At 42.3% G+C, this 144179-nt stretch overlaps 2 protein-coding genes and 1 long non-coding RNA gene across 16 annotated transcripts in view; 2 read left to right on the top strand and 1 right to left on the bottom strand.

Moving 5' to 3' along the window:
* The window catches only part of POLA1 (DNA polymerase alpha 1, catalytic subunit), a 307953-nt gene extending 304125 nt beyond the window's left edge, over nt 1-3828 (bottom strand). For all 6 annotated transcript variants that reach the window (XR_012430381.1, XR_012430382.1, XM_005593197.4 and 3 more), the window contains exon 1: nt 3742-3828. Coding sequence is in view for 4 of the 6 variants with exons in the window: in XM_005593197.4 (XP_005593254.1) it covers nt 3742-3784 (43 nt within the window). In the remaining 2 variants the exon portion in view is untranslated. The remainder of the gene's footprint in view (nt 1-3741) is intronic.
* A 21652-nt stretch (nt 3829-25480) lies between these two features.
* On the top strand, nt 25481-140425 carry PCYT1B (phosphate cytidylyltransferase 1B, choline). 9 transcript variants are annotated; one of them, XM_074030241.1, is made up of 9 exons: nt 25481-25794; nt 79646-79745; nt 91024-91140; nt 108148-108299; nt 111049-111127; nt 118852-118994; nt 123031-123219; nt 136070-136132; nt 136458-140425. In XM_074030241.1, exons 1-9 carry the CDS (start codon nt 25732-25734, stop codon nt 136512-136514), a joined length of 963 nt encoding a protein of 320 aa, XP_073886342.1. In that variant the 5' UTR covers nt 25481-25731; the 3' UTR covers nt 136515-140425. The 9 variants fall into 9 exon arrangements, with proteins under 9 accessions (XP_073886342.1, XP_073886344.1, XP_005593251.1 ...); XM_074030243.1 differs by adding an exon at nt 42746-42867 and having other exon boundaries at nt 136070-140425; XM_065538652.1 differs by lacking the exon at nt 25481-25794 and adding an exon at nt 51525-51886.
* On the top strand, nt 32536-40040 carry LOC135969284 (uncharacterized). Its single transcript, XR_010584452.2, has 2 exons — nt 32536-32680; nt 39089-40040. It is a non-coding gene; the product is annotated as an uncharacterized lncRNA (long non-coding RNA).
* Nucleotides 140426-144179: the final 3754 nt, after the last annotated feature.

Raw genomic sequence — 144179 nt, 5'->3', positions numbered from 1 at the left:
TTCATAACAACATTAAGCTGCTTGACTAAATGTTTGACTGAAATGGAAGATACAATTTAAAGAACATGCACCAAATGCTGGCAATAAACTGCTGGAGACTATAGCTTAAAGGTGAAGCATAATTAGAGATCTTATTTTTTCTAGCTTTCTAGAAATGGAATCTCTCTTTATAACATCTCACTCTATTGTGTGACTTCCACATTTGACTTTTAAATCCATTTTCAGAAAGACATTAAGTAAAAATTAAGGAATAAAGGTACTTAATGATGACAGTCACAAAAACTTGGATGTCACTCAAATGATTTCAAAAATCATGAACAGGCCTATATGAAAAGGCTTCGAAGATTACTGAACATGACCCCTGAAAGTGAAAAGCTGGCCTCAGTGTATTCAAGACTCCCTTGAGGCCTGACATCTGTAGGTCTTCAAATGCACTTACTCCACAGGCAACAATGTTCCACTACACAAGCAACAATGTTCCACTACACAGGCAACGCCCCACTACTACACAAGCAACAATGTTCCACTACACCGGGTTTAGGGTACAATTACAAATAACACAGAGCTGCCTGTCCAAAAGAGGCCCGCAGTCAAGTAAAGCAAAGTACCTGAAATTACCATCACAATATAAACATGGTGCCATAGAAAAGGTAAGAACTCAGTGCTGAGGAAATATACAAAGGAGAGCTGTTAATTTTGCCTGAGAAATCAAGGAAGGTTTCACAGGAGAGGTTTCCAATACAGGCCTAGAAAAAGGAGTCGAATTTCACAATCAGAAAACAAGGTAAAAAGTGGCACAAGCAAAAGAAGAGGCATGAGCCAAATCACAAAGGGATGAAAACGTACAGTGTATTCAGAAACTGAGAGAAGTCAGTGTGCAAGGTAAATTCGACAAGAGAGTGTAGAGTGAGTAGGAGAACCAGATTGGGGAGAAGCAGCACATTCCAGCTCTGCCATTTGCTGGGTGACATGAGAACACGGGTTAACCAGTTAAGCAGCAGACAGGTGTCTTGTTGTTTTAAGCTGCCTAGCATCTGAAACTGTGAAATCCGGCCCCCATCCCTTATAAGTCTTGGTGAGACAACAGAGCCTATGTCCCATTACAGAAGCTGAAAAGGTTGATGCTCTTTTCCAGGCACCCTTGCAGCCTAGGGCATGGGCATATAAAATAGGTTCTATTAGGAACACCTGCTCAGACATTCAATCAGACGCTAGTGTCACAAGGAAAGGGGCATGGGTTTTAAAAGATTCTACAAGTAGCAACAGCTGCAGGAGGATTACAAAACTGACAATAATGTCAGCAATGTCCTAAGGTATGAGCTATAGCATCAAGTACTTGGTCGTGGTTGGCAATGACCTCCTCATTAGCCCATTTTTGAGGCACAATTTCACTCACTGTTCCTGTCTAAATAGCTCCCAGACTGGCTTCTTAGTCCTCCTGGAGTTTCTGTGAACACGATATTCTTCTAACAAATTCTAACCAATCTGCTAGAGTTGGTTCCTGCAGCTTACAAATAAGGGCTCCGACTGATGTAGAGCCTCAGGGTTCACATATGTGAAATGGGGATAATCATGTCTGCTTCAAAAGCTGTTAAGGATTACATGAGGATGCCTATCTTACTTTGCACTTAGCAATATAGGAGCGGCTCATGTAATGTTTCTGTGTGAAGTCAAACACACATCCACATACCCCACACACACCACACCTAAGAGTACCAAGGTCTAGCTTCAGAAGGCAAAAATAAAGCAAAGCCGTTTTCTGCATATGTTTACCATCTGTACTTCATGAAGACAAACCATGTCCAGCCTACCTATCATCATAATGCCAGAGCCTGGCAGAAGGCTTATACCTAGTAGGTATGTAATAAATATTTGCTGAATGAACCAACGAATGAACCACTGTGCCTGCTTTTTTGATCATTAAACTTTCCCTGGCCAGACGCAGTGGCTCACGCCTGTAATCCCAGCACTTTGGGAGGCCAAGGTGGGTGAATCACCTGAGGTCAGGAGTTCGAGACCAGCCTGGCCAACATGGTGAAACCCTGTTTCTACTAAAAATACAAAAAAATTAGCCAGTGTGGTGGCCGGCACCTGTAATCCCAGCTACTCGGGAGGCTGAGGCAGGAGAATTGCTTGAACCCGGGAGGCAGAGGTTGCAGCTAGCTGAGATCGCATCACTGCACTCCAGCCTGGGCAACAAGAGGGAAACTTCGTCTCAAAAAAAAAAAAAAAAAAATTTTCCCTGATTTTTTTTCACATATAGTAACAGCCAGTTATATACCCTTCAACTTTTCACTGCCATTAACAAGGTGCCCTGCCTTCTAACACTGAAGAAAAAAAACAAAGCCTACATTTTCTCTTTTGGAGTGTGTCTCCAATGCTTCACGTAGGTAAGTTAGCAAAAAAAGAATAAGCATGAAAAAATCCAGTTACAAAGGTTTAAATATTTGTTTCAAAATTACCATCTGGAGTACCTCTATCCTCCCCAAAAGCAGACAGACACTAGCTTACAGCAGTCTTTCAGGTAACAGTCTTTCAGTCTGCTCTAAAGGAAAAATTCCAGTCACAAGTCCCCAGCAACTACTTAATCAACACCATGAGTTAAGAGGAGTCTCAAATTGCACAGTATCCACCAAAGTGATTTCCCGATGTTCATAGATGACGTAGTTTTTAGGGTGAAGAAAGGGCTGAGTGGCAAATCACTGATACAGGGCTGCAAAGACTGTTCACATACTCACACCCTACATCCCATCTGTAATCCAGGCAGGTCGACTCTCCAAAAGTCTTAAAAAACGAACGGCTAGAACAAATTGAAATCTGTGACTCACAACTAGGTGAATGCAAAGGAAGCTGATTAGGAAGCGAGTTCTCATTAATGGTGATGTATCTGAATGACAGGAGAGGTGAAGGTTGAGCTAACAGTGAAGCATCTGATTTTAAGTTAGAAGTTTACTGAAGTCACGCTTTAGTTGAACACCGCTCAAAAATCAGACAAATCTATTTGCATTTTTGTCTTCTATTTTTGGAAATAAAAGATACCCCTGACAAACGGAGTGAAATACAGGGGATTTGAAATGCCCTGAACAGATGCCATTTTTTTTTGAAACTTCACCAGGAATGACTAGATTGTGAACACGATTTCTACGCAGCACTTGAAGAACTTTCCAAAGAATCTGAAAGAAAAATTGTTAATGCATAAAGTAGAAACCCATTACCTAAAAATACAAAACGCTTTATTCCCAGATGACAGCACTTAGAGCTTTCTTCCCGCTTAGTTACAATGTATAAAATTTTCCTGGAAGTTCCTACAAAAAGGGGCACAGATCTGTTCTGTTCAAGCCCTCAAGTGGATACTTAGGGTGATCCGAGTGAAATACTTTCGGCCAAGACAGTGCCCCACGGGGCCAGTCTCAACAAAGTTATACCCAGCACGTGGGTGCAACTCACCAAAAGAAACAGAAACGCAATCGACTGTGGAGACTCTCAGTGGCAGAGGTGAGACAGCCTCCCAAACAAAAATTCCTCCAGGCTCGGGTCTGCCAAGAGCAAACCGCGCCTAAAGGAAGCCCGGTCCGACGCCAGAAGGGCCCCCGCCCGGGACGACCAAGGTCTGCGCCCAAACCAACCCGGGTGTGCACCTCCCTTAGAAAAAAATAATGCAGAGACTCCCTCAGAACCCCCACCATCGGCAATAATGCCACGGTCCCAACCCGGAGCCCCTCGCGCGGAGTCGTCCCTCACCACTCGCCCCTATCTCACAGCCGTCGCCGTGCACTGGCGCCATGGTCCCGAATCTCCCGATTCCGCGCCAACCAGCCCAAAACTGGCGCGGGGGCCGAGACAGGCGCCAGTGTGAAAGCCAATCAGCGGCTCGGGAGGCTGCGGACTTCCGCCCGGAAGGCCACTGACGTGCCGTGCCGCGCCGCGCCCCGCCCCCGGCCTTCCCGCGGGCGCGCGTTTGGCGCCCTGTGATGACCCCTTAGGGAAAAGCTGGAGCTGAGGGGGAAGCCGGAGGAGAGCAGGAGAAAGAAGCGGTCGGGCGCTGGAAAGGCGCCGCCTGGAAACTGCGCAAGCGCACGCATGCTGATAGGAAAAGATTTGGGCGCGTGGGAGAAGGGGCGCTCTGGTTCTCAGAGCCGATTCTCCCGGAAAAGAGGCGCGGGCGGGCAGGAGAGTGGGCGTGGTTGGATCGTTTTCCCCAGAGCCTAGGAAAGCGACTGCCTCCTGCTGCGCGCTCTGAGTTTTGCTTGATAGTTTGCTTCTCAACAGTCTGGATAGAGTGGCTGTGTGATTAACAACTTAAAGATATATGCTCGATCTTAAACAAATAACCAAAAGTAGCATTACCAATAAATAGCCATCTGACCTCATATGCCTCCTGATGAAATGCGTATGAAAAAGGAACAACTTCGCCTATATCGTCTTCTTGCAAAAAATGTCTAACCTGAATCTAACCATGAAGAAACAATCAGATGTATTCAAAATGTAGGACAATCTACAAAACACCTGACGTGAACTCCAAAACTTCAATGTTACGAAAAACAAAAAGAGCATTCAATTTTTTTGTATGGTACAATGGCTGTAATATATACATCTCATTTTATCTCTTTCCAAAGAGGTATAACATTTTTATTAAATAATGCCTGCCACAAATTTGTATTTTTTCCTACATTACTGCCCACATGCTTATTGATCCCTTCTTCATGTGACAACAATTTTGTAATATTTTCTCCAAAGAGGATATGAAGATAATTCAGTCTGTCCTCTAGCATGGTTGATCAATACTTGTTTCTTAATTTCTGACTGTTTAGAAAATGTCTTTCAGCTTCATAATCATTTAATATCATGTTATGTGATCCATATGTTGTGATACATCGCATGTAGTAATTTACACTTAGACATAACTTCCTATTTAAAGTACTATGACAGATTTATTTCTACACTTCCCTTTTAAAAACTGATGGAAGTTTTATAGTTTTATTATCAAGTTTTTTCCAACCAGGAGAGAACCATGTTGGCTAGGCATCAATAAGAACCAAATCCTTACCTTAACAATTTTACGGCTGATCCCTTCCCACATGCCCGGTTATAACTCTAGGCATTTCAAACCTCTTTTCTCTTTCACTACCGCTATGGTCCGAATGTTTCTCTCCACATAAAATGTATGCGTTGAAACCTAATCAGCAGTGTGGTGGTGTTAGGAGGTAGGGCCTCTGGGAGGTGATTAGGTCATTAGCAGGAACCCTCATGAATAAGATTAGTGCCATCAGAAAAGAGGCTCCAGAGAGCTGCCTTGCCCCTTCTTCCATGTGAGAATAGAGCAAGAAGGCACCATCTATGGACCGGAAAGTGGGCCTACCTCAAACACTGAATCTGCCGGCACCTTGATCTTAAGAATTCCCAGCCTACAGCACTGTGAAAAATAAATTCCTGTTGTTTATTAGCCACCCAGTTTTATGGTATTTCGTTATAGCAGCCTGAACAGACTGAGACAATGACCCACATACTCTGTGGGGAAAGACCTGTTGGACATTTTCTTTTTTTGAGACAGAGTCTCGCTCTGTCACCCAGGCTGGAGTGCAGTGGCACCATCTCAGCTCACTGCAACCTCCACTTCCCAGGTTCAAGCGACTCTCCTGCCTCAGCCTCCCGTGTAGCTGGGATTACAAGCGCCCGCCACCACGCCTGGCTAATTTTTGTATTTTTGGTGGAGACGGAGTTTCACCATGTTGTCCAGGCTGATCTCAAACTCCTGACCTCAGATGATCCACTTGCCTCAGCCTCCCAAAGTGCTGGGATTACAGGTGTGAGCCACCATGCCAGGCCAGACACTTTCATACCATGATATGACTTCTGGCCCTACACATTCAGTTCAAAACTCCTGGTAAGTCATCACAGTGGGGTAGAAATATTCCTGGAAGCTATTCCTACACCAAGAAGTCTATGAATAACGGCCAGGCGCTGTGGCTCATGCCTGTAATCCCAGCACTTTGGCAGGCCGAAGCGGGCAGATCATGAGGTCAGGAGTTCAAGACCAACCTGACCAATATGAGGAAACGCCGTCTTTACTAAAAATACAAAAATCAGCCAGGCGTGGTGGCACGTGCCTGTAGTCCCAGCTACTCGGGAGGCTGAGGCAGAAGAATTGCTTGAACCCGGGAGGCAGAGGTTGCAGTGAGCCGAGATTGTGCCACTGCACTCCAGCCTGGGTGACAGAGCGAGACTCTGTCTCAAAAAATAAATAAATAAATAAAATTTTTAAAAGTCTGTCAATAACTTAAGTATATATGGCTTAAGTATATATGTGGGTTAAGTGCCTTCGACCCACATAAATAGAAGAAATAAGCCCAAACTAAATGCAACATCAACTCCATTTCCGCATAGTGGAATCCCAAAATGCCTATGCCTATTTCACCGCCACTAGGCAGGAAGGGAAATGTATCAGAGGGACAGTTGAAGGTGCTCAAGAGCTGATTGTTAAATATTCAGGTATTTTGTAATCTGCATGTTAAACTGTTGGTAGCTTGAAATCAGTCATGGTGGGAGTATTTACACTCTGGAAATTGGCAGGTGGTACAAATCAGAGCTTTTTATTTGTTTAAGGTTTACCAGCAAACCACCAAATGGAAAGCAGTCATATCTGATTGCAGCTAAAATGTCTTACTTTGTAGATCTACCATTTGATCCAGCAATCCCACTCCTGGGTATCCACCCAGAGGAAAAGAAGTCATTATACATGATAGATACTTGCATGCGCATGTTTATAGCAGCACAATTCATAATTGCAGATGTATGGAACCGGCCCAAATGCCCATTAATCAACAAGTAGGTTAAAAAATGTGAGATATGTATATGTAGACATATATATATGTGCATATATATATGTATTTACACACACACACACACACACCATGGAATACTACTCAGCCATAAAAAGGAACGAAATAACCACATTTGCAGCAACCTGGATGGAATTGGAGACCATTATTTTAAGTGAAATAACTCAGGAATGGAAAGCCAAACATTGTGTGTTACTCATAAGTGGAAACTAAGCTACAAGTATCCGAAGGCATACGAATGATACAATGGACTCATTGTATCATAAGAATGATACAATGGGGACTCTGGGAAAGGTGAGAAGGAGGTGAGGAATAAAAGACTACACATTGGGTACAGTGTATACTGCTCAGGTGATAGGTGCACCAAAATCTCAGAAATCACCACTAAAGAATGTATTCATGTAAACAATTAATTAAGTAATAATATTAATAAAAAGGATTGGAGTAGATTAGATGGGAATGAGGGAGGGAGCCAGAGTTGTTTTAGAATAAATGGAGCAAATAAATATGACAAATACTATCTTTAAAAAACAAATAAATAAAATATCTTACTTTTGCAAATTTTTACAAAAACATAAAACCATTGCTAGAACATCTCCCAGAGCCTTGGAAGTGGCCAATATGCAAATGAGAGGCCCTGGAGATTAAGTTTCAGCAGCTTTACTGTAAACCTACCTCTGTTATCTAATCATGCAAAAAAATCATAATTTGTCTTAAACTTGCTCTCTCCTGTCCAGGACCAGTTTTGCAAGTTTAAAGTTTTTTTTTTGTTTGTTTGTTTGTTTTTTAACTTATAAACAAAGTAAAGCAAACTGAGACTGAGATACTATGTTTCACCATCTTCCACCTTTTTATCTGTATATCTCTCTATATATAAATATTATCCATTGCTAATAAGCTTGCGGTGTTGAGGCACAACTCATTTATTACAGGTGGCAGTGTAAGTTGGTACAATCTTTTGGAAAATAATATTGCAATATGTGACAAGTATCGTAAACATACTTGTATCTTTCAACCCTTTATTTCCACAGGTAAAAGTTTAATAAGAAATAATAGAAACAAAAAATGCAAAGACGTTAATGGCTGCTGTTTTTCATTAGCAAAAAGTTGGGACCTAAAAGTCCACATCATAGCAAAGGTTTAATGATGTGACATCAAAAAGATAAAATGATTAGAAAAACTCAAAATATAAAAAATGTTTATGATATTTCAGAAAGTGAAAACCGCAGAGGGCAAAGTGATACATACACACACTTAGTTGCAACAATGTATCAAATAGTTATTTACCTGAAAGCAATATGCAAAATGGAGTATATTTTGCCAGGATGATAGAATTCTACACTCTTTTTGCTTATAATTTATCCTCTTTCATATTATAGTGGAAGGATTAAAGACTCAGGTGGAGTCAGACTTAGGATTTGATTCTTTGACTTCTACTTTTATGTGAATCACCACACTCTCTTCCACAATGGTGGAACTAATTTACAGCCATAAAAAAGAGACCAGGTGCAGTGACTCACGCCTGTAATCCGAACACTTTAGGAGGCCAAATGGGCAGATCACCTGAGGTCAGGAGTTCAAGATCAGCCTGGCCAACATGGCGAAACCCCATCTCTACTAAAAATACAAAAATTAGCCGGGCGTGGTGGTGGGCACCTATAATCCTAGCTACTCAGGAGGCTGAACCAGGATAATCACTTCAACCTGGGAGGCAGAGGTTGCAGTGAGCCAAGATCGCACCACTGCACTCCAACCTGGGCTACAGAGCAAGACTCTGTCTCAAAAAAAAAAAGATTGAGATCATGTCCACAGCACGTGGATGGAATTGGAAGCCATTATCCTAAGCAAACTAACACAGAAACAGAAAACCAAATACCACATGTTCTCACTTGTAAGTGGGAGCTAAACACTGAGTACAAATGGACACAAAGAAGGGAACAACAGCCACTGGGACCAACTGAGGGTGGGGTGTAGGTAGAGGGTAAGGATCAAAAAAACTACCTATGAAGTACTATGCTTATTACCTGGATGATGAAATAATCTGTACACCAAACCCCCATGACATGCTACTTACCCACGTAACAAACCTGCACATGTATCTGAACCTACAAGTTAAAAAAAAAAGTATTCTGGTAGATCTGATAGGGGACTCTTCTGCCTTTTCTCTTTCTTCCTGCAACACAGATATGATGATTGAAGCTCCAGCAGCCGTCTTGGATCATGAGATAACTGTGGAAATGAAAGTCCCCACAGTGAGATGGTGGAACAGAGTAAGAGTCCCTAACATCCATTAAGTCACCATACTATCCCTGAGCTATCTACCCCCAGACTTCTACATGAGAGAAAAGTAAACATCTGTCATATTTAAAGCCACTGTTTTTTAGTTTTCTGTTGTATTCAGTAGACCTAATTCTATAAATTATGCTTTATTTATAAAGAAATGGAAACCCAAAAAAGTGAGTAGTAGATGGAGATCAAGCCTCTTATTTGTCTAATTCCAAAGCAGGTACTTTTTTTCAATTGTCTGTCTTTGATGAATGAGTATTGTATCTTTTTTTCAGACAGAGTCTTGCTCTGTTGCCCAGGCTGGAGTGCAGTGCTACGATCTCAGCTCACTGTGACCTCTGTCTCCCAGGTTCAAGCGATTCTCCTGTCTCAGCCTCCCAAGTAGCTGGGATTACAGGTGTGCACCACCATACCTGGCTAATTTTTTTTTAGTAGAGATGGGGTTTCACCATGGTGGCGAAGCTGATCTCGAACTCCTGACCTCAGGTTATCCACTCGCCTTGGCCTCCCAAAGTGCTGGGATCACAGGCGTGAGCCACTGCGCCTGATCTGAATGAGTATCTTCTCTCAATAGCAGTAACAGTTAAGACCACATGAAAACTTTCATGAAATTTATTCATTTAACAAATGTTTATTGAGTGCCTACTATTTTCTGGAACTATTCAAGGCCCTAGGGATAAGATGGTGAGCAAAACAACTTCCCTTGCCATGATTTTCCATGCATCAAGCAACCTTGCTTCTGTAAACTAGATTTTTCTTTCCCCTAAATTGGGGGAAAACCAGCCAACTGGATTATATCCTGGCACACCTGCCAGGTATATTTCCCATGGCAAAGCAGTAAAGTACCACTCTGATTTCAATATCCATGTGCGTTTGTTAGCATGCATCTGGCCTTTGAGCCTGATTGTCTGTGGGTATGAAGATCAGCCTTGTGGCCATCCAAAGATTCTGAGCCCAACGAGGTAGGGGTTGTTTATATGCAGCTGCGGAGAGCTTGTCTGCTAGCTGAAAAGAGGCCAGCAGTGAGGGAGCCTGCATATGCTCTCAGCATCCCACAAAGATTCTGGGTAATAAGAGAAGACACGCAACTCTCCTGAAACTCAAGAGACCACCTCTGGGTGTCCTAAGGAAATCCAGTGAATACTCACAACACTGAAGACAGGACCTTGGACCCTGGGACCGAGGAGGGTAACCCAAAGAAGCTTTCCCTAGAACAAGCCAGCACTTGGCACTCCCAGACCCCAATCTCACAGACATACGTTCCCTACCCAGGGGACCTCCTTATGAGGATTGACTTTCAAAAATACATCTCTGGGCTGTGCGCAGCGGCTCACACCTGTAATCCCTGCACTTTGAGAGGCCAAGGCAGGTGGATCACCTGAGGTCAGTAGTTTGAGACTAGGCTGGCCAACCTGGTGAAACCCTGTCTCTACTAAAAATACAAAAATTAGCTGAGTGTGTTGGCGCACACCTGTAATTCCAGCTACTGGGGAGGCTGAGGCAGGAGAATTGCTTGAACCCAGGAGGTGGAGGTTGCAGTGAGCCGAGATCGCACCACTGAACTCCAGCCTGGGAGACAGAGCAAGACTCCATCTCAAAAATAATAATAATAATAATAATAATAATACAAAAGATTCCCCCCCCCCCCGTCATTAAGCATCTATCATCAATAGAAATCACAGTCTGACAGCATCTCTGTGGTTTAGATTTAGGGAATGAATTTTTGTTGCTGCTTTGGAGGCAGCACTCACTCCATCACCCAGACTGGAGTGCAGTGATGCAATCATAGCACACTGCAGCCTCGACCTCCTGGACTCAAGTGATCCTCCCACCTCAGTGTCCTGATTGACTAGAACCACGGGTGCATGCCACCATGCCTGGCTAATTTTTTTTTTTTTTTTTTTTTTTTTTTTGAGACGGAGTCTCGCTCTGTCGCCCAGGCTGGAGTGCAGTGGCCGGATCTCAGCTCACTGCAAGCTCCGCCTCCCGGGTTCGGGCCATTCTCCTGTCTCAGCCTCCTGAGTAGCTGGGACTACAGGCGCCCGCCACCTCGCCCGGCTAGTTTTTTGTATTTTTTAGTAGAGACGGGGTTTCACCGTGTTAGCCAGGATGGTCTCGATCTCCTGACCTAGTGATCCGCCCGTCTCGGCCTCCCAAAGTGCTGGGATTACAGGCTTGAGCCACCGCGCCCGGCGCCTGGCTAATTTTTAAATTTTTCATAGAGATGGGGGCCTCACTTTTGTTGCCCAGGCTGGTCTCGAACTCCTGGCCTCTGTTAGGATTACAGGCTTGAGCCACTGCACCTGGCCAGAAAGTTATTATAGTTCAAGCAGTCATCAATTGTTGCTTCATTGTATTGCCCTCCTATTCCTTCAATAGTAAAGACAACTTACATTTCATTTCCCTTAGTCCCTAACTACTTATTGAATAATTCCTACCACTAAGACAAACTTGCTCAATTAGTTATTAATAGTTCAAGCACATTGAGAGTTTGTTTTATACTTGTCTGCTTTATTTATGTATTTATGTATTTATTTATTTATTTATTTATTTTTTAAGAGACAGTCTGCCTCTTGGTTACTCCGTTGCCCAAGCTGGAGTGCAGCGATGCAATCATAACTCATTGCAACCTCACACTCCTGGATTCAAACAATTCTTTGACTACAGCCTCCCAAGTGGCTGGGACTACAGGCATGTGCCACTATGCCTGGCTAATTTTTAAACTTTTTATAGAGACGAGGTCTTGCTATGTTGCCCAGGCTGGTCTTGAACTCCTGACCTAAAGTGATCCTCCCACCTCGGCCTCCCAAAAAAAGTGGGATTATAGGCATGAACCACCATCCCTGGCATATGCTTATTGGTCATTTGTAACTGCTTTTGCTTCACTGAGGTTATTCTCTCTCTCTCTCTTTCCTTCCTTCCTTCCTTCTTTCCTTCCTTCCTTCCTTCCTTCCTTCCTTCCTTTCCTTCTTTCCTTCTTTCTTTCTTTCTTTTTTTTCTTTTTTATGGAGTTTCACTCTTGTTGCCCAGGCTGGAGTGCAATGGTACGATCTTGGCTCACTGCCACCTTCGCCTCCTGGTTTCAAGCAATTCCCCTGCCTCAGCCTCCCAAGTAGCTGGGATTACAGTCATGTCACACCATGCCCGGCTAATTTTGTATTTTTAGTAGAGACAGGGTTTCACCATGTTGGTCAGGCTGGTCTCAAACTCCTGACCTCAGGTGATCCACCAGCCTCGGCCTCCCAAAGTGCTGGGATTACAGGCATTAAGCCACCATGCCCCGCCTTGTTCTATTTCTTTTTTCCTCTCTTTTTCCACTTCTCTGGTTTTAATGGAGCAGTTTATATGACTCCATTTTATCTTGTCTCTTGGCATATTATATATGCCTCCTTTTGGTTGCCCTGTGATTTTCAATATACATTTAAAAAATAATCTGAGTCCACTTCTAAATTAGCATCATAGTACAAGTACCTTTTAATTGACTATTCCCAATTCCTCCCTCCCATCCCTTGTGACATTACTGTCATTCATTTCACTTATCCATATGCCATATGCTCTAATCAACTAAAACATTTTTACTATTTTGCTTTAAACTGTTATCTTTTAGGTCAATTAAAAATAAGAAAAATAGAAGATTTTATTTTGCCTTCATTTATTTCTTCTCTGACATGCTCCTTTTCTTTATGTAGATACTAATTTCTGATTTATATCATTTTCCTTCTACCTAAAGAACTTCTTTAAACATTTGTGGAAGACTGCTGGCAATGAATTCTCTCAATTTTTGTTTGCCTCAGAAAAGTCTTTATTCCTCTTTCACTATTTTTTGCGCTTCAGTCGCTTTATTTTTTAAAACCATACATATAATGACAAGTTATTTCAAATCAGCATTTTAAAAGAAAAGAGTGACTGTATTGTAAACAGTATTTCATTTCCTACAGGAGATTAATCAATCAAAAATGATAATTATCTAAAACACTGAAAAATTTAGCAATCTTTAAACATGATTCAGTCTTTTGATATTAAATAGATAGACAGGATCTAAATAGCATTAGAAATAATGAAAAACTTTCATAGCTGGCATAACATTTTTTGTATTGATATTTCAAAATTCCACAAAAGATGACAAAAACCCAAATAACAAATTACACACAATTAAACTTGAAAAACATAAAAAGATGTATTACATATCCACAATAATGGGAATTAAAACAAAGATCAGTCTACATATTTTTCCACCAATATTCTTTGTTCTCTGGGCTTTATACGTCATCAAAATCAGAATAAGTGAGGTCAAAAACACTTCTGATCATTGCCAGGAATTGCTTTCAGATTTTCAATTCTCTTCTTGTTTCTATTTTAAACAATTAAACAAGAATCTGTTATAGTTTCTTAAATTCCACAAATTGCTTTCAAACACATCTTCCTCTTTCTCTTTAGAAGGATAATTTCCCTAGATATGGAATTCTAGGTTGGCAGGTTTTTTTCTTTCAACACTTTACAGATTTCACTCCACTGTCCTCTTGCTTGTCTAGTTTCCAGTGAGAAGTCTACTAGAATTCTTATCCTCATTCTTGTATAAGTAAAGTTTTTCTTCATCCTCCAGCTTCCTTCAAGATTTTCACTTTGTCCTTGATTTTCTGCAGTTGGAATATGATATCCCTGTTTTTTGTTTTGGTTTGGTTTTGGTATATATCCTGCTTGGTGTTCTCTGAGCTTCCTGGATCTGTGGTTTTCTATCATCTTAATGATATATTATTTGGAAAGTTCATGGCCATATCATTACTTCAAATATTTTTTTCTGCCCTATTTTCTCTTTCTTCTACTGGTATTCCAATTGTGCATGTATTACACCTTTTGATAGTATCCTCCTGCTCCTTTCCCTGACTGTAGCACTTCCAATGCATTTTCTCAAGATGTTGTACCCTGTTATCTATGGTTATTTTCATTTTTCCTTAGGTGAGACAGGAAGACTGGAGAGGGCTGAAATTCCCTTCCCTCAAATAGAATAATGTTTCGGTATCTCCTTTTGATGAAGTCTTGCCCTCTGACACTCTGACGGTCTTTCCCCCTGGAGAATAGACTTTTTTTTTTTTTTTTTTTTTTTTTTTTTGAGACAGAGTTTCACCCTTATTGCCCAGGCTGGAGTGCAGTGGTGCAATCTCAGCAACCTCTGTCTCTTGGGTTCAAGCAATTCTCCTGTGTCATTCTCCTGTGTAGCTGAGATTACAGGCACCCGCCACTATGCCTGGCTAATTTTTTGTATTTTTAGTAGAGACGAGGTTTCACCATGTTGGTCAGACTGTTCTCGAACTCCTGACCTCAGGTGATCCACCTGCCTCAGCCTCCCAAAGTGCTGGGATTACAGTTGTGAGCCACCACCACACCTGACTGGAGAGTGGACTTTTGTGATTGAGAAGATTCTGGAAATGCTTCCCAATTGGCTACTCTTCCTCTTTTCATGCCAGGTCCCCCTAGAAGATTGATACCGTTTGACTGTGTCTCCACCCAAATTTCATCTTGAATTATAGCTCCCATCATTCTCACGTGTTGTGAAAGGGACCTGATGGGAGAGAATTGAATCATGGGGGTGGTTTTCCCCCATAGTGTTCTCATGGTAGTGAATAAGTCTCATAAGATCTGATGGTTTTATAAGGGGAAACCCCTTTTGCTTGGTTCTCATTCTCTCTTGCCTGCCACCATGTAAGATGTGACTTTGCTCCTCTGTCACCTCCTGCCATGATTGTGAGGCCTACCCAGCCATGTGAAACTAAGAGTCAACTAAACCTCCTTCTTTTATAAATTACTCTGTCTCAGTTATGTCTTTATTAGCAGCATGAGGACAGACTAATACAAAGATCTTCCTCAGATCCTCACAGTGAGAATCTGGTGGGCTTAAGCCCACCAAAATGTGGTGTTCCTCCCATGATACCAGCCTCTAGGAGTCTCTTACTCTCATGCTAATCCACATTCAGCCTCCAGTTATTAATCAAAGTTACCATCTAAGTGTCCATACCAGTTTATGGCCCCAGCAGCTTCTGCTCCAGGTAGGCAGATCTGGACTGTGATTCTCTGTATATGTCTGTCTCTCTAGATTTGGGGATGGCAGTTTGCCCTGTTATCTCAGTTATCTTATGAGTCTAAGAAAAGTCATTAATTTTCATTCAGTTTGTCCATCTTTTTCTTGATATAAGGATGGTAGTGACAACTTCCAAACTCTTTACATGTATGAGCTGGAACCAGAAATCTCCTGATCATCTCTTGCATATCTTCTTCTTCTTCTTTTATTGGAGGGGAGGGAGCAAATAATTTTTACTATTTTTTGGAAAATAGACTAGAGAGTCATGCAATGCTGCCAGCGCTGTATCTAATCCTGGGGCACAAATCTGCACCCTCCTTCGCAATTGGTCCTGTGATGGTAGACACTGTTATCTTACCTTATTATTTCCTTTAACTTCCACATTATCTTCAAAATAAAGAAGCATTTCATCTTTTCTCTGGTATTAATTTCATTTTCAAATTACCACTGCTAGGCCAGGTGCAGTGACTCATGCCTATAATCCCAGCACTTTGGGAGGGTGAGGTGGGTAGATCACCTGAGGTCTGGAGTTCAAGGCCAGCCTGACCAACATGGTGAAACCCCGTCTCTATTAAAATACAAAAATTAGCTGGGCGTGGTGTCGGGCACCTGTGATCTCAGCTACTCAGGAGCCTGAGGCAGGAGAATTGCTTGAACCCAGGAGGCAGAGGTTGCAAGTGAGTTGAGATCGCGCCATTACACTCCAGCCTGGGCAACAAGAGTGAAACTCTGTCTCAAAAATAACTAACTAACTAACTAAATAAATAAATAAATAAATACCACTGCTGGGTGTACCTTCTTTTTAAGCTGTGGTTTGCCTTTCTTAACTGTAGCCATCACCGCATCACCCACACCAGCAGCAGACAGTCTGTTCAGCCATTCCTTGATTCCCTTCACAGAGATAATACACAGATTTTTCAGCTCCTGTGTGATCAGCATGGTTGATTCCACTCCTGACAGAAGACCCAGGGAAATCCAGAATTTCATAGTAGAAGATCCATCACGTGCTCCCTTCAACATCTTAAAAGCTGGAAAAAGGCAGAAAGCTGTATACCTTTTTTGATGAAGTGTTTGTTCAAATATTTTGCCCCTTTAAAAAACTGAGTAATTTCTGTAATTATTAAGTTGTGAACTTTTATACACCTGAAATAAAAATCCTGTAAAAATAGGTGTTTTGCAAATGTTTTCTCCCAGTCTGTGGCTTAAGCTTTTTATTTTCTTAATTGTGTCTTTGAAGAGTAAAAGTTTTTATTTTTGATGTAATTCAATATATCCATTTTTTGTGGTTCATGTTTTTGCGTCCTATCTAAGAAATTTCTACCTAACCCAAAGATGTTCCCTATGTTTTATTACAGATTTTTTATGGCTTTTACATTGAGGTCTATGATTCATTTCAATTTTTCTATATAAGGTGAGATACAGTTTTTTTTTTTTTTTTTTTGCTTCTAGATATCCAATTGTTCTGGCATCTTTTTTATTTTTCATTTTTTATTGTGGTAAAATACACATAGCATAAACTTTATCATTGTAACCATTTTTAAGTATACAATTAAATTGCATTAAGTACATTCACAGTGTTGTGTGACCAATTTCCAGACCCCTTTTTATCTTATAAAACTCTGTACCCATTAAACAACAGCTCCCCATTACCCACTCTCTCTAGCCCCTGGCAATGATCTCTCTGCTTTCTGTCTCTGTAAATTTTACTACTCCAGGTACTTCATATAAGTGGAGTCAAACAGTGTTTGTATTTTTGTTGTTGGCTTATTTCACTTAGCATAATATTCTCAAGGTTCATCTATGTTGTAGCATGTGTCAGAATTTCTTTTCAAGGCCGAATAATATTCTATCATATGTATATACCACATTTTGTTTGTCTATTCATCCATCAATGGGTACTTGGGTTGTTTCTACTTCTTGGTTTTTATGAATAATGCTGCTATAAATGGCGCACTTTTTTTTTTTTTTTTTTTTTTTTGAGACGGAGTCTCGCTCTGCCGCCCAGGCTGGAGTGCAGTGGCCGGATCTCAGCTCACTGCAAGCTCCGCCTCCCGGGTTCACGCCATTCTCCTGCCTCAGCCTCCCAAGTAGCTGGGACTATAGGCGCCCACCACCTCGCCCGGCTAGTTTTTTGTATTTTTTAGTAGAGACGGGGTTTCACCGGGTTAGCCAGGATGGTCTCGATCTCCTGACCTCGTGATCCGCCCGTCTCTGGAGTCTTGCTCTGTTGCCCAGGCTGGAGTGCAGTGGCACGATCTTGGCTCACTGCAACCTCCGCCTCCCGGGTTCACGCAATTCTCCTGCTTCAGCCTACTTAGTAGCTGGAATTGCAGGCACCTGCCACCATGCCCAGCTAATTTTTGTATTTTTAGTAGAGACGGGGGTTTCACCATGTTGGTCAGGCTGGTCTCGAACCCCTGACCTCATGATCAACCCACCTCAGCCTCCCAAAGTGTTGGGATTACAGGCAAGAGCCACCGCGCCCAGGCTAAATGGCATACTTTTTTAAAAGGCAATTGTTTTTATCATGGAAGTACCTTGGCATTTTATTGCAAATCAATCCACCACACACGTGGATCTATTTTCTGGATTTTCTATTCTGTTCCATTTACCTGTCTATACTCATGGCAATATCACATTGTTTCAACTACTGTAGCCTTATAGAAGTCTTAAAAACAGGGAGTCTGAGTTCTCCAACACTGTTCTTCTTTTCAAAATTATTTTGGACAATCTAAGTCTTTGCGTTTTCATATAATTTTTATGATCAGTTAGTCAATTTCTACCAAAACTCTTGCAGGAATTTTGATTGGGATTACACTGAATCTATAGATGAATTTGAGGGATGTCTCAGTCTGGGCTGCTACAACAAGCTATCTTAGACTGGGTAATTTATAAACAACAGAAATTTATTGCTCACAATTTGGGAGGCCAGGAAGTTCGAGATCAAGATGTTAGCAGATTTAGTGTCTGGTGGGGCCTGTTTCTTATAGATGGCACTGGATGTCTAAGTGTGTTTCTCTTTTAATCATGAATTGATGCAGTTGCATTGTCCACAGTCATGAACATTTGGAGGTAAGGTTCTTAGAAATTCTTTAACTTGTGGCCCCTCCAATACAATAATTTCTTCAGGATTCACATTTGAAGGTAAAGACTCTCTTTTGCCTTGGTAGATGGGGGAATGGAGAAGAGGAAAGGGAAAGGTGGGAAGATACAGTGGGTTAGGCTCTCAGGTCAAGCAGAAAAGTCTTGCATCATGCAAGGGTTGCTGGCAAATGGCAAAAAGTCACGAGAAAGATGTAAAAGCAACTACAAAATATATGATGCTCAGTTTTCTTCTAACTCCGTTTCACACCAAGCAGAAAGTGAGTTTTTCTATTAGTAAGAAAAATGTCTGCAAAGTGCCAGTGATCCATTAAAATAATTGTTGTGAGGTAGGGGAAGGAAAACAATTTCTGAGTCACTTGGCTTATCAATCCAACAGCTTAGAGAAGTTTTGTTAATGGCCTAATGGATCAACAAACTTTAAAGACATTTATTTGCTTGAAGCTGGGTCGTTTCACCAAGTTACTGCAAATAAAACTACTGTGTGTCTAAAAAGAAAACTAATAAATTACAAAGGTTATTGTTCCCTACAATTTTTCAACGCATATATTTTTCTTTGACACTAGTTGTTCTCCAGATCCTAACTCCATCTTCAGCATTATTTGTCTGCCAATAGTTCTTTCAGGAGTATCTCTCATTGTGAAATCAGATTGTTTTTCTTTGCTTTATTCTCCCATCCACTCAAAGCCATGTTGAACAAGAAGAAAATAGTGCAATTTCAATGCCAAAATCATTTGTTCATTCACAAAATGTTTATTGAGCACTTAATATGTGCCAGGCACTGTTCTAGGCACTGGGAATATCAGCAGCGAGGCAAAGTCCCTGCCCTTACATTCTGTTGGGAGAGACAGACAATAAACCAATAAACATAATATATTAATATTCCTTGGTAGTTGGTATTCTAAAACAAAGCAAAGCAGGGTAAGGGGGAATAGAGAGTGATGCTTTGGAGTTGGGGCATAAAATTGATCATTTAAGTCAGGGAGATATTCAATTTAACAGAACTTTATATGGTTTGGCTGTGTTCCCACCCAAATCTCATCCTGAATTTTAGCTCCTATAATTCCCAGGTGTTATGAGAGGGACCTGGTGGGAGGTAATTGAATCATGCGGGCTATTTCCCTCATACTATTCTCATGGTAGTGAATAAGTCTCATGGGATTTGATGGTTTTATAAGGCATTTCCTTTTTAGCTTGGTTCTCACCCTCTCTTGTCTGCTGCCATGTAAGACGTGCCTTTCACCTTCCACCATGATTGTGAGGCCTCCTCAGTCACATGGAACTGTGAGTCCATTAAACCTCTTTTTCTTTATAAATTACCCAGTCTCGGGTGTGTTTTTATCAGCAGTGTGAGAACAGACTAATACAGAACTCGTATACTGATTTATAATTCCATGAAGGCTGATACTGTGGTAATTGTCTTCATTTTTCACCTGGTTTCAGGTTTGAGACACAGTAGATGTTCGATAAATCCAATAGAAACAGTAATATGTAAAAATACCTACATTCTGCTTTGAACTTGTGTATGTCTTGATATCCCGTGGATGGACTATGATTCTAGTCCATACTTTGGAAATACAAAATCCATACTTTGCATTCTTTCTTCAGAACTGTTGATAGTTAATTTTAGGAGATCCGAAGAAGCAAAAAGGTAGGGAGTCATCAGTAGTCACTTTCCTCCAGACCCATGGAGCCTGCCATCTTCTCATCTGTTCCTTTATTTCATCTCAGGGCTAATATCCCCAAAACAGCCTTGGATAACGTCATCAGTCAAAGAGGAGTTTCTGCAGCCCAGTTAATCAGCAAGCACACCACAAATGATGAGAAGCAGTTACAAAATGCTTCCAGGATTCATTTATTCACTTAACAATAATTTCCATTTTTATTTATTTTGTTTTATTTTTTGAGACACAGTCTTGCTCTGTCGCCCAGGCTGGAATACAGTGCCATGATCTCGGCTCACTGTAAACTCCGCCTCCTGGGTTCAAGCGATTCTCCTGCCTCAGCCTCCTGAGTAGCTGAGATTATAGGTGCCTGCCACCACACCTGGCTAATTTTTGTATTTTTAGTAGAGACGGGGTTTCAACATGTAGGCCAGGCTGGTCTCGCCTGAGCTCAGGTGATCTGCCCACCTTGACCTCCCAAAGTGCTGGGATTACAGGTGTGAGCCACCACGCCCGGCCGACAATAATTTTTAAAGCAACTACTCTATACCAAGAAGTATTCTAGGGGTAGAGCAGATTATTTCACCTTAGTCCAGAATCTAGCCCTCAGCTACTTCGATGCAGAAAATCTTATTGTTCATATATTCAGAGATCATCAGATTTTTAATGACAAACTACCTATAATTAACTGTATAATTAAAATCACTGGAAAATGCTAAGTCATTCATTTCCAGAGTGATTTCAAATACCCCTAGCTGGGTTTGCCTCTAAAAGTTGTGGGGTCAGAGCAAGAGTATAAATGGAGGCCCATGTATTATAGGTTTAAATATTTAAAAGTTTGAAATCTTGCTAACAGACTGTACATATATATGTGTGTGTGTGTATATATATATCTATCTATATACATATACACACACACACACACACAAACACATATCCTATCTTCCTAACTTGACAAATATATCTTGTTAATTACCTAGGGGGTCAAGTGGTTTGGAGTTCTTTGCAGGAAAGGTGGTGGTGAGCAGAGCCCCTTCTCTGTTCCCCACCGCAGGGTGGAACCAGCCTAGACATCCAGGTTCTGCTCACATCCTCCTGCTGCAATCCCTTGCTTTACCACCCCTTGTGCCTAGAGATGTGCAACTCTGCAGTGAGGTTACTCCTGAGAAAGTGGTCATGAGGAAGAGGCCAAACAGACCCTGGAAGCAGACTCAGGAATTTGGGCAGAGAACTTGAGTGTTCTAGAAGGAGGATGGGGGTCTCCATACATGCACCCTGTCTCCTTGGCCCATGGACTCCTCAGAGGAGGAGAGCCAAAGCAGGACCCTTAAAATGGGGCCCAAGGCCATGATTCAGGGCACCCCCTACCAACAGGTGAGGTACTAGAAAGGCAAACAAAATGCTGTTGGGGAATTAGTGGAAAAGGAGGACGGTTCACCAGCTCTAGAGCTGAGGCCTAGTTGACCATCCCTCCTGGCATAGAATACCCCCTGGCCAGAGAAGATACTTGTCCCCCAAATTCAGGTGTGTACCTCCTGTGATGGGGCTGACACAGTTTGCTTCCTCAACAACTCCCTTTTCTCTGAGGCTCAGGGGCTGCAAAGGTTCCCTGCAGACTGGGAGATTACACAGGGCTCACCACATAGCTGCTTTAGCTCAGAGCTCAGAGGAGTGCCCCCTTTTTTTTTTTTAATTCACATAAAGTGCTATACAAGGTAGCTGAGACCTGATGCCAACCCATTTCCAACTATATGGACCTGGGCGATTCTCAGAGCTCTGGAGCACCCCTTGTGGTAGGAGAGAGTAAAATACAATTTTTTTTCTTTTTTCCCTTTTAATATTATTATTATTTTTTTATTTGTAGAAATTTATGGGGTACATGTGAAATTTTGTCACATGTGTATAATGCATATTGATCAAGTCAGGGTATTTAGTGTGCCCATCACCTCAGGACAATACACTTTTGTTAACTATAGTCACCCCATTCTGTTATCAAACATTGAATTTACTCCTTCGATCTAACTGTATGTTTGTGCCCTTTAACCTACTTCTCTTCATTCTCCCTCTCCCACCACTCACCCTTTCTAGTCTCTGTTATCTGTCTTTCCACTCTCCACCTCTATGTGATCAAACTTTTTAGCTCCCACATATAAGTGAGAACGTACAACATTTGTCTTTTTTTGCCTGGCTTGTTTCACTTAAGATAATGACCTCCAGTTCCATCCATGTTGCTGTAAATGATATTTTATTATTATTATTTATAGTTGACACATAATAAATGTACGTATTTGTGTGCTACAGTGGGATATTTTATTACGTGTGCCATGTGTTATAATTAAATCAGGGTAATTAGCAAATTCATCACTTAAACATTTATCATTTCTTTGTGTTGGTAACATGCAAAAGTTTTTCTTCTAGCTATTTGTAAAGATTCAGTAAAATTCTCTTAACTGTAGTCACTGTATGGTACTACAGAACTTTCAATATGAATCCCTGATACCATTTTAGTTCATGAGACTCTCAAAAGTAGAGAAGACCCCAGAAAGCCACCAATAAGTGTTTGGATAATAGACACCTCCATAATCCAAGGGTAAATGGCTTAATTTACTGACCCAACTAGGTCTGTGATGAGAATAGAGTATGTAGGGGTATTGGTGACTCTGTCCTCATTATCTTTGTTTTACAGTCATAATTAATCAAAACCTACCCTCTCACCTTTCTTGTGCTCATGACAAAGAATTACCTGCTCTAAGCAGGAATTAACTGAGGGAGTAGATTGGTAGCGATCCTTCTTTGGAATGTGAGACAAGAAGCTTGGAAATATAGTCAAATGCACTGTTATTCTAAGATATGACAGCAAGAAGCAATTTCAAAATATGCCTCTCTTGTAAACCATTGGGCCTTAATGACACAAGAGTAATTTTTCCATTACTGACAAGAGCAAACGAGTGTAAACAGAGGTGGATGATTTTTCCTGACAGCTGAACCAGGCTTCAGTTAGTATCAGGGAAACTTTCTATTTGAGTTGACCTGTCCGTGCTGCATCAAGTTGGGCCATCATTTCAACGGATCCAGTGAATAAATCTGGAGGAAATAATGTGCCCAGGACTTGGGTATGGTTTCGTTTTGTTTCTGTTTTAGTTCACTACCTGGTACTTACCTCTGCAGCGTGGCTTACCTTTGATGGCCAATCCCAGCCTCTTTTGGGGAATCATCTGTGCAAGACAAGAATAAGGATAAGGGCCCAGTGCAGTGGCTCATGCCTGTAATCCCAGCACTTTGGGAGGCTGAGGAGGGTGAATCACCTAAGGTTGGGGGTTTGAGACCATCCTGACCAACATGGTGAAACCCTGTCTCCACTAAAAGTACAAAATTAACCGGGAATGGTGGCGCATGCCTGTAATCCCAGCTACTCAGGAGGCTGAGGCAGGAGAATCGCTTGAACCTGGGAGGTGGAGGTTGTAGTGAGCCGAGATCGCACCATTGCACTCCAGCCTGGGCAACAAGAGTGAAACTCTGTCTCAAACAAACAAACAAAAAAAGAATGAGGATGAGGATGAGGACAGCCAGGCTTGGTGGCTCATGCCTGTAATCCCAGCACTTTGGGAGGCCAAGGCAGGTGGATCACCTGAGGTCAGTAGTTCTAAACCAGCCTGGCCAACATGGTGAAACTCCATCTCTACTAAAAATACAAAAATTAGCTGGGCATGGTGGTGCACGCCTGTAATCCCAGCTACTCGGGAGGCTGAGGCAGGAGAATCACTTGAATTTCGGAGGTGGAGGTTGCAATGAACCAGATCATGACACTGCACTCCAGCCTGGGTGACAGAGTGAAACTCCATCTCCAAACAAACAAACAAACAAACAAATAAACAGAATGAGGATGAGGGGAAGCCACAAGAGGGAAGAAGAGGGAAGAGCTAACTGTTTGGATCTAAAGAGAGGCTTTGCAGGGTGAGGGCTATCAGCAACTGTAGGGAGATATCTGATACAAATATAACGTCTATTTCCTTAGGCTCCCCAGATACTTTTCGACTCAAGTTCCATGCAGTTTTCTCCCTATGGCCCTCTAACCTCTCTCCATGCTGAGGATGCTCTCCTAATGGTACTTGTATTGTTTGGAAAAAATAAGTATTGTTAATCTGAGTTCAGTCAGGGAAGCAAAACCATGATGAGCTGTAGAGGAAGCGATTTATCATAGGAATTAGTCCCGGCCCCATTGTGAGAGGGATGGGTGATTGGAGGTCCAGGAGGAAATTGGAAGATGGGAGGAGCCACCCACCATCAGTCTGAGAAGCCCAGCACATCCAGCTGTGCAAGTGGAAGGGGAAGCCGGTTGGGGAGACCTATGGGAAGCTGTTCCCACCTCTATGGGTCTGCAGCCAAGTGTTTGGTGGTGGCCCTGGGGCTCCTGTTTGTCAACAGGGTCAGCACTCAGAAAAAAAAAATCTGGACACAGAGTGAGGGGGAGTGAGGACAAGCAGGATCCGCTTTCACCTCTACCTCTGTTTGTAACCATGCCTAACCACAACAACCTTTGGAAAGTAATGGCTCCTGCTTCACTCCCACCTCCTACATCTTGTGCAAATTCTTCTTTTGGTCATCTCTAACCCAACGCCTTCAGGGACGGGGATCCTGGGAAATGTGATTCCAGCTTAACAAGTCAGAACACTATGCACTACCACACTAGGAAACACAGTGTGGCCACCGGCAGAGCTCCCCCAGCCACTGGCAGGGTACCCAGATGGAGAAGATATAGGATGAATGAATGGTGGGGAGGGATTGGGGAGTCTGAAAAGCATCCTTCGACCAATCAGAGCACGTTTTACTGTCCTGGAGATTGAAATTGAGGAGAAAGCTACTAAGAGTTTTCCTGCTAGGATGGGACAAAGGATATCTTTACTTGGCAAAGGTGAGTTTAGGTGGAGCAGCTGCCTTCCCTCTGAACTGAGGTAATAGTCTGCAGCCAAAGTTTCCATAGCCCTTTGGTGCAGCTAGATTTAAAAAGAATCTTGTTCTCAGAAAGACTGAAGCACATGCATATTTAAAGAGTTCTTTTAACAGAGTTATCTGAGAGAAAATTACCTTAACACAAATTCCGAAGACTCCACATAGTTAAGATGCACAAATTCATTATCAATGGTGCTGAGAATAGCTCCTTGGAAGGGATAAAATGTTTATTAGAATCAATTAAAGTATGTTTGAGAGATTTATTTTCTCCATCTTTATTCTCCTATTTAAAAAAAGTGCTGAGTTGTATATTAACACTTCAAGGTCTCAGTCACTGTTTGTCTTGAAAAAAAGAGAGAGAAAATGTTTGTCATTCCAGGAGCATAATCAGTTGAGCCAGTGCACAATGACATAGTTAATTCACCAACGGAATTTGTTGCCATAGCTTCAGCGAGGGACGGGGTAGATTAAACAATAGCCTTTTTCACGACTGCAGCTTTCACCACAACCTGCCTGTCCCCACACAACAGGCCATCATAGCACTAGTTCAGAGCACAGCAATTGTCAATGAACAACAGCCCAGAGGGGACAAGAGGAGGCTTGTGGTAAATAAAGCAAGAGTCCCCCGCAACTCAAATCTCTCCTTATTCAATAACTGGGACACTCTGAGCTCCTCCGAGCTTATCTTTGAGCGCTAGGCACAGAGAGCCTGCTTGACCTTTGGTCAAGTAAGCAACAAAAATTTCATCCTGTGACTCAAAAGAACTCCAAAGGGAGGAGGCCTCCACAGAAGATAAAAAGATCAGGAGCAGGCATGGTAGGCCATCAGGAGTGCATCATGGAAGAGGACAATCGCGCTCCGCAATTGTGGCGCAAGGTAATGTGAATACTTTCTTACTGATTTTTGCCTTATTGAATATCAAAGTCAGTTCAAAAAGTAAAGTCCTATGTATCTGCGAGTGTAATGAATCTGTGCTAATTAGTAGTCGCACTAAAAATGGAAATATTATCTTCTCCATCTTAAGGTGATTAAAAAAAAAAAACAAAGAAAAACAAATTGTGACTAATATTTATTTATCCCCTTGCAGAGTATGTCAGCTCCCTGGATAGACTTAGATGACAAGAACAAATTTGCTTACTAAAAAAAAGGTCAGATCAATATGCTATGGGAGCCTGAGGGTATTGCAGAAATGTTTTAACAAAATGTTCTTTATCCTATCAAATGAGAAATTCTTCTAGTAGAAACGTCACAAAATCCTGATTAGAATATCCATTCCTTTTATTCTGAGATGGAGTTACGCTCTTGCTGCCCAGGCTGGAGTGCAATGGTGCGATCTCGGCTCACTCCAACCTCCGCCTCCCGGATTCAAGTGATTCTCCTGCCTCAGCCTCCCAAGTAGCTGGGACTACAGGCATGCACCACCATGCCCAGCTAATTTTTGTACTTTTAGTAGAGACGGGATTTCACCATGTTGGCCAGGCTTGTCTCAAACTCCTGACCTCAAGTGAAGACTATCCATTTCTGAATTCAATGTTATGCAACTGTCATGTAAGTGAGACCTCTTTATATGGTCTTTTCTCTTGGGGAGGGGGTGCCCGGGGAACATGTTTCTAGGGGAGCCTTGTTAAACTGAATGAGTTCTAGATAGAGAAAGTTTAGGCAGTGGGACAAAGTGTTAAGAAGGACCCCAGATGATGTGAAGAAGAGATCGAGGGCCAGAGGCAACTTCCCAACAACGAGGCAGAGGGAATTTCTTTGCTTAACTGTGAAGCTGGTTTCACTCCACTACCCTGAGAATGAACACTGGCCCTGCTCTCTCCTGTCCTGGCATCCCGTCAAAAGCTTCTCATGCCCCTTGGAATGGATATGGGTGGCTGGTTTAAGCACCATATTCCTCAGAAAGTAGTCTAGGTTCATATCCAGCAGACACTTGAGCTACATGACTGATTGATCATTTTGCCCAATTGGTCCCTTCCCCAGTTGCCTCCATGTTATCTTAAATTTGGAGAAATTTGTATTGTATATTGAAGACTCATGAGTTTTACTAGCTGATTGTATTGAGTTAATGGGGGAATCAGGAGGCATTGATTGATTGATTCATTCATTCATTCATTCATTCATGCCTCATTTCAAAATTAGATTTGAAGTGGTGTCAAAACAACTAGAGTCGGGCCGGCCATGGTAGCTGACACCTGTAATCTCAGCACTTTGGGAGGCCGAGGCAGGCGAATCACTTGAGGTAAGGAGTTCGAAACCAGCCTGACCAACATGGTGAAACCCCCTCTCGACTAAAAATACAAAAAACATTAACCAGGCATGGTGGCAGGTGCCTGTAATCCCAGCTACTTGGGAGGCTGAGGCAGGAGAATTGCTTGAACCCAGGAGGTGGAGGTTACAGTGAGCCAAGATCGCGCCACTGTACTCCAGCCTGGGTGACAGAGTGAGACTCTGTTTCAAAAAAAACAACTAGATTCAGTTCTGGACTGGTGCAGATATGGAAAGTTGAGATGATTCTTCTATGTTCCAGTCATGTAAATTAAATCTGTGCAAATATCATTCCGTATTCCAATACCTTTTGCAAATTGAAAATAGACAAAGGCCTCTAATTTCATGGTCTCCCAAATGTATCACTTATCATCATTATAATAGTTGACATTTTAGGGTGACATGCCCTGGACTAAGTACTTTCCATGCCTTATTTTATGTAATTATATTCAACAAAAGGACTCAAGCTCCTGACCACTTGCCTATGCTGCTAATTTATGCCTTGATTTCTCTATTAAATTGAATAGGCTTATTTAACCTCCTTGGGCAATTAAAATGGATTACATTATTAATGGTAACAATAATAAAGAAGTTATTTCATTAACATTTTTCTCATGCTTTTCGGTTCTCAGTGTACTTTTCTCACACAGGCAGGCTCAACTTCTGTAAATTAAACTTTCTGACTACCAGCCCTTTGTGTACTATACATTGATACCCCCAAGCTGTCACACGACCATTTCTGGTTACTGCTGGTGGTGCTACTTAACAGCCAATAGTTATAAGCATTGCTGTTGAATATTGAATCTAAAAGGTGAAAATAATCATGAACTTAATAATCTTTTATAGCTCTCTGGGGATGGAAACTACCTTTAAATAAGAGAGTTGAGTATTTATTTTCCACATATTTAATTTTGGTACTTGGTTGGTACTTATTTGGAAATAAAAGAATGCCCAAACATTACCTCAATTCCTCTTACCCCAAATACTGTGATGTAGATATTATTTATAATCCTCCCCCCTGCTTTTTTTTTTTTTTTTTTTTGAGACAAGGTCTTACTCTGTTGCCCAGGCTGGAGTGCAGTGGTGCAATCATAGCTCACTGTAACTTCAAACTACTGGGCTCAAGTGGTCCTCTTTCCTCAGCCCCCCAAGAAGCTAAGACTGCAGGCATGCACCACCGCACCTGGATGATTTTTAAATATTTTGTAGAGATGGGGGTTTTGCTGTGTTTCTCAGGCTGGTCTTGAACTCTGGCCTCAAGCGATCCTTCCACCTGAACCTCCCAACGCACTGGGATTATAGGTGTGCGCTACTGAGCCCTAGCCTATATTCCCATTTTAAGTGAGAAAATTAAAGCTCACAGAGCTTAATTGTCCAAGATAGCAAGGATAGAGCTGGAATTTGGGTTCCCAGCATCCAATTTCACTTTTTCTTTAAACCTACACTGTTGAATAAGGTAGCCGCTAACCATACACAGCTGTTTAAAATTAATTAATTGGCTGGGTGGGGTGGCTCACGCCTGTAATCCTGGCACTTTGGGAGGTCGAGGCAGATGGATCACAAGATCAGGAGATCGAGACCATCCTGGCTAACACGGTGAAACCCCATCTCTACTAAAAATACAAAAAAATTAGCCAGGCATGGTGGCGGACGCCTGTAGTCCCAGCTACTCGGGAGGCTGAGGCAGGAGAATGGCATGAACCCAGGAGGTGGAGCTTGCAGTGAGCCGAGATTGCACCACTGCACTCCAGACTGGGCAACAGAGCCAGACTCTGTCTCAATTTAAAACAAAAAATTAATTAATTAATTAAAATTTAAAATTCAGTTCCTCAGTCACACTAGCCACTCTTTTTTTTGAGATGGAGTCTCACTGTGTCACCCAGGCTGGAGAGCAATGGCATGATCTCGGCTCCTGGGTTCAAGTGATTCTCCTGCCTCAGCCTCCCGAGTAGCTGGGATTACAGGTACCCACCACCATGTCCAGCTAATTTTTGTAGTTTTAGTAGAGATGGGGTTTCGCCATGTTGGCCAGGCTGGTCTCGAACTCCTGACCTCACGTGATCTGCCCACCTTGGCCTCCCAAAGTGCTGGGATTACAGGCATGAGCCACTGACACCAGCCACATTTTAAGTGCTCAGTAGTTATATGTGGCTCGTGACTATTGTATTTGGACAACGCAGATATGGAAAATTCCATCATTGCAGAAAATTCTATTGAATAACACTGCTTTAAACCATAATGTCTCTTTTAGATATGTTGAGGCATGTCCTCAAAATATATTGCAGTTCTGTTACAAGTAATATGGATTTTAAATTTTACAGTAAAATCTCATTCATTTGAAGTCCCTTCATTTGCATAGCACCAAGTTAACTTTGATCTGCAAATTAATAATATAGATAAGAGTTAAGAAGATGGTTAAATGCACTTCAGAGACCAAAGATTTTTAAGCACCATCAAATAACTCCAGAAGCACTCACTTAGATGCAAGCAATTGATATGATAATTACACATCATTTTTATTTATTCATTAAAACAGGGATCCCCTAAGGTGCCCTTGTAGGAAATAATGTGGTTAGCCTTGTTATTTCTAGCAACCCTTCTGCTGTTTCGAAATTCTATGTGAAATCATTTTATACTACTGGTTTACCTTCCTCCTTGCCTTTGGATCACAAAGTAAAATGGTAGCATAAAACACTTTCACACTGAAATTTTGACTGGTTCAAGATCTAATTCCAAAGCCCTCACTTCTTCCACTATATTACATGATTCCCTGGGAAAGGTACTCCTGTGGGCCCTGCATGGTGCCTGGTATGCATTAAGGGTTCAATAAATAACTGTTGATTGACTGACAGAGACAGTTCTTTCAAGAGACCAGTCATTGAAGTGGACTCCGATTTTCTACAGTGAATACATGTATCAAATGGAAAACTGCCTCCCAGTTTGTTCTTTCCTCTTTACCAGTCTTTGCTGCCAAGACTTCATGGTGACATAAGGGCTTCCTGTCTGTGAGAAAGAGATGATTCCCAGGCATTCAGCTTGGGGGAGGGGGAGTGTGATCTGGCCAGAAGCTTTGGAAATGAAATCTTCCAGCTCCTTCAGAAGTGAGAACAGGGTGGCAAACATGCTGCCTTCCCAGGCACCAGTCATCAGTTAGCTCCATCAGTCTTCAAATATGTGGGGCACATGTTCCAGGTCCCATGCTGGTTCTAGGTAATAAATAGGTGAGAAGAGAGAATGTTGAGTTGTTAGAGGAGAACGGTACTTGCATTTCCATAATATCCTTAGTGGAGGTGGTTTCTTACAGCTTGCTGGGACTGGTCATAGCAAACATTAATGCCATGTCTTTTTAGCAAAAATAAAACCCAATTCCTCAATTTAGCAGTGAGCATCAAAGGATATGGTTTGTCCCTTCCTTGTCTTCTTTAAGGAAAATTTTTAGCCATAGTAAGGAAAGAAAAATTAATAGAAACAATGTAAATGTTCATTAAATATTTAGTCCTTATTTGGAAGGAATTGAACAACTTAAAACTCTCCAAATTTATGAAGCTTAGATATCTGAACATTTTTTAAAAACCACTTAAAGGGAAAGGAGATATTATATTTTTACCTTTTGTTCTTTTGAAATAGAGTCTCACCATGTTGCTCAGGCTGGAGTGCAGTGGTGCGATCTCAGCTCACCGCAACCTCCATCTCCCAGATTCAAGCAATTCGCTGCCTCAGCCTCCTGAGTAGCTGGGATTACAGGCACCCACCACCATGCCTGGCTAATTTTTGTACTTTTAGTAGAGATGGAGTTTTACCATGTTGGCAAGGCTGGTCTTGAACTCCTGACCTCAAGTGATCTGCCCGCCTCGGCCTCCCAAAGTGTTGGGATTACAGGCGTAAGCCACTGCGTCTGGCCTTATTTTTACCTTTTGTTCCAAACATCAGTAGGCCTTCTTTCCTCTTATCTATCTCCCTGTAATTCCTCTACATGAGCCCTAATATTACAGGTATGTATGTGCACAGCCTTCAAGCTAACTCAACGCAGTTTCGTGTCCTTCAGAAACTATGGGGTAGGCTGATTCGAGTCCTCTTAACTCACTTAGTGGATGTATAATCACTGCCATAGGCTGCTCTGCTGACAGTTCTCACTCTGAACATTGACAGGTAGAGCAGAGGCTAATTCTGAATCTGGTTCTCCACTTGATCTTAGCCAAAAGGCTGAGAAGCGACGTGAATCTGGCTCTCTAGAGTGCACTAACCTCTTCCTGGCAGACCCTAGATCCCTACCCAATGTGGTCCTGTAATGCAAGTCTTGGTGACCATGCCTTCCCTAACTCCTCCTTGGCTCCCTGAAACAGCCCAATTACCATGCAAGCAGATGTGGAATGAGAGGCTAGACTTGTGAGTGTCTCTTGTGAAACCTGGGGTTTCCCCAGTCTTCCCAGTGCTGGGAACTATGGGGGAGAAAATAAGTCTCGTTAGTCTCTCTTATTTTTGTCCTTTATTCTCAATGACTTGGAGCCAGCTCTCAAATACTATGGGGTAAAGAAAATGGTGCAATTGGCATAAAATTAATTTTGCCCCATTCTCACAACGAGGCCTCAAAAAGTGAAATATACTTTTTATTTCAGTCCTGCCCCAGGTATTAGAACATTTTAAAGTTTTATTTGTCTTTCCATGAACTACAAATTCTTTCTCTCTCTGTCTCTGTCTCTGTCTCTCTCTCTCTCTCTCTCTCTCTCTCTCTCACACACACACACACACACACACACAGACGTGGAAAGAGAAAAGAAAATTTAAAAATTGGTAAATAAGGCCCAGGAGAAAGAGAAAAATAATACCTGTTTCAAATCTTTTTTCTTAGCTCCATTGATTTAAGTCATAAATAAAAGTACAGAATAACTTAATGATAATTTCTTTTGAAAGACTAACATGATAATTTTTAATAGTACCATTATATTTACCAAAAAATCAATCTTTAAGAGTTTGTCCTATGTATATCTTTACATATATCTTCTTGTTCTATATATCCTTTGAGAGTGGAGATGATCACATTTATCTTGGATGCATGACTTCCAACATGCTTAGTAAATGTTTGTTGAATGAGTGAAAGGAATTTAAATCACTGTTTATTCTGTATCCTCCTTGCCCAGAGGGACTCCTGAGTTTGTCCATTTAAGGTCATCTCTAGGCTGTTCAGGAGAATGAGTGGGTTTCAACCCAGATTTTGAGTGAGACATGGATCAATGTTGGATGGACCAACTCCAACTTGACCCCAGCCTCTAAACTGATCAACATTATCATTAACATCAACAACACAGATGTTGTGATCACTGTTTACAAGGCTCTCCACCTCAACCCTGCCAGACTTCTAGGGTTGTTAGAGGTTTCTGATGTCTGAAGGCCAGGTGAGACCCACCTAGAGATACCACAGATGGCCGACTCAACCTTCTACAACTCCTCAGCTTTCTCAGAGGTGGGCAGGAGCTGGGCCAGCCTCGAAGAGAGATAGGTAAGACTTGTGCACCTACCTGCCTCATAAATTTTCTTCCATGTGGTTATTACATCTTTCTTTAGGGTGGCAAATGAAGGACTTTCTTAAGTCTCACACAAAGAATTCAAGACAAAAAATGGAGAATTAATAAAAAAGCTCTGTAGGGCTTTCTCCATTATACAAGGTAGGAGAGAGTTATAATCACCAGGAAGTACACTAGAAGTTTTCTTACCCTCTACAGTGGGGACCAGTTGGTCAGTTAATTGAAAAATAAAATGGGGCTGGTCGCAGTGACTCACGACTGTAATCCCAGCACTTTGGAAGGCCGAGGCGGGCAGATCACCTACAGTCAGGAGTTCGAGACCAGCCTGGCCAACATGATGAAACCCTGTCTCTACTAAAAATACAAAAATTAGCCGGGCGTGGTGGCCTGCGCCTGTAATCCCAGCTACTCCGGAGGCTGAGGCAAGAGAATCACTTAAACCCAGGAGGTGGAGGTTGCAGTGAGCCGAGATCACGCCACTGCACTCCAGCCTGGGTGACAGAGTAAGACCTGTCTCAAAAAAGAAAAGAAAAGAAAAATAAAATGGGTATAATGGGGACTCACTTAAAAATGATAAATGCATACATCAAACATTTTATTTAAATTTAAAATAAATATATTATTAATTTGCCAAACCTTTGATTGGGCCACTGATTAGAGCTCTGTGTTATATTTTTTCATTAGGCAGACACATATGCACTGCCTATTACTTCCATTTTTAGTTTATTCTAAATTGTGTGAAAACTTAAGATATCTTCAAAACACTTTGAACATGGAATCCTAGGTGTTTTGCAATTTTGTCCCCTAGCTTTTATAGTTGTCTTGCCCTCACCTAATTCAACAGTAATTTTTAATTTTAATTTTTTTTTTTTTTTGGAGACAGAGTCTTGCTCTGTCGCCCAGGCTGGGGTGCAGTGGTGCGATCTCGGCTCTCTGAAACCTCTGCCTCCCAGGTTCAAGCGATTGTCCTGCTTCAGGTTCCCGAGTAGCTGGGACCACAGGCGTGCGCCAGCATGCCCAGGTAATTTTTGTATGTTTAGCGGAGATGGGGTTTCACCATATTGGCCAGGCTGGTCTCAAACTCCTGACCTCAAGTGATCTGTCCGCCTCGACCTCACAACGTGCTGGAATTACAGGCGTGAGCCACTGCACCTGGCCAGAGATGGGCTATTTTAACAAGAGAAATATAATCTGTTTGTGGAGCAGTGTCTGAATCCCCTTCATCTCAATCCTCCCCCATTGGTAATAGTTGGAAACAAAGACTAAAGAGCTGTCAGGAGATGGTACATCCTTTCCACGAGTTAATAAAGTGATGCCCCGCTTTCACAGTCTATTAATTAAGAAGGTAATCAGTGCATGCTTTGAGTTTGGTAAGTGAAACTTGAAGGCAATAAAATCAGAACACTACTTGGATTTTTTTTTCTCATAAAGAAATGAATAACAAATTAGGGCCACAGAGCTAGAGTAATCACATTTTGAATTTCTCCTGAGCATGTCTTTAATAACCTGTGTGTGTTGGGTAAGAAGAACAAAGAAAGGCAAAGTTAATTACCCAGGAAAAGCTTCACCAAGAAATTTTGGTTACATTAGCTCAGGGTTTCTCAACCTTGGTATGACTGATATTTTGGGCTAGATAATTCTTTGTTGTAGGGGCTGTCCTGTGCATAGGACATAGGATGTTTAATAGCATCCCTGGTCTCTAATCACTAGATACCGGTAGTACTCCCCTTCCCCAAGTCATGACAACCAAAAATGTCTCCAGACATTGTTAAATGTCTCCTGTGGGACAAAATCACCCCCATTCAGTAGCTGAGAACTACTGAATTCACCATATACATTCCTTCTCATTCCCCATCCCCTGGAGCCCTCCAGGGTTTGCTGTGTGTGGTTTGTTTGTTTGTTTGTTTGTTTGTTTGAGACAGAATCTTGCTCTGTCACCCAGGCTGGAGTGCAGTGAAGTGATCTTGGCTTAGTACAACCTCCGCCTCCTGGGTTCAAGTGATTCTTCTGTTTCAGCTTCCTGAGTAGCTGGGATCACAAGTGCCCATCACCACGTGGCGGCTAGTTTTTGCATTTTTAGTACAGATGGGGTGTCACCATGTTGGCCAGGCTGGTCTCAAACTCCTGACCTCAAGTCATCCCCCCAAGCCTCGGCCTCCCAAAGTGCTGGGATTACAGGCGTGAGCCACTGTGCCCAGTCAGTTTACTGTTTTAAACACTTAGAATAAAACTTTTCAGATCAAGGCCATCTATCTACATTTTCCAGGGAATTATTTGGAAAGAAATCGACTAGATCAAAATTACTTGTACAGATAACAAGAAGGGCTCTTTGCATTTCTGTATTGAAAAGTAGCAGGCAAAAAAACAAAGGAAGATGGTCTAATAAAGGTATTTATTTAAGGCATTCAGCCAAACACTTGACTTATATTTAATCCCCACAAACCCCCCAGGGGGCATTAATAGCTTTATTTTATTGTGGAAGAAACTGAGGCTTAAAGAGGTCACGTACTCGCTCAAGAACACACAGTTTGTAACTTACTGGTGGAGCTAGAAATCTGACAGCAAAGTTTGTGCATTTGTGCATATTGCCTCAGTGTATGTACTTAGAATGTCATACATCTAAAAAAGCAAGGTGACCAGTTTTTATCCTTCTTAAAATATAATTTTTTATTAGGGAGAGCTTCAAGCATACACAAAATTAGACAAGATATTAACAGTACATTACCATTTGTACTGTTCATGTACTTGCCACCTACTTCAACAGTAATCAACTCATGACCAATCTTGCTTCATTTAGAGCTTCTCAACCTCAGCATAATGACATTTTGGGCTAGAAAATTGTTTGTCACGGATGTCAAGCACACACAAGACAAGGCAAGGTCTGAATGACTTGACTGGTAAAAGTATAATCACTTTAAGATGAAGACAGTTTATTACTTACATAGCAAAGAAAACAGTAGCCAATGGTGCCAGCTTCGTACTGTGCTTATCCCACATACCAAAAAGGACACTACAACAAAAGGGGCCAGATAACCTCGACTCCCATTGCTGAGGAGCCCACTGTAGATTGCAACTGTTTTTCTGTTCTGTAACTTTGTACTAGGAGGGGCAGGGCAGGAAGCCTCATATCCCAACCCAAACAAAGAGACTATTAGAAACTGCTTCATGACAGTTTCTCAGGGGAGATAAGGAGGTGAGTGGCAAATGGCCCTGGAGCAACTCCTCACAGGCCTCTCTGTTCCAGGAGAGCTTGTTCCAGGAGGCTCACAAGGCGTTCTCCAACACTCAGATGAGCTGCACGTCAAGCCTTTGCTTCTATGGACACATTCAAGGTCGTTAGGGTGCCATTATCTTACAGTGGACGATTGTCCTGTGCATTGTAAGATGTTTAGCAACATTTATGGCCTTCACCCACTAGATGTCTAAAGCACCCCAAGCCCCAAGATGTGACAAACAAAACTGTCTCCAGACATTGCTAAATGTACCTTGCGGCAAAATTGTACCCAGTTGAGAACCACTGATCTTGAGCTGTATTCACTCCTCACATCCAAACAACATACTTCATCTGCAAATATTTCAGTATGTATTTCTAAAATAAAGTTTTGAAAACATAAACACAATACCTGGTGGGGGGTTTTGTTTGTTTGTTTTTGTTCTTTTTTGTTTGTTTGTTTGTTTTTGTTCGTTCGTTTTTGAGACAGTCTCACTCTGTTGCCCAGGCTGGGGTGCAGTGGTGCAATCACAGCTTACTGCAGCCTCAACCTCTTGGGCTCAAACAATCCTCCCATTTCAGCCTACCAAGTAGCTGGGACTACAGGTGCATGCCACCACACCCAACTAGTTTTGCTTTTTTATTTTTAGTAGAGATGAAGTCTCACAATTTGCCCAGGCTGTTCTCAAACTCCTGGGCTCAAGAGATTCTCTGGTCCTGCCCTCCTTAAGTGCTAGTATTACAGGTGTGAGCGACCTCAGGCAGCTACAGTATCATTATTATACCTAAATAAATTAACAATAATTCCTTCATAGAATCCAGAAATTGTTGAAATTTCTAATTGTTTTATAAACATTGCCATTTTTACAGTGTTTTGAATTAGGATTCAAATAATACAGTGTACATATTGCAATTGATTGATATGTCTTTCAGATCTCATTTAATCCATAGGCTTCTTGCAATTTTTTGGTTGAAGAAACAAGGTTTGTTCTACAGAGTTTTCCACAATCTAGATTTCGCTGATTGCATCCCTGTGGTGTTAACATACTCCTTTATCCCTTCTGTATTTCCTGTAAATTGGCCTCAGATCAAGAGGTGTGATCAAAGCCAGGTTCTATTTACTTGGCAGACTATTTCATAGGTAGCACATGTACTTCTATCAGGAGTACATAATGTTTGGTATTGCCTGTCTTTCTGTCATGTTAGCAGTAGTTGATGCTGAGTGCCTAAACCCAATCTTTCCTTAGGGGTTATAAAGTGGAGATAATTCATTACCATCTTACCTTCTTCATTACTCATTCTAAGACAAGATACTTCTCTTGTTTGGTGACCTAGAGGGACAGTTTGTATAGGAAAGTTTAAATAAAGGCTTATTTCCCAGTTTTCAAAATGCTTTTCTCTAGCATCTTTCAATGCAGACAAATGAGGCTTGGGGGTTTCTTTCGATAGTATTATGAACTCATGCATTGAAAAACATTAGATAGGTTTCAATCAATTGCAATTCTTATCCTTATTGATACTTAAACTTTTCATCTTTGGCTGTCAGGAGTCTCCTAAGTCCTTTTGACGATTTTTATCTTTTTTAAAAAAGGATAATAGAACTTTTATATTCATATGAGTATTGTTATCTTCACACTTTCAAATGATGACCAAAGACTTATTCCAAAAATGTTTTGAGCAATGGTAATACCATATGTGCTAGAGACTGCCATGGTTCACTGCTAATGGTTTTGTTCCTGTTGAGTTCCTGCAATTGAATGGTGGAGTGAGGTTATCCAGACCATTTTGTAGAAATAAAGGATTATTTTTCTTTGAAGATATGCTTATACCATACTTGCTTACTCAAGAGAATATCTTCTCAAAGCAAGGGTGGACTTCTGTGAAAGACCATTGACCGCATATAGCTACTCTCAGACACCCTTAGTGTCCTTTTTTTTTTTTTTCGAGACGGAGTTTTGCTCCTGTTGACCAGGATGGAGTGCAATGGTGAGATCTCGGCTCACTGAAACCTCAACCTCCTGGGTTCAAGCGATTCTCCTGCCTCAGCCTCCCAAGTAGCTGGAATTACAGGCGCATGCCACCACATCCAGCTAATTTTTGTATTTTTAGTAGAGACAAGGTTTCACCATGTTTGCCAGGCTGGTTTCGAACTCCTGACCTCAGGTGATCTGCCCGCCTCAGTCTCCCAAAGTGCTGGGATTACAGGCCTGAGCCACCACACCTGGCCTCCTTAGTGTCATTTGACATGGCCTCTCATCGGGCATTTTAGTAGATTAGGTGTTTAAAATGATTGCTTTTGGAGATATTGAAAGTTTTTACATAGCCAGCTTCCTGGGACACATACACAAATAGGATTTCTTACTCTTGATGCAAACAAAATAGAGATTCTTTTTTTCTTTTTGAGAGCCAAATAGTTTCTTTTTGAGAGCCAAATCCATGTATGAATAAAGTCTCTCATCATCTCTCCTTCATCACAGTGGTTCTGAACTTTTTTTTGTTCTAAACTTTTAAAAGCCCTGATGCTAAACCCAAGGACAATTAGATCAGTATCTTTAGGGAGCAGGAATCAGCCCTCAGTGTTTTTGAAAGCCCCTAAGGTGATTCTAATGCACAACCAAGGTTGAGAACATTCCAGAGTAGAGCAAAGAGGATAAGAGTCTTTGTTAAGAGATTAACTTAGACTTCCTGCTATGGTTTGAATGTGCCCCCCAAAGTTTATGTGTTAGAAACTTAATCCCCAGTGCAACAGTATCTAATAACAGGTGATTAGGTCATGAGGGCTCTGACCTCATGAGTGGATTAAAGTCATTAACACAAGAGAGGTTTGGTTACCACAAGGGTGGATTTGTTATAAAAGCAAGTTCAATTCCCTCTTGCTTTCTTACTCTTGCCTTCTCTTGCCCTTCTGCTTTCTGCCATGGGATGATGGAACACAAAGGCCCTCACCAGATGCTGGCACCATGCTCTTGGACTTCCCAGCTTCCAGAACTATAAGCCAAATACATTTCTGTTCATTATAAATTACCCACTCTGTGGTAGTCTGTTATAGCAGCATAAAACAGACTAAGACACCCCTAAAGTGTTAGACACTCTTTTGTCAAGAATAGGATATTTGTATACTTGTGGGCTTTTGGAAAGATCATTTCTCACCAGCACCACCTGTTATTCACAGATTTACACATCGCCCACAGAGAAGAAAACCTGGTGAGGCCACTTCTGCTTGTATTGCAGAGGAAGAACCCATCTGATGCCACTTTTAGGAAGATTTATTAGAGGATGTGGAGACATTATCTTCAATGTGTGTTTTGTGATGACATCCTGCACTGGCACTTACTGAATGAGTCAAATATGATATTTATAGGGCCTTAATAAAAGCTTTTATCTAGCTAGGTTGTATTATTAAATGTCAAACGAACTAAATGAAAAGCTTTCAACATGAAGGCATCCAAAGAGAGCAGAATGAGAAAAGCATAAAAAATGTTGAGATACCGAGGCGGCATGCATTGAGTGGGGGCTTTGAGGTCCCACAGTCCTAAATGTGAAACTCAGTTCTGACACTGACCAGCTCTGTGACCTTGGGCAAATTATTTAATGTCTCTACGCCCCAGTTGTTATCTGCAAACTGGACATAATGCCTGTTTCTGATACAGAGAAGGATGTCATAAATTACTAAGTATTAAAATTGCAGACAATGTTAGCAATTTTCTGCAATTGAATGACATTTTGTTAGCCTAATTTCCAGAATATCTGGAGATGAGATACCAGGCCTAGCTCATGCTAAGGAGGATGTGATAGGAAGAATAAGGGCCTCCCAAAGATGTCTACATTATAATTTCCAGAACCTGTGAATATGTTACCTTGTAAGGGAAAAGAGACTTTATAGACGTGATTAAGTTAAGGGTCTTGAGATGGGAGAGATTATCCTGGATTATCCAAAGGAACTCAATGTAATTACAAGAGTCTTTTGAAGTGAAAGAGGAAAGCAGGAGACTCAGAGAATATGTGACCAGTGAAGCAGAGGCTGGAGTGATGCAATTGCTGTCTTTGAAGATAGAAGAAAGCAGGCCAGGAGCCAAGGAATGCATGCAGCTTCTAGAAGCTAAAAAAAAAAAAAAAAAAAGAAAGGCAAAGAAACAATTTCCCCTAGAGCCTCCAGAAGAAATGCAGTCCTGCAGGTATATTGATTTTAGCCCACTGAGACCCATTTCAGACTTCTGACCCTGGTCCAGAACTTTAAGATAATATATTTGTGTTGTTTTAAGCCACCAAATTTCTGGTACATTGTTACAGCAGCCATAGAAAACACACAGAAGCACAGAAGATTAAACTGAATCTCTCTTTGAGCATTCAAAGACTCTGAGTGCAGATTTTGCAAGAATCTGCACTTTGGAGTGCAGGTTCACTTTGGAGACCATGTCATTCAAAATCTAATAGTATAAAGTCCAAGGATTGTAATCATAGTTTACTTGCGAATGAATGTATCCCTCCTGGCATCAGACGGTCCTGATGACTCACTTGTCAATCAAGCTCATATGTATCATATGCAGAAGGCCCCCCGGCACAATGCTCAGGACCCTGCAGTACTCGCTGTAGTACTGGGAAACTGCCTGGTAGGACAGCAAGGAGGAAATCTGGTTATGGTACACCAATAATCAAGAAAGACCACTCTTTAGGGGTATACAAAGAAGTGTACGTATGGTCAACCATGCTGGAGAATAATTTGATAACTGTGTCAAAAAACCATGTATCAAAAACTTTAAAAACATAAATACTCTGATTCAGCAATTCTACTTTAAGAAAATTCATCCTAGAAGGAAAAAAATTGGATTAATACGCACATCATTCATCTGCTTAAAAAAATCCATTCCTGGTTCCTATAATTGCTTATAGAATAACACTTGGGGAGACTGAAGGGAGACAGCAGTACATCCACTTATATTGGCTAATTAAGACTGGCAGATGTTCATACTGGGCGTAGCTTGGTGTAGACTTGAACCTGGCTAGATTATTAACCTTGAAGGTCTCTGAGCCACCTTTGCTACATTTGCTCTTTTTCACTAAAATGACTGAAACAGTGATTGTGACTAAGAGTTTCAATGTTAAGTCAGTGCCTGGCCTTGTACATTTATCGTAAACTATCATCCAATTTTGTGGGTTAAATAAATTACAACTTTATATATGTGTGCAACTGAGCCCTTAAGTGTTGAAAATTACCTATGGTCTTACTCATCCACTGACATTCAGATAATATATTTGGCATGCAAAAGTTGTGAATCCAAATTATGCTCAAATACAAGTGGGGAATATTTATCCATCTTTTTTTCTGATGTATTATCTGTTTCAATTGCATGTCTGGACTCAAACCCCATAAAGAAGGGACCAAAATTTACATGGCACTCTTGAGTATGATGGCGGCTGTATTTGGAGTTTTGATTAAACTGCGCTACATGTGTGATTATTACTTGTAAACAGATGATTAGATATTAATTAGACAATAAGTGATTGTAAAGCACTTAGAAAATAAAAGTGTTTATAAATACCACCACGTAATAGCAACAATCATTCTTTACTGACTACACAGCTGCTAATGTCAATAAGAATGATTTATTCCAGCTAAGGGCAACTTTAATTTATGCAAAAAACTCACCATCATATTCGTTTTGCTACAGCAAAACAAAATATATCATATATACAACTGATTTTATCATCATTTAAATAAATACATCTTGTTTTGATTTTAAAAATCTCTCTTTTAAGACCTTCTTACACACAGGTGCAATGACTGGTGTCCTTGAGTGCTAAGAATATTGGAGCTGGGTCTGGCGCAGTGGCTCACACCTGTAATACCAGAGTTTTGGAAGGCTGAGGTGGGGGGGGGATCACTTGAGGTCAGGAGTTCGAGACCCGTCTCTACTAAAAATACAAAAATTAGCTGGGTGCGGTGCCACACGCCTGTAATCCCAGCTACGTGGGAGGCTGAGGCAGGAGAACTGCTTAAACCAGAAGGCAGAGGTTGCAGTGAGCCGAGATCATGCCACTGCACTCTAGCCTGGGAGACAGAGCAAGACTCTGTCTCAAAAAAAAAAAAAAAAGGAAAAAGAAAAAAAAAAGAATATTGGAGCTCCTTACTGTTCATCTCTCCAACCAGTTACAAATATATATGCAAGACGTAAAATGACATTTTGTTAGCCGTATTTTCATGTATGCAATAGGTTTGTCATGTTGGGTCTGTGCAGTTTCTCCCTAGCTCCTTAAAACTGCGCTTACATTCAAATTTTGGTCACATTGATGAGTGAAGGTCAATTCTTTTTTGGTTATTATAGAAGTTAGAAAAAGAAGAAAATAAATTTTAATAATAAAACACAACACTTTCTTTCTATCTTCTTGATTACTTCGTACCCTCCACAAAAATAGATTTTGAAGCCCTGACTATTTTCATGTCTCACCATTTTTTTTTTTCCCCCAATGGGCTTTTTTGTTTTGGAGATGGAGTTTCACTCTTGTTGCCCAGGCTGGAGGGCAATGACGCGATCTTGGCTTACTGTAGCCTCCGCCTCCCGGGTTCAAGCAATTCTCCTGCCTCAGCGTCCCGAGTAGCTGGGATTACAGGCACCCGCCACCATGTCCGGCTACTTTTTTTTTTGTATTTTTAGTAGAGACAGGATTTCGCCATGTTGGGCAGGCTTGTCTGGAACTCCTGGCCTCAGGTGATCCACCTGCCTTGGCCTCCCCCAATGGCCTTTATAGGTCATAAGCCTGTATCAGCTATGCTCTTGACCCACTGGTAAGCCTGGCAATGCAACTGTGTTTTGTTTTGTTTTTGACACAGGGTCTCACTCCGTCACCCAGGCTGGAGTGCAATGGCACAATCTTGGCTCACTGCAACCTCTGCCTCCCAGGTTCAAGTGATTCTCCTGCCTCAGCCTCCTGAGTAGCCACCTGGGATTACAGGTATCTGCCACCACACCCGGCTAATTTTTGTATTTTTAGTGGAGACGGGATTTCACCATGTTGACGAGGCTGGTTTTGAACTCCTGACCTCGGGTGATCCGCCCACCTCGGCCTCCCAAATTGTTGGGATTACAGGCATGAGCCACTGCACTTGGCCGCAACTGTGTTTATTTTTCTTGTCGTTAGTAAATTCAAGCATCTAAAATGAGTCCAGATCCACAGTTGCACAAATATGAAATGAACTGAATGAATAAAAGTGAAGAATGCTTCATGTTCATGAATTCAATAGAAAAGGGGTTAAGGGGTTATATTAGATGATGAGAGCTGCATCAGTTAGCTCAGCAGGCTTGTTAATAAAGCAAATCTAACTACTGTGTATCACACAATGAGGCAGTGTAGTTTGGTGGAAAAGAGTGTTGAACTTTGATTCAAGAGACCTGGATTCAAGTGATACTTCTACCACTTCCGCTTACTATGTGACCGTGGTCAAATCACTTAACTGCTCTGAATTTGTTCATTCATTTGAAATTTTTCAGTATTAAAGCATGTCAGTCTCAGAGTGCTATTATAAGTCAATGTGTAAAAGCACCAAGGGAGGGGTGAAACACTTTCTACTGAAAAATGTTTTCACTACTATAATTTTCCTGGAATGGGTGGAAAGGATTTATGTATGGATTTCATTACTTAGTATGGTACAGTCTTTTCCTAGACTATTAGGCCCAGACCTTAAGCCATATGTGGATTAAGGTGGGGAAGTGGCTCAAAACAGAGACATAAAGGTAGCAAAATTCCATAGGAGGTAATACCGCTTTCTGGGAAATCTGAAATTCTTCTGTCATCTCTACCCTGTGTTTTCCATCTGTCTTCCTCCCTTCCTTCTTCATGATACATTTCTTTCTTTCTCTCTCTCTCTCTTTTTTTTTTTTTTTTTTTTGAGACAGGGTCTTACTCTGTTGCCCAGGTTAGAGTGCACTGGTGCAATCTCGGCTCACTGCAACCTCTGCCTACCAGATTCAAGCAAACCTGCCTCAGCCCCCAGAGCAGCTGGGACTACAGGTACATGCCGCCATGCCTGGCTCATGTTTCTGTATTTTTAGTAGAGACCAGGTTTTGCCATGTTACCCAGTCTAGTCTCGAACTCCTGGATAGCTGAACAGCTGGATAGCTCCAGCTATCCACCTGCCTCGGCCTCCCGAAGCGCTAGGATTACAGGTGTGAGTCACGCCACCCGACCATAAATTTCTTGTTTGGTAAATCTGAGGCAGTGAGAAGAAAATGAATAAAAAAGGAAACGTGGGCTGCACGTGGTGGCTCATGCCTGTAATCTCAGCACTTTGGGAGGCCGAGGCAGGAGGATCACAAGTTCAGGAGTTTGAGACCAGCCTGGCCTATATGGTGAAACCCCCGTCTCTACTAATAATACAAAAAAATTAGCCGGGCGTGGTGGCGCATGCCTGTAATCCCAGCTACTCGGGAGGCTGAGGCAGGAGAATTGCTTGAACCCGGGAGGCAGAGGTTTTAGTGAGCCGAGATTGCACCACACTGCACTCCAGCCTGGGCGACAGAGTGAGACTTTGTCTAAAAAAAAAAAAAAAAAAAAAAAAAAAAAAAAAAAAAGAAAGAAAAAGACAGAAAGAAACATGGAAGAAATAGTAGAGTCAGGCCTGGCCATGGTGGCTCATTCCTATAATCCCAGCACTTTGGGAGGCTGAGGCGGGCAGATCATTTGAGGTCAAGAGTTTGAGACCAGCCTGGCCAATATGGTAACATGGTGAAACCCCGTCTCTACTAAAAATACAAAAAAACTGTCCGGGCGTGGTGGCATGTGCCTGCAATCCCAGCTACTCGGGAGGCTGAGGCAGGAGAATCGCTTGAACCCGGGAGACAGAAGTTGCAGTAAGCCAACATGATCACACTCTACACTCCAGCCTGGGTGACAGAGTGAGGCTCTGTCTCAAAAGCAAACAAACAAAACAAAACAAAAAACAACTTTATGGTGGGCACCCCTTAATGGTATCTTGAGACCTTTTGAGATGCCCCAGAAGCCGGCTCTGCAAGAAAGATTCAAGTTCAAGTAGTTTATTTGGGAGACGATCTATCCCAGGAAATACTCACAGGAGCATGGGTAAGTGAAACAAGGAAAGGAAGGCAGTTGATAAAGGGTGCCCTGTGGCAAGTGGAACTTAATCCCACTGGAGGACTCTGGGAGTTAGTATAGAACATGCAATTCAGAGTTATTTCACTTGAGGGCTGAGGGAACTATACTTTGACTTCTATCAGTCATTGGTTGAAAGCTCTTAGGGATATGGGCTGTTAATTTTCTGGCCCTTTAGTTCTGACTCAGTGGTGGTGTTGGGAGGGCAGGGCTTTCTAAAGGCCAGATAAAGCCCCCAGGCAGAGAGATGTAGGTGTTGGCAGTTGACAGTGGGTCAGGTGTTGACCATGGTAACATCATAGTCATTATGGTAAGGCCTGAGGGGATTTCGGCAGGGTTCAGACAGTCTGCTCGAAAGAGATTATTTTATTAGGTTGGTGCCAAAGTAATTGTGGTTTTGTCATTATTTTCAATGGCAAGAAGTGCATTTACTTTTGCACCAACCTGATAGTTCTTCTTTGCATATCTTTGAAAATAATGTGTTTTTTTCTTTTTTCTTTTTTTTCTTTTTTTGAGATGGAGTCTCCTCTGTCATTCAGGCTGGAGTGCAGTGGTGCAATGTCAGCTTACTGACACCTCTGCCTCCTGGGTTCAAGCGATTCTCCTGCCTCAGTCTCCCTAGTAGCTGGGATTACAGGCATGTGCCACCACGCCCGGCTAATTTTCTGTATTTTTAATAGAGATGGGGTTTCATCATGTTGGCCAGGCTGGTCTTGAACTCCTGACCTCAAGTGATCTGCCCGCCTCAGCCTCCCAAAGTGCTGGGATTACAGGCATGAGCCACTGTGCCCGGCCAAAAATAATGTTTTCAACAATTTGATGATGTTTATGTGATGACTGCTTATAGGAAGGTAGATGTCATTTGTAGGTGTCTTCCAAGCTGAAGTTAAGGTCTCTATGGCTTGGCTTCCTCATCTGCAAAGTGGGGTAACTATACCTATCTGATTGGATGTTGTCGGGGCTACAGGTAGGCTATGATAAGCATTAGGTTGGTGCAAAAATAATTGCGGTTTTTGTCATTTTATTTATTTATTTATTTTTTTGAGACGGAGTTTTGCTCTTGTCACCCAGGCTGGAGTGCAACGGTGTGGTCTCTGCTCACTGCAACCTCCGCCTCCTGGGTTCAAGTGATTCTCCCGCCTCAGCCTCCCTGGTAGCTGGGATTACAGGCGCCCACCAACACGCCTGGCTAATTTTTGTATTTTTACTAGAGAAGGGGTTTCGTTATGTTGGCCAAGCTGGTCTTGAACTCCTGACCTCAGGTGATCCGCCCGCCTCGGCCTCCCAAAATATTGAGATTATAGGCATGAGCCACCATGCGTGGCCTGTCATTACTTTTAATGGTAAAAACTGCAATTACTTTTGCACCAACCTAATACCTAGCATAGTGCTAAAGACATAAGAGGTACTCAATAAACAGTAGAAATAATCATGATAGTTCTTGTTAGGGACAGCACTGATCTGACAAGTTCTCACAGAAGGCATACCCTTCTTGTTGAGGTCATGGGACTCAGAAGCCCTGTCCCTAAACATTCTCTGGGACTTTTCTGAACAGCCAGCCTGCAACACATTTCCTCTACCTCTGCCAACTGGAGATAGGACTTTAGGACTTTGCTCCAGCTTTGTTCCTCAGTTTCAGCTTTCTTGTTTCCTCTCACTGAGGTCTGTGCATCTTTCTATTTGCTCATGACCTAACCACGACTGTCTCACCCCAACCCTAATACCCAGCTCTTGATGTCTTTGGGGAGGAGAGTAATGTTCATTGTTTTTTTCTAATTATAAGACTAATATAGGGTTGGTGCAGTGCCTCATGCCTGTAATCTCAGCACTTTGGGAGGCCAAGGCAGGCAGATCGCTTGAGCTCAGGAGTTCAAGACTAGCCTGGGCAACATGGCGAAACACCGTCTCTACAAAAAATTAGCCAGGCGTGGTTGCATATCCTGTAGTCCCAGCTACCGGGAAGACTGAGGTGGGAGGATCACCTGAGCCTGTGAGGTCGAGGCTGCTGTGATCATGCCACTGCACTTCAGCCTGAGCGACAGAGTGAGACCCTGTCTCAAAAAAATACATATATATATGTTCATTTTTGAACATATATATATGTTTTGAGATGGTGTCTCGCTCTGTCGCCCAGGCTGGAGTGCAATGGCGTGATCTCCGCTCACTGCAACCTCTGCCTTCCAGGTTCAAGCAATTCTCCTGCCTCAGCCTCCTGAGTAGCTGGGACTACAGGTGCCCGCCACCACGCCCAGCTAATTTTTATATTTTTAATAGAGACAGGGTTTCACCATGTTGGCCAGGATGGTCTTGATCTCTTGACCTCATGATCCACCCACCTCGCCCTCCCAAAGTGCTGGGATTACAGGCGTGAGCCACCACACCCGGCCTTGAATATTTGTTATAGGCAGAAATTTTTTTTAAAAGTAAAACAAAAATCTTCCATAACCCCACAGTTTAAAAATTTCACTTTTAGCATCTTGATATATTTCCTTGCAATGCTTTTTTCTGTGCATGTACATATCACATAATTGGGCTCATGTTTTTGGAATCACATTTTGCAGCCTGCTTTTCTAACATATAATGCTAACATGTGCCCATAACATTAGAATTTCTTCAAAAACATGACTCTTAGTGAGTGTACAATACTATATTATATGGACTTATTTTAACAATTCCAACTATTGCTGTAAGTTGTATCTTTTTTGCCTTTTATAAATAATTCTGCATTAAGCATCTTTGTACATAATTATTTGTGTGCTTCTCTATTTCTTTTGGGATAAATTACCAAGTGGAATCCCTAGGTCAAAGGGTATGAATATTCTAAATGCTGTTAGCATATACTGACAAATATCCTCTATGGAATTTCTTTTTTTTTCTTTTTTTTTTGAGACGGAGTCTCGCTATGTCGCCCAGGGTGGAGTGCAGTGGCCGGATCTCAGCTCACTGCAAGCTCCGCCTCCCGGGTTTTTACGCCATTCTCCTGCCTCAGCCTCCCGAGTAGCCGGGACTACAGGCGCCCACCACCTCGCCCAGCTAGTTTTTTGTATTTTTTAGTAGAGACGGGGTTTCACCGTGTTAGCCAGGATGGTCTTGAACTCCTGACCTCGTGATCCGCCCGTCTCGGCCTCCCAAAGTGCTGGGATTACAGGCTTGAGCCACCGCGCCCGGCCTGGAATTTCTAATGAAGTTAACACATGCATAGATTTTGTGCAATCATTACCATAATCAAGATATATAACGATTCTTGGCCGACCACGGTGGCTCACGTCTGTAATCCTAGCACTTTGGGAGGCCGAGGCAGGTGAATCGCTTGAGGCCAGAAGTTCCAGATCAGCCTGGGTGACACAGTGAAACCCTGTCTCTACCAAAAATACAGAAAGATTAGACAGGAGTGGTGGCACACACCTGTGGTCCCAGATACTTGGGAGGCTCAGTGAGAGGATCGCTTGAGCCTGGGAGGCAGAGGTTGCAGTGAGCTGAGATTGCACCACTGCATTCCAGCCTGGGCAACAGAGTAAGATCCTGTCTCAAAAAAAAAAAAAAAAAAAAAAAAAGCTACGTAATAATTCCATTACCCCAATAAACTCTCTCCTGCTATCCCTTCATAGTCATCCCCTTCATAACCCTTATGGAATATTTAGCTCTGTAGTGTGGAATTAACTGATCATTCTTAGCTAATTGTCTTGACAGCATTACAATGCCCCCAAGTTAAAATAACCCATTCAAGTATTACGAAGAAGTATTTCTGAGTCAGGTTGCAGCAGCTACCAGGACTGGTCTCCGAAGTGGGTGGATCTGATAAGGACTCCTCTCAGAATGGTGCCTGACAGAGTCTATTTCTCCCGTTAAGACTGCAAGACATGCTGAGATTCAATCACAGGACTGTGGAGAGAGGAGCAGGAAGAAGCCAGGACTAGGCTGGAGTAGGACTAGTGGGAATGGAATTAGTTATAGAGCTTACCCTCAGGGCAGTTAGAAGTCTAAATTGCAAAGTTCAAGGACTTGGGATGAGTAAGTTGTCAGGTGTGACTTGGACTTAGCACAAAGTGGCACTGAAAGCTAAGGATTTGATGTGGGTAACACAATGAAGATATCCTAGGCAGAGGCAGTATCTTGGTTCAATGGGACAGAGGAAGATTAGGAGGAGAGGAAGGTGAGGAAGGGAGACAGAAAATATTGGGAGTCTAAAGGAATGGTCTAGGCTCTTGGACAAGAGTTCACAAGGACCCAGCTAGACATCAGAACTCTGTGAAATGGGCAGGTGAACAGGTGAACCTCTCATTCTGGAGAGAGAATTAGGTGACTAATTAGGAACCAAGGGGTAGCTCAGTGGCCCAGAATACAGTGGTGGTTAGGTGCTTTCCAATGTGAACAGTGACTCTAAGGCAGTGGTTTATAAACTTTAGCATAGGTCAGAATGCCTCCCAAACCAGGAGGTTTTGATTCAGTAGGTCTGGGGTGGGGATCCAGAATTTCTGACAAGTAACCAGGGCTGCTGCCACTACTTCTCAGAGAAGCACACTTTGAGAGCCACTGCTCAAAGGCAAAAATACATATATTGAGTTTAGAATAAACATGTCATTTGCACGTCACCCAGTACATGTAGGAAAAGGTCTCCTAAATGTAATACAGGGCTTGACTCTTCCAGGTGATGAGCTGGTAGAGCTAAACCTGCTGCTGGAAGTGTTTTGTGCTTCCAGGAGGACAAATAGGGTAGGAAGCAACTGGCCCCTTTTAGATAACCCAAGCGTCAGTGGAATTCTCACATCACTGGAGTTCTGTCCTGTATAGGTCATAATACTCTTAAGTGATGTTATTCTGACTTAAAGGGCCAGCATCTAAAACTGTCAAATTGTAATTCTCTGCTACAGAATCCATTTTCTTCTTCTTTTAGGGCTAGCCCTCTTTGCTTATTGAGGAGTAATAAAAATAATGTCCCCTTATATTAGCATAGCACGTTCCAATTCAAAAAGTGCAATGACATGATATCTCTTTTGATCTCCTTTCTGTGATGGAGGCAAGCCGGGTATTTGTATCCCAACCTTTGGGCTACTGATTCTCAAAGTATAGTTCCCAGACCTGCAGCATTAAGAACACCCAGAAACTCTCTAGAAAAGCAAATTCTGACCCCACCCCAGACTTACTGAATCAGGTCTGGGGTCTGACAGGGGGCCAATAATTCGCATTTCTAACAAGTTCCCTGGTGATGCTGATGTTTGTGCTGCTGGTCCCAGACCACACTTGGATGAAAACCACTGCTATAGATAAAAATGAAAGATGTAGAAGCCCAGGGACTTGTCCTAAGAGGACTCCTGCCTAGATCCTTTTCTTACTACACCTGCTGCATCCCTGGTCCCTACGCACCCGCCCCCACCTCCAGCCCCCGCCCTTCGAAAAAAAAAATCCTTCAAATCCCAGCTGCATTATTTTAGAATTTTGTGAATGTGAATACCTGTAAAATGAGGAAAACAATAGGATCTACCTCTTTGGGTTCTTACAAAGATTAAACAAGAAGTAGGTAAAGTACTTAGCACCGTGCTTGTGCTTAATAAATGCCAGCGATCATCATGATTTTTTATTAATATTGAAAGTGACAATTCACAATGAATACCTTGGTAAGTTCTTTGGGTGTGTGTCTTCAGAATGCTCCTCTTAAAATGTGAATGTCCCTAGATAATGTAGACATTAAAGCATCTGATCGTTAACATTCCATCTCTGATTGCCATGAGCATTTGGCTGAGGGCAGGATACTTAGGAAATGGGATCCACGACAAGTACGTAGGGGCCAAGAGATAATAGAGCAGTGCATGGAACAGTGTATTGAAAGGCATACAACAGCAAGACTTCTTGAGGAAACTTTGAATAGCTGGGGACGGGGAAGAGTGGCTGACAGAGGAAGCAACTGGGAAGGGCAGCCAGGAGTAGGAGGCAGACTGTTAAAGACAATCTACCTCCTTCAAAGTTCCCCTTAGGGCAGCCCCAGGGGAGGGCTCCAGGGCTACACCAGGCCACAAGGGGATCTGCCAGGGTTCGCGTTGCATGAAGTCCAGGGGGTGAACACTCAGGTGCCCATAGTGAATGCCCGGAGGGGCCCCCCACTGGCAATTGGCACAATGAATTTGGGCCCAAAAGTGGCTTTGTCTTCAGAGTGACTCCTGTTTGGCAAATATCCTGACTATGGCACATCATGCACTAGCTCATCCCAGGGACACGGTCCTTTATTAGTGGAGGTCTGCTATGTTGTTTCTCAAGGCGCCCTAGGCCCCTCAGGAAGCGGTTTTATGTTATCTGGGTGGCGCAGCCCGGGTCCTGTGCCCAGAGAGGACGGAGACCTTTGCAACTGAATTAAACAGAAGAAACAAAAGCAGTAAGTTCGGGCCCGTGGGTACGGCGGGCCAGCCAATGGGGCCCGGCCGCTCCCCGGCGGAGTGGTACTATGATGACAGTAGCCAACCAGCGCGCTCTATGCAAATGAGCTACTGTATCCCGCACCAGCCGCTTCAGTGTCGTCTGGTTGTTATAGTGATAAACTGAGGCCTTGCCTCTTGGCTTCTGACAGAGAGAGAGAGAAAGGGGCGGGGTGGGGGGGTAACCTCTTTACTTCCCCCAGGGAAGACAGAAAGAAGGGGAGAAGAAGCGGGGGATGGGTGGAGGGTGGCGGGGAGAAAAATACGTGACAAAGAAAACATTCTCTGCCTGGGAGGAGACTCTCTGAGGGTGTAGAGCTAGAGGGAGCATTCACTGGCCATGCCAGTAGTTACCACTGATGCTGAGTCAGAAACAGGTATCCCAAAATCCCTTTCCAATGAGCCTCCCTCAGAAACCATGGAGGAAATAGAGCACACATGCCCACAGCCTCGACTGGTAAGTAAAGACAAAGGATGGAAATGTATGCGTGGCTATGGCATAAAAGAGTTCCTTATGCGCCCGCAGCCAGCGAGGAAAACGATGCCTAGAGGATTTTCATGTAAATGAGAAGAGCGCTACCGCCTAATCCTTCTCAGCTGTTTATACTTAGCTTCTATACCGGGCGCTGCTCTCAGTTTACAAAGCGTTATTGTATTGGCTGGGTAGGAAACGGGCTGCTTGGGATATGCTGTGTTTTTGTGCTTCGGGAGGAGGGGAGGGCCTTTTTCCTTTTAGGTGTGTTCTTGTCTGAAGGTAAAAAAATCCTACAGTGCAATTTTAAAATGGTATTCTCTTCACCAAGCTCGGGACGAGTCCCTTGTTAAGTTTTAAATTCTAGCTAAGGAATGATTCGTTCCTCAACTGATTTTGGTGCCTAATGCCAATTTGGGGGAAAAAAATGGAAACGACATGGAAGCAAAACTTCCCCATCCGTTTGAAAATGTTCAAAATAAATAAATAAATACATAGGAGTCCCTCAATGATTTACTTAGAAATAATACGCATTTAAAATGAATTGTAAAACATTTCCAGAGTGTGCTGTGAGGGTTTCTCTTCAGGTAGTGGAAACCTGGGGACACTACATTTATTTAGAAAGGGGCTGCATGCCTTTAAGAATGAAAGTGTGGAAACGGGGTACTGAGAGCGTCCTTCCGCCTCCGTAACTGCACCGTAACTGCTCTCCCAAATTTGGTCGTTTCTCTACCACTGGTCATGATCTTTTAGGTAGATGTGAAACTTCGTTCCCAACCACCGCAGCATGTGTCCTCAAGGAATCAAACACACGCATGGGTGGTGGGTTTTCTGTGGTCCGAAGTCTTGTGGAACTTGGGAAGACCTCTCTTTGAGCCCCCCAATCCAAAAGACACACTAAAGCTATCCTTACCTTTAGCGATTTCCCTCAAGTTAAAAGGTGGAATATTTCGATTGGCTGTGGAGTTTGACCCTGGGAAGAGTTTTTTAAAAAAGGATTTTGTGATGTAGAATTTTCTCTGAACCTGCAAAATTAGGGCTCACAGTTGAGAAGGCCAACCCATCATAAAACTGTTATTTCTTAATACGAGTTAATAAGGGTTCAAAGGAGGCTTAGAACAACTTCCTAAAAAGCACAAATACAGAGGAAGTTATATTAGAGCCCTGTGGGCTTTTTTTCCCCTATGCTTCTATTTTTAAAAATATTTTCTCTTAGGACAGTTTAATAGTAACTGTGCCCTAACACTTTAGCCACTTACTGAATGACATACACAATGTAGTGTCTATGTTCTCATGAGACACAAACCATCCCAATAAGTTTGTTACTAAGGGATTCCTTTGAGTCACTAAACAACTCATGGGTTTAGCATAAAGAAAAATGACCACTGAAAGCATATTACAAGATCATCATATGCACATATACATATATACACATAAATACAGAGAGAGAGAGAGACTCACTCTGTTGTCCAGGCTGGCCTCAAACTTGAACTCCTGGACTCAAGTGATCCTCCTGCCTCAGCCTCCCAAGTACCTGGGATTACAGGCTTGTGCCACAGCACTATATATATATATATGTGTGTGTGTGTGTGTGTGTGTGTGTGTGTGTGCCCATGCTCACCCAAAAATGTATTTTTTAAAGTAACCGCAATCTTCAAATTTGCATCACATACTTTCCTGACAGAGGTAAAGGGTAGAGGAGAGAAAGGCAGCATCCAGCTCCAGTTTGTGCATCATTTCAGTCTCTTTTGTCTACTATTTTTCCTTCCATTTTTACCTCTTAGCTATGCTGCTTCTTGGTTGCTTCTGCCTGAGGGAGATGGGCAGAGAAAATTAAGGGAAAGAAGAAAGTTCAAGTTACTTTTTTTTTTTAAGATGGAGTCTCACTCTGTCCTCCAGGCTAGAGTACAGTGGCCCGATCTTGGCTCACCACAACCTCCACCTCCCAGGTTCAAGCGATTCTCCTGCCTCAGCCTCCTGAGTAGCTGGGATTACAGGTGGGCACCATCATGCCTGGCTAATTTTTTTGTATTTTTGGTATAGACGAGGTTTTGCCATGTTGGCCAGGCTGGTCTCGAACTCCTGCCCTCAGGTGATCCACCCACCTTGGCCTCCCAAAGTATTAGGATTACAGGTGTGAGCCACTGCGCCTGGCCAAGTTACTTTCCACTTTCACTTGTGACAGCTTATTCCAGGTGGTAACTCACAAGAACCACGCTAAGCTGGCAATGTGCTCTACAGCCTCACCTCCCACCCATTGTAGAAATAAGGAAACTGAGGTTCAGAGAGAGTAAGTGACTTGCCCAAGGGTCACAGTGCTTTGAAGGGGGGAGAGCTAGGATTTGAACCCAGAGCTCTACACCTGAAAAGTGGAAGATCTTTCTTCTATAACATACTCGTGAGATACATTCCCTTCCCATCTTTTTGGCAGTTCTGGTTGTGTGTGTGTGTGCGTGTGTGCGTGTGTGTGTGTGTATCACACACATGCATAGGTATGATAGGGATGTACAGAAGTTGAACTGTTGAAGCACCTGCTTTGATTTACTTATGATACAAAATTTTCCATGTTGTTCATCATTATCACGGGCTACTGAAATTTGATTGTTTAAATAGGGGCTTGCAACCAATTTATAAAACACTACTAAAATTTTTAAAGTCCCTTCTCTTATAAGCTAACTTTGATCACTGTAGGGTTATATTCTAAATTTAGATTTATACTTCATAGCCTAACTTTACTTTGCTAATGATCTTACTTTAATAATGAAGGCACACGCTAACTACTTAATAAAGAAGTTTGTTGATGAAGAGAGTGAGCAGCAAGTGAAAACATGAAATTAACATTTCTTTCTGGTTTTTAGTAGTTTCTGTTTATCTTGTAGCTTTGCTAGTGTCTTCATATTTCAAATTGTATAAATTCTGCATTTCTCCCAGCACCCAGGCATATAGCTCCAAATTGCATGTGGGTCACTGACACCACAGCCATCATCAGAGTGTGGCTACTGAGTTGCTTAACTACGGAAAGTGTATGAAATGTTTGCAGGGGGTCTGTTTAGGATTGAAGCTCCACACTTGGATTCTCCTTCAGAGGTCAGGCTCCTTCTCCCAGTTGCTGAAATGAAGTGGGGAGCTGGCATACGTGAGTGAATAAACAGGACTTTAAAGCAGTCTATATTTTAGATCCCTGTAAGTAACAAATTGATAATAATATTGTGGATATGATTGAATTATATTTCAGGGGGAAGTTTTTCTGACAGGAATACTTGTAGTTTCTCTACCTGCCTTATTCTTCATTAGAGGAACATATAGGAAAGGAGACGATTAAATAGAATGCAATAACTCTGATAAAGAAATTAGAAAAGAAATAATAAAAACATTACCTAGGTTTTATGATAGAGCCTGTATTTTACGAATGTAATCTTACTACCCTTACCATTTTACCATGGTGCTCTGATTTGAGATGCTTCTGAGAACTCTTTACATTGTTACAATGTTTACTCTTGATTCCTGACTTGTTTTCAGTTCTTTACTATTTTCCTGATTAAACACGATGCAAGGTGACTCATAAGCTTGACTGTCAAGATGAGAAACTGAGTGACCTTGGGTGATATGATGTAATAGCCCTTCTTGGAAACTAACTCCTGAGATACAAGGACTCCTCTGAGCAAGGACTGTGTCCTCATATCTTCCCAGCCCTCAGATTATGCCTAGAAAGATCCTCTGGGCTCAGCAGGTGTCCCAGAGGCCCTTTCTAACAAGGCCCAGGCACCCTGAAAGTTGTCTGCTTGAGGATTTGGTTAATGACCTTGGTCAAGTTCTTCTAGAGGTGCATTCTGTTGTCAGAAGGAATTGTAATTCTAGCCTGCAATAGTCACTTCCATGAAGATGGATATACTATGGATCAACTGAGAAGGCCTTGGAAATAAAAAAGGGCTGGTTCAATATGCCACGTTAGCAGGAGGAGTTCATTTCGGGTTTTACTTCAAAGCGGAGCAGTGCCAAGAGACTGCTGTCTTGCAGAAGGTTCATTATGTCAGTTTGGAGGTAGCATGCTCATCTGCTAGTGTTCAGAAAGATGATCAGATTTCCAGAGACATCAATGGCTTCCTTTGCTAATATTGCCATCTATTTAGCCACCCAGAACAGCATACATTTTAAAGTGAAACACTCTTAATGCGCAATATTGGCGAAAATAAATAAACATGAGCTTCCTTGGGCATTTACTGTGGTCAACTGGAATTCTGCCTAAGGTTATTATTAGATATTTTCCTGCTGGTCTCTATCCAAATGCAACATCCATGTCTTGCAAATTGATACTAGTCAGGTGTATTTAGCATGGAATCAATCAATTAGTTTCTTTGATTGTTTTAGGTTTGTTCTCTCACTACCCCTCCAACCCCCATTTGCCTAATGCTAAACCCTTATGGAAGAAATAAATCTAAATCAAATATGATAGGTAGTTTCTGTGTTTTATTTTGGTGATTTAGCATATAGAAATCAAAAGAGTGCATGTATATCTCCTCAATCAGGCAGTGAGGAAGATTTAAAGTATTTAGCAATGCAGAGCTTTGGAAGATAACTGAGAGAAAACTGAGTCTCCTACCAATCCTTACCAACCCCTACCATCTCCCTTACCCATGGGATCCACAGTCAGCCAGGTAGTTAACCACTTCCAGACACAGCAATGTACCAGGTGCTGTGGAGAGAAATAAAAGAAGTGAATCCAAAGCCCTTGCCCCTAAAGGGGCATTTCCATCTAATAGAAGGTAGTAGTTTGGTTTGTGGATGCATGCCAGGATGCTGAAATCCCTTAAGAGAGCTTTTTTGTAAGTTTGACTTTAACATATTAGACTTTCTTAAAAGCTGTATTTTATCCATTGAGCAAAAGTACTTCCCGGCAGGGAGGACTCTGTTAACCCAATCCCAAAGTTAAGACAAGTCCCTGCATTTGAATAAAAGGTTTCGCTTGCTGACCCCAAAACATATTTTGGGACATGGAAAGGATCAATCTATTTTTGAGTGGATCTTAAGCCCCCATTGTGGGTGGCACATACTGGCCTAGAACACTAAAACAGCTCTGCCCAGTAGAAATACAGCATGAGCCACATGTGTAATTGAAAATTTTCAAGTGGCCACAGTTTTAAAAGTTAAAAAATGGTGAAATTAATTTTGTATCCAAAATATTATTACGTCAGCATGCAATATAAAAATTATTAGTGAGATCTTACATTATTTTCTTCATACTAAGTCTGAAATCCAATGTGTATATTGTATTTGCAACACATCTCAATTTGGACTAGCTAATTTCAAGTGCTCAATGGCTACATGTGGCTTTACAGGGTGCTTAGACACTTACCCAGCCCTGTTAGGATCAGTTCTGAGGACCTACAGTGATAAATAGTTTTCACATTGCACAGTTCACATATACATATATGTAGTCATAACTAAAACCGAATATCACTTTTCCTTACTTCATGTTTTGCACTCTTATACTTTCTATGCTATCCTTTCTTATTCTATTTCAGTTAAGAGACCATTGCAGTAATCTAGATGAGAGTTAATAAGTTTGAAGTTATAGAAGGACAGTGGGAAAGGAGAGAACTAGATACATATGGGAAACACTAAGGAGGCAAATGCCCCAGGATTTGATAACTAAGTCTGAGCATGGGGCAGGTTCAATGAAAGATCAAGGGACCAGGCGCAGTGGCTCATGCCTGTAATCCCAACACTTTGGGAGGTGAGGCAGGCGGATCACTTGAGGTCAGGAGTTCGAGACCAGCTTGGCCAACATGGCAAAAACCTGTCTCTACTAAAAATACAAAAATTAGCTGGGCGTGGTAGTGTGCTCCTGTAATCCCAGCTACTCGGGAGGCTGAGGTAGGAGAATCGCTTGAACCCGGGAGGCGGAGGTTGCAGTGAGCTGAGATCGTGCCACCGCACTCCAGCCTGGGCGACAGAGCGAGACTCCATCTCAAAAAAAAAAAAAAGATCAAGGAAGGCACAGTTGGTTTTCTGGCTCCAGCTAGTGAGTGTCATCACTGAGATGGGTGTGCCAGGGAAGTAGAGTTTGTGAGAATTATGTCTGAGGTTCCATGGGGACTTCCACTTGGAGATGTCTAGTTCATGTTTGGTTGGGGAATTCAGGAGAGAGTTCTGAGCTGGAGATATAGATCTGGGAAATAGCATGGAGGAGATGTGAAATTGAGGCAGTGAAATGGATGAGAGTGAAATTGAGTTAGTTTCTGGACTGAGAAGGAAGTGAATGGAAATGGTTACCTAGGAAGAGTGCCTCAGGATAATCCCACTACAGGGCTAATTCTAGAAAGTAACTGACCCTGAGCCATCGTATCAGGCTCTTAGAGGGGGAAAATAGAGGAGCTGTAATTAAAGCTATTAGACTCTTCCTTCCATTCATCTGTCTCTACATGAAATCTGGTTAAGCTAATCTACTTCATCCCAGAATCTTCCCAGGTTGGAACCCTGAGGAAGACTACTTAAAGGGCCAATAGAAGAAGGATCATGAAAAGAAGACAGAGAGAGTATTTCTCAAATAGCTGGGAGATCAAGGGACCAAGGGCAGTGTAAGTTTCATGGAAGGAATGTCCAATAGAACCAAATGCAGTAGAGAGATCAAATGAGATAAGAAGGAAAAATTTCCTTTGGATTTAGAAAGAAGAGGTCAATGATGATGTTTCAGTGAAGTGGTGGGAGCGGAGGCTGGATGGCATTAGATTGAGGAGCCTCTAGGTGGTAGGGAAGTGGAAGCTTGACTGAGCGAGGAAGCAGATAGAATGTGTAGTACCCAGAGGTGGACAAATCAGGGCTTAGGGTTACTAGAGACTAGGTTTTCCCCTTCCTTCTTTTGTAACTTTCATCTTCCCTCCCTTCATCTTTTTTTCCTTTTATTTTTCATTCCTTTCATCCACCCAAGATGTCGAATCTTTTGGTTGGCTCATTCTTTTAAGATGATAGCAACTTGTGCCTAAATATAAATGGGAAAGAGCCAGTGGGAGAGGGAAAGGGTGACGGTGATGGGGACAACTGATGAAGGGAATGTCTCTTAGGCTGGACAGGTTGGACTCCAGTGCACAAGTGGAAGGATTGGCTTCAGGGAGAAAAAAAGACACCTCTCCTACTGTGGTGGTGAGGAAGCTGGCAAGGATGGTTTGGGTAAGAATAAGTTATAAGAGGAAGGGTACTGAAAGTTGAAGGCCTCTCCATCTGATAGCCTTTGTTTTTCATCTGTGAAGATGGAAGGAAAATCATGGTGGCTTATTTCTGGCTAGTGCAGAAGTATAATTCTGGGATATCCTGGGTAGTTGAGTCCAGCCCCAGGATATGTCCTCTCCTGAGGCCTCCAGGCTGTGGTTAGGGAGAAGTGGAAAGGCTGGGATGGTTCCTGATGAGGGCAAATGGATCTGCTTCCTTGTGGCCTCTGGGGCTCCACACCGATGCCCATCAAGCCAAATCTAGATCTGGCCAGGGAGAGCTAAACCAGCCCACAGTGAAAGGACAGAGGACTGGCAAGACAAATATGCTGAAGCTTGGTCTCGACTTGCTGGAGCCCATAGTCTTGTTCCAGTGTCAGTTTTGCCATTGAATAATTGTGTGCACTTAAGCAAATCACTTTCCTCTCTGGATTCCATTCTGTCCCCCACAATGGATTGGATAGATCCTTAGACTGTGATTCTAGCTTTCATTGCCTTGGGACTTGGTCTACTGCAGTATGTTCTGTTTGAGCTCATGCTCCTATCAAAAGTCTGGGCTACCCCATTCCTTACCCCCTGTTGCTTTTATCCATTTGGGGTAAAAACAGGTTGCATGATCTTATGGTAAGACACACTGGCTAAATATGAATAACAAATGTTCATAAGCACTTTGAAATTTTACATTGATATTGTACAAACCACTTCAGCTGTCTTCTGTTTTATTCTTCAGATGCTTCCTCAGAAAGGTTGAATGTATTCCAAATAATATATGGAATGTTCTATTCATTGTTTAGAGAAACCTGTGTTGAATATCTTCTTAATGTGAACAGTAGCCTCCTAATTTATCTATTTCATACTACAGAAGTTTGAAACATTGGACCTTCTTTGAGGCATGGCAGTATGGGCTTGAACTATAGGGGCTTTTTTTTTTTTTTTTTTTTTTTTTTGAGATGGAGTCTCGCTCTGTCGCCCAGGCTGGAGTGCAGTGGCCAGATCTCGGCTCACTGCAAGCTCCACCTCCCAGGTTTACGCCATTCTCCTGCCTCAGCCTCCCGAGTAGCTAGGACTACAGGCACCCGCCACCTTGCCCAGCTAGTTTTTTTGTATTTTTTTAGTAGAGGCGGGGTTTCACCGTGTTAGCCAGGATGGTCTCGATCTCCTGACCTCGTGATCCGCCCATCTCGGCCTCCCAAACTGCTGGGATTACAGGCTTGATATAGGGGGCTTTCTTAACCAATGCTATCCATCTAAGCTTGCTACTTAGGGTTCAAGTCCAGCAATGGGTTAGGCCGTAGTACCAAAACTCTTGCATCTTTAGCTGGTGCCCCACACAAAGCATCTTAGTGACCCTAAGGGAAATAAATGCAGGAAAAGAGTTACTCCATCAGATCACTAGGGGTAAGAATGAAAAGGAAAAAAGCAAGGAAGGTAGAAACAAACTAAGTCATTGCAAGCTAGGCCTATTTTCTTCCAATAATCTCCCAGGTAACAGCCTCTACCTTGCTAGGATCTGATTACCCGTTGCTGGCCTCAGACCATAGCATTATTGTTTTAACATTATCCCAGCATGAACCAGGTTGTATGGGAGGCTGGGAAGCTGACCTTGCTTGGGGATAAAGAGACAGTTTAGCACTCAACGATCTTGAAGTCAAACTTGAAAACACAGTGATTAGAAAATAAAGCAGTGAGCCCTGGTAGTGTGCGCCTGTGTAATAATGTGCAGGGCCACACAGGGCTAGCCTTTTGAGCAGAATTCATTTTCATATAATCTCCTCCCTCCCGCCAAAGTCTTTGACTTGGTGTTTTTGTTTTCTACTCGATAATTCATGCATGCTGAACCTGACATCAGTGTAAAAGGACGCTGAGGGTTATTTAAACTGTCATTTAAGAAAAATAACAACAACGATAATAGGTTAATAGAAACATCATGAATGATGTGTACAGCCTATTGCCAACCAAATGATGTTGAAAGCCTATTCCTGGTACATGCAGGCTTCTGTGTTTCATCTCTAGTGTGCCTAATATTGACTGTAGGCACAGTCACATAATAATAAATTCTATTGTACCTCCAAATTGTTTAGTTATAAGGTAATTGTTCTATATGGGATTTGAGGCTAGTGGTCTCACTCCTTTTTCTCCATGGGCAAGTCAGGGAATTGAACAACCATTCACAGTGCACACTGTATTGGGCACTGTGTTGAATGCTCTATATGTATTATCTCATTTAATCAGGCTGCAGAACCATGAAATGAGCATTACTATTCCTCATGTTATAAGTAAGGAAATAAAGAATCAAGTAATTTCCCAAAGATCCAAATACATATATGTGTGTGTGTGTGTGTGTGTGTATATATAATATTTTTTTTATTTTTTAAATTTTTAGATGGAGTCTTGCTCTGTCACCCAGGCTGGGTGCAGTGGCATGATCTCAGCTCACTGCAACCTCTGCCTCCCAGGTTCAAGCGATTCTTCTGCCTCAGCCTCCCCAGTAGCTGGGATTATAGGTGCACACCACCACGCCTGGCTGATTTTTGTATTTTTTTTTTTTTTTAGTAGAGACGAGGTTTTACCATGTTGGCCAGGATGGTCTAGAACTCCTGACCTCAAGTGACCCTCCCGCTTCGGCCTCCCAAAGTGCTGTGATTACGGTGTGAGCCACCGTGCCCAGCCCCAAAGATCAAATATTAACTGATTAAGCTGGGAGTTAAAATTAGGTTTGTCTGACTTCTAAAGCCTCTATTTCCATGACACATAGTTCTCAAACTTCAGTGAGCAGAGAATTGCCTGCTCAAGCTTCCAGGTGATTCGGAAGCAAGATGTGCCTAGATGCACTTTGAGAGATGCTTTATTTAGCCCTCCCAGTCATATCTTCTGTATTTGGGAACAGGAGTAGAAATAAATCAGATATCTATGTTCTTTGTAGTAAAACTAGAAATTCCATGTGAATATTTTGACCCAGCAGTTCCATTCCTAAGAAATTTGTACATATGGCCACCAAAAAAGCTAGTATTAGGATGTTCTTAGCAGTGTTATTAGTAATAACCCCAAACTGGAAATGACCCAAATGCCCAGCAGAAGCAGAATGAATAAAAAAATTGTGGTACACTCACATAATTTAATGCTGGATAGCAGTGAGATTGAAGAATCTACAACCACCTGCAGGAATATGGATGAATCTCACAAATGTCACATTGAATGAAAGAAGCCAGATACAAAATAATATGTACCACATGATTTCATTTCTATAAAATATAAAATGAAAAAGGCAAAGCAAATCTTTGATGTTAGAAATCGGTGTAGTGGCAGGAGCATGGATGGACACTGGAAGTGTTAGGTTACTTGATGTGTGACTGTGTATACTTAGCTTGTGAAAGTCCATTGAGCTGCACTTAGGATATGTGTACTTTTCTTTTCTTTTTCTTTTTCTTTTTTTGAGACAGAGTCTCGCTCTGTCACCCAGGCTGGAGTGCAGTGGTGCGATCTCGGCTAACTGCAACCTCCGCCTCCCAGTTTCAAGCGATTCTCCTGCCTCAGCCTCCTGAGTAGCTGAGATTACAGGCGTGTGCCACCACACCCAGCTAATTTTCATATTTTTAGTAGAGACCAGGTTTCACCATGTTGGCCAGGCTGGTCTTGAACTCCTGACCTCAGGTGATCCACCTGCCTCGGCCTCCCAAAGTGCTGGAATTACAGGCATGAGCCACCATACCCAGCCGATATGTGTACTTTTCTGTATGTCTATTATTCTTTAGTACAAAGTTTAAAAATATTATTATTCACAATAATGAAGAAAGGGAAACTCTACAATGAATTTCCCATTTCCAAAAAATTCTGGTGATCTAATAAACTCTAAGGAATGGCACCAGATCCTTCTTACAATTATAGCTCTTGGCTACTTTAACAGAGCTTCAAAGTGCTCAGGCCTTCCAGGGGCCAGTATATCCAGCCCCACAGAGAGCCTAGGTGAGCCCTTGAACAAAACACCTTATGCCTAGGACCACTCCAGCCCTAGTCAGGTAATCCGTGAATTAAAATCCATGGCCCCCAATTGTGTACTATGCCTGGCCTCACAGTCAGACAGGCTGTGGGCTGAGGAAATGGATGGCATTGGTTAGGTAGCAAGAGTACCTCAGAATAATTCTGCTACAGGGTGAATTCTAGAAAAGAGCTGACCCAGAGCCTTTGCATCAGGGTTTGGGAGGGTGAAAAATAGAAGAGGTGTAATTAAAGCTTTTAGAATCCTCCCTTTATCTGCCTATTGCTATAGGAAATCTGGATAAATTAATCTACTTTACCCCACAATCTTCCAGGATGGAACCCTGAGGGTCAACATTTAGAGATCCAATAGACAAAGAGTCAGGAAAAGAAGACAGAGAGTACTTCTCAAATAGGTGGGAGATCAGAGGTCCAAGGGTAAAGCAATCACCTTACTGGTAGTTACACAGTTTTCTTGTAAAATATTGTTTTTGTTAAAGAAATCATCCACTTTGCAGAAAATATCATCTTTGGAACATCTTTCCTTTAGTGACTCAGAAAAAAAGAGGTTTTATTATTGAAATAGAATCTAGCAAATACCTCAAGCTGAGACATGTTAGAAATATCTGTACTTCTATCCAAGTGTATTACAAACCTCCCACACTGCATAATTTGTTCTAATGCTTGTTTCTTTCAATCTTCAACAATGTTTTCTATATGTCTTCTAAATATATTTGCTGACAAAGGAATGCATTTTAGTTTGACATCAGTTTTTTTTTCCTACACATTAGAGCAGCTAGTTTTACTGTAGCATGAAGAACAGATGATTTTGCAATGGTATGAGACTTTTGTTTTTTTCTCTGTCGAATTATGGAAACTCAAAAAGGCTTCTAAACATTTATCATTACATGTAACAGTATTTTGTGACATACTGGATTGAGTATCACATGACTCGCAACATTGAAACATTAAACATGAAAAAATCATAGAGGTTTGTCTTCATGTTCTGGCTGCTTCATTTTAAAATATGTTAATTACAATAACTTCATACCATCATTAGCTAATATCTCAAGGTGATATTTAATGTTATGGTAGCAGATATTTCTAATGGTCTTCTGTGAGATAATTTTCAATTCAACTATCTTCTTGTCAGATCAGATTGGGTTGTCGTTGTTCGTACCTGATAATATGGTGGCTGCTGAACTTATGCAGGGAGTAGAAGGGTCAGCTCTGCCATTTTCTTGTTGTTCACTTGTGCTTGCATTATCTTTGCTTTCCTATTTCATTGCAGGAAATGTTTTTCTTGTTGTTGTTGTTTGTTTGTTTGTTTTTGAGATGGAGTCTCACTCTGTCGCCAGCCTGGAGTGCAGTGGCGTGATCCTGGCTCAGTGCAACCTCTGCCTCCCGGGTTCAAGTGATTCTCTTGCCTCAGCCTCCCAAGTAGCTGGGACTACAGGCGTGCACCACCATGCCCGGCTAATTTTTGTATTTTTAGTAGAGATGGGGTTTCACCATGTTGGTCAGGCTGGTCTCGAACTCCTGACCTCGTGATCCACCTGCCTCAGCCTCTCAAAGTGCTGGGATTACAGGCGTGAGCCACCGCGCACGGCCTGCAGGAAATATTTTAAGCCACCTGCTGATTTATGTGCATTGGTTTAGTTAAAACTAGATAATATAATCCACAAATACCTTTATCTAGGCTCAGGTGAACTGCGGTATATTGCAATAAGCTGAAAGCAAATGAAAAAATGTCAGGTGACGCAGGCTACCCAACTTTCACGTTCCCTTTAGGATACCTCATGTATTTGATGTTGACAGAGATGGGGCACCAGTGTAAGCCCATATATTAGAATTAGAAGGCCAGGCATCATGGCTCATGCCTGTAATTCCAACACTCTGGGACGCTGAGGTGGAAGGATCACTTGAGCCTAGGAGTTCCAGACCATCCTGGGCAACATAGTAAGACATTATCTCTACAAATGGTTTTTTAAATGAGATGAGCATGGTGATATGTGCCTGTAGTCATAGGAGGCTGACGCAAGAGGATCCCTTGTGCTTAGGAGTTGGAGGGCATGGTGAGTGGTGATTGTGCCACCGCACTCCAACTTGGGTGACAGAGTGAGATCCTGTCTCAAAACAGGCAAACAAAAATAGATATTTTTCTTGGTTTTTGTAAAACTTTTTTTCTAATTTTTTTGACATGAAAAATAAATACAGTAAGTCCTCACATAACATTATCAAGTGGTTCTTGGGAACTGTGACTTTAAGCAGAATGATATAGAATGAAACCAGTTTTATCACAGGCTAATTTATGTAAACAAGAGTTAAGTTCCTATGGCATATCTCTGGCCACAAAAACATCACCAAACTTCTTTTTAAAATTTTTAATTGATATATATATTGAGACGGAGCCTCGCTCCGTTGTCCAGGCTGGAGTGCAATGGTGTGATCTCGGCTCACTGCAACCTCCATCTCCTGGGTTCACGCGATTCTCTCACCTCAGTCTCCGGAGTAGCTGGGACTACAGGTGCATGCAACCATGCCCAGCTAATTTTTGCATTCTTTAGTAGACACGGGGTTCACCATATTGGCCGGGCTGGTCTCGAACTCCTGACCTCAGGTGGCCTGCCCACCTTGGCCTCCCAAAGTGCTGGGATTACAGGCGTGAGCCACTGCACCCGGCCTGATTACATTATATTTCTACATACTTATGGGGTACATGTGAAATTTTGTTACATGCATAGAATGTGTAATGATCAAGCCACGGTATTTAGGGTGTCCATCACCTTGAGTATTTATCATTTCTATGTATTGAGAACATTTCAAATCTTCTAGCTTTTTTTTTTTTTTGAGACAATCTTGCCCTGTTGCCCAGACTGGAGTGCAGTGGTGCGATCTTGGCTCAGTGCAACCTCTGCCTCCCAGGTTCAAGCGATTCTCTTGCCTCAGCCTCCTGAGTAGCTGGGATTATAGGCATGCACCACCATGCCCAGTTAATTTTTGTATTTTTAGTAGAGACAGGGTTTCACCATGTTGATCAGGCTCGTCTCGAACTCCTGACCTCAGGTGATCCACCCACCTTGGCCTCCCAAAGTGCTGGGATTACAGGCGTGAGCCACCATGCCCGGTCACTTTTCAAGCTATTTTGAAATATGTAATACATTGTTGTTAACTATAATCATCCTACTCAGCTATCAAATGTTAGAACTTATTCCTTCTATCTAACTGTATGTTTGTACCCAGTAACCAACCTCTCTTCATCCCAACCCCGGTCACCCACACACCCTTCCCAGCCACTATCTCAATGATAGTGGTATCTATCATTCCACTCTCTACCTCCATATGATCAACTTGTTTAGCTCCCACTTATGAGTGAGAACATGCAATATTTGTCTTTCTGTACCTGGCTTAAGTGGCTCTGAAAAGAGCCTTTGGTTTTTGAAAGTAGAAGTTGTTCATTTGGAGCTGGTGTACTTGGTGAGGGCCTTGGTGTTGTCAGACACCGTGTGCTTGGCCATCTCCCTAGGCAGCAGGCACAAGCTGTATGGATCTCCCTGGAGGTGATTGTCGAGTACTTGTAATGCATCAAGACTGATGCACTTGAAGATATTGACAAATGAGTTAATGATGCCCATGGCATTCGATGAGATACCAGAATTGAGATGGACCTGCTTCAGTACCTTGTAAATGTAAATAGAGTAGCTTTCCTTGTGGCCATGCTTGTGATTCTTGCCATCCTTCTTCTGGCTCTTGGTCACACCGCCTTCTTGGCACCCTTCTTTGGAGCAGGAACAGACTTGGCTGATTCAGGCATGTCACCACAAATCAATAACTGTACTGACAAAGAAGCCACTTCAACACCACCACACTTCTAAATAAAGACCAAAACACTCCTAGTATCATTCAACATTGAAATACATGTGAGCTGTGTATACATTTAAGAAAGACTAATAAAAACAAGATAATTATTTACCAACTTATTCCAGTTCAGGGTAGTGGGTGACTGGGACCTATCCTGGCACCTCAGGGCACCTGGTGGGAACCAGACCTGGACAGGACACCATCCCATCGCAGGGCACACTCACACACACACCGCACTCATAACACTGTGACAATTTTTTTTTTTTTTTTTTTTTTGAGACAGAGTATTGCTCTGTCACCGAGGCTGGAGTGCAGTGGTGCAATCCTGGCTCACTGCAACCTCCTCCTCCCGGGTTCAGGCAATTCTCCTGCCTCAGCCTCCTGAGTAGCTGGGATTACAGGCATGTGCCACTGTGCCCAGCTAATTTTTGTATTTTTAATAGAGACGGGGTTTCACCATGTTGGCCAAGCTGGCCTCAAACTCCTGACCTCAGGTGATCCGCCCGCCTCGGCCTCCCGTAGTGCTGGAGTTACAGGCGTGAGCCACTGCGCCCAGCCCACACTGGGACAATTTAAAGACATTAATTAACCTGATGTGTACATCTTTGGGATGTGGGAGGAAACCAGAGTACCCCGAGAAAACCTACACACATATGGGGAGAATGTGAAAATGCTTCACAGACAGTGGCCCTGACCCGGAACCAAATTTTTTTTTTTCTCATCCACGTTATAACGAAAGGACATTGAACAAGATAGCGTTATTCAAGGATCTGAAGTATAAACACAAGTGTTGCTGTCTAATGGATTGTCTTGCCCATCCCACATTAGAAAACATTGGTCTAGGCATTCTAAATCTTACCCTCGGATCCAACCATCAGGGAGAAAAAACTGTATTTTCAGGGTGCACGTTTGTTTGGCCCCTTGAAGAAAATGCTTTTCTGAACTACTTTTTGGTGCTGGGGTTCTGCCTTGCTTGGAAAGTACTATGGAGACAAATATAAAAAAAAAACAGGACTTTCTGGCCAGGCGCGGTGGCTCACGCCTGTAATCCCAGCACTTTGGGAGGCCGAGGCGGGTGGATCACGAGGTCAGGAGATCGAGACCATCCTGACTAACATGGTGAAACCTCATCTCTACTAAAAGTACAAAAAATTAGCCGGGTGTGGTGGTGGGCGCTGTAGTCCCAGCTACTCGGGAGGCTGAGGCAGGAGAATAGCGTGAACCCAGGATGCGGAGCTTGCAGTGAGCCGAGATCGTGCCACTGCACTCCAGCCTGGGCAACAGTGCAAGACTCCATCTCAAATACAAACAAAAAAACCAGGACTTTCTCTACTAGGGGGCTGTTGTTGAATGTGTCAGTACCGATGTCACTACAGCACCACGTAGCATGCCCTTTAAGGTGGCACCACGGGAGGAATTTCTCTCAGAACTCAGCATCAGGAGAATGCTATGCTTTTTCCTCAATAGCTATTTTGCTTTGTGCTTAAGGACAATATTAACGTTGTTTTCCTCTTTGCTGTGACTGCTGGGAGCTTAAAGCCATTTTTGTAGTCTTACCTTTTTGAAATATAGAGGACTATGATATGCATTTCTTTGGGCTCATTTCACCCCTGACCTTTAAAAAACAAACATATTTTGGCTGGGCACTGTGGTTCACGCCTGTAATCCCAGCACTTTGGGAGGCCGAGGCAGGCAGATCACGAGGTCAGGAGATCGAGACCATCCCGGCTGACACAGTGAAACCCCATCTCTAGCAAAAATACAAAAAATTAGCCGGGCGTGGTGGTGGGCGCCTGGGGTCCCAGCTACTCGGGAGGCTGAGGCAGGAGAATGGCGTGAACCCAGGAAGTGGAGGTTGCAGTGAGCTGAGATCCGGCCACTGCACTCCAGCCTGGGTGACAGAGTGAGACTCTGTCTCAAAAAAAAAAAGAAAGAAAGAAAGAAAGAAAAACAAAAATAAACAAACAAAAAAACGTATTTCTCCTCCTCACCCCAGATCTTACAACTATTATTTTAAACTTTCAAATTTTATTTTTTAAGTCACCTCAAGTCCTTCGGGGAAGGAGTTGGGATATGAATATGATATAACATTGTTACTGATGTTCACTATAAATTCCTTAAGTTCAATTGCCTAAGAAAAAAATTATTTAGAATGTGGAATTTTTATCTCTCCGTAAAGATTGTTTTCTATTGTTAATAGCATCTATGTATTTCATGAGTCTAAGAGGTTATTCATGGTAAGTTGCACTTCCATTTCAAAGGTGTTACAATGTGGAAAAAATGGCCGACACTGATTTTAAGATAATATCTATTGTAAGATCCCTCCTACTCTCAGAGATGTTAAAATGTGAGGAGAAATGTGCATTTTAGAATCAATGAAATGTGGTTTTACTTATAGTACTATGAGTCTTCTAGCTATTTGATGTTCACTCACTGCTGTGAGGTTGGAAAGTGGCCGCATGAGATGGAGTTATGGTTTATGAGTGGTCAGTGTTTTAAGGAAGCCTGTATCTCCAGGGCATAATAAAAATTCTGATCTCTGATCACCAGAAAGGCAGTATGTACTAGGCTGACCAAGATGTGAGCATTCAGGCACTGGTTTACTGGTTTACAAAATGAAGTTATTATGTGGGAACTCCAAATAAAGTTGGAAAATGCGTGTTGTTGTTTTTTTTTTTTGAGACAAGATCTCACTCTGTCACCTAGGCTGGAGTGCAGAGGCATGCAATCACAGCTTATTGCAGCCTTGACCTCCTGGGACCAAGCAGTCCTCCCATATCAGTCTCCAGAGTAGCTGGGACTACAGGCGTGCGCCACCATGCCCGGCTAATTTTTTGTAGAGAGAGTGTTTCGCCATGGTCCCCAGGCTGCTCTCGAACTCCTGAACTCAGGCGATCTGCCTGCCTCTGCCCCCCAACGAGCTAGGATTACAAGCGTGAGCTACTGAGCCCAGCCTGGAAAATGTGTCTTTAAAAGATATTTAAGATAATTTTTAAACTGTGCTATTGTTTTGCTTTTAACCAACTTCAAAGTACGTATTCTCAACAATAGAAAAATGGGCAAAGGACGGATTATTCTCTGAAGAAAATACAAATGGCTAATAAACATTTGAAAAATGTTCAATCTTTTTGTAATCAAAATAATGCAAATTGAAACAGCATGCTACCATTTTTTGGTCTATAAAACTGACAAAGGTAATACTCAATGCTAGTGAGATGGCAGCAAGATAGGTGCTTTCATACATTGTAATGTGAGTATAAATGATACAGCTTTTGTAGGAGGTAATTTACCAATACATGTTGAAATGTTCTTCAAATATTTATCTTTAAAATGTTCATACCCCTGATCTAAGTAATTCAGTTTCTAGGCATCTATCATAAGGAAATAATCAGAGGTTCAGAATTATGTTTAGAATGTTATTTATATTAGTGAAATATAAATAATTTAATATTCAATGATAGAGAAGTATTTAAATTAGGGTTCTTTTTCAGTGAAATGTTTTACAGCTATCAAAATTAGTGAGGTTAAAAACTATTTAAATGACATGATAAGATAATCATGATATATTGAGTGAAAAAAACTGTCTATCCAGCAAGATTCCAAACTTGTTAATATGTATATATGCCATACCAGAAAGCCTGAAATGAAATATAGAAAGCTAACTATGGTTGTCTCTGGGAAGTTGAAAGAATTATTGGTAACTTTTATTTTCCTCTCTTAACTTTCCCAAATTTTCTATGATATATATTATGATGATGATAAGAAAAAGCTATGAAAGATTGACAATATATTTATTTTATTATTGAGTTCAAAGTCTGTATTTGTCTTTATCAATTATCATTCTCTCTCCTGTGACTTTAAATTCCCCCATTCAACAAATATTCTTAAGGACCTTCTATATGCCAGGTACTGCCTAGTGAATAGGGATACAGCAATGAGTAGACAGACCAAGTCCTTGCTTTCTTAGAGCTTCCCTAATAGCAGGGAGAGACTGAGCTTAAATATACAATGTTTCCTCATCTGATGACCTGGACCACTCTTCTACCTGCCTCCATGCCCTTAGCTGAATGAGTGAATCTAGTCTAATGGCTTTATATATCACATACTCTGTCAGTTTCTAAACCTGCATCTCTAGTTAGTCCTTTCTCCCAAACACCAGACTTATACATCCAACTGTCTACCTGACATCTCCACTTGGAGATCTAATAGGTATGTCAAACCAAATCTGTGAGAATGAAATTGTTAATTCCTTGTTGTCCCTCCCACCCCTAGATCTACTCTTCCAGTGTTTTACCCCTCCTAGGGAATGGCAATGCCATCTTTCCAGTTCTTCAGGCCAGCAGCTTTGGAATTATCCTGACTCGTCTCATTCTTTCACACCCTACATCCAATCTATTTCAAGTTTTATATATCCAAAATCTACCCAGAATCTGGCCACTTCTTACCACCTCCACTGCGATCACCCTGACCCCTGCCTCTGTTTTCTTTTGCCTGATTATTACACCAGACGCCTCAGTGGTTTTCTTATTTCTACCTTTGACCTCTTACAGTTTATTCTCAACACATTAGCCAGACGGTCTTATTAAAGCTAAGCCAGATCATTATCATGCCTTGTTCAAAACGCTCTGATGCCCAGCAATTTGGGAGGCTGAAGCAGGTGGATCACCTGAGGTTAGGAGTTCAAGACCAGCATGGTGAAACCCTGTCTCTACTAAAAATACAAAAATTAGCCGGGTGGGGTGGCGCATGCCTGTAGTCCCAGCTAGTTGGGAGACTGAGGCAGGAGAACCGCTTGAACCCAGGAGGCAGAGGTCGTAGTGAGCTGAGATCGCACCACTGCACTCCACCCTGGGCGACAGAGTGAGACTCCATCTCAAAAACGAAACAAAACAAAATGCTCTGATGGCTCCCATCTCCCTAGAGTGAAAGCCAGTCTTTACAGTGTCCTAAAAGGCTCACACGACTGGGTGCCTCTCATCTCCTTTCTTCCTGCCTCACCTCCAGCTACATCTTTTCTTTTTTGCTCGCTTCCTCCAAGCATACTGGCCTTCTAGTTATTCCTGGAAGAAGCCAGGCATGTTCCTGCCTCATGGCCTTTGCCCTTGCTGTTTTCTCTGCCAGGAATGCTCTTTCTCCGCATGGCTCACTTGATCCTTTATATATTTACACATACATCAACTTCTCTGACTATCCTATTTACAGTGATACCCCCAACACTCCCTATTCCCTTTCCTTGCCTTATTTTTTTCTATAACACGTAATCACCCTTTAACTAAAATACTACATGTTTTATGTTCTTTTTTGTTGCTTGTTTATTATCTTTAAGTATTATGAGGGCAAAATTTTTTGTTTTGTTTTGTTCCCTGATATATCCTCAGAAGCTAGAACAGTGCCTGGCACACCGCAAGGACTCAAAAAGTGTTTGTCTGATGTTAGAAAAATGAATGATGGGTAGATACCACGAAAGTAATTTAAACATTTTTAAAAGCTCAGATGAGTTTTAAATATTCCATATACCTGCAAATCATATCATTTAACAGTTAATTTTTGGTTAATAGTTTTTATTTTTCAAAATACTCCTCTTTTCTTAATATAGGCCTCTCTCCCCTACCTCTGCCCCATTTGGGACACCTGAACCTTGATTAAATTTTCTGCCTTTCTGAATTTAAAGAAGAGGAGATATTTCTTTAAATTCATTTTTGCATTATGAACATTGCATGAATGCATTCTCATTTTAAAAATAAAACAGAATGACAGACATATATGGAATAAACAATGAAATCCCTTCATCTCTTCTCCCAAAATATTATCTTCTTCCGAAGAGGTAACCCCAATTAACAATTCAATGTGTATCATTCAAGTCCAGTGCTGTCCAGTAGAACTTTCTGTGATGATAGAAATGTTCTATATCTGCACTGCCCAATATTGTACCCAGTACCCAGTAGTCATATGGGTTGTTGAGCACCTGAAATGTGGCTAATGTGAATGACAAACTGCTTTTAATTTTATTTAATTTTAATTAATTATAATTTGAATTTAAATAGCCACATGTGACTAATGGCTACCATATTAGCACAGTTCTAAACTATTTCTCTTTTTTTTTTTTTTTTTTGAGACAGTTTCACTCTTGTCACCCAGGCTAGAGTGCAGTGGCATGATCTCAGCTCACTGCAACCTCCGCCTCCCAGGTTCAAGCAATTATCCTGCCTCAGTCTTCCGAGTAGCTGGGATTACAGGCATGTACCATCAGACTCAGCTAATTTTTGTATTTTTAGTAGAAATGGGGTTTCACCATGTTGGCCAGGCTGGTCTTGAACTCCTGACCTCAGGCGATCCACCCACCTCAGCCTCCCAAAGTGCTGGGATTACAGACGTGAGCCACTGCGCCCAGCCCTAAGCTATTTCTACACAATTACCTCTCTCTTCTTTTTCTCTCTCTTCCCCCTTCTCTCTCTTTTTACTATAAATGACATCATACTAGATAGCATGTATACATACATATTATACATATTGCTTTGTGACTTGCTTTTTGCGTTCAACAAAATGTCTTAGATATCATTCTCTGTCAGTACATACGTATCTGTCTTGCTGTTTTCAATAGTGCCTGTTACTTATAACATGTGCATACCATACATAACTAAATGAAAAAAATGGATATTTCTTGGTGCTGAACCACATACTGGGCCTCTTTTTTCTTCTCTCCAGTGACATTTATTGGTGACAACTTTGCACCAGCTGCCTGATTTAAGAGTCTATATAATCAATGACACAGTCTAAGAATCCAGTGATTCGTGTGTGTTGGGCCCATGGTCAACTATATTATCTATTTTTTTCTGTCCTCTCCATCTTCAAAAGACAAAATATTCTGATTCCATAATAAATAAGGCTTTAAAAATATGTTCAGAAACAAGTAAATATAAACCTAACAGTATGAGGCTGCTGGATGAGATTTTGTGATGTCTTTTTGTAATTCTGAATTTGTGGTTCTAAAGCTGATGAGTTTCATAGCAAAAGGCCTACCTGGAAGAAGTAGATTCTTTCTGAAGTCCTGTTCTTATCTTTTGTAAAATTCTTTTCTACTAGAGACATTCTTGAGATGGTTATAACTTTAGTTACTCTGGGTAATTCACTTTTCAATTGATTTCTGTGCTTCTAACATACCTCATCAGCATTTTCTAGCTAATGTTGGAGCCTGACAAACTGTTATAGACACTGTATTAACCAAGGCTCTGTCAAGACACAGATGGCTCACTCTAAAGGTGAAATTTAAAAAGAGTTTAATAAAGGTAGTAGTTATAAAGGTATGGGCAGGGTTTAAGGAAACCTCAAGGAATAGTATAGTATCCTTGGCCTAGAAACAATGGGGAGTTGCCATCCCCCAGACTGGTAGGGGTAAGGGGTGAGTGTGGTTACCAGAACCTCACACAGACAGCTCTATAAAGAGGGCCCCCTCACAGAAGCTGCGAATTTTGGTAAAAGGACAGAACCAACACACTGCTTCCTAGCAGAGAGGAAGCCAGGGAGACAAACACCCTGAACTCACTCTTGTCCTGCCCTCCACTGTTTCGCACACTTCCCAATCCAACTGGAAGCAGGAGGCACAGATCCCATTGGTGCAGTCATTGGGGAAGCCATACAGAAAAGAGTAGAGGAAAAGCATAGAGAAGGGTAGAAAGAGAGTGGATTCTGGAGAGGCAAAAGGGAAGATATTTATTATCCACATATTCTTTTAGTTAATCCTCACAACAGCTTATCCTCCTTTCATAGACAAGGATACTAAGGCTTGAGAGGTTAAGAACCAGCAATTTGCTAAAAATCAAGTGTAAAAATAGGGAAAGGGCTATTAAATAATGGAGGTAGGATATGAACTCAGGCCGTCTGACAGGATTGCCCCACTGGAGTTAAGAATAGCTTCACTTAAACAAGCAACTCTGCGGTTGGCCTATCACCATCAGTAGTACTGTGCTAAGTTCTGATTGGTTGATTAGCTTGTTGTCTGATTGGTCCAGTTGTCAGTCAGTGATGTACATTGCATAAACGCAGATTCTAGCAACCATTTTTTTTCACTTAAGTAATATTTGCATTGTCCATTGTCCAGTACCTTATAGCTTTTGTTTTAAGTAAATATTTGACAATGTCCAACTGAAGGGATTCTATACATGAAATGCCCAACATATAATGTCTTCTTTAAAAGCCTGATGAAATGTGGCTTTGGTATGATTCTGTGGCATAGTTTATATAACCAGAACTTGTGTGACAAATAGGTAACATATTCACCTTGTAATGACTGAGTATTCTGAAATCTTCAATTAGGTAGAAAGAAGTTTTATTGCAATCTAGCTCCAAGTCTGTGGTCTGGCAAGGCCCTTGCATATGTGAGGTTCAGGGCACTGGGCCAGGGCTTCTTAACCCTTTATGATCCTTGCTGTCTTCTGCTAAACATAAAAATCTCATGTGCCAACCGAACCCCAAATTTGGAATATGGCTCTCTAGAGGGGCATAGTCTTGTCTTCTGATGATCTTCACCAGTTCAGAAGCTTAGTTTCTATTATTTTCATGCTCAAAAGAGTAGTGGTTTTCCCAAATATGAAATTATTGAAAACTGAACATGCCTTTTCAAACTAATACCTTCTCCCATTCTAAAAGGGTCATTCTTCATTTTAGAAGATTGCTGCTGCAAAGCCAATTCTGTTCCTTTCTTATCTCTCTCCTCTATTTCTCTACCCTCCAAACAGCTAGCATCATATTAAACATATATCATGTGCTAATACACACTACAAAATGTGATCTGGCTGATTTATAATCTAACCTGAGGCTTGCAAATAACTACAAGTAAGTCATTTGACCCACTTCACTAAGTCTGGGCAAAAATATGGTTACATGTTTTTATTTCTTCAGTTAATTATTTGAGTACCCCCTTCTCTATCAGGAAATCATGTATCTCCTTTTTGAGGTTTCTCCATCCTTATAGTCTAAAAATCCTGAGGGTTTCCTCAGCTCACAGGGAGCCAAAAAGGTAACTGAGTTTGAGGGATCTACCACTGCTGTTGCTTCTTGCTGTCACTTGGTGTCACCTTGAAAACTGGTTCGGTGACGATAATATCTACCTCACAGAGGTGTTGTACAAATTAAATGAGCAAATACATTTAAAGTGCTTAGTATATCGATGGATATATGGCACTAAGTAGGTACGCAAAGATTTAGCTATTACTTTATGTTATCAGGCCTCAGTTTTATGTAGGGTCTACACGAGAGGATCCCTGGAAGCATTTCAGCTTTGGCAAATGGTGAAGTTAGCTCAGTCCCTGCCCCTCCCAGAAGCCTCTATCTTACTCACATTGTCCTGAAGTTGATGTGGCTCTAGTATATGGAAGGGGCAGAACCTAAGGAGCATAGAATTTTTTATAAAGCAAATGATTTGTTCTGGCTCAGAGAAAGAGTTTGTTTTTGTTTTTTTTTTATTGTAATCTGGGGTGTTTGGACTGACAAAATTTTGTCTCAGGTCACAGGGCTGCTTGGTAGTAGCTGGGCCTTAACCAAAGTCTTCCTGAATGCAGAGCTTGATCAACTCTAGAAGTATCCTGCTGTGCTTTAGAAAGCAATGTTCTGGAGAGCAAGGCTGTGGCTCATTTTTTTTTTTTTTTTTTGCATTCTCCCCATTCTGAGCACATTGCTTTATACATAACAAGAAATAGCTCTTCTTCATATCAACTGCTGTTAAAGATAGTCACCTCTGCACACATGCAAACACAAACACATTCACACGCTTAGGCATTCTCTCTGCCTTCCATCTCTTTGTTTCTCCTTCTTTCCTACTTCTAGGCCATAATAATTAAGAACGAAATGCACAGTGCATATAAACCTTTTCTTCCCCTTTGAGTAACTATTGTTGCTTTACAACTTTCCCTATCCCTGTTTTTATTAACAGATTTCATACCCTCAAGAACACACCGTTCTTGGAAAATGGCAACACTATCTCCTCTTTAATAAACTTTGTGACTAGCGCATACAAGATCTCCAAATAGTAATTTATTTTAGGTCATGTGAAAAAGGTTCATTGTGCACATATATTAACAGGTAATGAATCATTAATATGAGCTAATCCCACTTGCCAGTCCATTTACCCAGTTGGGTTGTGTGCTAAAAGTCCATTCATAAGTCAGTTTGCAGCCGGGTGTGGTAGTGCATACCTGTAGTCCCAGCTACTTGGGAGGCTGAGGCAGGAGAATCACTTGAACCCAGGAGAGGGATGTGGCAGTGAGGTGACATCACACCACTGCACTCCAACCTGGGAGACAGAGTGAGACTCCGTCTCAAAAAAATAAATAAAGTAAATAAAAACAAGTCAATTTGCTTGTTTCTATGGGTAACTATATTATCTATTATTATATCATATTATATTTAATAGTGAATAATAATAGCAGTAAAAATAGCTACAGTTTATTAAGTACCAGGTATGTTACACATATTATCTCTGCTTTTCACAACAGCCTTGCAAGATGAATAGCCCATTTTACAGGTGAAACTGAGGTTCAAATAAGTTAAGGAACTTGCTTTTAAGCACACAAAGTCAAAAATATTTCCTGCCTCAAGTATAGCTCCTTCTGAAGTGGTAGCGGTGGGCCACCCATGACTTTCCTCACCACATCTGTTGGGCCCCAGGGTGGGCGCCTGACCCAATGCCAGCTAATCCTGGTTAAGACCTGATTTGAAAAGATGAATTTGGCCAATCAGATTCTCCCTTAGGAATTTGAATTAGGAAACATGGAAAGAGGCAATAAGTTGGTAGGAGGCTAGGGCTGAAAGGCACAATAGAAAGTTGTTAAATGAGTGTTGTGAAGAGAGGCTGAGGAGGCCATGATGGGCCGGCCTATTAGAGCTGAAGCTATGAGGCAGTGGAAAGCAAGCAGTGGCTTTAATGTAGTGGAAGGAAATGGAGTCAATGGGGGTGGGACAGAAAGGATCATGTGCAGAGAGCAGCCAGGCTGGTGCAGAGCACTCTCTCCGGGGCCACATTCTGCCCTTTCCTCCTTTTCTAGTTTTAGTTCCAGGGTAGTCTTAAAAGAAATCCTCCATCCTTTGAGCTAATGTTAGTGAGTGTCAGTTCCCTTCAACCAGAAGAGCCAAATTAAAATACATGGCCAGTAAGTGCTGGAGAGGGGATCTGAACCCTGGGTTTGTGGCTACAGAGTTTTTGTTCTTTTCACTGCACCCCTTTGCCACATTACAAATGCCACTGTGGTCTACCATAGCCTATGAGGTCACCATAATGTATCTGAAAAAGAACCAATAGTGAACCCAAGTTTCCTGAATCCTTGTCCCAAGTCTTGGTTTGCTTCCAGAGCCCTGAAGGAGAAAGTGAGAGACAAGAAAATCTCAGATAACTGGCAGGCCTCCAGACAACATTGAGCTTCTAGGGTGGAAGGGACTGCAATGGGGAGAGGGGATGGGGATGGGGAGGGATCAGTTCTCGTCAGTGCAGAGAATGGGGGCTCCCCAAGGGCAGGGATTATTGGTCTTATCCCTACTTCTATCCCCAGATTCCAAGATAGTGCCTGTCACATATTTGAATGAGTGAGCAAATGGATAAATAAATGGCAGAAGTGAGTCACAGCCCCTGTCCAAATGTATAAATCATTCTTCAGTCTAGTGTCCCCAGGTTAAGGAACACATCTTAACCTGTCTCCATCTCTAAGAAACAATTGATGCAGCGCTGTGAATAATGTTTACTGTGACTAATCCACTTTAGCTTTAAAAATTACAAAGATGATGTAGTGGTGACTGCGATCACAGCACAGTTCAGACTACGAATGGACAACTCTGGATTGCATTTGCCTTGTTTACAAAAACACCGCTTGCTTTGTCTGGAGAGAGTGAGGTTTTCATTTTAAGAGGCTGGCTAAAAAATGCAGGGCCACTTTCTGGGCAGGCTTCCAAGTGACTACATCTTTCTCACAGCGTTCCCCAGAGCCCCAGTCCGAGCTGCCTGGGGCGGGGCCTCTAGCCGCTGGTCGCTGTTGAAGCTACCACAGTAGCAGTCATCTGCAGCCTGCCCGAATTACTGAGCTTTTAAGCCTTCCCAAGGCTCAGATAACAGCTTTGGCCTTTGCATTGAAAGAGACATCAGAGTTTGTCATTGGCCAAGCTGGTGTGTGTGAAATATAGGAGATATCGCACCACGCTTCTGAGTATGGCATTCTTTCCAGCCGAGTCTCTTGGGTGTGGGTGAGTCTAAATGTTTGAAGACTGCCCTCGTTGGTTGTGAAATGTTCGAAGCTGGGCATTGTGACTTTCCAAGGGCATGACTTGGCATATTTCTTAACCCTAATGAGCCTCAGTTTCCTTTTTGTGAAATAGGGATAGTATTATCCTATGCTCTAGAAGGATAGAAGTATCTATTCATCACAGGGGGCTGTGAAACCTAAAAGAGATAACAGCAGAGTATCTCATCTAGTACCTGGCATACTATAGACACTGAAGAGCTTTTGTTATTTCTGAAGCGTCCGTAAAAAACATACAAAAAGGTTTCAGTGATGATGCCCTATTTTTATGTCTAACAGTACAGTATTGCTCTGAAAGACTCAGCGGATATATTTGACTTCTTAATCACACCTGTGTAGCCAACAGGAATAAAACTTCAGAGCAAGTTAGTGCCAAAGGAAAGTTCGTCAGACTGTATTCCCTTTCTTTTTCTCCCTTCTAGACCCTGACCGCACCTGCCCCATTTGCTGATGAAACCAACTGCCAGTGTCGAGCACCCCATGAAAAACTGACCATTGCTCAGGCCCGCTTAGGAACACCAGGTGAGGCTGTACCTTTTTTTTCTCAAATGGGTCCTGTCTTGACATTTAAAGTATCAGAAAGGGGCCGAGAGCATCATGCCTGTGATCCCAGCACTTTGGGTGACTGAGGTGGGTGGATCACCTTGAGGTCAGGAGTTCGAGACCAGCCTGGCCAACATGGTGAAACCCCATCTCTATTAAAAATACAAAAATTAGCCAGGTGTGGTGGCACACGCCTGTAGTACCAGCTACTCACTTTGGGAGGCTGAGGTGGGAGGACCGCTTGAAGCCGGGAGGTGGCGATTGCAGTGAGCCAAGATTGTGCCACTGCACTCCAGCCTGGGCGACAGAGCAAGACTCCATCTCAAAAAAAAAAAAAAAAAGTATCAGAAAGGCCCATCATTAAGGAGCAGCACTTGCTTTCAAGCAGAGAGTTGAACTTAGAGATTATAACACAGTGCAAGGGTAAAGAAAGGTAAACACTAGCAGTGATAAACCAGACCAACCAAAGGAGCCAAGAAAAAGATGCATCAGAATACGGGGAGTTTGAGCCCCGGCTTTGTCACTTGTTAGTTCTACAGCCTTGGGCAAATCACTAGAAAGATCTCAATCTGTTTCCTCAAAACAGGGACAACAATACCTATCTCACAAGGTTTCTGTGATAACTAGATTCATTGAAAGTTCCAAAGCATTTTTAAAACCATGAAGGCATATACAAACCTAAGCTACTATAATTATTACCATTCTTTAAAGTATGCATTTTTTAAAAAAAATTTCAAGTGTGCCTTAAAAAGAGTGGGGTGTGCTATAGAAGTTTGTTCATTCATTCATCCCTTTAGCATTGTGCCAGAGGATGGATAGGGAAGAGATTTGGAAAGAATTATAAGGTACCATCTGTTTTTCAGGAGACAAGACAACTAGATGTGAAATAAAAAACATTAATAGCATGTATGCAGGTGCTTAGGCGTTAAAACCTGCAACACAGATGATAATTGATTCTTAGAGAATGGCAGATTCATTTGGCCTAAGTGATCAGGCAAGACTTCCGGGAGGAAGCAGAACAGACCTTTTAAGAGAAGTAAGATTTGGACTCTGTAGGCAGAAGATGCAAAGGTATTGCAGGCAGGTAGAAGGGGAATAGTGAAGACCCAGAAATAGAGAGCTGTGTAGGAGTGAGTGTTGTTTTAGTTGATTGGGATGGGGTGACAAACAAGACTAGTTGAACAGGTAAACTTTAAGCCATTTAACATGGCATAACTTGGCCGGGTGCGGTGGCTCACGCCTGTAATCCCAGCACTTTGGGAGGCTGAGGCAGGCAGATCACTTGAGGTCAGGAGTTCAAGACCAGCCTGGCCAACATGGTGAAACCCCATCTCTACTAAAAATACAAAAATTAGCCAGGCATGATGGCAGGCACCTGTAATCCCAGCTGCTTGGGAGGCAGAGGTGAGAGAATCACTTGAACCAAGAAGGTGGAGGTTGCAGTGAGCTGAGATCGCACCATTGCGCTCCAGCCTGGGTGACAGAGTGAGGCTCTGTCTCAAAAAATAATAATAAAATAAAATAAAAAGAACATGGCATAACTCAATGGTTTATAGTTGCCACTGCAAAAAAACAAACAAACAAACAAACAAAAAAACAAAAAAAAACCCCAAACTTGAAAGAATCCATGGAATGAAGAACAGTTTGCCTAATAATAATAATGGATATTTATTAAGTACTTACTATGTACTAAGGTCTTTATATGTATCATGTCATTTCACTATCACAACTCTGTGTGATTAGTAGTTTTAGTATTTCACAGAGGAGGAAATGAAGGCTTAGAGAAGTTGTGAATCTGCACAAGGTCATTCACTAGTAAATGGCAGTGGTTCACACTGGAGCCTGCATTAGAATCTGCTGGAGGGCTTCTTAAAACCCAAATGGGTGGGCTCCACTCCTAGAGTTTCTGATTCGGTCCAACTAGGGTGGGGCCCAAGAAGTTACATCTCTAACAAGTTTCCAGGTGATGCTACTGCTCCAGGGATCACACTGGGAGAACCATTGGTAAGTGGTAAAGTTGGGATTTGGTCTCCAACCTATTTGTCTTAGAGCTTGACCTCTCAACCATGACACTGTGCTTCCTATAAGAATAGCCTTCAATAGAGTGAAGTGAGAAGCAGAGTAGGCAGAGTTAGGAAGCTTTTGTGTGAGTTGCTTTTGAAAAAGGCAAAACAAGGTTGGGGAGGTAGTACAGAGCAGCCAAAGCTGTTGTTCCCAGGCTTCAGTGTACAAAGAATCACCTGGTAAGCTTGTTAAACAAGTAGATTTCCTGTTTCATTCCCTTCTTCCCAAATCTGGGATGGGCCCAGGCAAGGCATCTGCATTTTAAACAGACAGTCAGGGTGATTCTAAAGTTAGTGGTCTGGAGACCACACACAGAAATACCAACCAAGCAATATATCCAAGGGATGCCAAAGAAAAGTCCAGGTGGCCAGCCGGGCATGGTGGCTCATGCCTGTAACTCTAGTACTTTGGGAGGCCAAGGTGGGCAGATCGCCTGAGGTCAGGAGTTAGAGACCAGCCTGGCCAACATGGTGAAACCTCGTCTCTACTAAAAATACAAAAAATTAGCCAGGCATGGTGGCACATGCCTGTAATCCCAGCTACTCAGGAGTCTGAGGCAGGAGAAGCGCTTGAACCCGGGAGGCAGAGGTTGCAGTGAGCCGAGATCGCACCACTGCACTCCAGCCTAGGCAACAGTGCAAGACTCCGTTTCAAAAAAACAAAAAACAAAAAAAAAAGTCCAGGTGGTCATGAAGAAAACAGACTTGACCTAAAGTTAAAGGATGAGCATCAGGCCCAAACTGAAAGGGCCTCTACCTTTCTAGGGAAAGGAAAGGGAAGTAGAACTTACTATATATCTGTATATATCTGCTCAATGTGATGCTGTGTATTCTTTGCAAAAACCATATGAGATAACTATTATTGTATCCTTTCTGAAGAGGAGGCAAAGGAGACTTACAGAACTGAAAAGTAACTTGTCAGATGTCCTAGCTGACTGGGTAGAGCTGGGATTTGACCCCCAAGTCCATTTCGCCTCAAACCCCTGCTTTGCCTACCGCAACAAACTCTCTTATGAATCATGGTCCACAGCAGGCCATGGAGCTAAGTGAAAACATGCTCAGACAGACAGTAGCTGTGATCTTCTGTAGTGGCAGGACTATGCCAAGCTCACTACTGTTTTATCAGTATCTAGAGAAACACTTGTTGCATACTGTGTGCTCAATAAATATTTTGTGAGTGAATGAATGAAAATTTGGAGGCAAGCGAATCACCTGAAGTCAGGAGTTTGAGACCACCTTGGCCAACATGATGAATCCCTGTTTCTACTAAAAATATAAAATTAGCCAGGTGTGGTGGTGCATGTCTGTAGTCCCAGCTACTTGGGAGGCTGAGGCAGGAGAATTGCTTGTATCTGGGAGGCAGAGGTTGCAGTGAGCTGAGATCAAGCTGCTGCACTCTAGCCTGGGCAACAAGAATGAAACTCCATATCAAAAAAAAAAAAAAAAAAAAAAAAAAAAAAAAAAAAAAGAAAGACAGTTTGGGACAAGAGAAGTAGTTCTTCCTCTGGAAATAGAAGCAGAAAGAGTTTGTTCTGGTATTTTGAGCTGGTATCAAGCTAACTGGGTGAAATTGGGCGCCTGTGCGTTGCCTACTGCCAAGCAGTTTAAGCAGTAATAAGATGGTGGTGTATTTTGAAATAACCGTGTGGTGGATTCTGTGGAATACAGGTCATTAGAGGGGGAGTGAGATGGAACAAAGATGAACTCCTGATCTTTAGAAGAGAAATTCTGCCCCCTAACCTTAGGTGATAACTCTGGGAAATTATATAAGAAAATCCGTGATGTTGATGAGTACCTAGCCAGGGTACTTCTGTTGGAAATTTCTTTATTTAGAACTTCAAATATCAGGCCGGGTGCGGTGGCTCATGCCTGTAATCCCAGCACTTTGGGAGGCCGACGCGAGCAGATCACTTGAGGTCAGGAGTTCAAGACCAGCCTGGCCAACATGGTGAAACCCTATGTCTACTAAAAATACAAAAATTAGCCTGGCGTGGTGGTGTGTTCCCAGGTGATGCTGCTGCTGCTACTAGTCCTGGGACCACACTTTGAGTACCACTGCATAAGAGCAACTGTTGGCAGTGGTTAGAAGGAGTGGCAGGGAGATTATCCAATATCGTAATTGTTGGAGCATTGTACTGTTAGCAGAAAAGTTCAGAGAATTTTTAAGAATCTTGCTGTTTGATTACCATTTAAGAAAAGAAGAAAAACGTTACTTTTTTGAAGGGTTTGGTCAAGAATTTCAAGAAGGGTTTGGTCAAGAAGGGTTTGCTTTCAAGAGTTTCAAGAAGGGTTTGGTTTCAAGAGTCGTAAGCAATTTACCTGTTTGTGGCACTGTCTTGAGCGTGCCCTCAAAAAAGACAAAACATAGCAGAATTTGGTATTTGATAATGCTCTTCAAGATTATAGTTTTTTGGTTTTTTTTTTCTTTTGTATTTTCAGTGGAGCTGCTTTCGCCACGTTGACCAGGCTGGTCTTGAACTCCTGGCCTCAAGTGATCTGCCCATCTCAGCCTCCCAAAGTACTGGGATTACAGGCAGGAGCCACTGTGCCTGGCCTAGATTATAGCTATAACTGGACTCTCTTACCATCTCCTACACTAGCCATATTTTTTGACATAATATAATCGCCTAAAATGTGTTTTACAAATTTAGAACTGCCCAAACAGGGGCTGGGGTACAAATTCTAGAAGAGGTAATGACAAACTCTGCCCATACCTCTTAGCTTTTTGACCTTGTTTGTGAGGTCACAAGGGTGATGAAACTTCAAGAGAAAGAGCAGAATAAAGTGAAAAAGCAATCAGAATTGGCACCTTTGGTCTTAGCTAGTCCAGCTGTGGAGCTATGCGCATACACGGTGCTGTATGTATTCTGATGCATGGAGAATCAATCCTCTGTCTTGACATAAAGGAAAAGTCTGGGAGATTGTTTCATAGGCTCCTTTTCATTAAAACTGCCTTTTCCTTTCTTTTCTTTTTCTTTTTCTTTTTCTTTCTTTCTTTTCTTTTCTTTGCTTTGCTTTTTTTTTTTTTTTTTTTTTTTTTTGAGACAGGGTCTCGCTCTGTCACCCAGGCTGGAATGCAGTGGTGTGATCACAGCTCACTGCAGTCTTAACCTTCCAGGCTCAAGTGATTGATCCTCCCACTTCAACCTCCCAAGTAGCTTGGACCACAGGCATGTGCCACCATGCCTGGCTATTTTTTGTATGTTTTGTAGAGATGGGGTTTCGCTATGTTGCCCAGGCTGGTCTCAAACTCCTGGGCTTGAGCCATCTACCCACCTTAGCTTCCCAAAGTGCTGGGATTACAGGCATGAGCCACTGTACCCGGGCTTAAACTGACTTTTTTAAAAGGGAATCTTGGTTCTGATTTTCTATTTTCCTTTTCAAAAAGGAAGTTTGTATTATCTGTTTCCACAGTGTGTAGAATTTCCCTGATTACATTTTTCAAGAGCTGCCTTAATGAATCTGCTTTATTCATGTACCATCTGTGATGTAATTTACTGAATACTTTTTCTTTATATATACTCTCTGTTCTAAAACTTTAACGTATTTTAAAAAGCAAACATCAATCACAATCATTTACAGAAAATGGCATCATTAGCTAGTATCACTGGCTAGTGATAAGCAGAAGGTAATTGCAAAGTTTATATAAAACTAAATAGTATATACAATAAGTATGTAACTGTAAGATTTTAAAAGCTTAACTTGTGCCACCTTTTTCGCACATCAGTTGTACAAAAAACAGTACTAGTTGCAATAATTACTGGGTGTTTAATAATAGTTTCTGTTTTGTTTTAAAGACAATAATTCATATCAGCATGTAGTTTTCTAGCAGGTGTCAACAAGGTAGAAGAAAGAGTGGTGAGTTTGATTTGCACTCAAATATCATGGTAAATTGGTTGTATGACATTCGGTAAGCTGCTTAACTTCGCTGAGCCTCCATTTGCCCCTCCATGAAATGATAAGTCTACTTTCACCTGACTACCTCATAGGGTTGATGCAAAGATTAAATGAAATACATATGTTTTGTGAATTGTATGTATTTCTAAGGTACAGTTTAAATGCCTTAAAATAGCCACAATCCAAGCCTTGTTAATAGCCATAATCAAAGATGATCAATCACCCTTTTATTGTTGCTTGAATCTGAAGCAAATACCAAGAAACGCCTAACATACCCCACAATAGTGTGAATTTAAACGTAACGTGGTTGGTGATTGCCTCCTGTTTGGCTGTACGGCAGATGTGTGTTTAACTTTTTAACCAACTGCCAAACTGCTTTCCAAAGCGATTGTACCACTTTAAATTCCTATCTGCAGTTTATTAGCGTTCCAGTTGCTCTGCATTCTCACCATCACTTGGTATGGTCAATTAAAAAACATTTTTTAGCCATTCTAGTGTGTATGAAATGTTATCTCATTGTGGTTTTCATTTGTATTTCCCTAATGACTAATGTTATTGAGGATCTTCTCTTGTGTTTATTTGCCATCCTTGTATTTATTTTCTTTGGTGAAATGTCTGTTCAATATTTTTGCTTTATTTAACTGAGTGGTGGGTTGTTCATCTTACTGAGTTTTGAGAGTTCTTCATATATTCTAGATACAAGTCCTATATTTCACAAATATTTTCTCCCAGTCCATGACTCACCTTTTCATTTTTGTAAAAATGTCTTTTGAAGAGCAAACGTCATGAGTCTCACAGACTGCATTTAAGGTGTCACCCCAGGCTCAGTTCTCATCTGGAGGTTGACTGGTGTTAGATCTGCTTCCAGGCTCACTCAGGTTGTTACCAGAATTTATTTCCTTGTGACTGTAAGATCAAGGGCTCAGCTTCTTACCAGTTGTCGACCAGAGGCCACCCTCAGCTCCTAGAGGCCACCTGCAGGTCCTTGCCATGTGGCCCTCTCCATAGGCCCTTTCACAACATGGCAGCTTGCTTCTTCAAAGCCACCAGTGCAGAAAGAGAGTGAGTCTGTTAGCAAGATGGACTCTTTTTCTTTTCTTTTCTTTTCTCTCTCTCTCTCTTTTTTTTTTTTTTTTTTTTTTTTTTTTTTTTTTTGAGATAAAGTTTCATTCTTGTTGCCCAGGCTGGAATGCAGTGGTGTGATCTCGGCTCACTGCAACCTCCGCCTCCCAGGTTCGAGAGATTCTCCTGCCTCAGCTTCCCAAGTAGCTAGAATTATAAGTGTCTGTCACCACGCCAGGCTAATTTTTTTTGTATTTTTAGTAGATACGGGGTTTCACCATGTTCGCCAGGCTGGTCTCAAACTTCTGACCTCAGGTGATCCACCCGCCTCTGCCTCCCAAAGTGCTGGGATTACAAGTGTGAGCCACCACGCCCAGCCAAGATGGAGTCTTATAATGTAACATAATCATGGAATAACGTCTACCACCTTTCCCATATTCTACTGGTTAGAAGCAAGGCACAGGTCCCACATACACTTCAAGGGGAGGGAATTACACAAAGGCATGAGCACCAGGAGGCAGAGATCATTCGGAGCCACCTTAATGTCTCTCCACCATGCCACGGAATAGTTGTACTCTGACATCTTTTTTTGTTTTCAATTGACTTCTGGTCATTGCCAAACCTCCAGCTTCACAGGTCAGTGGTATCTCACATAGATGCTCTGGAGAGTCACCAGATGCCTAAAAGCATATCCAGAATCTCAAACAAAAGATTAAAACAGATCAATATACAAACTAAAAAGCCATACTCTGTTTTTTTTTAAAGCTTTATTGTAGAGTATTTCAAACACACACAGTAGAAGAACAGTATTATGAACCTTCCTGTGCCTGTCACTCATACCTAACAACCACTAACCCATGGCCAGTCTTGCACCATGCACACCTCCGTCTACTCTGTCCTCTTGGACGATTTGAAACAAAATCCCAGACTTCCTAGCATTCTGTATATATGTCTGAAAAAAAAGAACTCTGGTTTTATTAAACATAATCACTGTATCATCATCTTACCTGAAAAAATTAACAATAATTCTTTGATATCACCAAATATCCAGTGTTCCAATTTCTAATTATCTTATGTCATCATTTATATATAGCTTGTTTGAACCCAATCCAAATAATGTCCATACTTTACAGTAGGATGATGTGTTTTTTAAATCTCTTTCAATCTGCAGATCCCCCTTTCGTTTCTCTTTTTCTTTCTCTCTCTCTCTTTTTTGCCTTGAAGTTTATTTGTTGAAGAGATGAAAGATCAGGGTCCTTTTTTGGCAGGGGAGGGGAGTCCTGGAGAGTTTCCCACAGTCTGGAAATTGCTGACACACCACAATTTTTCAAAGTGAGCTTATTGCAAAATCAACTTTGTAAATACTCTTCAGATTTACTAAATGGCCTTTTTTCTCAGTAATTGCATCTTCTTTCTTTACTTTTCTTTCCTCCCTGCTTCCTGAATTCATTTCTCTTGATCACCTCTGAATCAATAACAAAAAGTTTTACAAAACTGCCATCTGCTTTTCCCTGGGGTTTATATCTTAAAACAAATTTTCCTCAATTGAATTCAAATTGAATAAGAACATTCAAAGCAAGGCTCCCTCATTAGACAGTTTGTTATTTCAAAGCATTTTCTATTTACTGTGCCTTATTTAGAATACAGTATAATCCTATGAAGGCAATTCTGTTTGTTCAAAATTGTGTATAATTGGAAATAATTGCAATTCCCTATCTGACATAAAGTCTCTCAACTTTTTTTATTAGAGAAATTTAATTTATTAGAAACATTGTACCATCTGAATCTATTAATGTAACATTTCTTTATGTTCCAAATTAATGAGGTTACATTGCCTCAAGAGATAATCACAATTTTAAATCTAAGTCTTAAAGATCATTCAACAGAAGTTGGCATTGATTTCTGTCTTTTTAGAAAATTTATTTTTATAACATCAATGTAATACATGCATATATATATATATATATATATATATATATATATATATATATATATTTTATTTGAGACAAGGTCTATCTCTGCCACCCAGGCTGGAGTACAGTGGCGCAATCTCAGCTCATTGCAACCTCTGCCTCCCAAGTTCAAGTGATTCTACTGCCTCAGCCTCCCAAGTAGCAAGGATTGCAGGCGCCTACCACCACATCTGGCTAATTTTTGTATTTTTAGTAGAAACAGCGTTTCACCATGTTGGCCAGGCTGGTCTGGAACTCCTGACCTCAGGTGATCCGCTCGCCTCAGCCTCCCAAAGTGCGAGGATTACAGGCTTGAGCCACCACGCCCGACTATTTTCAAAAGTCAGTAGTACTCTTAGCTTATAAAGAAAACTAGTGGTCCCTTTCTCTACCTTCTTCACCCCTGATTCTTATTCCCTGTAGGCACTCAACACTTGACAATCAACTTTCCATAATGTTGTTGAAGTCTCTCATCCATTGACATTGCCTTTCTTGTTTTCTCTGTCCTCGGGGGGATTCTATCTTTTTAACTTAACTTTTAACTTTAACTTTTAACTCTTTAACTTTTAACTCTTAGTAATTGTTGTGGTGTTTCTGGGAGAAAGTAGAGATAATCTATGTGTTCAGTTCACCATATTTAACTGATAGTCCTTGTATTTCTTTTTAAAGAACATTATTAGCTCACACCTGTAATCCCAGCACTTTGGGAGGCTAAGGTGGGTGGATCACAAGGTCAGGAGTTTAAGACCAGCCTGGCCACCATGGTGAAACCCCGTCTCTACTAAAAATACAAAAATTAGCTGGGTGTGGTGCTGAGTGCCTGTAATCCCAGCTACTCAGGAGGCTGAGGCAAGAGAATTGCTTGAACCCGGGAGGTGGAGGTTGCAGTGAGCCAAGATTGCGCCATTGCACTCCAGCCTGGGTGACAGAGCAAGACTCTGTCTCAAAAAAAAAAAAAAAAAAAAGAAAGAAAAACAACAACAACAAAAAAACACTATTGTGGCCACATATGTCTCTTTCCTTCTCACTGCAAGAATAAAATATCTCTATGTTGTTTGTAGCCATAGAGAAGAGGTGACAAGGGTGCTTAAAATGCACTTTGATATGAGAAACTACTTCTTTCTCCTGTCATCCATTTTTGAATCCCCTTCTTGGATTTTCACATTCTAGTTCCTTTGTTGAGAGTCTAGAAAGGTGTCAAGGTTGGCAAAAGATACAGAATTTTCTATATAAATGTAGCAGGCATCTTCCAGACTATCAGGATGGGGATATAATAGAGCTGCAACGTCCTTCCTCCAACCAGCTAAAAAGAATAATTTTGTGACTTGCTTTGTCTACCAAATTGATGGAAGTATATACTCAATTTCTCTCTCTGACTTGAAGGGGATGGGTCTTTGGCCTGGCTGAGCAATAGTGTTATCCCAGTCTCCTGGTTCGCAGGGGTGCTGTACTGAAGTGTGTCCCTCTTCCTCTTGGAACAGCACTTTTTAAAGCACTGTATGCCACTGTCTGTGAGACCTCTTCACTTCTGGCCTTTCTCCCTAGGAGGGACTATAGTGTTTGTTGCTCATCTTCAGCCCTAAGCACCACTTCTACATGCAACATTACATGCTGACTTTCCTCCCTTTGAGGCGTATGTCCCTCATCTCTTATTATACCAAAGAGGTTAGGGAGTGGCCTTGCAGTGGTATGCTGGTAAAGGTTTAACAGCTGGTCCTCCAGCAGGAAATAAGCCCTGATTTGTAGCATTTGCCAATTTCTGTCGTGGAAGCATTCTACCGTGGCTGATTTCAGGCTACCAACGTGACTTGGAGTTGGGAAGAAAGGTGTAAGGTGAGCCATGTGAGCAGATTGCAGTACATCATTGCCTTTGGGAACAGGGACTTGGGGTCTTCATTCAGGATTGCCAGACTCAAGGATGAAGCCATTTGCTGTTTCCATTGAGCTCCTCAGTTACTCCTGCCTATGTGTCTCAGCTGGGCTGACTCTGCTGGCTCAGTCACCTAGACTCCAGTCCGGGTCAAGACAACTCCCCAGTGCTCTGCGCTTGTCTCTTCTGTTGGCTAAAAATGTGTGTTCCCTGGTTTGATCTTAATTTTGTTATGTTTTTGCTCTGCTTTGATGTCTTCAGAAGAACCTCTTTAAAATTAGTTTCATGCACTGATGTGAAACTGATGGTATGTAGAGATTGTGTCTTATCCAGAAAGTTTCTTATGACTGATGGAAGGTAGCTGAGATTCCTCATTCTGCAGTTCTGTTAACAGTGTTTTCTTTCTCCCACAGCTGACAGGCCTGTCAGAGTATACGCCGATGGAATATTTGACCTCTTCCACTCGGGTCACGCAAGGGCCCTTATGCAAGCAAAAACACTGTTTCCCAACAGCTACTTGTTGGTAGGAGGTAAGAAGTGCATTTTCTTTTTGTCTAGAAAACTCTTTTATAATATGCTTTCTGAAAAGAGCCCCTTTCAGTTCCATCAGTAAAATCTCACATTGTTAATGCTTCCAATTCAGCCCATACTGGCTCTCTTGTTCAATGCCTGAAATTTAAAATGATGTTTGAAAAACCATAGGGGAAGTTACATCATGGGATTGTATAACCCTGATCCTCAGAGAGAGATGGGCTGATAGTACTACTAAGGGTAAATGCTTCATGTTTTCCATTAGTGCCTTTCTCCTAGTGTTTAAGGCTTGATCCAAATTATGTTTCTAAAATTTTCTAGAGGGATAAGAGAAGCAATATTATTCTGATTTCAAATCTCAAAGAACTGAAGGGAGTTAGGATGATGAAGAACAAACGAGGTCATTATCTATTTCTTTCGTGTGACCCACAGCACTTAGGACAATGTTGTGCTAACACTAGTGGCTTGTAACAGCCCCACTTAGTTGAATTTGTGGCAGTGTGTTAAAGACATGGAGATTTATATACTGAGGTAATCTTGGTTCACAACGAAGGGACCAATTTACTCACTGAGTCCATGGAAAGAGAAGGATCGTTAGATGTGGATTGAAATTTTCCTCCTCCAGGAGGCCTAACTATTTCAATTTGGCTAAAACGGACAGTACCTGACTCGGAAGACCTGTATCTCACTTGTGTAGCTTCTGGAAGGAGCATATTCATTCAGAGTAATCAGTTTTTGTGGCATATAAACTAGGCACCATCACATCTTACACCTCTACTGGGAGAAAAAAAAAGTACTGGTAAGAGACTACATAACTGTTTTTTAAAGCATTTTGTTACCTTCTGCAATTAAAAACCACTTGTTGTTTGTTTGTTTGTTTGAGGCGGAATCTCACTCTGTCACCCAGACTGGAGTGCAGTGGCGCAATCTTGACTCACCACAACCTCCACCTCTTGGGTTCAAGCAATTCTCCCACCTCAGCTTCCTGAGTAGCTGGGATTACAGGCACGCGCCACCAAACCCAGCTAATTTTTTTTTTTAAATATTTTTAGTAGAGATGGGGTTTCACCATGTTGTCCAGGCTGGTCTTGAACTCCTGACCTCAGGTGATCCACCTGCCTCAGCCTCCCAAAGTGCTGGCATTACAGGCGTGAGCCACCATGCCCAGCCAAAAACCACTTGTTGGACATTTAAGAGGAACTCTTCTGCAGATTTTGCCAAGGATGGTGACCACAGGACCATTGAATGGAGTTCTTTCCAGAAGGAAGAAATTGTGAAAGGCAACGGTTACTGGGCAAGTCATGCAGAGGGAACCCAAAACAGGCAGAGAACCCAACCCTTGCTTACCTCCCTTTAGCCTGAAAACCATTTCTTGAGAGAGCACTACCACCTGGAGTCTGGTCCTAGGCTACTGGGGCCCTGGAGAGACCTCTGCAGTGTTTGGGCTTTGGTCATTTGGGTGGCCTAAGTTTGGAGGTGGTTAGGTATGGGTCACAGTTAACAGGAACACTAGCTGTGGCCCTGTGTTATCACAACCAAGGTAAGATCAAAGGAAATGTGTAGCTTTCAGTATGTTCTTGTAAATTGGAGAAGGCAGTCAGTCAATATCAGTAGTTCTCTAGGTCGTTAGGCAACAGTGATTTAACTGATTCACTGAATGATTTCTTCATTCAACAACTTTTTTTTTTTTTTTTGAGATGGAGTCTTGCTCTGTCACCCAGGCTGGAGTGCAATGGCACGATCTCGGCTCACTGCAACCTCTGCCTTCCAGGTTCGAGTGATTCTGCTGCCTCAGCTTCCCAAGTAGCTGGGATTATAGGCACGTGCCACCATGACTGGCTAATTTTTGTATTTTTAGTAGAGACGGGGTTTCACCATGTTGGTCAGGCTGGTCTTGAAATCCTGACCTCATGATCCACCTGCCTCGGCCTCCCAAAGTGCTGGATTACAGGCACACGCCACCATGCCTGGCTAATTTTTTGTATTTTTAGTAGAGATGGTGTTTCATCATGTTGGCCAGGCTGGTCTCAAACTCCTGGCCTTAGGTAATCCACCTGCCTTAGCCTCCCAAAATGCTAGGATTACAGGCATGAGCCACCACTCCCGGCCCCTCCATCTAACAACTCTTTATTGAACTCTTACTATGTGCCAGGCATTTTTCTATACACTGGGGTTGTGGCCATGAACAAAATAGACTGTCTATGTCCTCAGAGAACTTGGAGTCTGAGGGAAAGGCAGTCATTGCCCACTAAACAGGTAAATATGTAGTAGTGGTACTATGAAGAAATATAGGATAAGAGAAAAGAGTGACTGGGTGGAGGAAGGAGGGATGTTTTAGGTATAAAGGTCAGGGAAGACCTCTCTGAGGAGGTGACATTTGTGCAGAGACCTGAATGAAATAAAAGCACTCAAAAGCCAGAACATCCGGTCTTCCTTGTGCAGCGTTCTCACCAGGCAAGACGACAGTGTGGGGCAAGCAGAGAAGACATGGTGACGTGTTAGTTTTTTGATTTGTGTATCTTAAGGAGGCTTTCCCTAAAAGCACAGATGATTCAATACTCAGAGAAATTAATATGGGCAGAAGCCAGGAAATAAAGCAGAATAAAAGGAGAAAAATTTCAGTAAGAAATCCTGGACTTTTTAGCAGCTATAGCAAAGGGAGCTACACAGTCATTCTATCACTCTCAAAATCTAGAAGCTGAATTGTGCCATCAGGAAGAACTAGTTTTTCCTGCCTGAGTTCTGAGATAACTGTTTCAGAGGGTCACTGTGTAAGGGGCATTGAGTAATCCAAAGAACAATGTCCTCTATAGCAGGTATACAAAGAAATTCAGATATTCCCTCAATGGCTATTACATGGGTTGTAGAAGCCAAGGGCATATTGAACTACTAGGATGACCACAAGACTGTATCCTTTGGTAAGTGACAGGGACTGGAGTACAGAAAGAAAATAAAACAATACAACATGAAGCTATAAAGAAATAGTACGTAGACTTCTGGGAACAGTGACAGAGTAAGAGTGAAAGCTGGGCATGGTGGTGCATGTCTGTAGAGCCGGCTACCCGGGAGACTGAGGCAAGAGGATCACCTGGGCCCAGGAGTTCAAGGGTATAGTGAGCTATGATCGTACCTGTACATAGCTATTGCACTCCAGCCTGCACAACACAGTGAAACTTCATCTCTAAAACAAACAAACAAGAAAAACACCAACCATGGGCAACACAAACAATAATAAATAATTTCAGTGTGTTCTTTTCTTTGTAGATTTCTTACTCTTATTATCTCACATAAAATAATCGAATGGTAATACTATGAAATATCTTCTAACCACTCTGTTAATAAAATTCAGTGACATCCTGGCTGGGCGCAGTGGCTCGCACCTGTAATCCCAGCACTTTGGGAGGCTGAGGTGGGTGAATTATCTGAGGTCAGGAGTTTGAGACCAGCCTGGCCAATGTGGTGAAACTCCGTCTCTACTAAAAATCCAACAAAAAATTAGCCTGGCATGGTGGTGCACGCCTGTAGCCCCAGCTACTCAGGAGGCTGAGGCAGGAGGATCACTTGAAACCGGGAGGTGGAGGTTGCAGTGAACCGAGATCGTGCCACTGCACTCCAGCCTGGACCACAGAGTGAGATTCTGTCTCAAAAAAAAAAAAAAAAAAAATTCAGTGACATCCTATATTTCATATGTCTCCATTAATTTAATATTTGATCCCAAGTCTGTTAAATGGAATCTCTAACCTCCTGTGTATAGGCAGACTGCTATGGGGGCATGGTATAAGAGCTCAAATCCTAAGAGTGGCATTGCTGTCAGGGTGTGATTTCCCAAATGGTGAATGCCTTTTGGTAAAATTGTAAACAAAACAAAGTGCAATCTTCCTTGATGTACATAGTAATTGCCTTCCTCTAAAATTCTGTGTCTATCATAACTGTTGCAGAAATACTTTGTGATTGTATGCAAAACAAAGGCAGATTCTAGACTCAAATAATTCTATTTTTCTAAGTTTTTTATTTAATCATTTTTTTTTTTTTTTAGAGATAGCGTCTTGCTCTGTCTCCCGGGCTGAAGTGCAGTGGAGCGATGACAGCTCACTGCAGCCTCAAACTCTTGGGCTCAAGTGATCCTCTGGCCTAGGCCTCCCAAAATGCTGGGACTACAGGCATGAGCTAGCACACTCAAGCTCAAATAATTTTAAATATTATGCAGGGACTTTCAGAAATCTTGCAGGATGTGGGAAAATTCTCATATGGAGCTGCCACATGCATTGCAAGATGTCTAGCTTCATTGGCCCCTGCCCACTAAATGCTGGTAGCTGCCTCCAACCATTATGACAACTGAAGATGGCCCACAGATTTCCAAAATGCTTCCTAGAGGATGATGAAATCCTTGTTGAGGACCACTGTCTTAGACTAGGAGTCGTGAAATTTTGTTCCCCACAATCTCTAAAGGAATTTTGAAAAAACTGTATACCTTCTTATACAGCTTAAAGTAGACGTCTAAAATTTAGATATCAGGCTGGGTGTGGTGGCTCCCGCCTGTAATCCCAGCACTTTTTGAGGCCGAGGCAGGCAGATCACAAGAGGTCAGGAGTTCTAAACCAGCCTGGTCAACATGACGAAACCCCGTCTCTACTAAAAATACAAAAACTAGCTGAGCATGGTGGCAGGCACCTGTAATCCCAGCTACTCAGGAGGCTGAGGCAGGAGAATCGCTGAACCTGGGAGGTGGAGGTTTCAGGGAGCCGAGATCGCACCACTGCACTCCAGCCTGAGTGACAGAGCGCGACGCCATCTCAAATAAATAAATACATAAAATAAGTAAATAAAATTTAGGTATCTGCTTCTTAATTTAAGTAGTTATAAAAGATGTAGTTTCTGGAATATTGTAAGTATTAACCTTTTTACAAATTCATAAACTTTATTTTTTAGAGAAATTTTAGGTTCACGGCAAAATTGAATGGAAAGTACATAGAATTCCTGTATACTCCTTTCCTGCACAGGCACAACCTCCCCTGCTATGAATATCCTGCCCCAGCCTGATGCATTTGTTACAATCCATTAACCTACATTGACACATTGTTATCACCTAAAGTCCATAGTTTACATTAGGGTTCACTCTTAACGTTATACCTTCTATGGGTTTGGATAAAATTTTACATTGTCCAAACTCATAGCTATACATTGTATAATGACAGGTATCCACAATGATAGTACCATACAGATAATATTTTTACTGCCCTAAAATTCCTCTATGCTCTACCTATTCATCTCTTCCTCCCTGTAACCCCTGGCAACCACTGTTCTTTTTAGTATAGTTTACTTTTTGTAGAACATCATATAATTCGCATTATACAGCATGTAGCTTTTTCAGATAGGCTTATTTTACTTCATAATATTCAATTAATGTTCCTCAATGTCTTTTCATGGCTTGCTAGCTCATTTCTTTTTGGTGCTGAATAATGTTCCATTGTCTGGAGGTACCACAGTGTATCCATTCATCTGCCAAAGGACATCTTAGTGGCTTCCACATTTTGGAAAATATAAATAAAGTTGCTATAAGCATCCGTGTGCAGGTTTTTGTATGGACATACATTTTCAGTTCATTTGGATAAATACCAAGGAGTGTGATTGCTAGATTGCAATCTAGCAATCTAGGTAGGAATATGTTTAGTTTTGTAAGAAACTGCCAAACTGTTTTCCAAAATGGCTGTACCAGGAGCGGGTATAGCCCAGAGGTAGAGCATTCGACTGCAGATTGAAGTGGCTGTACCATTTTACATTCCTACTAGCAATAAATGAGAGCTCCTATTGCTTCATGTCCTTGCCAGCATTTGGTGGTATCAATGTTTTCAATTTTTGCCATTCCAATAGGTGTGTAGTAGGTTGTTTTAATTTTCAATTTCCTAGTGACATATGATATTGAACATTTTTCATGTGCTTCCTGGCCATCTGTAGATCTTCTTTGGAGAGGTACCTGTTAAGGTCTTTAGCACATTTTAAAAAATCCAGCTGTTTGTTTTCTTATTGTTGAGTTTTAGAGTTCTTTGTATATTTTGGGTAACAGTCCTTTATCAGTTGTATCATTTTAAAATAATTTCTCCCAGTCTATGTCTTTTTTTTTTTTTCAAGACAGAGTTTCACTCTGTTGCCTGGGCTGAAGTGCAGTGGCACGACCTTGGCTTACTGCAACCTCTGCCTCCCAGGTTCAAGCGATTCTTGTGCCTCAGCCTCCCAAGTAGCTGGGATTACAGACATGTGCCACCACACCTGGCTAATTTTTGTATTTTTAATAGAGACGGAGTTTCACCATGTTGGCCAGGCCAGTCTTGAACTCCTGATCTCAGGTGATCCGCCCACCTCGGCCTCCCAAAGTGCTGGGACTACAGGCGTGAGCCACCGCGCCCAGCCCCCAGTCTATGCCTTGTTTCCTCATTCTCCTAACATAGTCTCTTGCAGAACAGGAGTTTTTAATTTTAATGAAGTCCACCTTATCAATTGTTTCTGTCATGGTTCATGCCTTTGGTGTTGTATCTAAAAAGTCATTACCATACCCAGAAGAAACCAATCTGGGTTTTCTTCTGTAGAGTTTTATAGTTTGATATTTTACATTTACATATAGTTTGGCATTTACATTTGATTTTTTGTGAAGGATGTAAACTTATGTCTAGGTTAATTTTTTCTTTCTTTTTTTTTTGCATGTGAATGTCCATTTGTTCCAGCACCATTTGTTGAAAGGTCTATGTTTGCTTGCCTTTGCTCCTTTGTCAAAGATTGGTTCTCTATATATTTGTCTGGGTCTATTTCTGTTCCATTGATGTATTTGTCTGTTCTTTTTGCCAGTACCACACTGTCTTGATTATTGTAGCTTTATAGTAAGTTTTGAAGTCAGATAGTGTCAGTTTTCTGACATTTTCTTCTCCTTCAATATCAAGTTGGTTTTTCTAGATCTTTTTCCTTTCCGTATACACTTTTATTTTTATTTTTATGTATTTTTTAAGAGAGAGGGTCTTGCTCTGTCACTCTGAGGCCCTGCTTGAGCTCCTGGAGGTAAAAGTCACAAAAGTATTTGTCCCCATGGCTTCTTGAACTCTTAGACTTTGTCCACACTGAGGTGCCAGCGATTTGTCAGTTTAAATTTTCCTATCCCAGCACTGGTTCCTGGGGAGGTAGCTTTGCTTGTGGGTTTCTGCTTTAGTAAGCTAATATTCTCTCTATCTGCCTGTTACTCTCTCCAATTTTGGGAGTAGTGGTTTGCCCTGTGACCTCAGTTCTCTGACGGATCTAAGAAGAGTTGTAGATTTGTCAGTTAGTTCGGTTTTTACTTGTTGTCAGGACCGAGTGGCCACTTTTAAGCTCCTTACATACCAGACTGGAAACCAGAAATTCAATATCGACATTTTAAAACAAAATTGTGGGCCGGGCACAATGGCTCATGCCTGTCATCCCAGCACTTTGGGAGGCCGCGATGGGTGGATCACTTGAGGTCAAGAGTTCGAGACCAGACCAGCCTGGCCAACATGATGAAACCCCATCTCTACTAAAAATACAAAAATACTAGCCGGGCGTGGTGGCGTGCACCTGTAGTTCCAGCTACTCGGGAGGCTGAGGCAGGAGAATTGCTTGAACCCAGGAAGCAGAGGTTGCCATGAGCTGAGATTGCACCACTGGACTCCAGCCTGGGTGACACAGCAAGACTCTGTCTCCAATAAATAAATACATACATAAATAAAAAACAAAATTGTTACCCAATCACTTTAATGCATCTATTGGCATCTAAATACTGTAATGCTTTGAAACATCATCATAAATTTACAAAACATATAACAAGTTATTTTTTAACTTTTAAATATTTATACATTTCATTTTTTCTCCTCAAACTTATATTTTTATTCTGCTTCTTTCCCATAATTTTTCCTAATGGGATATGTTTTAATGTTTGCAAATCTTTTAGAGATCACTGTATCATACTTCTCTGAAACAAAAATATGTATATAAATTAGAGCATAACTAACCAAAGCACCACATTATATATACTTTGATAAATAATTAATAACCTAAACATAAATTTGGACAGCAATGTATCTCTTAATGAGATGAATAGTATGTACCTGTAGATGTACTTATGGATGAATATAACTTACTGCTAAAATTAACATCAATTTTTTCCCAATTTTACTTGTTATAGTTATAAGTGCTGAAATATGTTGTCCATGCAAATGTGTAGATAGAATGGAAGGAGTTTGTTACAGTGATGCCACTCAATTATTTGAACTTCTGAGTTATTTACCAAAAATAACAACATAATTTATTACTATTATTGCCATCAAAAGTAATTTTAATGGTCTATCGAGTGACAATTTGTTAAGATCCTCCTTCAAATTTGTTGCAAGCAATGGATTAGAAATGACCTGACCTGCAAAAGGATTTGTTGCCAAGCTATTAGAATCATTTGCTTTTTCTCTTTCTGGGAATTCTAACAAAAGGCTATATCAAGACTTATTAAATGACTCTTAATTATATCCCTTATTGTTTTACTTGAAAGCAACTTATTCAACTAGATATAGCCAGAAAGGGTTGGGGAAATGGTAATATTAGTAATTTAATTATGCCATTGCCAATCAAGTAATTTTTGATAAAATGTTTTTATCGTTTGCTTACAACCTTTTTTAAAAAACAAAATCTCAGGGCTACAGTTTTAGATTACTAACTTTGCAGAAAACACCATCCAACAGAATGGGCAAAACCAGTCCTCATTGTCAAACCTACTAAAAACCTACAAACCAAGAAAATGTCTTTTCAATTCAAATGCATTAATGTATTTTCAGTTCAAATATATTAATGTATTTTCAGTTCAAATGTATTAATGTATTTCAAGAAGCTTTATAAAAACACTGGGAAATAAATGATAGAATGGATTGTGTAAAATAAAATCAGTCAAGATTAAAATAATGTAGATCTAATATAGTAAGTTATAAACAAGACAAGACAGTAAATCAATTCACTTAATTTGTAGTAATGCAATGTAATTTACAGATAAAATTATGTGATATTTATAGGAAGAAGCATATGATTTTTAAAAGGCATGTTATTCCTTCTCTAAATATTGGCACGTGTGTGTGTGTGTGTGTGTGTGTGTGTGTGTATCAAATTGTAGTGTTTGCCTTTTGGAAATCATCAAATAAATACGAAAAACAGAAATAGTTATCTTTAGTAGATACTATGACTAAACTTTTCCTATATATTTAAAGATAGAAAGGGGGCATATATTATTTAAAAGTAATTGATCTGGAGGCAGATAATAATTTGATTTTTTGTTATAAAGAGGTAGAAAATAAACATAGAGAATGAGATGAATTAGGATGACTTGTAAATAGAATAAATATTTTATGATGTAAGTTGATAACGCAGGTTTTTAACTTCCTTTTTAAATAATGCATATGAAGTCTATAAAAAATTATGTGAATGTTTTACCCATGTATCTATTCCAATGTATCTCAAAAAATTTGATAATTCTAGAAAAAATTCTAGTCACATTTCTAAGAAGCAGCAGTACCAGCCTATATAGCTTTGGTTTATTGAAGTGATTTTAAAGGAAATAGCTGGAAAAAAAAATGCTTACTCTTAACTACAAGAGAAAAGCCATTTTTAGGATTCAATACAAGTGTTAAGAATAGCTGAAAAAATGCTTACCCTTAACTACATGAAAAAGCCATTTTTTTAAGCATTCAATATTTCTTTCCAATGCTCCTTTTGCTTTGAGTTCTTGGGCCTTATCCCTAAAGATCCATGTGTTCTTTGACAATAGCTGGGAGAAGAAGAGGCAAAGTTGTTAGGCAAAAATTTGCATTATTCTCCACTCTACCATATTGAGTTTCTAACACTAGGCTTCACCTGTGACAGAAATGTGTGTAAGACAGGGAAAGACAGGAAGCTTTCATAGGTTCATGGTGCTTTGAATGGTCACTAACTGAGATTTCCATTTGGTTTGCCCTGAAGGCTAAATCGCCCTCCACCCCTTCCAATGCAACACATTAAGGTTTGGGTGGTGCCTTTCTTTTGTAAAGTGGAGTAAGCATGGCTTTGGACCCAGAGACTTTCTTGACCTAGTTAATATTAGGAAAGTGAACCATTGGAAGTTGAATCTGGACATTGATTGATTTAAAACTACCTGTTCATGGGTACCTTTTGAAAAGTCTTTGTGGCTGGGTGAGGTGGCTCACACCTGTAATCCAGCATTTTGGGAGGCCGAATGGGCGGATCATGAGGTCAGGAGTTCGAGACCAGCCTGACCAATGTGGTGAAACCCCATCTCTACTAGAAATACAAAAATTAGCCAGGTGTGGTGGCACACGCCTGTAATCCCAGTTACTTGGGAGGCTGAGGCAGGAGAATTGCTTGAACCTGGGAGGTGGAGGTTGCAGTGAGCTGAGATCGCACCACTGCACTCCAGCCTGGGCAACAGAGTGAGACTCCATCTCAAAAAAAGAAAAGAAAAGAAAAGAAAAGTCTTTGTGTGTCCATGAGGGTATATATATCCTAGTTTAAGGAGACTTTTATCTTAGACTATCTTTCTGGAGTATGACAAACCAACCAACTTAATGGCAGACAATTCTATACTGAGGAAAGTTAGGGAGCTCTTCAAGAATAGATGTCCTGTGTTGTTGGTTGAAAGGCTGGTTCTTGATAACTGTATGTGTGGTCAACATGTAAAATGCTTACAGTGAGTTAAATGGATCTGCCATATTAACTAGGGTCCCCTTTACATATGCAGGTAGGTTAGGTATAGGAGTTCCCCTGGGTGGAGTGAAGACTTCACTCATGAAACCACTTTGGTCAGGGCAAGTATAGGGACAGGTATTTGGTAGAAATACTAGGTATTTGTCAGAAATCATTTATTAAAGGACCAGAAACTGTGATAACTGGAGGTACTATAGTCTATTTCTCAACCTTAGGCAGTAGAAGACACCACAATTGTTATGGTTTTGCACTATGATTATAACACCTGCACTTTTTTTTTTTTTTTTTTTTTGAGATGGAGTCTCACTCTGTTGCCCAGGCTGGAGTGCAGTAACATGATCTTGGTTCACTGCAACCTCTACCTCCTGGGTTCAAGCAATCCTCCCACCTCAGCCACCCCAGTAACTAGGATTACAAGCATGCACCACCACACCTGGTTAATTTTTCTGTTTTTAGTAGAGACAGGGTTTCACCATGTTGGCCAGGATGGTCTCGAACTACTTACTTCAAGTGATCTGCCCACCTCAGCCTCCCAAAGTGCTGGGATTACAGGCATGAGCCACCGCACCCAGCCCAATACCTGCACTTCTAATTTTTTAAGCATGTAGCCAGTAACAATTTGAAAATTCTTCTATGCAAGCTTATCTTGTTGGCATTATTTTAGTGAATTGAGACTCTCCACTTGTAAAGCTCTTTTTTCCTCCACTTTAACTTGCAAGTTTGTGTCATTTAAAAACAGGCCAAAGAATTAAAATTTATACTAGAGTGTTTTTTTCTCTAAAAAAATTTTTATAGAGTCACCAAATAGCCACCTCTGCTTCGCAGGAGGGCAATAAAAATAACAACTGTAAACATACTACTACTACTATAGAAGACATAAAGATTACTCCACAAACTTGGATTTATTTTATTATATTTTAATTGAAACTAAATATTCTTTATGAGTCCATTTTGCCTGACTGGTAGGAAATTCAGTCTCGGTCTTTTTTTTTTTTTTGAGACAGAGTCTCACTCTCTCGCCCAGACTGAAGTGCAGTGATGTGATCTCCGTTCACTGCAACCTCCGCCTCCCAGGCTCAAGCAATTCTCCTGCCTCAGCCTCCTGAGTAGCTGGAATTACAGGCATGCACCACTACCACCCGGCTAATTTTTGTGTTTTTAGTAGAGATGGGGTTTCACCATGTTGGCCTGGCTGGTCTCGAATTCCTGACCTCAAATGATCCACCCACCTCGGTCTCCCAAAGTGCTGGGATTACAGACGTGAGCCACTGTGCCTGGCCTAGTCTCAGACTTTGCTGGGCTCTCTTCACCTCCGCAGAGTCAAACAAGTGTCCACCATGTTTACAGAAACAGGAGAGGGGCCTCCAGTCTTCAACCCAGGGCCATTTTTGCACTGCCCTCACTGTCTGAGCCCACATAATTACTAGAAGGGAGCAGATTCGTTGCACCTATCACAGGTCAGATTCCTGCAGTCTGTTCCCAGGTGGAACTCCCATGCCTAGGGCCTCACATTCTCATATCTCCTGAGGTCCTGCCACTGGCACCTGCTGCTTGTGGGATCCATAGACATTTGGCCCTTTCCCTGCAATTTGGAGAGATCTTGTCTCTCATTGTCTTCTTCTTTCCAGAATACCCCCCAAGTTGCTCTGGCTTCAGGAAAACAGCAGCCAGGAAGTCAGGCTATCTACCAGCAACTTGAGTTCACAGCACCTACAAAGGAGTCTGTGCCACAGGGCCCTCATACCTTCTTGGAGTAGGGGGCAGGGAAAAGACAGAACACAAAATCTGAAGTAATAGATCCATGAATGATCCTATTTTCCTACTGCTATTCATAAATGGCTAACATTATTCAGCATTACTCTCTGCTCATAAAGATGATCAAATTTAATTCTCAAAACTTCACCATGTTTTAAAGATCAGACAACCGAGGCTGAGAGAGTTTGAGTAACTTTCTCGGTAATAGCAGAGCTGGGATTAGAACCTGAGTCTGTTGGGCTCCCAAGTTCAACCCCTATGTTGTATTTTCTCTCCTGTGGGAGCACAGTGAGGTGCCAGCATAGGTTAGCTGCAGCATGAGTTCCCAGATAGCTCAATGAATTCATCCATGGAATACCGCTGCCCAGAGCTCTCCATCTGGTTGTCAGAGTGCATTTGCCAAGACTCAAGAACAACAGTGCTGCTTTGGGCGTAATTAATGTTTAGACAATAACTGGTCAGCATGTTCAGCTGCTTCTTGAGGTCACTCCTGGGATAGGAAAATAGGACCCCGTATTGGCATAAACAGGATGTTTGTTTTCTTTGTGCTCTATCAGTAGGCCATTATCTCGGTCATGTAGAAGTTATACCAAATTGCTCAGGTGCAGAGATTCAGAAAGGGGGAGGATGTGGCGTGGCCTAGTTTTGTGCTGTTTAAAATAGAAAATGGAGTCTGAAATCCATTTCTGCTCAATATGATTCTTGGGGTAGTATTTTAATAAAGTCCTAAAAGAACATTCAAAAAGTCTTAGATTAGTTTTAAAATCATATTGCATGGCCCATAAAGAATTCCTGTTTATGGGGTCAAGAGCTAATATAGTCAGTAAATCAATACGTAGCTATTATGGCCCTACTACCTGCCACCTCCTGCCCACCTTTCCCCCCACCCCCACCTCTGGGCATGATGGGTGATTCGAAGACAGGTAGAGCTCTTGACTTAAGTTATTTATAATATGCTTCAGGGTTTTCAAATGTTGTATTCATCAGAATCATCTCTGAAGCTTGTCAAAGACAGAGCTATCTGGGCCCCACTACAGACGCACTGAATCAAAATCTCAGGGAGTGGGCTGGGTTTCTTTATATGTATTTAACAAGTTCCTTGGGTGATTCTGATACTCAGCAGTTTTCAAGCCAGACTTATGGTTGATGTTGTTTTGGTAATATAAACTGCTACAATAGAAAACATCTCGGGAAGTATGTATAGGAGATATAGAGGCATATGTGTGTGTATATATATATATATATATATATCTAGAAACTCATTAGTCTCTCATTTGCATGTATGTTGTTGAAATGTTCCTGTAGGCCAGACGTGGTGGCTCACGCCTGTAATCCAAGCATTTTGGGAGGTTGAGGCAGGTGGATCACTGGAAGTCAGGACTTCGAGACCAACCTGGCGAAACCCTGTCTCTACTAAAAATACAAAAATTAGCCAAGTGTGGTGGCAGGCACCTGTAATCCCAGCTACTCGGGAGGCTGAGGCAGGAGAATTGCTTGAACCCAGAAGGTAAAGGTTGTAGTGAGCTGAGATCGCACCATTGCACTCCAGCCTGGGCAACAGAGGGAGACTCTGTGTCAAAAAAAAAAAAAAAAAAAAAAAAAAAAAGAAGGAGAGAGAGAGAGAGAGAGAAACCTGTAGATAAATATACATCTATTATTGTAAATAATAATAAATATTTGTTGATTTGTTGAGTATCTATATGTATCAGGCTTTGTTAATTCATTCAAGAAATATCGTTAAAAGCCTACTAGGGGCCAGGTATGGTACATCAGAAAATGAAACAAAAGTCCCTGCCCTCGGGGAATTTATAGGGGAACACCAACAATAAAACTAAATAACAGAGCTACATGAGACAAGTGTCATGGGGAGAAGTAACGCAGCAGAGGATCACAATTCAGAAGAGGGTGGGGCTACTTGGGAGACTGAGGCAGGAGAATTGCTTGAACCCGGGAGGCGGAGGTTGCAGTGAGCCGAGATCGTGCCGTTGCACTCCAGCCTGGGCAACAAAAGCAAAGCTCTGTCAAAAAAAAAAAAAAAAAAGAAGATAGGGGGAAAGACTTGAGGGAGAGGAGGAGGTGAGCTCTATGAGTATTTGGAGCACAATTATTCCAGTTTTGGGGAATAGTGTAAGGCCCTGACCTGAGGAGAAGTATTCAAGAAACTGCAAGGCCAGGGAGCTGGGAGACACTAGGAGGCTGGTCAGGGAGGCAAGGAGTGGGCAGAGGCATGGGTCTTGTCGGCCACTGGAGGACTTCGGTTTTACTCTGAGTGAGATGGGAAGGGTTCTGAGTTTGGGAATGACACAGACTGACAAGCTTCAACAGGCTCATTCTGGCCAATGAGAATAAGTTGTTGGGAGTGGGCAATGCCAGAATCAGGAGATCAGTTAAGAGGCTACTGCAGTCATCCCTGGGAGAGATGATGAAGGGGCGGGGATGGGAGCAGTGGAGGTGCTGAGAAAAACATGACTTCCGGGAGTGCTTTGAAGGCAGAGCCTGCAGTTTTCTTGATGGCTTGGGTGTGGATTATGTGAAGGGACTACAACAGAAGGCTTTCCAAGGATGCTGAGTGTGGCTGTTGGCTATGCTTACTCTGTGGCCAGATTTGATTCTGACTGTGGGCCATCATTCTCTTCCAAGAAAATGATCATATTTTTGTTTTTAAAACACATCTTGTGAGATTAGGCAGTATCTGTCTTCCTGTGTCTGGCTTATTTCACTTAATGAAATATCCTCCAGATCCATCCATGTTCCCATAAATGACAGGATTTCATTCTTTTTCATAGCTAAATAGTATTCCATTGTGTTTATATACCAATACCACTTATATATGGAATCTAAAGAAGTTGATCTCATGGAAATAGAGAGTAGAACAGTGGTTACCAGAGGCTGGGGAAGGTAGGTGACAGGGGACAGGGAGAAGTTCATCAATGAGTACCAAGTTACAGTTAGGCGGAATAAGTTCCGGTGTTCTATTGCACATTAGGGTGACTATGGTTAACAATATTGTATATTTCAAAACACCTATAAGACAGAATTTCGAATGTTCTTACCACAAAGAAATGATAAAGGTATGAGGTGATGGATATGCTAAATATCCTGATTAGATTATTATACAATGTATACATGCATGGAAACATCACAGTCTACCCCATAAATATGTTAATTATTATGCATCAATTAATTTTTTTTAATTAAACACATATTGTGCACTTAATGTTAGTGAATTTATTGGCTGGGGACAGTGCCTCATGCCTGTAATCCCAACACTTTGGGAGGCTGAGGCCGGTGGATCACTTGCAGTCAGGAGTTCGAGACCAGCCTGGCCAACATGGTGAAAACCCATCTCTACTAAAATACAAAAATTAGCTGGGTGTTGTGGCACACACCTGTAATCACAGCTGCTCAGGGGGCTGAAGCAGGAGAATCACTTGAACCTGGTAGGTGGAGGTTGCAGTGAGCCAAGATCACGCCACTGCACTCCAGCCTGGGTGATAGAACAAGACTCTGTCTCAAAAAAAAAAAAAAAAAAAAAAAAAAAAATTAGTGAATTTATTGTAAGTACATAATACTTTAAAGAAAAAAAAATTCATTGCAAAGATCAGTCAAGGTAGTTTTGACTGGCCACTGCAAGGCTCTCACTGGGATCTTGGTAAACAGGGACTGTACCCACAGTGGTATTTCTTCCTGACACATAGGAGATCTTAGGAAAGCTGCCTTGGCCAGCCAAAAGATAGGATAGTGAATAGTATTTATTGTTCAGTTTGTTTAAAAGCACTTTTTTTGTAAGTTCTCAAAAAATGTTTTCTAAGGCTGATAGTGGAAGATATCCCCATTTGAGGGTTCAGGAACCTGAGATCTAGAAAGGATAAGAGATGTGGAAAGGATGAACTCTACTAGATCAAACCTTTGATTTTATGACTTTCTCCTCTTGATTGAGTGGCCTGATGTGTAGTGACTGGCCCTCAATCCAGAAACAGAAGTACATGTATTTGTGTGTGTGTGTGTGTGTGTGTGTGTGTGTGTGTGTCTGTCTGTCTGTCTGTCTCATACTTGGGTTGCAAAATACAATAATCTAGTAAAATAATTGGAACCGATTGTTCAAACCATTCAAACCTCCTATAAATCAGGCCTCTTGTTTCCTCTCCTTCTCTCACTTCTGTCTGTTCATTTGGTCATTTTATTTCTGAATGGTAATTTTCACTGAGGAGTGGGATAGGAAAATAAAAAGACATGAAAGTCACATTAAGTAGTGTAGAGAATAATTTTAATAGAAGCCTCCATGGAGAATGCAGATGTAATTAGCACTAAAATGAAATTCTGAATTGTCAGTGGATTTCAGCTTACTTTGCTCTCCAAATCCTTTGTTCCCTTAAAAAACTGAGTTCAATTATGACAAGCACCTAGCAAAGCTGTGCTTCTTTTGTCCTGCTGAAGAAGCCTTGTCTGAACCAGGGTGGCTGTGAGCAGGTCCTGGGCTGAGTAATGGCATTTAATGCATTTGCCTGTTTCAGTTTGCAGTGATGATCTCACCCACAAATTCAAAGGTTTCACTGTGATGAATGAAGCCGAGAGATACGAAGCTCTCAGACACTGTCGCTACGTAGACGAAGTAATCAGAGATGCTCCCTGGACACTCACGCCAGAGTTTCTGGAAAAACACAAGGTACTTGTCATTCTCCCACATTCTCTAAGTAGCAAGATTAGGGAGTCTGGTTCTGCAGCTAAGACTACAGAAAGCCCAAAGTCTCTCTCAATTTCTAAAATAGGTAATTTCAGGAACTGTCATGTGGAACTGCTTGATGTGGCACCTTTCTTTTCCGCCCAAGCCCGAGGGCTGGTATCCTTTCACTTCTTTGAGTATGGGCCCTGGAGCTAAACCACCCAGGTCCAAATCCTGCCTCTATCTCTTCCTAGTTGTGAGACCTTAAACAAGATATCTAACCACACTGTACTCGCTTACCTCAACTGTAAAATGGGATGATGTTGGTATCTTCCTTGTGGGCGTGTTTTGAAGATCTAAGAGACAATCTTAGTTAAGCAGTTAGAACACTGGCTGGCCCATAGCAAGAGCTCCAAAAATGTCATTGTCACCACCATCACCACCGTCATTATTGATGCTTATTGATTCATAGGCATTCTTTTTCATGGAACAAATGAACACACATCTTATCCAGAAGGTCACAGGTCAGCCTTTAAAGAAAGAACTTTATATCTATGATTTTGTGACCCTGAGAATCCTACTGACATAAGATTTTTATTAGTTGGAAACATGAGAGATTCTTTTGATCTGCATCAAATTATGTGCTTTGTATCTCCCTACCAGCCCCACATTAGGAGCTATTCTTTCCTTTTATAAGCAGTACAAAAAAAAAAAAATAAGATTAAGCTGTTCTAAGAATTTTCTTTTCTATTTTTAAAGCCACGATGCAGAAGAGAATAGAGAACACTGATAAATGTGCATGAGTAATAGCTGAAGAGACAATTTCCCAGTGAGAATAAAAAGAAAAAGGAAAAACTACAATATGATTTACTTCCAGTAATCACTACCACATTTTTACTAAGCATCTATTGTATATTCAACATGTGCTAGGCATTATGGGGGATACTTATAATGATAATGATGGCTGTAATTTATTGAGTATTTACCATGTGCCCGGCACTGTGCTAAGGGCTTTGTCATTATATGAATTGAATTCAATCTCACAGCTACCCTGAGAAGTTGTTATTATACACTGGAGAGGAAAAGGAACTAAGTTTGAGTGCTAAGAATAGAATTAATAATAATAATAAACATTTATTGAGGATATACTCCGTACTAATTATTTTTCAGCATTTTAACATAATTATATCATTTAATCCAGTGATTCTCAACTGGGGCGAGTTTGCCCTGAGGAACATTTGGCAATGTCTTGAGACATTTGGGGTTGTCACAGCTAGAGGGGTGCTACCGGCATCTAGTGGGTAAAAGTTAGGGATGCTGCTAAGCATGTGCCAATGCACAGGACAACTCCTGACACCAAAGAATTCTCCAGTCCCGAATGTCACTAGTACTGAGCTTGAGAAATCCTGATTGAATCCTTTCCCCCAACTTATGAGTTATATAGCTAGCAAGTAGTGGGGCAGGGAATCATACTACTCTAAACTACCTCTCAAGTATTTAACTACTACTACTCTAAATTACCTCTCAAGGTAGAGTGAAACCCCATTTTAAAGGACTTGTTATAAAGGGTTTTAAAATCTAGGCAAGGAGTGTTTACTTGATATTGCAGGAAACAGGAATAAAGATAAGCAGGCATTAAGATGACCAGAAAATAAATAAATAAATAAATAAAAACAAAAAAACAACCTGTTTAAGGAGGATACCCCATGTGACAGCAGGATGGCTTGGAGAGGAGGAGGCCTACAGTGAGGAAGGCCAGATACAAGTTGGTGTCAGTAATCTGGGTGACCAGGTCCTGGATTTGGTGTAGTCTCAATGGAGAGAAAATGATGGGTACACACTTACATATGCATGTGCGCGCGCACACACACACACACACACACACACACACACATCCCAGTGGAACCTAGGGTGAGTGAAATAAGTAGAGAAAAGAGGCTTATTCCAAGGCTTGGGTCTCCCCAAGACCCAAAATGAATAAAATAAAAGTGCCTTTGGAAGGGGTCACTCATTTTCAGAAAGGTGAAGTAAATTCAGGACAGGATGATTTAAAGTGACAACAAGAGGTGGTAAAAGAGAGGGCTGCAGTGGGAGTTAAGACCACCCGGCCTGGTGTGCCGGCAGCCCACTAAACCTGGCCTGGTGTGCCGGCAGCCCACTAAACCTGGCCTGGTGCGCCGGCAGCCCACTCCAGTCTTTAAGCCTCGGATAAATCTAACAAATTTTCTAGTTTCAGCACCTTATGTCCCAACTGAAGTAGTAACATGTGGCCTGCCCACCTCACAAGGTGGTTATGAGGATCGAATGAGGAAAGAGACAAATTCCTTTTCACAGTATAAAATGTGACCTAAGTGTGAGTGCCCATTGCCATCAATGGGACAGGAAATGAAGATTTGGGTTCCTCATCATAGGAGGGATGATAAAAATTCAAAGAATGAATGGGTTCTCTCAAGGATAAACTTTAGATGCAGAAGGACAGAAGGCCAAGAAAACCTACTCTCTGGGGTAGGACAAGAAAGAGGGACCAGCAAAGGAGAGAAACCAAAACATTTATTCTTCTAGTTCCCATTATCTCATAGAAATGAAAATAGTTGGAAATACATTTCAGCCAAGGATTCAGGTCTCCACTATAAATATAACATACAACTGCCTTATTTTGAAAAGGCATTCTGAAGTCACCATTCCCCCCTTCAAATCTGCAGACATGCACATCCATCCCAGTGGTGACATCACTCTTCTCTCTCTTCAACAGATTGATTTTGTGGCTCATGATGACATTCCGTATTCCTCTGCTGGCTCTGATGATGTTTACAAGCACATAAAGGAAGCAGGTGAGGCATTCCCCTCTGCTCACCTGTCAAACACATCACAATAATCAGGTGTAATAAGAGACATCTGCCCTGGGACATCTGCAGTGTATACAAACAGGGAGTTACAACTTTAGATGTCCCCCAAACAGCTTCTACAAGCCACTGTTAACATGTGCTAAGGCTCAGTTATGGCACAGATACCATTTAGGTATTTATATAGGAATGAACCTGAGCACCAAAGTGCTCAACTTTAGGTCTGAGGCTTAATTTCCGGGCTCATCAGACGAAAAATGCAGGACCCCATTACTTAAAGGGCAGCCATTTTCCCCATTCATAATTAAGTCTTCACAATGAAATTACTGGATACTCCCAAGAAATTTCCTTCCAGAAGAAGATAGATAACTGGCTAGTTAATAACCTGGACTCCTTGTGTCCAAAGTTAGTCCTGCCATATTTCTAGTGTCATCCTGTCACATGTTAGTAATATTATCAGGTACCACATGTAGAGGCAAAGAAAATGGGTAAATGTTTTAATGGCTTGGCTTATTTTCTGCTGTTTTACTATCTACCATGCATCTCATCTATAGGCACTGTAGGTACACCCATGCATACCTTCCTACATACATTAACCATTATCTGGCAGGTGCAGATACTATAGTGAGTTACCATATGCATAGGGATTTCAAGAAGTCTAATGCTCCCTGCATTATACTAGAGCCATTGTTGACATGTGCCATCAGAGCCATCTTCCCCACTCCTGGGGACCAATGGGACTACACTCAGCTTGCTCCCACCATTTCCCACTCAGCCCGCTGCCACTATAGCCTTTTCCTGGTACTCATGGACCTTCAGATTCTTGAGGTAGGGTGGGCTCCTAAGGGTCACTGACCCAGGCTCCTATCTCCTTCTTGGCATCATTGCCAGCTCCCGGCAGAACTGATGCTTTTACATTTCCCATGATGGGGAGCTCCCTGCCTTCTGAGACAGCCTGTTCCATCTTTGGATGGTTTTGGCTGTCATTGTTTAATATATGAATCCCCTGAGTGCATCTATAAGCCAGGAATTGTATGAGAGAAAATGAATAAGACATAGACCTCACCCTTGAGAGAGAGCAGAGAAAGACATAAATAATTACCCAAAATATAACCAGCCTGTGGCAGAGTATGTACAGCAGGCCAGGGCAGCGTGTTCGAAGGTGGAACTGTATGAAGCACAGCGTATCTGGAGAAAATAAACATGTTAATGTAGTGTAGGGTGTGTGGAGGTGAGAGGCAGAGATGGAGACTGGCAGGACAAGCTGGTTGAGGCTTGCTTCCATATGATGTTACATGGAACCAAATACTGTTCTGAGGCAGGGGAATCTGTGATCAGGTCTTTTGTGTGGGAAGGAGCAACTGGGGGGCCATAAGTGGTTTCCATAACTAAACTTAACTAGGAAACCCCATTTCCACAGCTGACAGGGAAAAAAAACACTTGACATGTGAAATCATTCAGACTCTTCTAGGTTTGTACTTAGACTGTGTAGAGTAAACTTTTTGCCTTTTTCTCCTGAGGTGATCTAAGTTTCTGGAACACTCTGGCCTGGCATGGGTTGGGGATCTTTAGTTGTGAGGTCTCAAGACCTGCTCAGCCATCAGCCCCACCTACCAGACCCCTGTGGCAACCTCTGAGACTCTGTCACCTCCCCGCTTTGGCCTGTCCTGACCACAGCCTCTGTCGCAGGATTCCCTTCCCTGGGCTATAGGTGTGCTGCCCAGCAGTCATGCTGATCTTAAATCTTGGACTTCCTTCCATGTTCCTCTAGAGAGTCCCCAGGAAACTTAAAAAACGTCCTCCATAATCTACTAGAGGGCAAGGGAAACCAGGCAATGTGAGTAAGCCATGTCACGCCCTGTCTGACCTGCCCGCCATGCTGGCCTCTGTAAAAGTATTTCCTTCCAAAATTCCTGACAAGGTGCCAGTGGCCCTGCACTGAGCCTTCTAAAGGGGTCTCTTCCCTGCCCCTGCCCCTGCCCCTGGGATTTGAACCTGAGTCAGAGCAAGGGACAGACCGCACTTCTGTTCCCTCACTTCTGCTGTCTGCCTCCCCATCCCTCTCTGCACTCCTCCCCTCAACTCCCAGAGGTCCTTTTCTTCTTCCTGGAGAGCAGAAAACTGCCCCTTAATTAATTTAATGCCTTCCCAGAGTTAACATACACTCCAGGGCTTATAGTCAAACATTCTGTACCCTGAGTCTACTCAGCCTCTGGTTCTTAATAGTTCAAAAGACACTTCTGGGATTTAGAATACCCTTTTTATACTCCTCAAAGCCTGGCTCTTCCTAGTGAAATTCTTGCCTTTCTTAACTCTTCTTTTTAAATGAGCCTTAAAAAGAGACTGTTTTTGAAGTTGAAGGCTGAACATGGTCTCCTGTACTCTCAGCTTCATCTGCCTCCCCCTGAAGTCATCAAGGTCTCAGTGTCCATGAGAACAGGGCCTCAGGACAGACATGATCCCTAGAAATGAAAACAACATTGGATACTAGTTTGAAAAATGATTGTTACATAGAATGTATGTATTCTCCCTGCTGGCATTTTTGTTGGTTCACACTCCTTGGGGGCCAGCCTGGAAAGCTCCATGCCATCCCCTGCAGGGCTGGTGGTGGGGACTGTACCATCCTCTTAGGAAGGACTTCTTCAGAAGTCAAGAACATTGGATAATGGGAGGTCTGACATTCTCAAGTCTCAATCTTGTTTGTGAGGAGTTCCAAGGAAGGAAACCTCATACACTTCGGACTTGGAAGTCTGCTCTGGAACTGGAGAAGAAACTGGCAGATGCCTCAGTTACATCAAGATGGGTTATAGCATGGCGTGATTAATATTTATTTATTTACTTACTTTACTTAATTTATGAGACAAGGTCTCACTCTGTCACCCAGGCTGGAGTACAGTGGTGTGATCATAGCTTACTGCAACCTCAACCTCCTGGACTCAGGCGATCCTCCCACCTCAGCCTCTCAAGTAGCTGGGACTACAGTCACACACCACCATGCCCAGATAATTTTAAAATTTTTTGTAGAGTCTCCCTATGTTGCCCAGACTGGTCTCAAACTCCTGGGCTCAAGTGATCCTCCCACCTCGGCCTCCCAAAGTGCTGGGATTATAGGTGTGAGCCACCATGCCTGGCCTGATTAATACTCTTTAAAGTTGTATGATCTGAGCTGTGAGCCAGCTGCTCCTTTCCTAAAATTGCCATAAGGATTTGTTTTAGACCAGTGCTTATGAAACTTAGATATGCCTCAGATCATCTGTGGAATTTTGTGAAAATTCAGATTCAGATTCAGTAGGTCTGGTGGGGCCAGAGATTCCCATTTCTAGTGAGCTCTCAGGTTGTTAGATGCTGTAGGTCCATAGGCCTCACTTAGAGTAGCAAAGATCTGGACCAGGCATTCTCATCCAGCTGAGTTATCCCCAGTGTTTCTTGAATCAGTGTTTCCTGGGGGCAGTAGTTCCTTGGCTACCTTATAGAGTATAAGAATAAGCATTTGGTGGCGGTTTTCTTTCTGGGTGAGTGGCCGTCAGTGAGCCAAGAATATGTTGCTTTCCTGATTTGGGGAATAAAATGTCAAGTTCCAGTTGTTTAGGTGTAGGAACAGGTCCAACATTTTTCTAACTCTAGCAATCCAGCATCCTTATTGTTGCATAAGAAAGTGACTCCCAAAGTTAGTGACTTAAAAGAGCCTCTTGATTTCACTCATGATTTTGTGGGGCAGGATTTTAGCAGAGGCTTAACTGGGTAGTTCTTGCTCGGGGTCTCTCAAACAGTTGTCAGATGTTGGTGGGGGCTGTGGTCATCCGAAGGCTTGACTGGGCTGGGGCTCCCAGGTGGTACATTTATGTCGCTGGCCTTAGATGCTGGCTATGATCACAGAACTCAGTTGCAGTTGTCACTGGGGCGTACAGGTGGCCTCTTCATGTTGCTTGGGCTTCTCACAGCATGGCAGCTGAGAGGCAATATCCAGAGAGAAAGCAATCTTGACAGAAGCCACAAGGCTTCCTCTGACTTAGTCTTGGAAGTCACACAGAGTTACTTTTGCCACATTCATTTGGTATAAGCAAGTCACTGAGGCCAGCCCAGATTCCAGGGGAAGGGAATTGGGCCACCTTTAATCCACCACAATGCCCTTTCCAAATTGAATAGTCAGGTAGTATTTTACTTGCCCTAGTAGCACAGGCTAAGACTCAGTGTGACTTTTCCTATGTGCAAGGACCCTTCCTTGTGCTCCATCAAATCTGCCTGCTGATTCCTTAGCAGGAGGGAGAATCACAGTAATGATCTATTTGGGACCCAGGTAGAGAAGGCCAGAATTCATCATGGGAGAAAGATGCTCAGAAAGGGCCTCAGCATCCATATTTGGCTTTCATACTCAAAATCATGGCTTATTTTGAAAGTCAAAAGTCTCTTTAAATGAAACCAGAGATACCAAGGACATGACTTAAGCTTTACAACACTCTGCTCTGCTTATCAGAACTATGTGTCAAAATCCTCTAGCAAAGCTGGATAAAAAGATGGAGCTTAAATTAAATAGACTGTAAGGTCCACATTACTCATCACCATTCTAATATTGCCTACTACTGTTGAAAGTTTCCTTCATTAACATGTGCTTTGCTGCTTCTTAAAATAGCTCCATAACCAAATGCTGCAATTCTGAAAAGCATGATAAAAAAGGTTCTCTGATCGTGCTCATTACTGAATATTTTTAGCAGAGCAATAATTAGGATTTGAAGGAAGCCGGGTATCTCATTATGTCAACAGAGGGCTTGGCTTCTTTCAGAGACCTACCTCCCAACCAGCCAAAGCAAGTCTCTCCCTAAGCCAAATCTACTTTCGGTTACTCAAACACAGAGACTTCACCTTCTGGCTTCAAAGAAAGGGTAAGCTCATGGCATCAATGTCTTACATGACTTGCTAAAATCCATTAGTCACTAGAGAATTGTCTTATTATTTCAGCAGGAGGGGTGTGGGTAAAATATCTGCCTGCTGAAAGATGGGGACATCCCACAAAGGTGGGGACATCCCACAAAGGTGGGGATGTCGTCTCAGGGTTCCCCCACCCACCAGAGCCTCCTGCACAGCTGGGTCAATTTGGGTGCTATTTATGTTCATGTGTGTAGATGTTTACATCTTCTGCCTTCCATTTGGTTTTCCGTGTTAGATTCTTCCCTCCTAGAAGGTGATAAAAGAAGTGTTTGGCCTAGTGGCAAACCCCAACTGTCCTCTGACCATGGAACATAAGAAACTGGCTGTTTTGTGTCTAACATCAGCAGAGCCACTCTGCTAGTGATACTATAAACGTGCAAATGACATCAAAAGAAAGCTCCAAAGAGACACCGTCACTGGGGCTGCAAGATGGAAACATTCAGAGAGAACTGGATTTGGAAGGGCACTTAGAGATCAATATTCATCTGGTCATTCATTCAACAAATATTCCTATGGTGCCTGTTTGTCACCCAGTGCTGAGAATGTAGAAGAGGATGAGAAAGGCGTGATCCCTTCCCTAGTGTAGTTTATAGTCAACAAGACAGTTGTTGAACAAGTTATTTTATAAAGATCTTGCTGTATTTGGAGGGAAGGGGAGTGGTCCATGGGAAGGAACAACACACCAGAAGACCTAGTCTGAGGGTTGAGATATTTGCTTGAGGAAGTGACACTAAAGCTGAAGCCCAGTGGATGCCCAAGAGTTAACCAGGTAGAGATTGTGTCTGTGGCAGAGTGAGGGGAGGGGAGCCAACCCTTTCAGGACACTGAAGAAATCCAGCATGGCTGGGCTGAGGCAGGGTCAGCCTACTGCCCAACTCCACAGAATACAACAGCAGTGCCCCTGCTGCAGTTGTATAGCACTGGGGCCTTGGTTTAGGGAGTGAAGGGGAGAGGGTCTGAGATAAAATTGGAGAGAAGCACAGGGAATAGACCATGCAAGCTGCTGCACAGCCAAGTTAAGGATTTGACTCTGAATCCAGAGAACAGCACAAAGCCAGTGGAGGGTTTCGAGCAGACCTCTGACTTGCATTTAGTAAGAACGCTCTGTAGAACTTGCTTTATGGGTTGAGGCAGACAAAAATGGCATCGCTGGAGACTGGTTTTGAGGTTCTTGCTGTGATCTTTGGCCAAGATGGTGTTGAATTGGTTTAGGATGGAGGAAAGTGGGTGAATTAGGGAAACATTTAAGAAGTAGATTGGGAACTCGGTTGGATATGGGGAGTGAGAGAGAAAGAAATGGCACAGATGCGTTCCGGGTCATCATGTCCAATCACCTTTTTCTCAGCTGAGGAGGCTACAGTTAAGTAACTTGCCTTCAGAGGGTTTGAGTGACTCGCCCACGTCTACAAACCAAGAACCCAGTACCATTGTCCCCAGGCTTTGTCCATCATACTGTCCCATGCCTGATGCCTCTGACTGAGTGGCTGTAATGATTTGGGGTAGAAAGATCTCAGTTGCCAACAACATGTCATTTCAGTTCACAACAGAAGTGTGAGCATAAACCTGATTCTTGTCTTTGTTAATATTTGTGACCTCTTTATAGCCCTATATTTGTTGATGTACCCACATTTATCTTTGAAGACTTTAAGGAAGTTCTATTAGAACTTGGCATCCTCTGTGCTTGTTTATTTTCACTGAGCCCCACATATTCTAGATGAAAGGGCCTTTGAGTGGTGAAACTACCATGTACAGTAGACTGTTCTTAGGAAGATAAATCATCTAACCATCCCTACAGGCATGCCTTCAGATCAGAGACGACACAAATAGTACAATTTTTCTTCTTTTCCTTCAGTATAACATGAGCAGACTTCCTTGGGGATGAAGCAGAGTTGCTGTGATCTAATTCATTGACTCAGTTTTTAGTCTTCATTTACTTTCTCACTCAATTTGCATTTATTGAACACCTTCCATGTGCTAGACACAGGGGCTGAGCTGGGTGCTGGGGGTGCAAAGACAATTAAGGCACTATCAGTGCTTTCAAAATGTGCATTTTCTACGTGGAGACAAATATTTAAATTATGTTTTGAGATGGAGTCAGGCTAGAGTGCAGTGGCGCAGTCACTGCTCACAGCAGCCTTGACCTTGGACTCAAGTGATCCTCTCACTTCAGTCTCCCAAGTAGCTGGGACCACAGGCGTGCACCACCACACCCAGCTAACTTTTGTATTTTTTGTAAAGACAGGGTTTTGCCATGTTGCCCAGGCTAGTCTTGAACTCCTGGACTCAAATGGTCTGCCTGCCTTGGCCTTCCAAGGTACTGGGATTATAGGCATGAGCCACCATGCCTGGCCCAATATTTTTTGTTAATGAAAGATAAGTTAGGTTCTGAATGTTGTGGATTCTGCCTGGTGATGTCAGAAAAGACTTCCCAGAGGCATAATCTTGAAGCTGGACTTTGCAGGATGAGGAAGAGTTTTGCAGTTAATATGAGCAGGGAAGGGGTGTCCAGGGCAGAAATGAAAGGCTCAGCATGGCTAAACAGCAGGGGCCAGACAAGTAGATGGTACATCCTGGAAACAGGTCTGGGATGATGAACATGTAGCATTTAAGGTAGGGAGGAATTCCACGGAACTGAGGCTGGAAGAGTCACTTGGGGCCAGAGATAAAGTCTTCATTGGCATACCCAGGAGCTCCAACTTTGTCCTGTAAAGGGGGACCATTAAAGGAGATGGGTCAACTGAGGTGATCTTAATTTTTCCTCTGTCCGCTCTTTTATGCTTGAACAGGGATGTTCGTTCCAACACAGAGAACAGAAGGCATCTCAACATCGGACATCATTACCAGAATTGTTCGTGACTATGATGTTTATGCCCGACGTAACCTCCAGAGAGGGTATACAGCCAAGGAACTGAATGTCAGCTTTATAAATGTAAGCATGCCACCTCAAACCGTCTGAAGAAAACCATGCCACACCACCACCACCACTGCTGCTGTTTGTTGAACACTTACTAAGTGCTCTGCAGTGTTCTGTGTTCTCTCTCTCTCTCTCTCTCTCTGTTTTTTTTTTTTTTTGGTAGAGATGCGGTCTCACTATATATAATATTTTAAGTTTGATTTAACTTGGTTTTTTTTTTTTGAGACAGGGTCTCACTACATTGTCCAGACTGGTCTTGAACTCCTGGGCTCAAGTGATCCTTCTGCCTCAGCCTCCTGAGTAGCTAGGATTACAGGCATTTATTTGCCACCATGCCTGTGCAGTGTCCTTAATGCTTTGTATTTATTTTCTCATTTAACCCACACAATAACCCATGATGTATTATTATCCCCATTTTACAGGTGACAAAACCAGTGTCCACAGGGGTAACATAAATTAACCAAAGGACACGGGTAGTGAGCTTCACATTTTATAAAGGTGCTTCCTTGCTTCCCTCTCCTTACCCCAAACTCTCTCTTTAGAGCTTTTAGACTTGATTGAAGGATTTCTGGGAGATCTGCCCCTTGTAAAAGTAAGAGTTATCTTCTGCTGAAAGGAAAGGGAGGAGGGCAGAGGCAATGAAAAGCTAAACCCAGAGAAACTTTTTTATTCTAACGTTTTAAAATTTTCATTTGATTAAGGCCTTACAGATGCTCATTAGAAACCTTAATGGCCATTTTTCATTGTCCAAAGAAATTACAGCTGCTTAAATAAAGCTTAAAGTCTTTGGCTTCCTTTTGTAGTTCTACCATATTGTTCCCACAGGGCTGCTGTGAGTTTAATAATAGAGCAACTGTTAAAACAATATTTAAGTTCTGGCGTATATGTGCAGAACATGCAGGTTTGTTACATAGGTATACATGTGCCATGGTAGTTTGCTGCACCCATCAACCCGTCATCTGCATTAGGTATTTCTCCTAATGCTCTCCCTCCCCTAGCCCCCCACCCCCTGACAGGCCCCGCTGTGTGATGTTCCCCTCCCTGTGTCCATGTGTTCTCATTGTTCAGCTCCCACTTGTGAGTGAGAACATGTGGTGTTTGGTTTTCTGTTCCTGTGTTAGTTTGCTGAGAATGATGGTTTCCAGCTTCATCCATGTCCCTGCAAAGGACATGAACTCATCCTTTTTTATGGATGCATAGTATTCCATGGTGTATATGTGCCACATTTTCTTTATGCAGTCTATCATTGATGATGGGCATTTGGGTTGGTTCCAAGTCTTTGCTATTGTGAATAGTGCCGCAACAAGCATACATGTGCATGTGTCTTTATAGTAGACAAAGAACATTAACAGTGACTTAGATTACCTCAGGATGTCATTTTTTATATAATAATAATAATAATAAATAATCTTTAAAACAAGCAAAACAAGCTGTTAAAAAGCAAAGAGCGCAGCCCAGTTGCTGGAGATGATGTTAGTGATTCTGAACAACTGTATTCGCCTGGGCTCTGAGGTGCCGTTATCTTTGATTAAAATAAGAACCCTCCATACATACAGAATTCTAACCCCCCAAAATAGACGCTGCATTTTCAAAGGATGATTCATCTTCAAAGCAAGATACTTAAAATTACATGCAGCTATAATTATCCCATGGCTCACACGATTGATCATTGGTACCTTCAAAATAGGAGGGGCTCATTAATTGTGAATTGGTGATCATGAATTGTCCTCACAAGGCAGGGAGCGTTGAGAGTCTAGGCTCTGTGACTTCATATAAGCTGGGCAACAAAACGTCAGGAAATGTTGGAAAATGTCGGGTTTGAGTGGCACCAGAACAAGTGGCTGAACATAATTCAGTCAAAGTGATTATTTAGTATCTGATAGAGAATAAAGCCCTGGTTATTTCAATAAATTAAACTGTCTGTTCTTTCAAATTGAATTCAGTCAACCATCCAAGCATGTCAAGCCGTTTCCAAAAGTTATTGCTCACTCTCTTTAAACGGCGTTTAGATAAGCCACTTAGCTCAAGGAACCGTGCAGGCAGTTCGGATGCACTCGCTGTCTTCCTGTGACGACAAACCTGGCTGCAGTTCAGAGATGAAATCTAATGTGTTGCATGGGCGTGTAGACAAATCACGGAACCTCAGAGGTGACAGGGACCTGATGCCAGTCAGTCACCCAGTCCAAGTCCCTCAATTTAGAGATGAGGAATGCTGAGCCCAAAAAGGGAGCCTGTCCAAGGTCCTTCAGGTCAGGGAGAGGTAGAGGCAGCAGCAACTTCCCAGTCTCATGACTCCCAGCCCAGTGCTCATTCAGCTATTCTGTGCTGCCCTGAGAGCCATATATAGTAACTATTTCCAGTGCAGAATGAACTGTGGAGAAGAGTGATATAAAGCCAACAGCTAACACTTGCCAAGAGCTCATCATATGCTCATCTAACTGTTTTACTTGGGTTATATCATTTAATCCTCATGATGAGACTACAAGGGTGGGTAGGATGACTATGCCCAATGCAGAGATGAGGAAACAGAGGCTCAGAGAGATTGAACAACTCACCTAAGGTCACATGGTAAGTAATGGAAGACAGAGTCACCTCCCATAGCATGTATATGTGTACATATATCTCTCAGTGGCAACACACATAGCTCACATCCTACCCTGAGGCTGCAGGAAGGTTTGGAAGGTCGAAATCAAGGACTCTTGATCCAGTTTTGCAATATTCCAGGTGTTTCAAAAAATTCTGAAACACAGGCCAGGCACGGTGGCTCATGCCTGTAATCCCAGCACTTTGGGAGGCTGAGGCGAGTGGATCACTTCAGGTCAGGAGTTCAAGACCAACCTGGCCAACATGGTGAAACCCCGTCCCTACTAAAAATACAAAAAATTAGCCGGGTGTGGTGGTGCATACCTGTTATTCCAGCTACTCAGGAGGCTGAGGCACGAGAATTGCTTGAACCCGGGAGGCAGTGGTTGCAGTGAGCTGAGATTGTGACATGGCACTCCAGCCTGGGCAACAGAGCGAGACTCCATCTCAAAAAAATAAATAAATAAATAAAAAATTCTGAAACACAAAATGAACTTCAGTCCCACAAAGTACAGAAAAACGATAAGCCTTACCCCTTTAGGAGAAACATCATGATTTCATGGGGGAAGAGCCTCATGTTATTTTCATGGTTTTAATACTGCTCTCATCAGGTGACACAGACAAATGCCTCTGCCACTTAGTACTAATGAAACAGCCAACACACACTGAGCATTTACTAAATGCTGGCCTTTGTACCAAGTACTTTGCATGCATTGTCACAGCAACCCTAAGGTAGGGATGATTATTATCCCCAATTTACAGATGAGGAAACTGAGGTTTAGAGGTGACATGTGACTTGCCCAGCATACGATGGTTTCCAAGCACATAAGTAGACACTGCTGCAGAAAGACTATAAGAAGAACAAAATCTGAGTCTAGAGAAACTATCAGTACAAAAGCTTTCATCACCACCAAGGAAATCAATACAGTTAAATTAGCGTAGTGGAAAATATCATTACAGTGGAAATTTTAGTATAACACATAGGTTCTAAGGCCCAGTCAATGGCCCACTTATTTCAAGCAATATTGTTTTAACCATATCCCAGTAAAACAGAGAACTCAGGCAGCTTCTGAATAGTCATTGTGTACACAATTCATACTTCTGTCTAAGTCCCAGCAAATTGAATGGGGTTATTTGCCCAATATCTACCCACAACAAAAGACAGCTGTGTGTTTTTTATTCTCTTATATAAGTGAATCCAACTCAGAGACGTTTAAAAGAAAGACGATATTAAAACCAGTTGTACTTCCCTTTACATATCCAAATGGATTAATGGCAGATGACTTTTCTTACAAGAGATGTGCCTTTCCATCAACATAGCCCTTGGGAAATGGCAACATCGTGACTCTTCAGGTTAGGAACAAATACAAATTGAAATAAAATGTGACCTTTAATGTGAATGATTGATCTCTCTCATGTCCTCTTGGATAAATCTGTTTTTTTTTTTTTTCCTGTAAACTTTCACCAGGAGAAGAGGTACCGTTTCCAGAACCAGGTGGACAAAATGAAGGAAAAAGTCAAGAATGTGGAGGAAAGATCAAAGGAATTTGTGAACAGAGTGGAAGAAAAGAGCCATGATCTAATTCAAAAGTGGGAAGAGAAGTCAAGAGAATTCATTGGCAACTTCCTAGAACTGTTTGGACCTGATGGAGCATGGGTATGTAATTATTTCACTTTACCCCACAATGATGAGTGTTTTGAGTTTATCCTCCTTTTTATGGAGCCACTCAAGGGTGCCCCTTATCTCAGATCCACTGCGTGCCCTCTACTTTAGGCATCAGCCTGAACGACTTCAAGTCCATGTCACTTCCTTCCTGAGTTTCTGCTTTACTCGTCAATATGGCACCCAGTAGCACACAAAGCCAGGTCTGGTCTCAGTTTCTAGTTCTTATCCAGAGCTTGGAAGCCATTTGGTGATCTCTGAGTGTCTATTACTTCAGGGGTTGATGCTGTCACTCATCTCAGTCTCCCCATTGGAGATGATGAAAGTTTGGGAGTACAGATGAAGTGGGCTAGTGGCAGCATGGAGCTTGTGTTACAAGACATGAATGATGGGCTCTTGGATCAACTACTGGCAATTACATTTTGGGGAGGAGAATCCAAAGAAATGTACTATGTCAGTCAGTTTTTGTTGTCAGGAGCCCTCCTCTTTTACTGGTTGGAAGAGAGAGAGAGAAGAAGTAGGAGTTAGCCCTGCATCTGTGTCCATCGTGCCCTGATTTTCCCCTGGTTTTTCATGACATGCAAGTGTTGGGATAAGGCACAGCAGTCTTTCGTGACTGGGGCCATGATCTGAATCTTAAAACTGAGAGGAAATGTAGAGGGTCTCCTTGCCTAAAATCTGAACGACTCTGAATGACAACTATGGAAAGGGAAAAGAAAATTCTGGAAACCTCCACTGGTACTTTATTGGTATTTCTATTGTGCATGCCCTTCCCAAGTAAATACCAGTATCGTCAGGAGGGTTGATGAGGGGTCTGTAAAAGAGATACCAAAAGTTTACCTTAGAGACACTAAAGGGTTGATGAGGGTTGTATGAAAGAGATACTAAAAATGAAATTTCCTCCTACAACAAAAAGACATAATTCCATTTGATTTCTCTGATTTTAAGTAGCCTGGGTTTCCTATTATAACATGAGAAGTCTCTACCAAAATCCACTTTGACTTAATTATTTTATTGGCAGGTTGTCAGTGCTACTTCTGCTTGTTTGAGCTCATTCATTATAGGATTATCTAAAAGTAAAACACTCAATTAGTAATAGAAAAAGAACAATGTTTGGGAAGTTGGGAGAGATGCTTTGCTTAATACCTGGCGGCCTCTAAGTGATTATAGAGGTGGGTGTTATAGGCCAACCGTGTCCTATCGGCTGAGTCTGAGAGGGGTGAAAGGTTTACAAGGATTGCATGGGCCTTCGAAGACTCCTAGAAAGAGCTGGCAAACGTGGAAGAGCCAAGGGCTGGGCTCCTTTTCATTTTCCGGAGGCCTGTTAAAAATTTCAGCTCAGATAATTTAATTCCTGGTACATTTCTTAATGTTCTTGTCTGTGCACGGCACTATGCATAAAGAAGAACATAAAAACAGACAAAGTACAGACCCTGTTCTCTGGTGTCTATGACATATGGTCTGAAATTTCCTATTTAATCTAGTGCGTATTTTAATAGTTCACATTTTCACAACTAATTTCCAGGCTCTGAAGCAGCAGCTAGAAGTTTTTAATGAAACCATGTAGGTGTTCATTCGTCTACAGGGATTCAGAAACCTGTCTCTGCTGATAAGAGCTGGTATAATAACTCAAGGGGGTGGATGTTTTCTCCACTTAGAGTGAGTAAAGTCAAGGAAAAAATATAATTTCCCACTTTGGGAGGCCGAGGCGGACGGATCACCTGAGGCCAGGAGTTTGAGGCCAGCCTGGCCAACATGGTGAAACCTGGTCTCTACTAAAAATACCAAAAAATTAGCCAGGTGTGGTGGCGCATACTTGTAGTCCCAGCTACTCAGGAGGCTGAGGCAGGAGAGTTGCTTGAGCCCAGGAGGCAGAGGTTGCAGTGAGCCCAGATCATGCCACTGCACTCCAGCCTGGGTGACAGAGCGAGACTCTGTCTCAAAAAATATATATATGTGTGTGTGTGTGTGTGTATGTGTGTGTATATATGTGTGGTACATGTATGTAAATGTATGTGTATATATGTATGTGTGTGTATGTATATGTGTATGTGTGTATATATGTGTGTATATGTGTGTATATCTGTGTGTGTATATCTATGTGTGTATATCTGTGTGTGAATATATGTGTACATGTATGTGTGTATATATGTGTTTGTATATATGTGTATATATGTGTATATGTATGTATATATGTGTGTATATCTGTGTGTATATCTGTGTGTGTATATCTATGTGTGTGTATATCTGTGTGTGAATATATGTGTACATGTATGTGTGTATATATGTGTTTGTATATATGTGTATATATGTGTATATGTGTGTATATATGTGTGTTTTTGTATATATGTGTATATGTGTGTATATGTGTGTGTATGTGTGTGTATATATATGTGTGTGTGTGTGTATATATATATATATAAAATTTCATAATAACTATAGACCTTAGTCATTTCAGGCTCCCAGTGAAGGTGAAATAGTAGCTGGAATTGTTCTTGGGAGTCTGATGACAGCAAGCCAAGGTGATTTTTAAGAAATGAAACCCAGTTTAGAGACTGGAGGTTTTTCTTTTTAAAACTTGCTATTAGTGTCAAAACTGTTATTACCATTAATTTACCATATCAGCCAGACTAAGACATTGCTTTTTTTCTGTTGACATTAAAAATACAGGAATAGTTACAAGGATGTTAAACGCCAAGATAAGTAATTTGCTTTTCATGAATATGCTATTATTATAATTCTTTATTTGTGAATTTGGGACTGGAACTCATTTCTTAAAATAGAGGATCTGTATTACCGGCAAATACAGTACTGTTACAAACAACCCAAACTTGGAAAGGCACAAAATAGAAGGATTTAAGATACAAATTCTGGTGCAATGAGACTGGTATGCAGCATAGTATGTAACTTATAGTGGATATTCCATAAATGTTTCTGGGTTAAATGAATGTATGAATGAATGGATGTATGAGGAAGACCTATTCACGGAACCTTCCAGCATCTGCAAAGGATTTGTATGGTAAGACCTAAATCCCCAACCCCATATACGTGTGTGTGTGTGTGTGTGCGTGTGTGTGTGTGTGTGTGTGTGTGTAGACAGATAGATAGATGATAAATAGATAGATAGCCTTAGCCTTTTCTTGCTCATGGTGCTAGGTACAGGACTTTATTACAACTTGGTGTTTGGTGGATCAAATTCAGTACGCAGACGTAGTGTGCTTTGCCCTTAACAATGTTTTAAAATTTATTTTAGGGAAGGCATGAGCTCTTGTTTGCCATGGTCACACCTTGCACCGCTGCTCCTTCCCCCTTCCCTAACCTGACTCACACATTTATGCAGCCCATCTGGCCCCAGGGAATATTTTAATTTGCTCCTTGTGGTATAGTCTTTTTTTAAGCTGGGTCTCACTCTGTTGCCCAGGCTGGAGTGCAGTGGCATGATCATGGCTCACTGTAACCTCAAACTCCTGGGCTCAAGCAATCCTCCCACCTTAGCCTCCCAGATAGCTGGGACTATAGGTGTGTGCCACCATGCCCAGCTAATTTTTAAATTTTTTGTAGAGATGCAGTCTTACTCTGCTGCCCAGACTGGAGTGCAGTGGTGTGATCTTGACTCACTGTAACCTCGAACTCCTGGGCTCAAGAGACCCTCTTGCCTTGGCCTACCAAGGCGCTGGGGTTACAGGCATGAGCCACCATGCCTGGCCATAGTCTTTAAGTCTCCCCAAGTGACCTCATATTTGACATTAAGGATGGCAATCTAAAATTGAAACCCTTACATGCTATCTCTGAGTAGGAAGTGGTGATGATGATGATGATCATAGTAAACAAGAAGAAGATGATGATGATGCTATTGTCTGAAAGTTGTATAGCAGGTTGAATTCTTTTTTCAATGTCCTTGCACATTTATTCTACCCATTTTATTTATTCATTTGTTTTTATTTATTTTTGGGATGGAGTCTCACTCACTCTGTCACCCCAGGTGGAGTGCAATGGCGTGATCTCGGTTCACTGCAACCTCTGTCTCCTAGGCTCAAGCGATTCTCCTGCCTCAGCCTCCCAAGTAGCTGGGACTACAGGCATGTGCTACCATGCCCGGCTAATTTTTGTATTTTTAGTAGAAACGGGGTTTCACCATGTTGGCCAGGCTGGTCTCAAACTCCTGACCTCAAGTGATTCACCCACCTTGGCCTCCCCTCACCCATTTTAACCACACAAGAAGGTAGTATTATAGCCATTTTATAGATAAATATATAGATATAGACAAAGGCCTGAAAAATTATACTATGAAACATTCCCATGGTCTCACAGGAGTTGGAGGGCACTAGGGTGGAGCCTGGGGCTAGCCTCTTTCTCCTGGTCATGTCTGTATCCTTCACCACAGGAATGTCCACATGATGCAGTCCTTTTGCTTCACTTTCCTGTAGAGAAACTGTAGAGAAACTGAGGTCTACCAACATCCCCCTAAGGCCCGTGACAATGCCGGGTGCCAGAATTGTACTTGAGACCAGGCCATATAGATTTATGATAGGCACTCTCAGCCCTCTGCTGCTACCTCTAGGCTTTCTCAGCAAGCAGAAAGTGTGCTGTCTATGGCTACATTAGTTCCCTTTTGGTGGCAACAAATTACCTCAAAACTTGGTGGCTTAAAACGACAAACATTTATTATCTCACAGTCTCTGAGGGTCAGGAATCAGGAAGCAGCCCAGATGGATGGTTCTGACTCAGTCTTTCATGAAGTTTCAGTCAAGATGTCAGCTGGCGGCCGGGCACAGTAGTTCACGCCTGTAATCCCAGTACTTTGGGAGGCTGAAGCAGGTGGATCACCTGAGGTCAGGAGTTCAAGACCAGTCTGGCCAACATGGTGAAACCCCATCTTTACTAAAAATACAAAAATTAGCCAGGCATTGTGCTACACGGTTGTAGTCCCAGCTACTTGGGAGGCTGAGGCAGGAGAATCGCTTGAACCCGGGAGGCGGAGGTTGCAATGAGTCGAGATTGCACCATTGCACTCCAGCCTGGGGGACAAGAGTGAAACTCTGTCTCAAAGAACAAATTTGTGACAAATATATTCATAAACATAAAATGTACCATTTTAACCTTTTTTTTTTCTTTTTCTTTTTTTTTTTTTTTTTTTTCTGAGACTGAGCCTCGCTCTTGTCTACCAGGCTGGAGCGCAATAGCGTGATCTCGGCTCACTGCAATGTCCACCTCCTAGGTTCAACTGATTCTCCTGTCTCAGCCTCCCAAGTAGCTGGAATTACAGGCATGTGCCACCACCATGCCTGGCTACTATTTTTATTTTTAGTAGAGACGGGGTTTTGCCATGTTGGCCAGGCTAGTTTTGAACTCCTGACCTTAGGTGATCCGCCTGCCTCAACTTCCCAAAGAGCTGGGATTACAAGCGTGAGCCACTGTGCCTGGCCCATTTTAACCATTTTAAGTGCACAGTTTAGTGGGATTAAATGGTTGCGTTCACATTGTCCTGCAACCATCACCACCATCCATCTCCAGAACTTCTTCATCATCCCAAACAAAAATTGTAACCATTGAACAAGAACTCCCTATCCCCTTCTGCCCCCAGCCCCTGGCAGCCAGCCTTCTACTTTCTGCCTCTATAAATTTGACCACTCTATGTACCTCATATGAGTGGAATCATACAGTATTTGTCCTTCTGTGACTGGCGTAATTCACTTAACATGATGTCTTCAGGGTTCATCCATGTTGTAGCATGTATCAGAATTTTCTTTCTTTTGAAGGCTGAATGATATTCCATTTTATGTGTACATCACATCTTTGTTATCCATTATTCCACTGATGGACGTTTGGGTTGTTGTGAACACTGGTGTTCAAGTTCTGCTTTCAATTCTTTTGGGTATATACTGAGAAATAGAATTGCTGGACCGCATGGTAATTCTATGTTTAATTTTTTTGAGGAGCCGCCTTACTGTTTTCCATAGTGGCCGCACAGTTTTACATTTCCACTAGCAACGCACAGGGTTCTAATTTCTCCACATCCTCACCAACACTTGTTATTTTCTGTTTGTTTGTTTTTTTAAATAATCATCCTAATTTTAGGCATTGCTAATTTTTAAGATGTTTGATTTTGAGAAAAGAGCTACAAAATACAGTTTGTGGATCTGAATTAGATTTCCCACCTGAGACTTTGACAGTTTTAAAATTTGTCTTTTTTTTTTTAAAAAAAAAGATTATTGTTGTTGTTTTTAAGACAGAGTCTTGCTCTGTCGCCCAGGCTGGACTGCAATGGTGCAATCTTGGCTCACTGCAACTTTCGCCTCCTGGGTTCAAGTGATTCTTCTGCCTCAGCCTCCCGAGTAGCTGGGACTACAGGCATACGCCACATGCCTGATTAATTTTTGTATTTTTAGTAGAGAGAGGGTTTCACCATGTTGGCCAGGCTGGTCTCAAACTCCTGACCTGACCTCAAGTGATCCACCCACCTCGGCCTCCCAAAGGGCTGGGATTACAGGCATGAGCCACTGAGCCCGGCCTAAAATTTTTATCCTTAAACAAAGGTACAAAGTAAAATTTGAATAAACATGAAAAGTTTCTTACTACGCAACTGGCTAATTACAAGAGAGGTGGTCATGAGCAAGGGGTCACTTTCTGAGTAGGTGGCTTAAGGCAAGTTCATTTGCCTCTCTGGGACTTAATCATAGCATCATTGAATGGGGAAAGTAAACACAGCTGCCACATAGGGCTGTTGCGAGGATTACATAGGTTCATACTTCATTTTTAAAAATGTTACTTTTTGAGACAGGGTCTTGCTTTGTTGCCCAGGCTAGAGTGTAGTGGTACAATCATGGGTCACTGCAACCTTGAACTCCCAGGCTCAAGCGATCTTCCCACCTAAACCCTCTCCCCGCTCAACCTGAGTACCTGGGACTACAGGTGCATACCACCATGCCCAGCTAAGTTTTTCAAAATTGTTTGTAGAGATGGGGGTCTCACTATGTTGCCCAGGCTGATCTCAAACTTCTGGACTCAAGCGGTCCTCCCACCTCAGCCTCCCAAAGTGTTGGGATTATAGGCATGAGCCACCACAGCCAGCCTGGCTCACACTTCAACGCCCTTAGAGCAGTGCCTGGCACCCATGTCGGGCACCGTGTAAGGGTTAGTTGTTGTTATTGATTTGGCCAGAACTGAAGCATGGACCCTTTTCTCTCCTTGAGTTTCATCTTGCTTACCCAAGGCCCAAACCAAACCAGATCGTACTAGGAACTTTTTCATTTCTTTATGGCAGATATACCAGAATATATCTGAAATACTGAAACCTTTAAAGGCATTTGTCAAGACATTTATTGCCCCACTAGATGTTAAGTACTTCTGGTTTTTTGTTTGTTTGTTTTTGTTTTTTGAGATGGAGTCTCGCTCTGTCGCCCAGGCTGGAGTGCAATGGCATGATCTCGCCTCACTGAAACCTCCATCTCCTGGGTTTAAGCGATCCTCCTGCCTCAGCCTCCCAAGTAGCTAGGATTACAGACACCCGCCACCACGCCCAGGTAATTTTTGTATTTTTAGTAGAGACGGGGTTTCACCATGTTGGCCAGGTTGCTCTCGAACTCTTGAACTCATGATCCGCCCGCCTCGGCCTCCTAAAGTGCTGGGATTACAGGCATGAGGCACCACACCTGACTGATGTTAAGTACTTCTTAAAAGGGAAAACTTTGTAGGAGAGAAATAGCAAATTACTTTCATATGGACAGGACTATAAATGGGATTATTTTCTTGGGGGAAAACTTTATAAATGGAAACCTCTTAATACAGCGAGAGACTGAATTTAAATACCTTTACTCTTGGAAAATGTCACGCATGCTCTTCCTTATTTGTTATATTTGTAAAGTGCTTTTCTTCCCAGGAAGCTCATTACAAACTGTCTCCTGACTGTATTGAATTCAGCTCCTTTGCAGGGGAACCACCCTTCAAAATGCACCAGAAACAGATCAGAGAGCTGGCAAATTGAGGCTGGGAGTTATTTTGCATGGATATTGCATTTTATGAAGTGCGCCACCGTTGTTTATCATTGAAGATTCAAGTTCTTTCATCCCCTCAGGCAGAATATTCTCAGCTATGAGCTTGATTCAAACTACAGTAGACAAGTCGTAGATTTCTTAGAAAGTGAACTTCTAATGGAAATGCTGACAATCCATTAACAGCAGGAGGCCTAATGGCTGCCACAGAAAATATACTTAAAGATTACAGTAATAAAAACACATATTTTAAAGTGCCTGCTACAAGTTCAAAAATGTTTTTAAATGTTGCTGTTAATAATAGGCCACCCAATCCTTATGGCATTTGATTTTGTCTCATAAATGGGTTTAATCTAAGGGAGTGCTGTTGTACTGCACCTTTTTTTTCTGTTTGACTTTGAGGGGGGTTTGATGTCTTTTGGCAGAATTATCAATGCCTTAATGGAAGGTAAATAATTGGTATATTAGCAGACGTGTGGAATTTTAAATCTGGAAAAGACCTGAGCAATCAGCCGTCATATGTTATTATATCTGCTAGAGGAAACTTGGGACTCTAAAAAGTAAGGGGCTAGTGTTTAGAAAGGAAAAATGAGTGTTGGGGGCAGGCAGTGCTATTGGTGATGTGCCTGTGGCGTTAATAGTTCCTTACCAATGTCATTAGTGTAACACCTGCCCTTCTGCCTAATCTCCTTGCTTGGGTTACCTGAGTTCTTTCTTCCTACTGTGATGCTTTTTTATGATGATAAAAGTAATATATATTCATTATATAACTATTAGAAAGTAAAGAAGGGGCTGAAAATCACTCGCAGTCTCATCATCCAGAGCAGTCTCTGTTAACATTTCGGGTTATCACTCCCATCTGTTTCCCATCTCCATATACGTACATTCCTTCTACAAACTTGAGATCATGCAGAACATAGTGTTCTAAAATCATTTTGGCTTTGCAGTTGCTCATGAGCATTTTCTCACATGATGAAATATTATTTAAGAATCTGATTCTCCTCATCTGCTTATTATATCATCTTGGAGTTGTACAGGTTTCTCTAACCTAGTTAGAGAATTTGCAGTGCTGTGTGTTATACGTTGCATTGAATATCCATTATACACAATAAAGATTTACTTACATCTCTGATTATCTCCTCAGAAAATAGAAGTTTTTGCATCTATTGCCAAATTACCTCTCAGAAAGGCATTGCTATTTTATCCTCTTACCAGCAGTAACATGAGGGGGTAGCCCTTTTCCTGAGCCCTCACTAGCTGTAACAAAATTTTAAAACTTTAGCAATCTGATATATAAAATGTATCTCATTTCAGCCATTTGCATTTGTTCGACTACTAGTGATGATGAACAGTTTTTCTAGCTCATTTACAAATTTCTCTTGTGACTTGCCTATACAGGCCATATGCTCATTTTTCTACTAAGCTTTTCACCTTCTTTTTGATTTATAAGCTCTGTTTATATACCGAGATCTATCATTTGTAGGTAAACGTTGCAAAAAATTCCACGATTTTTTCATTTGCCTTTTATCTTATTTCATGGTGGGTTTTTTTTTGGGGGGGGGAGGGTACAGAAATTAAAAAATTTTGTGTAGTTAAATGTCAATGTTTTTCCTTTATGTTTTCCTTCTTTGCTTTTATGCTGACACCTAAAGGTATTTCCAAAACACAGATCTAATCAGACTCCGCCCTTGATTAAAATCTTTCTGGGGGTTCTTGAGTAGGAAATCCAGTCTCCTTGTGGTGCTGTAGGTCCAGACCATTACCACCACATGGGCATTTGGGATTCTGACCACACCAAGCAACTTAGACTTAGTACTCCTTAGTTAGTGTGCTCTGCTTGGAAAGGCCATCCTCTACCAGCTCCCATGGACCCACTCTCCATCTCCACCCACCTCTTCCTGGTCATTATCAAAGACCCAGCTGAGACATGACTACCTCTTCTACCCTCTTCTTCCTCCCCTTCCTCCTGTGTAGCACCTGGTCCCCAGAAGATCTCTGTAATGGTATGTAAAATGAATAATCCAAGGGACAAGTCTAAGATGGTAAATAGGAGAATTGGCTTTCAGGGCCAGTTTCGTATCAAAAGATTGAACTGAGTGGCTGGGGGCTAAGGCTCAAATGTGAGCAATTGAAAGACCCCAGGCAGCACAGGCAGGATGCTCAGGAGTTGGTGGGATGCAGCGTCTGGGGGGCTGAGCAGCAGGCAGCAGGCACGGTAGGCTGGCAGCACTGGGGACCCGGTGGGAGCATCAGGGAAGGGCTCAATTCTGAAAGCACCCAGCAACCATTACATGAGGTCCCAAACTGGTAAACTGATCTTAACCACCAAAATCTCCTCCCACCCCACAGTCTTCCCCAAACTGGGAAATGGCATCACTGCTTTCCAATTTCTCGGGCCCGAGACTGGAGTCACTTGATTCCCGTTCCTCCCACACCCCATGTCCCATCTGTCAGTGAGTCCCGTTGGCTCTACCGTGAAAACATAGCCAGACCACATACTGTAGGATTCCATTTTGATGACATTCTAGAAAAGGCACAACTGTAGGGACAAAAAACAGATCTGTTGCCAGTGGCTGGGGGAGGGGAGACTCCAAAGGGTCACAAGGGAATTTGGGAACTGATGGGACCCTCCTATGCCTTGATTGCAGTGGTGGTCACTCAACTGTATGCATTTGTCAAAACTCACAGAACTGGCCGGGCACGGTGGCTCATGCCTGTAATCCCAGCACTTTGGGAGGCTGAAGCGGGGGGATCACGAGGTCAGGAGATTGAGACCATCCTGGCTAATACGGTGAAACCCCGTCTCTACTAAAAATACAAAAAATTAGCCGGGCGAGGTGGCGGGCGCCTGTAGTCCCAGCTACTCGGGAGGCTGAGGCAGGAGAAGGGCGTGAACCCGGGAGGCAGAGGTTGCAGTGAGCCGAGATTGCATCACTGCACTCCAGCCTGGGCGACAGAGTGAGACTCCGTCTCAAAAAACAAACAAACAAACAAACAAAACCTCACAGAACTGTACACTAAAAAGGGTGAGTTTATTATACCCCAGTAAAAATATGGGGGAAAATATACTAGGAATCCTGCCATTTTTCACCACACTGCCGTCATCCTGGGCCAGGCCAGGCTCCATCACCATCTTGGAATTTTTTTTTTTTTTTCCTCTTGAGACAGAGTCTCACTCTGTTGCCCAGGCTGGAATGCAGTGCTGCCATCTCGGCTCACTGCAACCTCCGCCTTCTGTGTTCAAGTGATTCTCCTGCCTCAGCCTCCCGAGTAGCTGAGATTACAGGTGCCCACCACCATACCCAGCTAATTTTTTTGTATTTCTAGTAGAGACAGGGTTTCACCATGTTGGCCAGGCTAGTCTCAAACTCCTGACCTCAAATCATCTGCCCGACTTGACCTTCAAAAGTGCTGGGATTACAGGCATAAGCCACCATGCCTAGCCTTGGATTCTTATTGCAATGGGCTCATAACTGGGCTCCCTGCTCCTGCCCCCGCCTCATTGCCATCTGTTCCTAACACAGCAGTCGGAATGGTCCTTTGAAAACAAGCAGCAGATTGTTAATCCTTTGCTCAGAACTCTCCAGAGGTTTCTCTTCTCAGAGACTGTACGTGAAACTGCCGCCTGATATGTCTCTGGCCTGATCTCCCGCAGTGCCTCCCACTCTCCCTTCCCCACCAGCTGGCTCCACACTGCCACGATGGCCTCCTCCTTTCCTGGGACCTGTTGCGTGGGTCCCTTCAGACTGAAAGGCAGAGTTCTCACAATGGCTGCCAAGGCCCTCCGAGGCATAGCCCTCTGTGCCTTCTCTGGCAACCTCTTCCTAACTCCCTCCCTCAGCTCCTCCCCTCCCTCAGCTCCTCCCCTCCCTCAGCTCCTCCCCACCCATCAGTCCTCGAGGCAACTGCAGTGCCCTGCCCGCGCTCCTGGGTGTGCGTTCCATGCTCCTTTCTTGGGGTGCTCTGTCTGGAGTGCGCTGCCCTCTGATTTCCATTCACCTGGTCCCTCCCCTCATCTCTTCCAGGTTCTTCGCTCAAGAAGCGTTTTCTCAGTGGGGCCTTCCCTGAGCACCCTTTTTGCAATCGCAGCCGCCCTGCCCCCAGCCCCACTTGCTATCCTCTCACCCTCTTTTTCTCACAGACCACAGATCCGTCTGACATACCGTATTTTGTTTATTGTGTGATTCCTCCTCATATCTGTGAAGGTATGAGGTCAGGGGTTTTGTTTTCTGTCACCCTCCAGTCCGCAGATCATGGCTGCTTGCCTGGCTAATCAGAGACACTCAGTTAAATTTTGTGGATGGAAGAAAAGAAGGGAAGAAGGAAAGAGTGTTAAGAACCAGCAGTAGCCGGGCACGGTGGCTCATGCCTGTAATCCCAGCACTTTAGGAGGCCGAGGTGGGTGGATTACCTGAGGTCAGGAGTTCAAGACCAGCCTGACCAACATGGTGAAACCCCATTTCTACTAAAAATACAAAATTAGCCGGGTATGGTGGCAAGCGCCTGTAATTCCAGCTACTTGGGAGGCTGAGGCAGGAGAATTGCTTGAACCTGGAAGGCTGAGGTTGCAGTGAGTCAAGATCAGGCCACTGCACTCCAGCCTGGGTGACAGAGCGAGACTCTGTCTCAATTAAAAAAGAACCAGCGATCACTGTACTCTTCTGTCACTGCCCCTGAATATCACTCAGTTCCTTACTATACATAGTCTTGGACAACATGGGATGTGGTACGAGTGTAGGTTTGTGGGCTCAGGAGTTTTAGGGTAGTGGCTCTCCTGCCTGCCTTACCTTTCTGTTTTGCTGCTGTCTCAGATGGCGAAGTTAACAGATGCCTTCTCTCCAATTTCTCTTTAGAAGCAGATGTTCCAAGAGAGGAGCAGCCGGATGCTGCAGGCCTTGTCCCCGAAGCAGAGCCCTGTGAGCAGCCCAACCCGGAGCCGGTCCCCTTCCCGCTCCCCATCGCCCACCTTCTCATGGCTTCCACTCAAAACCTCACCCCCTTCCTCACCCAAAGCAGCCTCGGCCTCCATCAGCAGCATGAGTGAGGGGGATGAGGATGAGAAGTAGAGGCTGCTGGCAGGCAAGAGCCGCACCACGCAGGATGGGGAGGAGGGCGAGGGTCACAGGGTTGCCTGGGTGATGTCTGAAGGGTAATAGTCACAGGAGCTGCAGCTCAGCAGAGAGACCCTGAACTCTGCTAAGGGAAGGTCTTGGGACCAGTTCTCTCTCACTCTCCATACAGCTCAAGAGTTGGGCGAGGTGCAGAGATTTCCAGCCGGACAACCTACACAAACCTTAGCGTCATCTAGAATCACTCTAACCTTGCTAAGGAAGGATGCAGAGTTCCCTAGAGAGACTTGCACTGATGGGGTGACTTCTGCTTTTGTCCTTCCACCACCCCCACCAAGTAAACCACCTGTGGAAGCGGCTGTTCCCTCAATCTGCTACTTCTGCGTCCATAAGGGTCCTGCACGTTGCCTCCCACCACCCCAGCTCTGCCAGAATAAAATTGTTTCCAATAGAGGTGGCAAAGTGCTTCTGAAATAGTCGAGTTAAAGACAAATTCCAACCTTCTCAGTCCAGCCACTGAGACCTGATGTTGGAACGCATCAACTCCTTCCAGTTCCATGAACGTGGCTCATAGACAAAGCCTTGCTTTAGGCCGGTTATAAAAGGTCATCTAGTGTGAACCTTAACTTTTTATTCAAAGGACAGTTTTGTCAAGAACTCCACGTAAGGCCTGATGTGCTCCTGGTTGTACTTTCTCATCACTGGTTTGACTTCATTGTTTTGCAGAAATTACCTTAATCTGTGGGAACTGCAACAAAGAAAAACTTCCTAATATATAAAAAAGAGGAGCTGCTTTGCTTTGGCTCCAGGTTTAGCAGACAAGAAATGTCTCCTGAAGCTTCTCCTTAAAGGATGCTATTATGGAACGGCTTTTCCCATTTCTGACCAGTTAACGGTTTCATAGACCTCAAGTAACAGTTTGAGGTATCAAACATAGTATACCGATAGGGAGTGCTACCTGCACGTATCTGTTCTATATATGCTCCAATATGCCATTCCCGGGTGTATCCCATGTGCAATATGAGTATATAGTGGTGGCATTTTATAATAGACCCCACTCCTGCGCTCCACCGTAATACTCCTCTGAAATCCTTGGTCTCAAGAACCATCTGTTCTCTTGTGACTTGGGCACTTTGTCAAGCTCATTCCAGATTCCTGTGGAAACGTTTTATCCCAACCAGGAAATTAGTATGTTGTTCTTGTGACCTCCTATAACATTTTTGGGTGAAGAAGAACTCGGAAGACTTTTTACAGAGAACTGTGGGCTCAGTTATGATCTCAGCATCTGAGTGGTCTAGGTAGTATCACCATTATCTCTGGCCCTAGGTTTGCCAAGTGGGATGAGGACTCTAAGTGTTCCTGCTGAGTTGTCTGAAATTCCTGCTCCTTAGTCACCTGTGTGAAATGAACAGTGAGAGTTAAGGTCTAGAACCAAACTCTTTGGGTTGTTGTATGGGTATGCCAGTAAAGTCAGAGACACAGCTGGGGTCTGACTGAATAGAGGCCCAAACCAGCAACTTGTAGGCAGAGCCCGGAATCTCTTGTGGTAGAAATACCCCTTTTCAGAGGCCTTGGGAACCAGCCTTCTAGGTGACAAGGGGGCAACCAATGAAGGAAGGCGGCATGTGTTTCCCCTTTGTGTTGGGGTTGAACTACCTCCCTATTCACCTGGAGATGAGTGCTGTCCACTGGGAAGCAAAACTATGAGGCTGAGCTGGCTTGGAACCTCTTTGTTCTTGGCACTTTCCTTCTCCAGGACCCTGGGAATCACTCATGTGAGACAGAGAGCTGGCAGGAACACGGCATGTGAAGAAGAAAACTTCTTTTTGCAGTCAAGGGCCACCCAGAATATTGCTCTTCTGAGAGGGACAAGGGCCCCGTTCTTCCATTGTGTCCATTTGGTCTCCATCTTCCATCACGCACTCAGGTCAAACCATGCAAGTCTGACTACCATTTGAGTTAGTTGGCACTTGTACCAGTCAAGGATGAGGCCAACCAGGCAAGGGAAGGTGGTGGGAACAAGGGAAAAGGAGGAAAGAAGTTCCTGGAGGGAGGAAAGGAGGATAAAGAAAATCTGCTCTCATAAAACCATTTCAGGACCTCACTTTATAAGTGAGCCTCTCTTGGGAAGGCCTTTTGTGCCCCTACTCCATGGCCCAGGGCAGATAGATCCACTTTTACCTGAATCCTACACTCTGGAGCAAATAGTGTATCAGGCTGACTATACATTTGCAGGCCTTACACGCCATACTGACAGGTGCCACTTACGTGACTCATCAGATAATGTCACCATTGCTGCCAATTATGGGAAACAACCATTGCTCATTCCAGGGATGAGCCTAAACCACACATAAATGGGTTCTAAATCTCACCCTCCTAACCTGTGGTGAGCCCCCCCACCCCACCCTCTTGAGGCTGCAAATCTACTGAGAAGGAATGGGGAGGATTCTGCAACCCAACTTTTGATACTTTTTGGCCATCTCTCAGTCTCTCCCAGCCCCTACCCCCACACCACCTCCCTGCTGCCAGGCGGAGACCGGATTGCACTTTGTTAAGGCCAGCTGGTCAACTGTAAGGGCCAAGAGTGAGTTAAGGCTGGAATGAGAAATATGCCCCAAGCTTGGAGGGGTAAACAGGAATGACACAAAGCAAGGAAAGAGATTCTTTTTGCCCTAGTGAGGAAGCTTCAGACTGAGGAGGGCTAGAGGATAGCAACTTAGGACTGCAGAAGAGGGCAGCTTATGAAGAGGGGAGAAAGTGGGACTGAAGCTGTGGGGGAGCAGGAGGGTAGTGATTTTCTGCTGGCTTTCTTCTCTTTCTTTCTTTTTCTTTCTTTCTTTTTTTCTTTCTCTTCTTTCTTTCTTCTTCTTTCTTTTCTTTCTTTTTTTTTTTTTGAGACAGAGTTTTGCTCTTGTTGCTCAGGCTGGAGTGCAATGGCGCAATCTCGGCTCACTACAACCTCCACCTCCCAGGTTCAAGGGGTTCTGCCTCAGCCTCCCAAGTAGCTGGAATTACAGGCACCTGCCATGTTACAGGTGCCTGCCATGACGCCCAGCTAATTTTGTATGTTTAGTAGAAACTGGTTTTCACCATGTTGGCCAGGCTGGTCTCAAACTCCTGACCTCAGGTGATTCGCCCGCCTCGGCCTCCCAAAGTGCTGGGATTACGGGCGTGAGCCACCGCGTCCGGCCGATTTTCCACTCCCTTTCAAGTGTTAACTCACCCCCTGACAGGTGAAGAGGGAAGGGTTCCTTTTACGCACAACCAAGGTTAGCAAATGCCCACGCAGGATGTGGGGTCCCTGCCTCTCTGGTTGCTTCATTTCAGCACTTCTACATTAGCTGCTTATGGGGACCCTAAAATGAACTGGTCACCCCTCCACCAGGTAAGAAACAAGGGTGGAATTGCTGTGCCGTAAGTCACACTGAATGACTTGCTTCTGGCAAGCATGCTCCTGTGTATCGGGACCTTACCAAGGCAAAGGAACGCCAGGCTCAAGAGGAGCAGGACACGAGACACTGGCCTGGCTTCTAACCTGGTCTGAGTGGAAGAGACACAGCTTAGGGATTTGAGTTTTGCTCTTAGGCTACTAGATACTGTGATTTCACCCCCTGGGGGAAGGACAGGAAGAGCACGGATTTATTTTCTCTCCGTCTTCAGTACTTATTTTAGCATCTAGTCATACCCCAGGGAGAGATGCGAGACGGTGTCACTGGCTCAGCTGAAGCAGATGAGCCCGTCTCTAGCAGAGATGTGCCTGTTTCTTAGGCATCCATTCAGCACTAGTCTTGGCCATCAGATTTTTAAAAAAGAAATAGCTCATGAGGCATTTGCAACTTCTCCTCTCTAGACTTCTTTCTAGTTTTCTTCTGTTGTGTCACTGCGATGAGTCCAGGGACAAAGCCATAAGTAGAGCATACATACTTAAGACTATGCTGTACATATAAGATAAGACCCGTCTGGGTTAAAGCATGACTTTATGCCCAAGCATTTGCTCTGGTGCTGAACAACGCGAACTACTGGAATCAGCCTCCCCCAACTCCGCGCGCCCCCTGCCCTCCCTGCTCCTATCCCATTCTGGCTCTCAAATGGACCACACCATTCTCAACTCGTTTATAAATAAAGGGATGCAGAATTGCACTTTGTTGTGTCACTGTCATGTTTCTTAAAAGTGTACTGCTGTGTGTTCCTATTTATGAACTCTAGCTCAATGGGGAAAAATACAGGCATCGTAGCAACTGTCCTGGCCCACTGGCTGGCTCTTCCCAGCTGTGGCCCCAGCACTTCAGAAGGATGTGACTCTGTACCGTATAGAGCAGGGCAAAGCCTTGGAGTTGCCAAAGGCCCCACGTTTGACTTGAAAGCTAGTTAGGAACAGCACCACGTGGAGGGAAGCTCACATGGTGAACCCAGTCAGAACCCTGAATTGTAGGCTCCACTACCAACTGACTTTGTGACCTTGGCCTAACCTTTTCACTTCTTTGGCCTCAAGGAAATTATTTCTAAGGTCTCCTTTGCCTGTAAAGGTCTCTGAATGTATGAGGCAGCCTGCATCGCCCCAAGCTTCTCCCAGCTGTGATGCTGTCACTGAACGACCATGAGAAAGTACTGAACTCTCACTGGAGAGGTGGTCTTCCAGTCCCCTGGGGCCTCCACAGCTGATGGCATTAGTGGCTGCTTTCATGCCTTCAGCCTCCGCACTTCTAGCATCAAGATAAAAGGCTCTTGAGTTCCATCTGCTTTTCTTATCTTGTAACTTGACAGAATGCTTCCCAAGTGTACCTAAACTTTGGGAAGTGGCCATTTCAACCACTTTTCCATCTTTGGGGAAAAAAAAGCTTCTTTGATCAGCTAGACGCAGATAGATGGGGGTGGAAGCACTAAATCTGGATCCCAAATGTCAACAGCGGAGGCAGATGTCAATATTCTGAGAACCGTGCTGGTGCCCTCCACTTGCCAAATTAAGGAGATTCCATTAACTCCATCTGGAGAGGTTGAGCTTTTTGAGATGACCATAGTTCTGACATTAGCCTCGGGTCCAGAATAAATAAAGCCAGTCTGGTGGTTAGCAAGGGAATGAATTTAAAAACGGAATACCTATTATTCATACACCATATTATTTGGTTTCACCACATAGATCAAACGCATTCTTGACAGGTTGTATTTCAAGCAACAGTTACAAGTTTCTTCTTGACTTTCATGATGCCTCAGATGTGTTCTCAAGGGGAAAACAATCAGTTACAAGGTGTAATAAAACCCATATTTAAGAACCTTGATATTTGCCCCCAAGAGAATTAGCCTTTGTTAATGAACATAATTTCTGGGGGAAAAGGTACACTATCAAAAATGTTCCCACACACATCACACACACAGTCCTCTTGGAGTCTTCATTGGTTACTGGAGTTGAATGACGACTTCTCCAGGTATTCAGCAGGAACAATTAGATTAAAAGGACTCCCGCAGAGATGCTTTTGAGACAGAGTGTGACAGTACATAAGCATCAAAGTATACTTGGTGGTCAACTTCTTTAAGAAACCATCAAGTAAAAACCAATCAACAGTAAAATCTGAAGATTTCATTAACAACCCAAATATCTATAGTTAATAGAACCCTTATGTTAGTTTTCGACACTACTATTACGTGTATTCTAGAAAAGGCATCATATTGGCTACATTTCAGCTGCAGTTGACCAAAATGTGAGAAACTTGGAGAAATGTACAGAGCAGGGATGACATGTACTGTTCCTAGAAACAATTTTTATTTTTATTTTTATTTTTTGACACAGAGTCTCGCTCTGTCACCCAGGCTGGAGTGCAGTGGCAGGATCTCAGCTCACTGCAACCTCCACCTTCCAGGTTCAAGTGATTCTCCTGCCTCAGCCTCCCGAGTAGCTAGGATTACGAGCACTCGCCACCACTCCTGGCTAATTATTATTATTATTATTATTTGTATTTGTATTTTTAGTAGAGATGGGGTTTTATCACATTGGCCAAGCCGGTCTCGAACTTTTGACCTCAAGTGATCTGCCTGTCTCGGCCTCCCAAAGTGCTAGGATTTACAGGCATGAGTCACCACCCCTGGCTTCACCTATAAACAGTTTCTATTCTCCTTAACTTTATAATCTTTCTTGAGTGGAGGAGAAATAATTAAGCTGCAAGGTTCCTGTACTCTATTCATAAAGAGTTCTGATGGAGGGATTAGATACAAGTAAAATATTTGATCTGTAACCTTCCATTTAAAAAGAATTGATTTTCTACTTGAAAGAGTTGCAGTACTTTACCCTTTCCACAAGGACCTTTTCAACGGACTATACTTGCAAATAACCCTGTCACTCTAAAATGTTCAAGTCCAAAGAAAACTTGTCATCGTCTGCCTTGTGCATAGCAGGACATGATCCATTACATAGTTTGAGAAGATAACCAGTCTTTTTAATCTGTTTGGTGGCCATGTTCCACTGGGAATATGTTGACAAAATGCCATTTACCAGCCTGATCACAGATCCACCTTAATACCCCTGAGTCACTCATTCTTTTTCTATTTGTTTCTATATCTGGTACCCAGGGATTAAATGATAGATGAGAGAAGTGGAAGAGGTGTGTATTCGTTTCCTACTGCTGTAACAAATTACAACAAACACAGCAGCTTAAGACAACACAAATTTATTAAATTACAGTTCTGAAGGTCAGAAGTCCAAAATGAGTCTTATTGGGCTAAAATTAAGGTGTTGGCAAGTGGCAGCTGTTCCTGTCTGGAGGCTCTAGGGGAGAATCTATTTTCTTGCCCTTTCCAGCTTCTAGAGGTTACCTGCATTTCTTGGCTCATGGCCCCCTAACATCTTCAAAGCCAGCAGTAGCCAGTCCAGTCTTTCTCATGTCACATCACTCTGACACTGACTCTTCTTCTGCCTCCTCCACTTATAAGAGCCCTTGTCATCACATTGGGCCTATCCAGATAACCCCAGGAGCATTTCCCTATTTTCAGATCATCAGCAATTTCATCAGCAACTTTAATTCCTTCTTCGTATGTAATACAACATATTCCTAGGTTCTGAGGATTAGGATATGGACATTTTTGGGGAACCATTATTTTGTCTAACTCAAGGTGACTGAGGACAGTGGTCACAAACCCTTGAATCTTTTCCCAAGTCCTGACAGAGTTGAGGAGCAGTAACTCTCATGCAGATAGAGATAATTTCTTCTTTTTACCATTCTTATTTAACAAAGTTCCTATTTAACAGCTACCAGTGATGACCTTGCTAAAATGTTTGAGTTTTGATGTCCACAAGAGAAGCATGGGCCAGGTGTGGTGGCTCATGCCTGTAATCCCAGCACTTTGAGAGGCCGAGGTGGGCGAATCATTTGAGGTCAAGAGCTCGAGACCAACCTGGCCAACATGGGGAAACCCCATCTCTACTAAAAACACAAAAATTAGGCATGGTGGCATGCGCCTGTAGTCCCAGCTACTCAGGAGGCTGAGGCAGGAGAATCGCTTGAACCTGGAAGGTGGAGGTTTCAGTGAGCCGAGATCGTGCCACTGCACTGCAGCCTGAGAGACAGAACAAGACTCTGTCTAAAACACACACACACACACACACACACACATGAGAAGCATAGAATAGATATAATGAGGATATCTGACCCAAAGGAACATGCTCCCTGGTCCATGAGGAGAGGAACTGTTGAAACCTCAACTCATGAACATGGAGCCATGGCCAGTAAGGAAGGAAGTTAAAGGACCCCACCCCCCATTTCCTTGTACATATCCTCCAATCCATACTTGGCCATAACAAGAAGTGAAAATGGTAACTAATCAGTCTTTGACCATTGGATATGTTCCCACTAAAACAAACCAGGGATACAGATTCTGGCTGTCAGGCACAATCTGTTTCCTGCCT

Source organism: Macaca fascicularis, chromosome X, assembly GCF_037993035.2.
Source record: "Macaca fascicularis isolate 582-1 chromosome X, T2T-MFA8v1.1".
Classification (NCBI taxonomy): domain Eukaryota; kingdom Metazoa; phylum Chordata; class Mammalia; order Primates; family Cercopithecidae; genus Macaca; species Macaca fascicularis.
This window is presented reverse-complemented; position numbering and strand designations above follow the sequence as displayed.

What these genes read in the sequence shown, in the direction of transcription:
- PCYT1B (XM_065538651.1), top strand. Translation starts at nt 51,770, where the DNA reads ATGCCAGTAGTTACCACTGATGCTGAGTCAGAAACAGGTATCCCAAAA. An exon ending in GGCCCGCTTAGGAACACCAG is followed by an intron (nt 79,746 to 91,023) that starts GTGAGGCTGTAC and finishes TTTCTCCCACAG; the next exon opens with CTGACAGGCCTGTCAGAGTA. An exon ending in TTGGACCTGATGGAGCATGG is followed by an intron (nt 123,220 to 136,069) that starts GTATGTAATTAT and finishes ATTTCTCTTTAG; the next exon opens with AAGCAGATGTTCCAAGAGAG.